The sequence below is a fragment of the Equus quagga genome, chromosome 14 (assembly GCF_021613505.1).
Source record: "Equus quagga isolate Etosha38 chromosome 14, UCLA_HA_Equagga_1.0, whole genome shotgun sequence".
Taxonomy (NCBI): Eukaryota; Metazoa; Chordata; class Mammalia; order Perissodactyla; family Equidae; genus Equus; species Equus quagga.
The window spans coordinates 24,751,649-24,895,827 of NC_060280.1; the positions used below are offsets into that span (position 1 = coordinate 24,751,649).

Sequence of the window (144,179 nt, forward strand, 5' to 3'; positions counted from 1 at the left end):
TCACCACTTTGGCAAGGAATTCATCCCTGAGTTGCAGGCTTCCTATCAGAAGGCACTGTCTGGTGGGGCCCATGCCCTGGCTCACAAGTACCATTGAGATCCTGATCTGCTTCCTGGTGACCACAGGAAGACCCTATTTCCCTAGCCTAATTTCTGGATTTAGGGAAATAATGCCCTCCCTCAAGGGTATGGCTTCTGCCTAATAAAGAACTTTCATCTCAAATTCCTGATTCATTTAATTAATTAATTAATTATTCTTTTTTTCTCTGGGGGTATGGGAAAGTCCCTGAGGATCTACAGATAGGAAGTTTTTGTGTCTTATACCAAGATGTCAAGGGAAATGAGAAAAGGAAGGGGATGACACACAGTCACAATACTTCTACCACCAAAACATAGGAATTGTTAAGAAGGTTGGAAATATAGAGAGGATACCAGTATTACAGGGGCTCTATGGGAGACCACAAAACTAGGACGTAGTTTTTGAGTGAATTCTCTGATCCATTTCCAACAACTACTCAAAAAATGATGTTCTTAATTAGAGATATTATGATTGCTCAAGACACTGTTGTGTTTCCTTTTTCTTGCTTCCTGGCCTGCATATTGTAGCCAGGAATACTATACTCCATCAAGTGTTCCTGCTTTAAGAAATAACCTCCCTTTCTCACTTGCCCCAAAACATCTCCCAAATTAATTGCTGACCCTCTCCCATTTCAGGCACAGTTCAGTGCTCCCATATCACTTGTGACCTCTTTTGACTTTGGCCTCAAAGAACTTTCCAATATTGCCAATATTGCCCAATGAAATCTTTCCAAACTCTCCTCCTCTACCCATTTTTCACATTTCTTTATCTGTCACACTCATGCTGTATAAACATTTTTGCCTATTTTATACTATCCTACATGACTACTGAGCATTGTAAAGTTTTCCCATAGGCAGAAAATAAATATTTATTAAATGAAATAGTCAGTGAATGAATGAGTGATTCTTCCTTGTCTTAGAAGTCCTGGGACTAGAGAACAATCTGAACAATAGTCGATTGCATAAAGTTCCTTTGGTGTTAATGCTACAATATACAACAAAGAATCATGTAGGAAAGTAAAGCACTGATCAATCATTTGCTTTCGGATGGTAGGTAGTAAAACATCTTTGAGAATTATTTTTGTCATAAGAAAAATTAGAAGGCTTTCTAAAACCTTCTAATTTGTATGCATTTCTTTAAATCTGTATCATGTTCCTGTTGATTAATTTTAGACTTACTTGACTACCTGAAGCAGAACCTGCTACTTTGTTCTGTATATATGCACTTCCATAATAACTCTGCCTGTTCTACCAGGGTGTAGACAACACATTAGAGTTTACTGTTTCACCACTAGGTTTTGAATTGCCTTAGGGCAGATGCTTTTTTATACTCATTTTTTTTTCTCCGTAGGTCATTGTACCAAGTAAGAACTGAGAAGTCTTTATATGTGAACAAGATCTTTAAGAACCATAGTCTCACAACTTAGAAGCAAAGTCACCTTAGAGAAATTTTAGGAAGATTACATTTACACTCCTGACTACAGAAAAGTCCTCCTAAGAATCAGATAATAGGAGAAGAGGAGACTTTCAGAAAATTTGAAAGAGGGTAAGAGAGATTGTGGGTTTCATAAACTGGAAAGGGGGAAATAAACTAAGCTTCTTCCTTCTAAATAGTTACGAGAAGAATAAAAATATATAAAGACTCAATGTACTCTCTTTTGTTCCTTCACCTCTAGAGCTGGCCAGTGATTCTAGAGAAGAAATTGGCCCTAAAAATCCCAATACTGGAGAACTCAAGAGAACGTCACCTGGATGGGACGTGCATCAAGCCCAAACAATTACTGCATACCAGGCACTGCTGTCGCCACATTGGGAGTGAGGAGGTCATGGGGTGGAAAGAGACTTGGCAGCTTGTTGTTATATTCTCATTCTTTGTTAGAGTAGAGCTTCTGTAAAAGTCTAGGAATGGAATTAATGCTTTAAGACTTGATTTTAATTTTACTTGATAATTTATCCAATGGTTATTTCAACTTCTTCCCTATCATGTTGCTTTATAGACTATGTTCAGTACATTTGAATGAAGATGGTGTATGTGTGTGAAAGAGAGAAAGATGGGAAGGGAAAGGAGGCAGGGAGAGAGAGAGGGGAGGAGAGGAAAGGGGAAGGGAAGAGCGAAGAAGAGAGAAATAAAATGAACAAAAGAATTGTGGGTAAGCTTCCATAATCATTTTAAAATAATTTAATTTAATTTAATATCAAGGGAATTTAGCATGATATTCTAGATTATCCATCTCTGGAGCCTCAGAGCAGTGCCCTGGAGATTTGGCTTTATGAATTAATGCCTTACACATTTGTAAAGGGTGTCTAAACTGAAGCCAAGATTCTGCCTGTAAAGATGTACGGTTTCAAATTTAACTTGGAAAAGACTGCTGCTTTACTCTCCATAAATCAGCACCATGGCCCACTTAGTGAGGTACACAAAAGCTAATTATGAGTGAAAATCTGAGCTGAATGGAGGAAATATTAATGTGGGAGTTGTTCTGTAAGAGTTAGAATATACTTGTCAAAGTTATGGCTATACTAACTTCATTGCTTTTTAGAAAGAAATATGACTTTTTTAAAAGTGAGTAAGTATCCTATTGTTAAACTGTTTTGTGTGTATGTACTTTTCTCTATAAGTTTTACTCTTTCTGGAGCATTTTTATTTTATTTAATTTTATTAATTCAATTTAATGATATTTTAATTTTGAAAGGATGTTAAACTGAAGGAACCAAGAGATTGTGCATCTGGGAGAGAAAAGTAAAAAATAACTGAGCTCGGGGCTGGCTCCGTGGCCTAGTGGTTAAGTTCGCACGCTCTGCTGTGGTGGCCCAGGATTCGGATCCTGGGCGCGGACGTGGCACGGCTCGTCAGGTCACATTGAGATGGCGTCCCACATCCCACAACTAGAAGGACCTGAAACTAAGATATACAACTATGTATGGGGGCGGGGTTGGGGAGATAAAGCAGGAAAAAAAAAAAATTTCCTAAAAAAAAAAATAACTGAGCTCAACACAGGAAGATATAAATTAAATTGTTGAAATGATCTACTTAAGGAATTTAGCATTGAACACTACAGCATGTTCAAGGGTGTCCTATTTGAGTGTAATTTTTGAAACAAATGACAAAACCACACCCCTCTGGATGAATGTCATGACTCTCTTGAAGGAAATTAATGCTCACCCTCTTAATTATACTCAGACCAGGCCCATCCTGGTATAGAACATTAGAAATTAGGTAAAGTAAACAGACTGGAACAAAGGAAAAAAGAAAACTTCTGTCTCTCTCTTGCAGACTTGTAGGGTGTTGTGTGTTTGTATGTGTGTGTGTGTGTTGAATGTTCAGAGGGGCTCGAATCATAGCAGAACAGACATCCTGGTACCTTTCACAGGGTGGAAGTAACCTCACAATGATGAAGATCGCAGTGGGTCTAAGAAGCTTTCCAGAACCTTTGAATGCTGACCTGCGTTTGAGCCTGAGGCTCTGAACATCACCACATTTATCATTATTCATTCTTCCTTATTTTATCTGGTATGTCTGAGCTTTTCATGTCTTATTACAGTTTACAGCTTTGTCCTTGCGGGGTCATGGGAAATAGAAGGAAAAGTCTGTTTCATTCTTCAGTCATGCTAAGGAGCAACAGTAAGAGAGAACAGCAGCTCCTGTCCCGAAGCCGGGATGAGGGTAGTTGCAGCAGTTGCCAATACAAAATACTGGTGCCTGGGTCATTCATGGCAAAAGAGGTTTAACAAGACTCAACAGAGGACTTCAGGGGAACAACTTCTGATCACAAGAAATGGCAGAGCAAGTCTTTAAGTAGATGCTAATTTCTGTCAATCAAAATGGCATATGTAGCCCTGACAATTTGACTCTTTGCAGGAAATTATAAATGTATTCTATACCATTTAGTAAGGTCTGGGAATTTGCCATGACACAGAGTTCCTGCAAAAGACATGTCCAAACTTCCCCAGTAGACCTGCTTTTATATACATATGCCTGCCCTCTGATATCAGGGGTGTGAAATGGGGTCTTGAAAACAGTCGGAATGTAAAATAATGATAAGGCTAATAGAGGTTTAAACTTAATAAAATGAAACTCAGACTCTAAAGGTCAAGCTAAATCTTTTTTTTTTTTTTTTAACATTTAAAACATTTGAAAGGCCTCTTTTCCTAGAAGCCAACTTGAAAAATCTTTTCCCAGAGATAGACCAATAGTAAGACCCTCTTTGCTTCAGGATTTTAAAGAAGAATGAATATAAATGGAAAATATTTAAATTCTGTCTATTTTACCCCTGTAATCTTTTAGGGGCATATAATTCTGATATAATCTCCAGGCGGCAGAAAAGAACCAAGCCTTTCCTATATGTCTGAGAATAATCAGACTAAGTTTTTTCACAAGTACTTCATGTGGCTTGTTACAAGTAAACAGGGTGAGGAATTTTTATTTATCCAGCAATGATGGAGAAAGTGTTTTGGAGAATGAAGCAGTGGAAGTGGGAATTTTATGAATTTCTTTAGAAACAGAGAAGTCCTTTTCTTCTGGTTCACATAAAAAGGTTTTTGTGGTTAACGTTTCAGACTGTTACTGCTGACAGGATGAGAGACTTCTGTTAAGTATTTGTTGCCGGTGATGGCAAGAGAGAGAGGAAGATGGTTCTAGACATCAGGGGGCTTGAGTCAGGAGAAGACTCTAGGGTAGGAGAAACACGGTAAGTAGAAAATGCATGGTCATTTACCTAGTGAAACGTAGTGGGAACTCAGGAAGGGGGATGATGCAGGAGGTGGAGATGACAGAAAGTTGGGAAAATAACTATTAGCACCCTCAGGGAAATCTGAGGTCCTATGCTGAGCTCTGAAATGCTTGCTGCTTTTGCTCTTTTCATTGCATATTTCAGTGGCAAGGAGCAGAACTCTACACCTGAAGTTAACAGAATTGATTACACAGGGGGATAAAGAGGAATGTTGGAAAAACCGTAGAGATAGAAGCGTAAATTTTAATACAGGAGGGTTTAAACAAATAAACAAAAATACCAAAAATATAGAGAGAAAATGAGATTATGAGTGATGAATTTGAGTCAAAGAAATGATTATACAAACAGCATTCTTAGTAGCCTGGGAGGAAAAAGAAATAATCTGGGACAAGACTGGAATATTTTTCCACTTTCCTATCTCTCCTTTTTAGTCACAGAGAAGCTTCTCTGTTCTCCCAGACACTTTCCCAGATCAGTCCAGGAAGAAGTAAGTTTCACATCCCTGGTTACTCTTTGAAAACATTGCTTTCTTTAGGATTACTAACAATTTGGGTTGTAACTACTTTTAACCTATATGTATTTCTTACTTCATTGAGAGATCACTCTGTTTTCCCCAAAACCTGATACAGTAATTATTTCACAGACGAGTCTTGATAGATATTTATTCTATTTTTCAGTCATCACTTATTTGGTCATATGACTAAATTAAGGAAAAAAATGTATGAATATTTGTTTTCTTACCAGGAGGATTTAATCCAAACCAAGAGAAGGAAGATATACTTAGAAGAGGGGAGGAGGTCTCATTCATGATGTCTTTGTAACTATTTTGCATATTCTGAAGACTCAGGAGGAGATCCATCCACAGACTCCTAAATTACTTACCACAGCAGGTAAATCTTTTCCATTTGCTGGACCTCAGATTCTTCATCTGTGTAATACGAAAATTGAGGATGCAATCTCTCAAAGCTTACCAGGCTGTGATTCTAAAACTACGTGCAAGTAAATTTGCTGAGGAGGACAATTATAATAGCATTTCTACGGCTGGGATGGGATCTGGAGACACCTAGAGAGAGAGCTGAGGTTCCGAAGTCAGACTTATAAGACACTTCTAGAAATGCCTAGGACAGGTATGGCTGTCATCTCTCAGGCCTCACCCTGGAGAACCACACCCTGGCTTTGGCCAATCTGCTCACAGGAGAAGGGAGGGCATAAACCAGGGTTGGGCATAAAAAGAAGAGCAGGGCCAGCTACTGCTTACACTTGCTTCTGACACAACCGTGTTCTCTAGCAACCACACAACCAGACACCATGGTGCAACTGAGTGGTGAGGAGAAGGCAGCTGTCTTGGCCCTGTGGGACAAGGTGAACGAGGAAGAAGTTGGTGGTGAAGCCCTGGGCAGGTTAGTATCCAGGATACAAGCAGCTTAAGGAGAGTCGTAGAAGCTGGGTATGTGAATATACAACCGTCTCCTGGGTTTCTGACAGGTACTGACTGCCTCTGTCTCTTGTGCTGTTTAAAACCTCTTAGGCTGCTGGTTGTCTACCCATGGACTCAGAGGTTCTTTGACTCCTTTGGGGATCTGTCCAATCCTGCTGCTGTGATGGGCAACCCCAAGGTGAAGGCCCACGGCAAGAAAGTGCTACACTCCTTTGGTGACGGCGTGCATCATCTTGACAACCTCAAGGGCACCTTTGCTCAGCTGAGTGAGCTGCACTGTGACAAGCTGCACGTGGATCCTGAGAACTTCAGGGTGAGTCTCTGTGACCCTCAATTTCTCCTTTGCCTTCCTCTTTTTGGTCAAGCTCATGTAATGAGGAGAGGACATGAAAGTCAGGCTGCAGTTCAGAATGCGAAGAGATATTGTGGTTGCATCACTGTGGACTCCGGAGGAACATTTAAGTTCTTTTATTCTCTTTGCTCAAAACCCTTGTTTCTGCTGGTTCGTTCTTGTTTTCCTCTTTTTGGTCTCTGCAATATCTTCTCATTGTATTTTTAATTAAATTTTTTGAGTGTTTAATTAAAAACAACTTTCTTCTTTGAATCTACTTTTAAAAAAAAAAAAAATTCATCTAATACTTTCTTTCCCTTGTCTCTAATTCTTTCTTTCAAAGCAAAAAGGATAACATGTATTATTGCTTCCTTTCATGGTTCTAAAGAATAACATAACAAGTTCTGGGTTAAGGCAGAAAGGGAGAGACATTTTTAAGTATAAATTCAGGTTGTTATTAGTGGATTCACATAAATAGTAACATCCAAGATTCAGCTATTTTTCTGCTTATATTCTAGGGCACAGCTTTGGATAAGATTGGAATATTCTGAGCCCAAGCTGCTTCCCTCTGCTAACCATGCCCCCTCTTTTTTCTCTTCCCCACAGCTCCTGGGCAACGTGCTGGTTGTTGTGCTGGCTCGCCACTTTGGCAAGGAATTCACCCCAGAGTTGCAGGCTGCCTTTCAAAAGGTGGTGGCTGGTGTGGCCAATGCACTGGCCCACAAATACCACTGAGCTCCCTTTCATGCTTTCTGAGAAAGGCCTCTTTGTGCCCAAAGTCCAACAATTAAACATGGGGATGTTATGAAAGCCTTTGAGATCCTGGCTTCTGCCTAATAAACAACATGTATTTTCATTGCACTGGTATATTCAATTATTTCTGCGTCTCTCACTCAGATGGGCACATGGGAGGGTAAAGCATTTAAGTCATAAAGAAATGAGTAGCTACATCAGACCAACTATATATTTCGGACTCGATAAAAAAAGAGGTTGTAAATATTTAACATATGTAGGAAACAGACACTGGTGCCTATTTTTATTTTCCCTCCAAAAAGGATTCAAATTCAGGCTTGATTTGGGGGATAGATTTTTGCTATGCTTTTATTTATTTTAAATAGCTTGCCCTATAAATATCTTCTCTCTCTTCGGTTGTCCTCATAGCCCTAAGCCGACTAAGTTCTTCTGCCTAAAGGCATCCCTGCTTCTCCAAGATTTCCTTTACATGTTTTACTGTCCCCATTGCCATCCTGCCATCACTGGTACCCTAGTTCCCTGTTACCTTATAGAGATCTGCTTGAAAGAGGAAAAGCAAGGGGAGGTAGTCTTGCTGCCTCTTCCTTGAGCCTTTCACAGTCCGCACCGGAAGGAAGGGGCTGCTAATATTGTGATAAGTATAGGACTGAGGGGAATGTAGAAAAGGGTTTTCTGTGGCTTGATATTCACTGCTGTCTTATAATTGTTTCATGGGCTTATAACAAATGAGAGCCCATTCTCCTCAGGAGGCTTTAGCATTCACATTCAGAAAGTGATTGGAAATCTGCTCTCTTCCTTATCCTGCCTCTGCTGGATTCTCTGCCTTTGTAGTCACTAGCATAGTGTTACCATGAGCAACACATCCTAATTTCATTTTCTCATTCAACAGCCACTTGAGTGGATTCTAGATTCTGAAAATACGATATGAATTTCAAGCGGTCCTTGTCTCCTCCTGCACCCCAATTCTGAATCTAGTTAGGAAGATCTGAAAGTAATGTATCTAACAAGTCACTATAAGGCTCTATGAGTTCAGAGGGTGAAGCCTTCCATATGAAACGAATGATAAAGATAAGCATATACTTGTCAGAAAGAGAAGGAAAAAGAAAAATGCAAAACAGAAAGGGAAATAGCATCTGCCACACTGCTGATAAATAATGTGTTTGGTATTCTGAGAATTCCAAGTAGGTAGGAAAGGCAATTGAAGCAAAACTACCTGCAAGGGAATCAGATAGAATAGGATTGGAAAGGATAGAATAGAATAGAATAGAATAGAATAGAATAGAATAGAACAGAACAGAACAGAACAGAACAGAATAGAACAGAATAGAATAGAATAGAATAGAATAGAATAGAATAGAATAGAATATGAACATTTTTGAACACTGTGGAGGACATATTTAAAATTAAAAATCCATAAACAGGGAAATACAATCTAGCCATTACGCATGAGATGCTTGTTCTAAGGATTTACAAGTGAGATGGGATAATATAGCACGTTAGAACATACGCTTTGAAATCAGGCCCTGGATTGAAAACAAACTTACCACTTATTAGCTCCGACCCTGTGAAAATCACTTATGTTTCCTCCACCTTGTTTTTCTTGCCTGTAAAGTACCCAAAGATATACAGCTTTCTTGCGGTGTGACTGTAAAGACTAAAAGAGTTAAAGAGTACAAAAAAGTTTATTGCAACATATGGTACTTCACAATGCCTGACGCATGCTCAGCAAATGTAATCTAAATAGTGTTTTTGTTATAATTCTTATGAATAATAAAGGTAGAAGTGGTGTCATTAATATTGATAATGATGCCTGAAAGAGTTGTCTAATTAAAGAAAAAACTTTAGTCAGAAATACGATCTTTGGCCACTACCATCCATGTACCCTAACCTCTTATATACAGGAATCTGTGTTATTTGTGGATTATTGGAAAACCTCAGCTGAGTGTATCAGTTAGAATCCAGTTAAAAGACTAAAGTCACACAGAAATTTGTAAAGATAAACTTATCTTTATACACATAAATTAACTGTAACCAGAGATGGAAGAAATGGAAGATTAGTCCATAAGGAGTAAAGAGGACTGAAAATACATGAGTAGAAGATGTAGAGAGCAGTCACTTCTCTTAGTGCTGGAATAAAACAATCAATTAAGGAATAATCTGAGACAGAGGTCTTTTTCTTGGGACTGACGTCTAAACCACTTGAGAGGCAGCATGCCAAAGATTTGATGGAAGGCTGAACAATTTTTGAAGCTGCAAAACTCCCCAAAGGGAGTTGCATGAGAAGTCATCCACTGGGAGGTGCCATGTCAGCAGCATTTATTGAGAATCTGCTCCCTGGGATGTCAGGGGAAGCCACCCATGTGAGGGAACTTCACCTCAGATCTATGAAACTGCCTGAGGATGTGACAGGAGAAGTGAGTCATGGGGAAATTCCAAAGGAAGAGCTCTTTACTACACAGGCACCCGAGAGGATGTCAGAAGGAGCCATTCACAGAGGTGCCACACTGGCAGCACTCTGCTGCAAAGCCACATGTGCTGCTAGAACCTGGCACTGCAGAAGCTGAGCACATTGCCATGGTCTGGTGCCGGAGAGACAGAGATTATTGCAGGATCCTAGATCACACCAGAACTGGGAAGACAATCCTTTTCCTCCTCCAGTGCCTCTCTAGCACACCCTACTGACAAAGCTTAACATTGTGCCAACTGGAAAAGGAGAACTTTTAACAGGGTCTGCCTCTATCACAATAGAATAGGCAATTGAGTGCATTTGGATTTGAGAGGCAATCCAACGACAACTGACACACCTGGCATACAGTAGGTGGTTGTGCCAAAGACCATAAGGTAATAAGCAAGATAAACCCAATTAGAACTGGCAAATGAAAAATCAGTATTTAAAGGCTTATGGAATCAACGAAAGAAGTAGAGCAGGCTTGACCACTGTGTGGACTAACAATTTTTCCTCTGCATAAGTTTGATATATTTTTCAACTTGTTCAGATGCTGGACCAACAGGAGGGGTGTCTATTTTGTACTCTCATATCCAAACAGAAAGATTGTTTAGATTACTACTACATTTCTGTCTTGATGATGATGATGATGCTGATTTTGAAATTCAAGCACAGAGTTGAGTTCATTATACTCTTTACTTTGTAGCAGATTTTCAACACCACTCCGAAAATGTTTTATTTTATATTTTCCCCTCTATCCTTCATTTTTACATTATCCCTTTTTATGTACTTAAAAACTGTTCACGTACTCTTGTAAAGTACATGATGATTTTATGCATTTTAATTTACACAAATTGTATTTTCCTATAAAATCTCATTTTTGTTTCCTTTTCTCACTCAATATATTACATGGAAACCCCTGATTGTTTCTCACAGCTGCGAAAACAATATCCATTTATTACATTTCACTTAGCCATTCCTTTTGTGACGAACAGTGAAATTGCCTCCCATTTTCACCAATGTGAACATCAATAAAATGAACATCTTTCCACGCACTCTTTTATAGGAATATTTATAGGGAACCCAAATAGCCTGGGTTGTGTAAACATGGATGGCATTGCTTGGTCATAAAATTTACTAATACTTAATTCACAAATATTGGCATACAGCTTTCAAGAATTGTGTATATAGTTTATATTCCTATTAGCATTTCTTATTCAACACTTAATTTTATTCAACTTTCTAATGTTTTGTTATTATCAGTACAAAGTGACATCACATCTTTTTAAAGTTAGAATTTATCTAATTACTACTTTATTTAAATATTATTTAATTCACTTCTAGGCAATTCAGTCTTCTCTGTGTGTGAATTACCTACATATATATTTTTTGAAGTTTTAATTGTTGTTCTATCTTTTGATAAATTTCAAGATTACTTTTTAATTGATTTTAAATGTGAAAAGCTTTTGTAGATTGCCATCTCTAGATTAACTCTGTGGTATCTTTCAATTCAAGCATCTCACCTACTAAGCTGAGATGCTTAATTACTCTCTCATTCTTTGTACCTGGAGAACTGGTTTAAGATTTCTTTCTCTGATATTTAAACACAAAGGTTTTCCCCTCTACATTTTGTTGTCAATGTACTTTAACTTTTAGGTTTGTACTCTACTTGAAATTATGTTTTGCATATGAAGGGTGATAGGAATACAGCTTTGTTTTTCTTCAAATAGTGGATGGTTTTTCCAAATGTCATCTACTAATCAATCTAATCTTTTGCTTCCTGATGTCACCCTTGTCACTACTCAGGGTCCTACAGATAATGTGGCTCTATTCTGAACTTGTTCTATGTTCCATTGCTCTGTTTGTTGACTCTTCCACCAGTATCGTAATTTTTGCTAATATTTCATTATTTTTTAATAATAATTCTGCAGGATGTCTAAACAGCTAATGCGCTCTCTCTAAATTATTCTTTCATGGAAATTAAGAATGGATCTGTATTCTAAACAACAATTTCTTTGAACAATTTAGCTGGTGATCTGAGTGCAATATCCTTGAATTTAGAGACACGTTTGGGGAGAATAGAAACCTTTACTATATTGAGTAGTACTGTCAATGAAGACAGCATGTGTTTCCATTTATCTAGATTTTCCTTTATGTCATTTTGGAAGTTTTTGACCATTTTTGTAAAATATATCACACAAATAAAACACAAGAAAAAGGTGCCTCTCAATGGTTACAGTTGCATCGTTGATTTCTCAGACACAAACATTTGTTTATTATTTTACCCATTCCCAAGATAATACAATGGACTTAGAACATTTTATCTCCATTTCTCCACTTTCTTATTTATCTTTTTCAAATATTGTAAATATTTTGTACAGTTTTAGGCACTAAATTTCATATTATTATTACTTCAAGCAGTGAAGAAACACTGATAATTACATATTGCATTCATTCATTTTCATTTGACAAGAAAAATATTTTAAAAGTTCTCTATGTTAAAAATAAAATCCCGTGAGTAAAAGATAGAGGAAAATGGCAAAGAAAGTACATTTATAAAATGTGTGACAGAGAAATGGTTAAAATTCCAAAAAGCAAATTTCTCGTTCAATGTAAAAAGAAATAAAAATAAACAGAAAACCTTTTAAAAAGGCATGCAAGTATAGTAAATCAGAAATAGCAATTGCTAGTAAACTGTGGACGTTTTTAACTTGGTCAGTTATTTTGAAGTGTATTTTTAAAGAGGATATGTTCTGGTGTACATTATCATCTCAGATGCATAATGCTCCATGTTGTCAGAGATGATGGTGGGCGGTCAGCCATTCTCATACATTGCTGCTAGGATCCTAGCAACAGTTAACATTTTTTGAGCACATGTAACACATGATGCTAACCTTTTTACCAAGCAATTTCAGTTCTAGGAATTTATCATATGAAAAAAATATAGAAATATGTGTACGTCTGCATTATTTAAAATTAGTGAGCTACTTAAAATAATCTGAAACTCAATAAGGACTGTAAAACAAATATAACACAACTTTTACGGAAATTTGTAAAACTATTAAAAATAACATTCTTGAAGCATATGTTACTTGTGGACATCATGTTCACAATAAAGTAAAAAATAGGTTAGAAAAGCATATATATATATTAAATGAGTGTATATATGTGTGCACATGTTATCCATACATATACATACACTTATGCATGTATATAAGATACATACACATATGACACAGTCACTTTTAAAGCTAATATTCATTGCATTAAGATATTAGAAAAAAGACATAAGTACATAATTGATAGTCATGATATCTTGAAAAGCAGGTATTAGTAAGTTTTGCTACGCAAAGCAGAGGAAATTAAAAATCTTAAATCATAGTAGCTTGCAAAGTACAGGTTTATTTGTAGCTTACATTGATACCTGTAGCCACAAGTTGGTTAAGACTCTGTTCTATCTGTCTTGTCAGTTCTTGACCCAGACTGGAGGATTGATTCGTATTTGAGATATGCCTTTCTTATGGCAGAGGGAAAAGAAAAAGAGAGCTGGCAGAAACACACAGTGGCTCTTATAGCTTATGCCAGAATGTTGCATATGTCACATGGAATCATACTTCTCTGGCTAAAGAAAGTCACATAGCTAAACCAGGTCAATGAGGAGTGGATGTACAGTTTTCACATGGGAAACATTCTAATACAGGAGGCAATAAAAGCGGCAAAGAAAAATGAAAAGTTTCAAACAGCAGCAAAGTCTACCGTGATAGGATTGCAAGTGTTTTGTCTACTTATAATAATTTCCACATTTTCCTAATCGCATATAACCAACAAGTATTAACTTATGACAACAATGAATGATGCATCCAATTTTAATATTGTTTATTTTTTTCTCTTTTTAGCATAAAACAGGATTTTGAAATGATCTATACATGAGACAATACGTACCAGAATGTAGGCTTTGCAGTACGATGAAGAGGAGCAGCATAACCATAGAACACAGGGGACAGCTCATCGGGAGCTGGTCATGAAACAGTAACAAGGAGCAAGGACGTGAAAGAAATAGAGCACTGGCAGATTTTTTGCTTGAGGATGGCAGTCACTTATAGGACAAGGAAGTGAAAAGAAATGGAATGTGTGTGACGGGAAAAGTATGAGATCACTTTTGCATGTGATGAATCTGAGAAGCCTGCAGGATGCTTGTGCTCAGAAGAAAGAATGTGGGAGTCATCAGCATATATGTATGTGATAGCTGAAAGCATGGAGATAGGACTGTTCAGAAAGATAAAAATAAGACCATAGACTAAGTTTTCTCTAAGAATCACATTAAAGGAAAGATTGTCGGTAATAGATACCTGATAAAATGAGAAGATAAAATAGTAGGACATAACTTCGGAATAGAAAAAAAAAGGAGGTGAAAGTAAACTCTTTTCTGATTAAAAATAGCATTTAATGACTTTAAAAAACACTGCAATATAATTGGCATGCTATCCAAGTGTTATAGTCTGGTGCCTGCATGAGTTGGAGCAGGGAAGATTAGAAGTTCATGGGTTTCACAGCAGTCTTTTTTCACATGCCGGCTGCTTTATCTTTTCTTTCAACAATAATCATTCAAGATTTTCTTTATTCTCTGTTTTCACAAGATATCTACAAGACTACCTCACCACTTTTCCATGATATCCATCAGTAAAATGACTGGTAAAAGCCAAGCCTCTATTTTGCTCTACTGTTTAATTTTATTTCTTCCCATGGCCAAAGCTCCCTTACATCTGACTTAATGCTGAGACTACTGCTGGCGTGTTGCCTGCTTTGCCCACTTTGTTAAATTTATTATACACATGTGTATGTATATTTCTACTATCTTACAATCCTCCTGGTTATGTAAAAAAAACCATATTTTTAAATGTTGAAGTTCTCTGGGTTTCCTCCTAGTATTAAAGTTCAATGCGTAATCTACACTTTAAAAATGATATCTATAATTAATGCTATCATTCTGAGAATTTTGATGTGGTTCCATGGAATCAAAGGGAGGTGAACATTCGAGTAAGGCAATAGTAGTCTACAAGAGTCAGATGCAGCAGAGAGGACAAGTAAGATACAAGAATTAGTCCAGAATGTGTACATTAACTTCAACAGTTACAAATTTATTTGCGGCCATAATGAGAGCAGTTTCAGTAGTTAGGATGGAATCTGGAGTTACAATGCAATATGTCAGTCAATCAAGGGGCCTGGCTCCATGGCCGAGTGGTTAAGTTCGCGCGCACTGCTTTGCGGCCCAGGGTTTCGCTGGTTCGAATCCTGGGCGTGGACATGGCACCGCTCGTCAGGCCATGCTGAGGCGGTGTCCCACATGCCCCAGCTGGGGGAACCCACAACTAAAAATACACAGCTATGTACCAGGGGGCTTTGGGGAGAAAAAGGAAAAGTAAAATCTTTAAAATAAAAAAAAAAAGTAAATCAAAATTGCTGAAGTAGAGACAAATGAGAAATGAGAAATGGTATGTACTCTTGAGGAAGTTGGAGCAAATGTGTTCTATCTCCCAAGCTTTAAAATATAGCTTCAGACTTACATGGAGAACTAGGGGGAAGATCTAAATGTGGCAGTCTCACTAAGGGAGTTTTGTGGATGATAGCTTCCTTAGTTGAGGATCATGGTATGCGCAGCGACTCTAGCCAGGCATGGCCGGCCAATTCAACATTTCATCAGTTCTGCTGGAAAGGAGACAGCCAGCATACCCACAACCTATCGAAGCCTAATCAATTGCTCAAGAAATGACAATGGAAAAGTATTATAAGCTTGGATCAAATTGAAGTGGCTCTAGTGGGAACCCTGAGGGAAGAAATGACTCTAAATATGAAACCAATAATTAAACTCTATACGCTACTTAGCATGTGGCATACGACCTAGAAATATCCCTTGCTGTCTTGGCTTAGACAGCTGAATTGTCTAAGAGGATTGGGATAGGGAACAGTTGAAGGTACAAGAAAAACATGTCCTTGCTAACAGGTTAAAGTCACCTTTATAAAATGTGGGCTCAGACAATTCCTGCTTAGTCTATGCTATATACACACCTGTACCCATTTATTTTGAATGCTAAGATGAGCCCATGTTTTTTGCTTTCAGGTGGAACAGAAGATTTTCAGAGTCTGCCTATTAATTTACACAACTGAAGATTCTTACTAATCAGGGAGATTGGGTGAACAAACCCTAATGCTACAGGTGGGCTCATTACTATTACTCACCCTTCCTGGGTTGAATTGTCATTAATAATAGGCACCAACTTGTTAAGAGGTAGGAGACATCACCCAAAAGATGTACCCATAGATTTCAGTGTAGATAACCACTACAAAGTTGTTACTTTCCGTTCCCTCTGGAAATTGCTTCCTCTTGATCCTTGGGCTCATTTAGTTGGAAACATGTAACCCTCACCAAATTGAAACCTGAGGTTGCATTCAGCACATTGCGATTAAAAAGTCCACATAACTTGCAGACTGTAGAGAATGCAACCAAGTAAATATCATACCAAGAAGTAAACATTATATAAAGTAAATATACCATATCATACTGTTGAGAATACAACCAAGTAAATATATCTTATCAGAAATAAATGATGAGAATATTATAGAGATTGTTACTGCACTACAGATCATGATTCTGGGAGCAAGTTCCAGCGAAAAGACATGCAAATGCCTTAGGGCCAGAAATTTAAGTCTTCCTGAATAATATAGATTTTTTTTTAAAGTATTTAGTAATTCTACACCGAATGGCTGACTTTCTCTATCAGCAGTGCCAGACTTCAAGCTAATGATATGAGAATAATAACTATTGCTGCTCTATTCTGGTGAATAGTCAGAAGAATTTGCTTATTCACAAAGCTAGAGTACCAAGGAAAAAAAAATAAGTAAATTAATTAATATGCAAATAATCTTCATCTAAATACAGAATGGAGATGGATACAAGATGTCCTTCCGTATACATAAATGGGAATCCTTCAAACCTCCCTGATCAGAAGGAAGTTAAAAGTGTGCCTTGGTGAAACTTCATTCATCCTCTGAATGAGCTCTTGCCTTTGATATTGATCTGAGTGTTAAGGAGTTTTCACATAGAGCGCATGGAAGAGCAGAGGTCCTATAGGTCTAGATGAAATGAGGACTGGTATTAGCTGATAGATGAAGACATAGAGTAAAGTGGAAAGAAGAGTCATGCAAACAGTCTGAAAGAAAGTGGACTGCATGTGCCTGCATGAGCATCAATACAAAATTGTGGAGTGGGGCAGGCAGAATTTGGATAATCCAGGAGGTCCAAAGAAGGGCCTGAGAATGGAGGTGAAAGACTAACAGTATTAGGTGGTCCAGGTTCTATAACTTGATGATGATTCATTTAGCTGAGTATTCTTTGTGCAAAATTATTTAAACTAAAGATGGTTTTATTACGGGAACAAACTATGTGCATAGAAACTTTTCTCTTGTATCACTAGATTTTGCCTCCTACCATCCAAATTCTCAAAGATTCTCTTCTGGTTTTTGCTTCTTTTAATCATTAGCAGCATAACAAATGTAATGTCAAGATTGGGAAACATTCAGAAAACATTGTTAATGACTGAATCAATAAGCATCACTTACTACTTACTTGGCTGAAGGTATAGTGTCTCCAAGTGATAAATGCCCAGCTTTGGCAAAATGGCGTATTATTTGGCTGTTGTTCTACTCCTGCAGTAGCATTAGCTGGAGGTAGAGAAGGAGGAAACAGAGAGATAGAGTATAGCATGTGTCTATCATATGTAGCAATCATTATTCTTGTTGGAAAATCAAGTAGCGATTATGTTTCTCATGGAAAGGAGTCTTTTACTTTAATAGACACGAAAAAGTGCAGAACATTCGCAATTATTCACATTCATAAAGTGGATCAGAGCCAGAGTTGTTCCAAAATTACTTTTGCTTCTGAAACTTGTTTCATAAAGTTACTGATTTTTCTTCTAGGACTATTTTTAATTTTCTGATTGTTTGGTTCTGGTTGATATTAAAATGAATGCATTTACAATGTTCTTACAACTAAATGAAAAGGAGACTCTCTGACACTAGAACTGAACAAGATCTGAAATTTCATCACAAGTAATCCAGTTCAAAGGGAGTTGACTGACTGAGAAAACATTAGATTTCTGTCAATTTCAGAGAGAACATCTTGATAATGTCTCTGTGGATCTTGTGGGTCTTGATGTTATAAATGACTGGTTTCATCAGCTATGGAAAGAGGATATATACATTGCCCATGATGATATGAAAGAGCAGGGAGGAATGCCTTGCAAACCTGTGAACAATGGAAAGGCCTAGCATGGACATAAAATGCCACGACAGCCAGAATGTGAGACATACAAGTGTTGAGAGATTTGAGTTGCTCCCCGAACAAGGCAATGGTCATTACAGATCTGTGAATCAAAATATACGAAAGCAATATGAAAAGGAAGTCTGAGCCCATAGCGAGCAACATGACCAACAAGGCATAGAGGCTGTTGAGCCATGTATCACAGCAGGAGAGTAGAATCATATTCTGGTATAGAGAGTAGGAGCGAGAAAAGATATTATCATGACAGTAGGAGAAACCAAGGAGGTACAGGCCAGAAAGGATGGTGAAGGATACACTTGAACCCTCAAAACACTCCAGTCTTCACTATACAGGAGGTGGTGAACACTGAGGGATATCTCAGAGGGTTGATGATGGCCACAAAGCAATCAAAAAACATGGCTAAAAGCATGGCTGACTGCATGAAAGAAGAGGTATGGACAAAATGGAGCTGGAAGACACAGGCATATAAATGGATACTTACAAAATTAAGTAATAGCAGTCCAGTACTGTGGGCATGGTTGACACATAGAGATCCAAGTCAGCTCCTGCCAGCATGGCCAGAGAGTAGTACTTGGACTGTTGCAGGGGTGAGTCCATGCGGACAATGTGAATAATGGTGTCCAGCACAGATACACCAAGAAAATAGGGATGGAGATCCAGCAGCAACCCCATTCAAATCCAGGAAAACCTGGAACTTGGAAAAGCTGACATTGAAACATGAAAGACAACACAGGATGCCAGGGACCACTAGACATAACAGAATTTAAAAAAATGACTTTCTCATTTTGAGTTTTAACAAAACTTTATGCCAGATGAGAATTCAAAGAGTGAGTTGACTCATTTAGCATCTTTTCCTAAATCCCAAAGATCTCAGCCTGGGATGATAATATTAGGCAATAGGGAAGTTGCAGGCTTATTTTTAATGGACGTGAACAACATCAAGGCAGCATTGCTAGCAGGATTCAGGTCTAGAAGAAATTTGCATTTCTATATGCATCCGGAATCAACAAGGTAGGAAAAAGTCTCTCATTTTTAAGTCAAGGATTTCAGGAGGTCAAATCAGAGGTGAAATATGATTGGTGATAGAAAGGGGTTTGAAAACAGCTCAGTTGAAATAAAGCAAAGAGACAAAGTCATTGATAACCCATATAAAAATGTGAGTCAGTTGGCTGATGCAAAGATCACCCAGTGTTTTCTTTTATACTGTGTTGTTGCTGAGTACTTCCAAGGACAGAAAATAAAAGCATAGAGGCATTGCTGCTGGAGTACTCAGTCTAAAACTCCTGCAGTACCTAGAAGCAGATTCTCCAATGGATTCTTGAGCCCTTCATAACATCTGAAGTTGTGAAATGACACTCACCCAAAGATTGTGTCTGTCTTCTTCAGATCTCGGGCTTTGGATTGACTTTCCCTTTTGTTGGGGCTGCCACAGAATCATGGATCCAGACATGTGTCAGCATGGAAGGAAGCAAAGAAGACATCAACTAAAGGGATTTGGAAGCCAAGGAGAATTCTGAAAAAACAAAAAGAAATTGAGGTTGGGAGAAAGGCAGAGATTGACAGGATTCTACCCAAAGGGTTCTCAAATAAAGAATGACATTCTTTTCTATACCAAAGATAACTAGCAGAATTGCTAAAAGTTTCATCTGGCCTGCTGGTAAATTGGTACGACATTCTCTGCAGCCTCTCTGTCTTCTCTTTCTTCTATTTTTCTAATATCAGATCACCCATGACAAAATACACATTTGCACACCAAACTGTGAGTCTTTAACAGTTCTTGTGTGTTTATCATGAGAACAATTTGGTGACTTGCTATTCTTTACCTCTTTTTGGTTCAGTTTTATTCAGCAAGCATTTATACTATTCCTATCTATTAAATATAAATAGTAAGTGTCTTAGGTGTTGAAAGTAAAAGATAATTATATTATTTTGCCCTCAGAAAATGTATAAGCAATTTAGTTCAAGAAGCTTCCTGTTCTTTAAGGATTTTCACTTACTTCTATCATTCTCTTTCTCAGATTCATGTGGCAATAAAATATTTCCACGTAAATTTATGATGCACCCTTTTGTCTCCTCTGCTAACCTGAATCATTAATATTCACTTCTAGTCCTTATAGTAACTCAAGCTCTACCTCTGAAATGAAATCAGAGGGCACAAAGAAGATTAGGAAATATCACAAATAAATTCAAGAAGGAACTATTACAAGGGGAAAATGGAGATGAAGGTGATTTTGCTTTGTTGGCAAGGGAGTGAAATGGCTAAGAGGGCTGACCTTCTCCGTCTCTCATGAGCCCTGAGCTGGGGAGGTGCTGGCGCAACATGTGGGACACAGGGGCAAGTGGGAGAACTCAGGTCTTGGGTGGTGCTGCTCCTCTCTCCTCTGTTCCCCAGCTGCCTTCTCATTCTGGATGGTAGAATAAGGTTTAAACTTCACCAAAATATCAGACTTTGCACCTAAACCAAGGTTAGACAGTCTTGACTCCATGAAGAAAAGGGAGGCAATAAAAAGTAAAAAAAAGATACTTGAAAAGAAAAAAGAAGTTAGGAAAGGAGAGAGCAGAACAATTCTGAAGGTATTCTGGACATTGATTTATTATTTATCTACCGGACATAGACTAAAATAATAGAAGATTTAGAAGAGGCAATTTTACCCTTCCTCTCATCTTACATATGAGATCCAACCATGAAAAAAGAAAGATCTGATTTTCTGCAAGGAAGAGATTTCCTACCTTGCTGTGATGATCTGCAACCTCCTCCAAAGTTTAATCGTGTATTTCTGGAATGCAAGTCCCCTTAGATGCCCTGGTATTTCTCTCATTTTATTCCTACTGGGGCCAATTTACCTTTCACACTTATCCTCTTGATACAATTCCCAGTCCAATATGGTCACAAATGTGTGCACTTGTTGTTGGTGTTCCAGGATGTAGCCATGAACAGTTTAAATTTGCTGGAACTCAGTTTCTTAAATGGGAAGATAATTTCCAGAAATTCATATATGTGTGTATGTGTGTGTGTGTGTGTATGTATGCAAAAATGTACAAGAATCTTCTTAGCAGGATTATTCATTACAGTCAAAAGCTAAAAAGGATCTAAATGCTCATCAACAGTAGAATCAATAAATTTATTTTGGTATATACATAAAATGGAATACTATCCAGTAATTAAAAAGAATCAAGTACAGTTATATCAACAACCTGAATGCAATTCACAAAGATTATGTTTCATAAATAAGTCAGACATAAAAAGCATGGTAACATTCAATTCATACAAATTTTAAAAAGTGGAAAATGAATCAGTCATGATAGATAAAATGAGACAAATCAGAATAGTGGTTAACTTTGGGGAGGATGAGGCTAATGACTAAGAAGGAGCTCATGGGGGTCTTTGAGGATACTTTTAATTTTATATTTCCTGGTCTGAGTTGTTGCTACAGGGCTATGTTATTTTTGCAATTGTTAATTGAGCTGTACACTTATGCTTTGTGTACATTTCTATATGAATATTGTACTCAAAGTATTTAAAAACAAAGTCAAAAATAATAAACAACGGGAAAAGCCAAATTATTTCTTTGGATTTCAAAGAATTCTGACAAACTGAGGTATTAACACATTCTTAAATGGCTTTAATCAAATACATTTGAAATCTCACCACCATATCAGCTTTTGCACCTAAATCTAGGCAGACAGGCTTAACTCCATGAAAAAGAGGAAGGGAATAAAAAAGCAACAAAAATGCATTCAAAGGAAAAGGCAGAGCCTAGAAGTACAACATAAAGAGAACGTGGCTCCTTGATATATGCTGCGATTTCTAAGGAGTTGCTATGCCATAGTTTTCACACATGGTCTTGGGAAAGGTAAATAAGGTGGTTAGATCACACAGGTAAAAAGTGGCAGAATAGAGATTCTTCTAATTCCAAAAGCAGTGCTGTCCTCACTACACAATACTATGTCCCCTAAGAACAACTCCATTGATGGGGAATTCTTTGCTGTGTGTCAGGGATAAATTAGCAGGCATTCCATGACATGGAAGAAATGCTAAAATAGCATACTTGTCATCTCCGCTTACATGTCCAATGGACATCTCAAGCTAGATATTTTGAAAACCATCATTTCCCACATATTTGATTTTCTTCCTGTATATTCACAAAATTGATGAATGGTTCACTCGGTTATTCAAGCTCAAACTCCATTTGTCAAGGTGACAATACTTTCTCCTCTATCCTCCATATCTATTTACTCACTAATTTTGTCATTGTAATGATTATCATAAAAAATGATAGATATTGATTTGCAGACAGTGAGCTGCTTTTCATATATTATTTTCATCCAGCTTTACTAGGAAATAAGCTAATTGTTAAATAGGCTTAAGTGTTTTTTCTTGAAGTTATATGCCTAATAAATGTCAAAGCCTATATTTAAACCCAGTTTTCACTGACTCCAAAGATCATTCACTTAGCTATAATTACCACACTCCTTCATGGCCGTTCTTCCTCTTAAATATTCCCAAACTCATATCTTGTCTCTATCCTTCTCTACTCCAAATTTCTAACTGTGATCATTTCTTTCCCGGAATATTACAACAGGTTCTAACCAATTCTCTTCACTTTCCTACTGTTGACTTGCAATTTGGGTTGACAAGTCCTGTCATGAGCCAGCTTGAGTTCTAATCTCAAGTCCATAACTTAACAACTCTGCTTTTGGGGCAAATTACTTAATCTCTCTCTGTTTCAACTTCCCAACCAATAAATTAAGTATAAAAGCATATATTTTATTAATTTCGTCTGAGTTAATTAAGGTAAAGTGTTTAGAAAAATGACTGAAGTAAAATAAGTTCCCAATAAATGTTAGCTCTTGATGATGATCATCACAGTGATATTAACAATAAAAAATACTGTAACAATTAATTTTCTCTTCCTGAGGCCACAGTGGACTTCCTAAAAGACAAGTCTGATTGCATCCCTCTTTTGTGTGGTGTAATAGCTGCAAATTCCTCCAGGTTCATCCTTCCTCTCTCTTTTCTTCTCCCTGAAATGTATACATGCACCCCCCCCCCCCCCCCCCCCCGCACACACACACATATCAGACGTGTTCCTTTACTCTTAGACATTTACACACACTGTCATCTCTTCCTGGATCACCGCGGTCACTATTTTCACCCATATATCCTGCTTTTCTGGTGTTAGATGTTACTTCCTACAATACAGTTTTTCAGTCCCTTCTCTCCCTTTGAAACTCTTCAGCTGTGGCCTTCATTTGTGTTTCCATAGCACATAGATATGCATTAAAATTGGAACAACAAATATCACACCAGACTGTATTACTCACGAATCTCCAAGCTTTGTGATTCTGGGCACTGTCTATTTATTTATTTATTTTTTTACTATAACCCTTACCATAGAGCCTGGACATTCATGCCCATACACAGTGTATTTTTAAAAACAAAACAAAAGAATTAAAAAAAAGGAAGAAAAGCTGATAAAGTGACTATGTGGGATTGAATGAACAAACCATCTGTATGACACTGGTAGCTTTCCTGGATATTTTGTCCCATTCTCGAACAACGAATCCTTCCAAATAGTTACCACTTCCAGTCTGAGAGACATGCCTGGCTCCTACCTGACTTGTAAGGCCATGAAACCTGGGACTCTCATTTCCAAAAATGCCTGGCTCTAGTGTGTCAAGATAATAAGGCTTTCTCACCTCTGGGGATTCTAGAAATCTGAATATCTAGGAACTCTAGAAATCTAAAATGATAAAATTTGACATCTGCTACAATTTCACAATATGACTATGGTCAATAGACACTAAAATTTTGATTACATGAATAAGAAATGATCTATTCTCATACAATTCAAAAATCCATTGTCAAAGGCCACAATAAAGGCAGCCTCCCAGCCCTTACCTATCAGAATAGACCAATCTTGGACAGGAAAGGCAAAGGGGCCTTGTTAGTCACACATGGCCTCATGTAAGCTCTAGGGAAGTCTACCCATTTCTACTCCACCATCTTTTCTTCCCAGTAACAATACATCCTAGCAATAACATCATGAAGAAGTGCTTTGAGTAACTCCCTTCCCTAGGATGGTGTGGCTACATTCCCAGTCCTCCCTTATCTGGTTTAGATTAGAGTTTCACGGGGTGGGTTGATTTTTGCTCCTCAGCAAACTGACCATTCTAAGATCATGGTCAGCATTACTCTCTGCACAAGGAATTGTAGCCAAAATTCCCATCTCTGTGGCAGCAGTGGGCTAGCAGGCAAGTCACGTTCTCCAGAGATGCCCTGGAGGCCATTTCATCACTCCCTGTCCTTGGGGATTTCGGTTCCCACTGATTGTGGAGGAGACTTGGGCAGTCATTTGGGGATCTCCCACTGCTGATCATCCTGGATGCCAGCGTCCCCAATCTCTTTCACTCCTGTGCTCTGGGGATATAATTACCTCTGTAATTACCAGTCATTTGGGCTTAGACTCCACTCAGCAAAGCACTGCACTCTCACTTGAGAATGAAGCAGCCAAACTTGAGGGACTAATTTACTGCACCTCATCTCCTCCTGTTGTAGAGGAATATGGAACTGGAAATAAATGCCAGTATATGAATTCAATATTTCAGTATTAACATTTCTATCAACCATGTAAAGATGATCACAGTAATGTGAATTTCCATGAATAAATTTTGATTCTGGATTAAATATAATTCCACGTAATGTCTGTAAGTTTTCTAGGTCTCTTTCAGAAAACCTTACTGATTTGATGTGACAATACTTTTTATTGCCAGCGAAGCCATCCTTCTCTATTATGCAAGGACCAGAGAAAAGTGACAAAGATGGTGATTCTATATGGCTTGAGTGAAGCCATAAAAATGCCTTGGATAACAATTGGGTCTGAGTCTAGAGGTCTAGGGTTTGGCACTCAATTTTGTAGAAAGTCACTATAAATTTCTTTATCATGAAAATGAGGGAAATCAATTAGATCATCTTGGCCTATTCTGCAATTTTCAGGGAACGATTTTGAATATCTGTGACAATTTAAGGATTTATACTAAAAAAATTAACTGCTCATTTTAACATGATTAAAGATAGATTTAATTTTCACTCCCTTTTCACTTTTCTGCTGTTTTCATCTTTCATTCAATGTTTGCCATTTTATTATGTCTGGTTTTAATTTAGGTTGTGTCACATTTTCTTAAATATAGGGAAAATATTAAAACAAAACACATAAATTCCCTTGAAAGACATCGTTTATGTCATAGTCCAATGAAATCATATAAATCCTGATGGAAATTTCTCAAATATCCTGATGGCCACAGTTAAACAGATGCACTGTGTAAAATGATTTTTATTATGCTTCTAAAGTGTAGATAATATTTTTTCAGTATTTCAATCATGATGAGAGTATTATTTATAGACATCTTATACAATATATAAGTAAATTATATAATAAAAGCTAGATAAAAAATACTATATAATAAAAAGAGCATTCACAAAATTAATAATATTAGCAACTCCTGTAAACTGGGATTTTAAGCCTACCCTGGGTTTGTGGTGAATAAATTGTCTCCACTGCTAGCATATTGAGAATCCTGAGCATTCAGTTCTTTGAGCTAGCCTTGTAGAAGGGTCTTATCTCTTCAGCCATGCCGACACACTTAGGGGCTTGGTCTCACTTATATTTATCCAGTTTTGAAACAAACCTGCTTTATGCATCCTTGAAGACAGTGAAAATTCAATGGACTGCTTCTGCCCCCTGCTGGTGTCCAGATGGGACTGTGAGAGAAATTATCAAAGAGTGAGCACTTAATTTATTGTTCAAAGCAGGTTGTGCATGGGTGTCATTAAATAATTATGCTGAAGAACAAGCAAAAACCTGGACTGTCCTGGAAAACAGAGGTGTTTCTTATTCAAAATAATTATAAAGTGACTGACTTCCAGACTCAACACTCTTCCTCTATGCCTTTAGGGTAAGCAAGGACTATTGTCATTACCTAATCTGAAAAAGGCAGCAAGTAATTACATAGGGAATCATTTTCAAAGGACAGAAAAAAAGACAGAGATGCCTGGACATGTAGGACAGTTTGGATTGGAGGGGATAAGAAAGTCTCCCCTGAAAGACTGATCCATTTAATTTGATCAGAGATATGCTTTCCAAATCAACATTGCAGACAAAGTACACAGAGGGAATGCCATAATCCTATCACTGCCCCACACTCAAGTTCACTGCAGCTTGTCCTCTCTTTTATTTTATGCCAGGCTTTGTTCTGGCTTCTAGCAATTCAGAAAGAAATATTATGCACAGATTTTGAGGTGGCACAACACGGCATGATGTTTTGGGAAATGATGGATCTCTTTTTTTAAATATAGGTGGAGCGTATGCTGCATCTGACATATATGACCACCTTCCTCTTTAAATCTTCATTAATTGGTCTCATCAACGCTGTCCTCTCTTCGTTCCCATCCTACCTCTCAAATTAGAACTTTAAAAAATCTCCAGTACTTATTCCTCTTCTATTTTCAAAAAGCTGATATTCTCAGTGGTAGCACCACTAACCTTTGGGGCTAGTCTGAAGAAGCCTGGCTGAGAGTATGTGCTTTTCATGCATGCCTACATTCACAGAATGTTTGAACCTTTTGTAATCAATCCCAGGGCCTAGTCTCTACATCTGAGTTAGGATGGGAATGATAGGAATCATATTTGGATTCTGAGTGCTACGTCCAAGGTCAGCAAGAATTCCTAGGGCAGCATCAGTTTTATATATCACATAAATCTTATGTATGATGACACAATATTGGCAGCATGTGGCAAGCAAGAATCAGATGTATATTTTAAGATATGAGTGTTTGGGCTTACAGTATTTTTTAAATGTATGTTCATTTTTCCTGTTTTTCTACCTCTCTAGTTGTATAGCTGTTAATTCTTAGGTTGATCAATTAATTCAACAATTATTTGATAAATGCCCACTGTATGATAAACCTCATTTTACATATCAATGAGTAAAAAAACAGACACAGCTCCTGATCTTCTAGAGCTTCCAGTATATCTAATGGATGATAAGCATTTAATAAGCGGTATAAATACAAAGCAGGATATTGCAATGACAGTAACTTATTTGAGAGAAGGAGAGAAACGGTGGTAGGGCTACAAAAATCTCTCTGAGGAAGTAACATTGAACTGAAAACTGAATGATGAAAGGAGGTTTTGTGAAAATATTTGGAGTAGATAATTCTAAGCAGAGAGAAGATCAAGGACAAAGATCCTGAGATAGGATTTGTTTTGAGGAAGAAAAAGATGCCTAGAGACTAGAAAGTGAAAGCATCAGTGGTCTACAATGTAGAAGCAGAGGAAGATGGGCTTGGTCATATACAGAAGTAGATGGGCCATGGGGAGAAAGGACCATGATAAATAAATTATATTTTATTTTAAGAGCAGTGCTAATCCATCAGACTGTTTTCAGCAAGAGTTTATGGGATCTAGCAGATGTCTGTAGAAAAGCCGTCTAGTTTCTCTGGGGATAATATATTTTAGGGGGTAATTGCAAAAACAATGAAACTAGCTAGTAAATTATTACAATAGCCAAGGAATACAGAATGATGTTACTTATCAAGATAGTGGCAGTATATAGGAGTATATGTGAAATTAGGCAGATTCCAGGTATGTTTTAGGGTAGAAATTATAGAAATTGATGAAGGATTTGATGGGTAGGAGAGGGAAGGAAAGACAGGAATCAAGAATGACTCTTCAGAATTTTCTTAAGCAATTGTGTGATTGGTGGAGTCATTTTATAATATTAGGAGGAAATGGGGAGATCGTAGATTTCTGGGGAAAATGAAATATTATATTGTCATAGTTCTAATTTTTAGATTAAATACCCAGGTGGAGATATCAAGTAGGCAGTTTTATCCAAGAAGCTGAGCTCACAGGAGAGATGAGAACTTAGAGGTGCAAGTTTCAGTTTACGATAGTGAATAAAAATTGGCACTGTCTCTACTGTCAAGGAAATTGCAATTCAGTGTGTGACAGAGACATTAGTCCAATAAGAAGGCTAATGCTTATCAAATTATAAATTGAATAAGTTATATAAAGGTAAATGCATTCTACCAAAATAATAGATTTATGGGAAAAATTTTTCTTAGTTAAGGGGCTTCCTGAAAAGTGATGGTTGAGATGCAGAGGAAAAATACAAGATTGTTTCACAAAGGTTAGGAAGAAGTTGGGGAGAAGATAGGAAAGACCATCTTAGGCAGAGAGAACACAACAAAATAACAATGGATAGGCTCCTGGAAAAGGCCTGACAGGGAGAAAAGGGACATTCAGGAGGTCAGCCTGAGGAGCTGCCTAGTGAGGCTAGTATGACCACGATGAGGAATAGGTCACAAAAGGAAGCCAGAACCTGAACCTACTTTAACAGTTGGAGTAATTAAATCAAACCTGGAAGTCTGTATGGACTTTTAAATACCTGCCTACATTATAAGAGCCTTTAAATCATTTGTGATGGCTCCAAGGCCAAAACTCAAAGCAGGAAAACAATGTGAAGAAGCCAATCAATTCTGCTGCAATGAGGCTTTTTAAAATTCTAGACTTAGCTGTTCCATATTGGCCTTCCAATATTTAGTACAGCAGGTTCTAAGTAAGAGAAAACAGTTTCTCATCCTTTCAATAAATGAATACTTCACCAATTGATTAAGTAAATAAGTGGGAGGAAAACACTAAGCTGATACCAGAGGCTGAGTGTCTTCAATCTAAGTTTCTATGTCACAAGGACACAAAAGAGTTGAACATCTCAAGGGGTAAATGCTCCTGCGGGAAATCATTCACCGAGGTCGCATGCATAAATAGTCCCCTTTGCCTATCCCAAGGAAGAAGAAGTACTCGTTGGCTATGTCATTTGGAATAGGAGAAAACAGGAATATCTCCACTAGATACTACTTGGAGCAAAAATAGACTTGAAGACAGCACAAAATGGAAAATTATGGGTATAAAGTGACTAGTTAAATGGATTTTGGATACTTAAAAGCCAAATGTTACTCTTCACTTTAAATGCTTAATGAATTGGAAGGAGGAAACCAATAATTAATTTGAGAACCTCATCTCTCAATTTTATAGGTACACTATCTCACCAGCATCCCCGGGAAAATGACCCAGGCAACATATCCTTTTTGAAAATTAGCTTCCTACTTTAGTCTCATATGTTTACATGTGACTTCTAAGGATATCTCTGCACCTGCCAGTGGATGAATAATGGCTCTTAAATGACATCAGGAGAACACCATTCTCTTCCAGGCAGCAGATAATATACCTCTAAAGAACAGAGTTGCTTGGCTACATTTTGTAAGGTTAGTTAACTTTTAGCATAATTTTGTTTACTTAGAAATTTCATTGACTCATCTGAAATTGGAACATTTTCTTTGAAAAATACTTTCTTGTCGTCTAGAAGAAATATCTTATTTCCAGAATGATTGTTTCAGTAAGTCCTCGCACGAATTCCTCCTCTTTCCTTCTCACTGGATTTTCTGGTCTGGAGCAACAATATCCCTGGATCTCCATTCCCTTCTCCAGCATCTATGCCATGGTGCTGTTGGGTAATTGCATGGTGCTCCATGTGATCTGGACTGAGCCTAGCCTTCACCAGCCCATGTTCTACTTCCTGGCCATGCTGGCCCTCACCGACTTGTGCATGGGACTGTCCACAGTGCACACAGTGCTTGGGATTCTGTGGGGGTTCATTCGAGAGATCAGCTTGGATTCCTGCATCGTCCAGTCCTATTTCATCCACGGTCTTTCCTTTACGGAGTCCTCCGTCCTCCTTACTATGGCCTTTGACCGATATATTGCAATTTGCAATCCACTGCGTTATTCCTCCTTCCTGACTAATTCCAGGATTATCAAAATTGGGCTCACCATATTAGGTAGGAGTTTCTTCCTTATTACACCCCCCATCATCCGTCTGAGATTTTTCCATTATTGCCGTTCCCACAGCCTCTCTCACTCATTTTGCCTGCACCAGGACCTTCTCCGTCTAGCCTGCTCAGATATCCAATTCAATAGCTACTATGCCCTAATGCTGGTCATTTGCACACTATTGTTGGATGCTGTTCTTATCCTCTTCTCCTATGTCCTGATTCTTAAGTCAGTCCTGGCAATTGCTTCCCAAGAGGAGCGGCATAAGTCATTTCAGACCTGCATCTCCCACATTTGTGCTGTCCTTGTCTTCTACATTCCTATCATTAGCCTAACAATGGTCCACCGTTTTGGCAAGCATCTCTCCCCCATCGTCCATGTCCTTATGGGCAACATCTACATCCTTTTCCCACCTTTGATGAACCCCATTATCTACAGTGTGAAGACCCAACAGATTCGTAGCAGAATGCTCAAACTCTTTTCTCTGAAAATATATTGAGATATGCAGGTCTTTTAAAAAGCAAAACAGCAACAACAATAATAAACAGAGAAAAACTAATACAAAAATAAATTCCGTTATAATTAGAGCTTTAGCCATGAGTCCACGATCCTTGATTTTAAAACATACTTTAAATGTAGTCAGAGAATCACTTACAAACAAGTCCCATCTTAACCTATGTCCTGGAAGTGAGTTTTTCTGGGGCTGGAGGTGGAAGATTCTATCAGAAACATCCCCTAAATTCTCCACCAGCTGTTGACTTGTGTAAAACAAAGCATATGTAGGTCATGCCAAACCTTCAGAAAGTTTTAAAATCCATGACCTAATGGAGGGAGGTCAGCCAAAGGAAGGAAGCTGAGTAAAGGAGATGATGAGAATAAATTTCTTATGATTCCTGGTTTTACACAGAAAGGAACAGGTTTGGAAGCTCTGTACTTTTGATTGATGTTCTAGAAAGCTTCTATATTGTAACACTAACTTATAAAATAACCAAACCTATTCCTGAGAAGGAAAGGCAATTTCAGAGTCATCAACTCAGGTCCTGATATTTAGAATAGATAAACTTATCATTGGTGTTAAAAGCACCATCTGGCATTTCTCAGCCTTTTGAGAAACTAGCAGAAACTTTCCTCCATAGACTCCAGAAAGCAAACTCCTAAGGAATCAGAAAGCTGTATCCGTGAATTAGGCAGTCTCTGGGGCTGTTGTCAATGTGGCGGCCTGAAGAGCCGGTGAGAAATAGTAACCTGTAGAAGTTGACCTGACTTCGTTATAAGGTCTGCAAGGCTACTATCCAGCCTGGGTAGGAAACATTACAAAAACAGCCACAGTGAGTTTAGGGAAACACACAATCTCTTCTTTTTGCTTTTGTTATAGGTAAACTGTCATGTCATTGTACACTGCTGCCTTAAATGACCTCACAACTAATAAGGAGAAAGCTAACGGGTGAGGTGACAGAACTAGAATGCAGAAAATCAGAAAGTCCAGGCTCAGTTGGTGTTCATTTTGGTCTCACGTCAAAAAGCTAAGGTCCAGAATGGGAGACATCAGGGATTCTTAGAAAGGAGGAAACATGTTTTAGTAAAAACAATCTGCTGATAATAAATTCACATGCAGATGCTCACTGTATAGTGTACCTCTTAATCTTCCTTGGTCTAACAAATTTTATTGTTAAATAGACTTAGAAGATTTTCTACCTCAGGTTGTGTCTCTGTACTCTAAGATATTTGGGACCACTACTTGAAAAAGGGAGACTTTGCTAGAATAATAAATGGACATCTCTAGAAAATGCATCCATTTTCTAGAATGACTCTCATAGAAATTTGTAAAATAATACTAACCTAACCAAGAATTCCATTACAGTGGAAATTGTTGTCCTAAAAACTTTTCTACTAAAAGTGTGGTTTCTGATCCTGTAGCCTCAGCATCATCTGGGAGCTTGTAGGATGTGCGGAACCTTGAGCTCCAGTCAAGCCCTAGTGAATCAGAATCTATGTTAGCTTTTGGGATGCTGGTAGTGTTCTCATTCTTGGTCAGAGTGTTGGTTATAAGCTTTCATTAATTTTGTGGCAATTAATCAAGTTTTATCTTTATTTATGTATCTTTTTATACTTAATTTAATAATAAAATATAAATTTAAGGAATATCTAAGTGTCAATTTACAGGTAATCCTGGTATGTTAAATATATGTTTTTATTTCTGCTGCTTTCTATAATCCACTAAAGCTACAGATGTACACAGAGAGACATCATAAGAGGAAAGATTTCAGCGTATATGGAAACAAATTTTATAAATAGAGAAACTTTAGATATTATTCTTAAAAGACAAAACAAGATAGATAAATATGAAATCTAGGTGCCTGCAGACAGGCATACCAATGAGAAGAAAAATGATCTGAACAGAACAATCCTGGAAAAACACAGGAATTTCTTATAAGGTACTGGAGAGAGGTGGGACTGAGAATGGCAGAAAAGGTGAACATCCTTGTAAGGTTTCCTTACTAAAGTACCCAGAAACCCACTCTTTTTTAATTCTGGCAAAATGATTGGTCTCTGTAGTAATTAAATCAAGTATGATCCAGACATAGGGGCATTAGATACAAAGGATACTAGGAATATGATAATAGATATCATATATAAAAGAGAGAGGTTATATAAAATAATACATATTGAATGCTGAAGTCCAAGGAGAACTTTTCCCCATTCATCTCTTAACAGGCTAACCAGACTGATGTTCCACAGTTAAGTGATTGTAGTGCTATTCACTATAAAAACTGTCCCAAAAGAAAAGACTAACAGATACTGGCTTCTGAGTATTCACTCGCTGAATTGGGTAGGCTCCTTCCTCATCAGCCTACAAAGCAACTGACCAGGTATCAAATCCCGCCATGCTCATCGAAATCCCTACTAGATCCTTGTCCCTCATCATGAAATATGGAAAGACAGCCAAGGATTACCAGGGATGTTATTAAATCCGCCAATACAAAAATCATACATCCAAAATAAATATTAAAAAAGAAAATTAACTGGGTGGAACAAAGTTTCTTCAGAGCAGAGATTAAGACTTAAAAGGAAAATGAGTCCATAATTGATACTCTTAATGAAATAGTCATATTACAGTCTTGATAAAAGAACAAATTACTCTTAATAGGAAACAGAGAACATAGAAGATTATTTGTAGATTAAACAACAATATGAGAGATGACAGGAAAACCAATAGAAGTTTTGGGAGACAAATTTAAGAAAGCAGAACTAAAGGATAAAGTGATAAATATGGAGACTGAGAGGAAAAAAATATACAGTCAATCCAAGAACACCAGAAAGACAAAAAAGAAAAATATAAGAGGAATTTATTAGAATTAGGAATTTATCAGGAAATTATACAAGACTTTCTCCCAGAGCAAAATGTCACAAGTCCAAATTGAGAGTATCCACCAAGTACTCAGCAAAAAAACAAATATACACACATATCTGCATATATATATATAATTTCTTAGTAAGTTAAGAGAACAAAAAGACAAGCCACAGACTAGCATGAAATATTTGCAAAATCCATATCTGATAAATGATTCTAATACAAAATATACAAAGAGCTTTTAAAATTCAACAAGAAGAAAATAAACAACTCGGCTAAAAAGTGGACAAAAGATCAACAGACACGTGACCAAAGAAGCTATATAAATAACAATAAACATAGGAAAAGATGTTGAATATCATTTGTCATTAAGGAATTATAAACTAAAACAACAATGAGATATCACTATAGAAAATGCAAACCATTGACAACACCGAATGCTGGTGAGGATGTGAAGAAATAGGAACTGTCATTCTTTGCTGGTGTGAATGCAAAGTATTACATCATTCTGAAAGACAGTTTAATCTTACCATGTGATCCAGCAACCACACACCTACACATCTTACCCAAATGAGTTGAAAACTTCTGTTCACACAAAGGCATGCACAAGAATGTTTATAGAGCTTTATTTATAATTGCCAAAAATTGGAAGCAAGTAAGATACACAGGTAAACAAACTGTAGTACATTCATGCAATGGAATCTTATTATTTGATTAAAAAAACCAAAGAACTATCAAACTGTGAAAATACATGGAAAAACCTTAAATGTATATTGCTAAGTGAAAGAAATCTTCCAGAGAAGGCTACATGTTTATAGGGCGTCAACTGTATGACGTTCTGGAAGAGGTTTAACTATATAAATAGTATAAATATCAGTAGTTGCCATGGGTTTGGGGAGAGGGAGGGAGGGAGGAATAGGTGGAGCACAGGAGATTTTTAGGGAAGTGAAAGTATTCCGTATGATACTGTAATGGTGGCTATATGACATTACATATTTGCCGAAACCATAGACCTGTAAACAGAATGAGTGAACTGTAAGGTAAACTGCAGACTTTGGCTGACAATAATGTATCAACATTGGTTCAGCAATCATTTTAAAAATGAAAAATTCACACTTAGACACATAATAATTAAATCTTAAATACAACATGGGAGTTAGGACATACTAATAACTTCAAAAGGAAAATGAATATATAAGTAAACCAATAGCTTATATCTGGAGGATCAGAGAGCAGAATGGTACTTGTAATTTCAACAGCAACACAGAGATCTAGAAGATAGCATGAAATCCCTTCCAAATTTTGAAGGAAGCTACTGGGCTCCTGAAAGATATTGGTAGTTACTAATATCTGAATATGTCTACACATTCACCCCAACTTCTTTGACCCATAATGATCAAAAGAAGGGCAAACATAACCACTCCTATTTTTACATATAGGGAAATAAACAATCCCAAACCTTCAGAGCCTGTGTGTACCGGAATCCACACTAGAACACAGACTGTGCAGGGAAAGAAGAAGATTGGGGAGCAGCAGATGACTGTTAGCGAAACACTGATAATACCACCCCCTCGCCTACAAACACACTAAAAAGAGAGAGTTATTACCCCAATGGTGTAAAACAGTGAGAAAAGATCTGAGACATTTTGTATCAGACATCTCCAACTGGGGAATTAAAAGAAATGATTAAAGGTGCATGAAAAAGGCTTAAAAGCAGTCTTGAGAAAGTGTTGATTTTGTGTCGGGGGAACAATACTGGGAAAGTGAAGGAGTCATTTGGAGGCTTGGTTGTGGAGAAGAAGGAAGCAAGAAGCTGAAATTAAAGAACCAGCAGGAACACAACTAAGTGACAAGAAGAAAAGACACAGCAGCCGTGTCCAAACCAAAATTAGCAGCATAGAATGAAGGCGCTGCCATTCACTCCACCGACAGAAATGGGTGTCAGTTAAAACGAAGAACTAGGAAGACACCTTACTCTTCTACATACAACTGATATTGCTATTCCAGGAAAACACAAGACGTTTCAAATGGAGAGTTTGTATGAAAAGTAGAAAATTGAAATTAAAATGTTTCTATTGATGAATGTTTTATTTTCCCCACCTGAAACTACACACACACACACGCACTCACACACACACACTCACACATCATAGAAAAAACTACAATATATTCCTTCACCATAAAGTAATTATCTTCATGAATAATTTGTAGATATGGGAATAAAATAAGAAAATAAAAAACTTAGAAATGGACAAAAATTGGATGATATGATTTAAGAATTGCTCGAAATTGGGATAGAAATTGAAGGGAAAAAATCATATTAGAAATAATTGCTACATTACAGTTGTCATCTGTTGTGTAACACATCACCCTAAAACTTAGTATCTCCAAACAACAATGATTTCTTGTTTCTGAAAATTCTGTAGGTCACTAATTCAGGTAGCGCTTGACAATATGGTTCTGCTTCACAAGGAACTGGCTGTGGTCATTTGGTAGGCAGCATTCAGCTAGGAACTGGGCTCAGATGGAAGGCCCACAAAGACTTTTTTCATGTGTCTGACGCCTGGGTGCTGCTCTGCTAGCCACACTCTCTCCATATGGATAACTTAACGTCATCTGATGGTGATCTCAGTGGAGTCATGTTTCTAACATTGGCGCCTGGCTTTGGATTAGAAACTAAGCAGAAGTCACCAATCTTCTTATTACTCTGGCTCAATAACTCAAGAACAACCCTCATTCCTCCCACATTATTTGGTTAAAATAACTATCTTGAATTCCAGATTCAAGGGGAGACTTCATCACCGATGACAGCAATGGCACACACACACAGATGAGGGAAAAAGTGATTACACTCCTTTTCTCAGATTACCTTCCATGGTGTCCACAAGAGAATAGTGAAAATATAGTACTAGAAATTGAAAAAAGATAATAATCAAGAGGAAAAAAAATAGTGTAAGGGTTAGTAATAGATACAGAAAAGGCAAAAAGGTTTTATACACATATAAACAGATTCTCTGGAAAATAAAAAAAATCAACACGAAACCATAAAACAAAACTAAAATTAAAATTATAACTTAAGAAGTATTTCTGGAAACAAAATTAAAACTTTAATCTTTACATTGAAAGGCCTTATTTTATAACTTGAGCAAACAACCTAGAAAATTTTAATGCATTTAGAGAAAAGTTACTAGACCTGAGGAAGCATTAAAAAAAAAAGCTCAGATTGAGAAAATAAACATCCACCTTTCCATTCATCAGGCTAGAATAAAAATGACAGATGCAGTCATCTGCAAAGTTAACAGCAAACTGTATTTCTTCCAAGGGCATGCTGCAGCTGTAATGCGTAACAATTCCCTTCTTTGGGTAACTACTGATTTCTTACTCACTGAGAAACTTTGTTCTCTAAAATCATAAACTATCAGAACTGTTGCTGTTTAAAATTATATCAGTAAGAATGAAACTTCCCACCTTGCCTAGAAGATATATGTCAATTCAAAACAGAGAAGCAGCCTTAGTACACATTTCAGGTGCAGAGCGTCTAAAACAGGATACCTGGACACAACCTTCCACACTGCACTTTATAGTTCAGACCTGACGTTGACCTCTTTATACATTCCTGCTTTGCTTTGAGTCTATTAAAAAAAGGGCTTTATTTGATGAGTTTGGACATGCTCATACCCCCATGATACCAACACCACAATCAAGGTGATAAACATGTCCATCACCTCTAAAAGTCTTCTTTTCTTCCTTTGTGCTTGTTTTTTTGTTGTGGTAAGAACACATAACATAAGATCTACCCTCTTAAGCACAAAACACCATATTGTAAAATTCTATACATTAAATATGTGCAGCTTTTTGTATATCAAATATACTTCAATAAAGCTGTAAAAAAAACTGTCGATTTATTTGAAATTTAGTTCAATCTAATCCTTCCCCAGAATCCAATAGTAGCTCTATCATTTTCTTTGATTAGGGAAACGCCCTCTGGTTCTTTGGTGTGCTGTCTTTCTCATTATAGTGAGTCCATAAACCTCACTTTGTGAGGCTGCACTTTGTTCTTAGTATCTTTATACATCTTCATATGTCTATCAAGTCATATTTTCTTCAATCTTCAAGTTTGGGGTGCTTATTTCTACTAAGTAACATACCAAATATTCCTACAACATACAAGAACACTACTATAAATGTTAAAAACAACTAATCAAATTCCTTCCGCACACTATATTACCTAATGCATTTCCTTTAATTGTACTCATCATTCTCCACCAATTACTCTGTTCAACATACCTTAATTATTTTTGAAAAAATCCACCCATATGTTCTATTGTATCCTTCTCCCTTGATAAGTATTCCTCAATCAAATCTGAATGGTCAGGAAAAGACAAATAATGAATAAATCATGGTACATCCATCTACTTATTATTGCCCAACTGTTACAAACAATGAAATAGATTAATATTTATTGAATTGGGGATTGTCTATTATTTATTAAGCAAAAAATAATTAAGTTGCTAAATAAAACAGGTATTATCTTCCTATTGTGATAACACACACTTACATAAGGTTTTCATGTCTCTGATCATAAAGAAAGAAGTGAAATAATTCATCCTACCCTGATCACTTTGAATGTCATAGAAAAGAAGGAAAGATTATTAAAGTTTGCCTTATGTGTGCCATGTTGTTTGATTCATTGTAATGGGCATGCATTACTCTTGTAATTAAACAAAATCTAATAAAATACAGTAAATTGAAAAAAATAAGACAAAAGAAAGGATTAAATCTGTTGGCCTGTATGCAAATCTGTCTATGTACAGGACAGATATTTTGATATATTAGAAAAAGCACAAAGCTCCTTAAGGAAGGTCCTGGTATATTCCTCCTCAAAAAGATTGTTATTAGCTAATCTAAGAGATGCTACATTTGTAATTATTTCTAGACAAATGTCTTTACCTAAGTGTTTTAATAACTCCAAATGGACAGAATAGGGGCTGTTGCTGAAGCTACTCCTCAATGTGGCAGAACAGATTATTTTGAGAAAAGTTCAATGCTTCAGAAATGCTGCTCCCAACCACTGAGAAACTCTACATCCTACCAATGAAAAAGAAATAAGTAAATAGTTTTGCCTTCTTTCCTAATACCAGCTTCCAGCTGCATTAGCTCATAAATGAGAAAAAAGCAGGGATCCAGTTATGTTTAAATTAGCTGTCCAAAAGAAGGAGTATCTGAGATTCCTTTACAATCTTTCCATATTCAGGCCCTATGGCTTTCATTAGAATCTCTCCCTCTCGTGTTTTGGCTGAGGTACCCACATTCAGAACTCTATCTTGTCCATAAAACAGCCATGTAGGCTTAGTGTGGATAATCTCAAATGTTAAAGCAGATTTAGAGCTAAAATTTCAACCAGTTCAACATCCTTAATTTACAGAAAAGAAAGCCATGGCCCATGGAATTTCTAGCACTATTTCGTTTCAGGGCCACAATCCCTTATCCATTCTCTTGAAATCCATAGAACTTTGAAACCTGAAGCTTTTGGCTGCACAACCTGACCTAAAGTGATTGCAAAACCTGACGCGAACTGATGTGGTGATGTTTATCATCTTTATTTATCCTACATAATTAAATATTCCTATGTTCTTTGAAATAATATCAATCTATTTGATTATGAGGTACTCATTTAGACCCCTATGATTTTGTTAACTAATATCAATTTTTCTAAAACATGGAAAATTATTTTCCTAAAAGATGTGGCCTAAGGATTTCAGATAATGGATTATAGACAGAAACTAAATGTATTGAAAGGCATGGATAGTAATTAATCCATCTTTGTAGGATATTACTGGAAGTGGGTTTTAAACTAGTAACAGTTTATGCCTTCTTGCTTATTATGTGTATGTGAGATCATTATCTGCCAAAACACTTTGATCAAAAAGTAATGCATAACTCTTCAAGTGGATGGGACAGCTAGATCGTAGATTCCCCAGACTTAGAAATATCAGAATAAGTCTTCAGTAGAGCCTACTGCCTCCACCTGTAGATCCTATTCTTTGTTCTTCTGGTCACCACTAGACAATCAAGGGCAGAGGCCAATTTATATTGTTACCTGATTCCTCACTGTTCTTCCTCAATCTCTTTTCATCTAATATAATTTGATTCCTTTAATTTTTTTCCCAAGGATAGGCAGGATAAGTACTTCTCCTTTTTTATATCCAAAACTGCAAGGAGAAACTATCAGGTTAACTATCATTTATGGTTTTAAGACCTTGGGATGAAAAACGTTTGAAATGCAGGGAACATTTAGTGTCTCTCCGTATAGCACTCACAGTGTGTAACAAGATACAGCTTCTCTCAGCCAGGGAGCTCAGGTGTCTAGATAAGTTATTGAGGGATTTGGGCACTTACCTGTCATTGATTGTCTAATCAAGGTCAGCTGATAGTCAGTCATCATATTTATAGGAAAGTTATATTAATATAAGTGAAAAAGGTTCTCAAGAAGTTCCTGGTAATTACCAGTAAATCATGGATATTAGGAAGCTTCTATGTAAAAGAAATTGATGCTAAAACATCTTTCTCCACCAATCCCAAAATCCACATGGAGTCAGTTTTGAATCCCATGAATATAATGGAATTTGTCTTTATTTCTCCTTTCCTCCTTCTGGATCCCTCAATAAAGTGTCCTTTAAAAAAATGAAAGGGATCTCTATAGTGGCTGATGGTATTTCTGGACTCCTCTGATGATGACTAACCCTACTGTGTGACCAATGGAAGAGAGGAAACTAAGGAGCCTTAAAATTTCAGGATAAATAAGATGACAGAATGCAGTTTAAGGTATCTTCTAAGAAGTGTACAAATCTTCCACACGTGGCATTGACAACTTATGTTTGCAGATGCCTCCATGGGAACAGGATGTCACTGCCATAGCATCAGTCTCTGACATGAAAAATAAACTTGAATATTTAGCTGTAGGTATGTGTTAACTTGGGTTAACACTCCGGATAAGCTCCAAGAGCACTTATCAGAGGAAAAAATGGACAAATTGTAGAGGGATAGAAAGCCGGGGTAGATCTCCCTGAGGAGAGACCAGAGCCAGCTCTAGGCCATCTCTTTGCACGAGGGGAGTAAAATTTAATCCTCTGGGGGCTGAAGATCTTGGGCCTGAGAGATGCCTAGAAGGAGATATAAATAGACCATTCCAGGTTTCCTATTTGTGTTTTGGGCATCTCCTTGCTCTTATTTTTTCTCCACTCAACAAGTTATATATCTTCAGGACCCTAGAAAATATGGGTAGGTAAACTGATTTATGCTCAGTGAAGACACGTAGAAAAAGACACCAGAAAAAAAAGTCAGGAAACTGCAGAAGCTGCTCATTCTTCCTAGAACGCAATCATCTTGCATTTTCCTGAACCCTGATCTATGATGTATTGGACATGGCTTTAATCTGACTTGGTCTGCTATTGTAGTATCTCTTTGTGCTCTTTTTTATGTATTTTTCCCCTTTTAGCATGTGTTTATGCAATGGTCATTTTTCTTGATATGCAGATCTGAATGTTGTACTTAGATGCATTCTTGTAGTTAAAAACAAGGCTCAGTGGTTAAACAAGTTCAGTAGTTAAAGATAATATATATATGTACACATACATGAATATGTCCATCAATTTTTCCATAGAATTTACTGAATATTCCTTATATATCAGGTGGTAGGCTAGGCATAGATTAAGAAGCTGAAACTCAGGGATTTTAACTCTTTTCCCTATATAACAAAGATGTTACATTGGTGATGGGGCAAGAATAAATCTCCATTTCTAAGCCCAAGTGCTCATCACTATGCTGAACTGCTTGCATTTTATAAAGGTAAGCAACAGATTTTGGGAGAAAATTACAAATTGATACTATATGCTCAATGTAAGAAAATATCTTTGCCTTTATGAATACCCTAAACTAGTTCAATCTCTGTTTAGTGGATCATAAGCCTGAAGTTCAGAAAATTAAACTTGTTCAAGTAACAATTATTTTGATCTTAATACTGGTAATTTTTCAACTGTTGTTTGGATAGAAATTTATCTGATTTATATAGCAACCATCTAAAATATTACCTTCGGAATTGATGCACATTTTTAATTGGTGCTTAATTTTAGATATTTTATAAAGGAAAATTAACCTCCAAATTAAGTAACTTTTTAATGTTCATACAATCACAATATGAGGTAACCAGTATTTAAATCCAATTCTATGTGGCCCCAGAAACACATATTTTTATTAAGAACGTGATGCCTCTGTCCGTATACCCACGATTCGGTCAGAATACTCTATCAGTAATATTATAAAATAATGCTTCCAGGAGCCCCAGGCCTATGAATTAGGTAACTGAAGGTGATAATGCTACACTCAAAACAATGGCAAATAGAACGAAACAGATCACTGGTGTCGCAGACGATCACCGCTGTCACCAAAAGATCACTTAGAAGAAAAATCTGATTTTTGTTTTCCTTCTCTCCCACCTCCATTTCTGTGTTTCTTTCTATCACTCAGACTCTTCTCACCCCCACCTCTAATGTCCTTAGGAAGCTCCACTCACATAAGCCCCTTCCCCATAACTACACTTGACTCACACACTTGGCTCTGGCATGGATCTATGTCAGGCATGCTCCCAAATTAATCTTTTCCGTCACTCTCTGAACACACAATCCCACTTAAAAGAAACTTCAAACTAACTTAAGCTATATGTTAAATGGCTGAACAATTGGTTTATGTAATTAAAATAGATCCATAGACTTAAGCATCTCAATATTTTATTATAGTATTTTTAAAGACTTGTATATGAACTTAAGAAAAGGCCTAATGGGCTGACCATTTGAGTATTATATGTTCTAAACTGTAACTCAAAAAATGAGGTCCAAATATTTCAATCATATAAAATGAGGGTCAGAATACTGAATACCTAATAAAAAATAAAAGTAGTAGAACTATACCGTCAAATGATTAGCATACTGAACTACAGCAGAATCAAGGGATGAAGAAGCAGTCATTCCTTAAGCCCATGTATCACCTCAGAAAATAAAGAGTTTAGCTAGATTTTATTTGGGAATCGGGGCTGGGGTCCTATGTTTATATGAAAACCACACACACACACATATCCAGCCTACCCTGCAGTTGCATCTCCTAGCTTGCGTTTTCACCCAACATCTCCCTTGCTTCTATCCACATTCTTTTGGAACTCCAGATGAATAGTAATCAGTAAATTACCCTCTGTCCATTTTATTGAAGGACTATGGACCCCTGCTTTATAATATGAAAACATTGTCATCTGCTGGTGGTATTTTGAAATATATACTATATGGTCTAATTATCAATCAGTGACCCAAGTGGGATAGAATATTATTCATTCACCACGTGCTAGGCATATCCATTCAAGAACTCAATTCAATTTGGCCTTTAAAATAGTTTAGGTTTTTAATGTTCATCCTACAATTTTAAGGAATATATTGATTAACAGACAGGGATCAATTTAATTCACCTGTGTGTCATTAATGTTTAACATAGAACTTAGCATCAAGTCAGTGGTTAACTAATGTTGAAGATGGCATATATGCCATATTGTTTGCAATCTATTTTGTGAAAATCTAATTCCCTTCCTCTTCCATAAGCAGTACAATTCAATTTCACATGTGTCTATTTTACTCAGGGTTATGATCAGTGAATAATTTGATGACATGTTTTTATATCTAGTTTTATTTTTATAGGTAGTATTGGATGTTGGTTAAGATCAGAGATTTTACCCTGCCTGACTTTGAATCCAATGGGACCTAGGAAAAGAGACTGAAATTCTCTGGGGCTTTTTTTTTCATCTCTGGGAATAATAACATTATCTATGTCATGGATTATTGTAAAGGTCTTTTCAACAGGCTATTGTGAAGATTTAATAAGTTAACATATGTAAAGTAATATGACATATTAAGCATTTATTAAATGCTAACTATTATTTTTTTCAAGATACAAGATGTAATTCTTCCATGGAGGGAGTCAGAGTAATTTTTGGCCAGTTAATCTATCTCACTGTCCTTTCACAAAGAACATATTGGTGAAAAAAAGCAATCCGACGTCATTCAGTCTAAGGTAGTGCTCCTGAATCCTCAGTCAGCCTGGAGGTCTCTCATTAAAGGTACTAGGCCTGGAATATGCAGCCATAGATGGCTCCTTTCTTTTACAATCACACACATCCTCAGAATGTGTGGTATATCTTGACTGGAATCCCAGGAATGGAAGATTTTCACACCTGGATCTCCATCCCTATCTGTTCTATGTATATCGTGGCTGTCATAGGCAATATCTTCTTGATCTTCCTTGTCATGACTGAGCGCAGTCTCCAGGAGCCCATGTATCTCTTCCTTTCCATGCTGGCCTTAGCAGATGTCCTGCTCTCTACAGCCACAGTCCCCAAGATGCTGGCCATCTTCTGGTTCCATTCCACGTATATATCCTTTTGGAGCTGTGTATCCCAGATGTTCTTCATACATTTCATCTTTGTGTCAGAATCTGCTATTCTCCTGGCAATGGCATTCGACCGCTATGTGGCCATTTGTTACCCTCTGAGGTACACCACAATCTTAACCTCCTCAGTCATTGGGAAGATTGGCATAGCAGCTGTGCTCAGGAGCTTTATCATCTGCTTTCCATTCATCTTCTTGGTACACCGACTTATATATTGTGGGAGAAACATCATTCCCCATTCCTACTGTGAGCACATGGGCGTTGCCAGATTGGCATGTGATGATATCAATGTCAACATCATTTACGGCTTTACTGTCCACAGGATTGGATATAGTGTTCATTATCATGTTGTACACGATGACCCTTTGCACAGTTTTTCAGATAGCCTCCTGGACTTCCAGATTCAAGGCTCTTAACACCTGTGGTTCCCACATCTGTGTCATACTTATGTTCTATGCCCCAGCATTCTTTTCATTTTTTGCCCATCGCTTTGGCAGTAAAACCATCCCTCACCACATCCATATCCTAGTAGCCAACCTCTATGTGGTAGTGCCCCCTATGCTCAACCCCATCATTTATGGGGTAAAGACCAAACAGATTCAAGATCGAGTGATTTTGCTTTTCACTCCCATCAGCACATGTTGGTAAAATTAAGAATAATGCTAAATATTGAGTATTTCTGAATAAAGGACATACACACACACTGTTTAAATGTTTGTTTCAATGAGGGATAGGAATAAATGAAATCCATAAAAAGCCTTCAAACACACTTAAAAGGATAAGATCCTCCAAAGTTTCCAATGCATTTTCCTAAAGCTAAAAATTTTGAAAAAAAACCTTTAAATTAATGATATTCTCAATTCTCCTAGAATTCTATTATCATGCATTTTAATTTATTCTTAAAGATACATCAAGGTAGGGGCTGGCCCCGTGGCCGAGTGGTTAAGTTCGCGCTCTCTGCTGCAGGCAGCCAGTGTTCCGTTGGTTAGAATCCTGGGTACAAACATGGCACTGCTCATCAAGCCACGCTGAGGCGGCATCCCACATCCCACAACTAGAAGGAACCACAACGAAGAATATACAGCTATGTACCAGGGGCCTTTGGGGGGGAAAAAAAAATAAAATCTTTAAAAAAAAAAAAAGTTACATCAAGGTAACTCTGAGAAAAAGGAAATATATTTTAGAGTTTAACATAGATGCACTTTTCCTGTGTAGAGATGGGAAGTGAGGGGTGAGTAATTGAGCTTCTCTTATAGACAGTTGAAATTCAGCTGAAGTATAAAACACTTCTACTGTAATCAGCAAATATGTGGACCAATAACATGAAGCCATCATATTGTAGTTAATTATGTTGCACCTGTTCTTAACTTAAAATGTGAATTCTAAAATCAGATACTTTTATTAAATATTTATTATGCTCCATACATAATGATAAACAATTGACATATATTACCTTATATCACTATTGTTGTGTTTACTTCAAATACATGGATCTTAGATAATGTAAGTGGCTTCCCCAAGATCACAAATCTCTTGAGTGTTAAAATCTTGAGTTCTCCTGATGACTGTTAGATTGCTTTTATTACACACTTCACTCCCGTACAAATGACAGAAAGTTGTCGAATCCTTCAGTCCTCAATTTCCAAGTGAAGCTGTCATCTCTTTGCATGTTATCACTGCTTTTCACTGCCATAAATGACCCAGCAGAGATTTCTATTAGTGACTTCTGTGTTTGCCATGTAGCCCATCTAGGAATACACTTCTACACATGTAATCAGATTTCTCTTCCACACACTGTGGTTTATGTGTGTCCCTGTTTAAGAAATAAGTTTTCTGTTTCTTTTGTAAGGAAATGTGTTAAATATTACTGTCAGGAGCTCAGTACAGTAAGTGACTAGAGATCTATATTTTCCACTACCTATATGCATCTCAATATCTTTGGATGAATTCTCATCATGACATTTTCAATGTTTCCATTAAGTTCACACCAATGTTTCCATTAAGTTCACACTGATAATGTTCACTCTTGTTGGCAGCCCAGGGCGAGAGGCAGACCATATCTGGACATCTATCTCCTTCTGCCTGTTGTACACCAAAATCCTCCTAGGAAATGGCATCATTCTTCATATCATCCAGATTGACTCTGCTTTGTACCAACTCACATACATCTTTCTGGCCATTCTGGCCTTTGTTGAACTTGATGTCTCTGCTTCCACCGTGAACCCTGTGATAACCATTTTCCTCTTTGGCATGAATGATATCAGTTTTGGTAGTTGTCTGCTCCAGATGTTTTCATGAACTCTTTTATTTCATGGGGTCATGTGTCCTTCTGACTACATGTGTAGGCCACTTTACGACCATCTACAGCCCACGGCACTGCACAACCATCTTGACAATTCCCTGTACCACCATTGCTTTGTGAAGTGTGAAGCTCATGTTCCCACTGTTCTTTCTCTCGAAGTGTCTGCCTTTCTGTGCCACAACACCCTTACACACTCTTACTCTCTCTACTCAGATCTATCAAATTACTCTGTGGAGACACCATCCCAATGGCATCCTGGGTCTGATTGTCATTAACTTCACATTTGTGCTGGAATCATTGTTCATTGTGGTTTCTTATGTGCTGATTCTTCACACAGTACTAGGAATAGCATTTAAGGCAGGACCCTGGAGGGCACCCAAAGCATGTATATCACACTGCTATGCTATGCTTTCATACTGTATCCCCATGATCAGCTTCTCCTTGTTGCATTGCTTTGGATGGCATTTACCTCAACTTTGCAGACTGTCATGGCCAATGCCTACTTCTTCTTCCTAAGTGTGGTCAATTCCATTGTTTATAGCATCAAAACCATGGAACTTCTCAATAGTATTGTTCATCCACTCTCTAGATAGAAGGATGAGGTCTAATCAAGACAGATACTATCCCAAGAACACAGGGACTTGGATCACACCTTATAGCCTGGATATTAGCCTTGCAAATGGGAAAAATTCCATAGTTTTTTATTGCTTATAAATGAGCTACAAACTTTAGTAGAAGGAGAAAAGAAAAATAGCCCCACACTTTCCCTAGCAGAATAGAGAATGTCATTACTCTGAAGTAAGCTTATACAAGGAGTCATGGAACCTGGGCTTTTTCCTGGTGAGGACATCATTTGTCTATTGAATCCCTGAACATTCAACGCAATTGTTTTTTCCCCCTGGGAATAGGTAGAATGTGTCCTGGGGCAGTTTGTGTTCCCAGGGACATGCAATACAGTGATACATATTTGTGAATGTAAAGAATCAGGACACAAAAGAATGTGTATTGTATTATTCACTTTATATAAAGTTTTAGAACAAGTATAACTAATTTAATGTGAAAAACATCTGGACACTGGTTACTTCTTATGGGTGTAGAGGTGAGAGAATGACTGGGGAAACACATGAGGAAATTTCTAGGAAGACGGAAAGGGTCTATACTGTGTTAGGGATGTAAGTTGCATGATTGTATCCACTTGCCAAAATGATACAACTAATATTAGCATACCTCAATGTATGCCAAATTTACCTCAAAACCTATAAATAATAATAAAATAATAATAATAACAGCAATAATTATTAGGTTGCATAATGCATTATGGGGTGGCAGTATAGAGGATACAAGAATGGCATAATATTGACAATTGTGGAAGCAGAATGATGGCTAGATGGAGGTTCATTATAATAGTCTGTTTACTTTCTACATAATTAAATTTTTTAATAAAAAATAAAAAAATAACGGCATTGATATTAAATCTTCATTAAATGTGTGTCATGAAGCAGAGATAACTTTCAATTGATCAGAATGATTTGGTCAGTAAAAAATATTTGACTTCAGGGAACTATTTTATTTTTAATGAGTTAGAAAAACACAGCAATCAGAAAATACTGGTTCTAGGAGGAAACATCTTAAAAAAACATAAGCCCCAACTTCTGTAACAGCCGTAGCTGTCATGAATCACTCAGTAGTAGACGTGCATCTGATCAACAGGAGGGCAGAGAGAGAAGAAACAATTTGAGATGACTCTCCCAGAGAGGGCCTAGAGGGCTCATTTTTTTCTTTTCCAGGTGATTTTGGCTTTCCACAAACTGCAACGAGTATCCTCATAAACCACACAGTCTTGGATGATCACCAGTCAACCAAGTAATTAAGAGAGATTCTGGGGCCGGCCCGGTGGCACAGCAGTTAAGTTCGCACGTTCCGCTTCTCGGCGGTCCGGGGTTCACCTGTTCGGATCCTGGGTGCGGACATGACACAGCTTGACAAAAGCCATGCTGTGGTAGGCATCCCATGTATAAAGTGGAGGAAGATGGGCATGGATGTTAGCTCAGGGCCAGTCTTCCTCAGCAAAAAGTAGAGGATTGGCAGTAGTTAGCTCACGGCTAATCTTCCTAAAAAAAAAAAGATTCCTATCTAGAACAAATGTAAGTGTATAGTTGATGGGTGGCATCATTTATATTACTTTCTTTTCTGCTTTTATCTAATCTACTCAATTTACTGTTTTAATCAATTTTTTATATATCTATCTTTGAAAGTGCTCAATTCAGTCAAATCTCATAAAAATGGACTACGATGACTTTAATAGCCTAGTCCTTAACTTTTCAAGGTAGTTCAGAAGCCATTCTATAACAATAATTACTGATAATCTCCGTGACAATCCTTTAAATTAGATAGCAATACTAATCTAATTATGCAAATGAAAAAACTAAGTTAATTTATGTAAGTTTATCAAAATTACACAAAGAAAAAGTGGCCCCTGCATGAATTAAGTCTGCAATTTGCTGGTGGACAGTTGAATCAGACATACTTGTGTCCAAACTCTAGCTATCTCACTATTAATATCAATGGGACTTTGCTATTGATTTGACCTGTGTGAATTTAATTTCCTCATTTACAAATAGGGGATAAAATAGAGTTTAGCTTTGATGGTTTAAAGATTAAACAAAGTGATGCATATAAAGCAGTTAGTGTGGTTCCTAGTAGAATTTGCTCAATCTGTACTTAGATTTTATTATATGATAGTCATTGCTTTCCCCCCAAAGAGAATGAAATTATGTGAATCATGCAGCCAAATTGCACATTGCCTGATAGTAGCTCTATATCCTAATTTTAAATTCAAAAACATCATAAAGTCATAAATTTATTTGATGAGAGCTCTATAGAGTTTACCAGACTAAGTGATTTACGTCGATCAAGAACATTTAATCCACAGAACAAATATATGAAGCCATTATCAGTATTTTCTACATGGTGCAGATACGGAAATGGAAACAGAAAAGTCGAAGATCACACCCCAAATCACAGAGTCAGTCAGTGGCAGAATCTGGATTCAAATCTAGGCAATCCAACTGAAAAATGCATTCTTTAACCAACTGTATTATGAATGTTCCCATAACTTAAAAATTCAAATCTAATTTTGAAATTGGAATCTCAAGAATATCAGGCAACTAAATAGACCATTTTCCTCTTTGAGATTCATCAGGACATAATTTTCTCAACTCTGTTTCTTCTAATTCTTGTCGTGTAATAATGATATTTAAAAGTTTCTTCAAGAGAATCTTTATAAAATGGGTATCTACTTGACGCCACTCTAGGTACTAAGAGATTGTCTTACACTTAATCCCCACACCATCAGACATAGCCTCTAAGATTCTATGGGGCAAATTGGTTCTTATGATTATTATAAGGTAATATTAAAAAGAGCAACTAAACTTTATTTATTACATTTTATTGCATATTATTCATTCTCAGTTTAGTTCCTAGATATAATTGGCTTAATCTACTCTTAGGATCTCACCAAGAATCTGCCTCATCTCATCATTATTGCACACCAGTTTAGACTAGTTTATGCTGCAGTAATCATAGTCTTCAAATCTCAGTGGGTTAAAACATAAATTTCTCTCTATCTCATGCTACGTTTACATTGTGGATGGAGGCTGGAGGGTGGAGTTCTGCTTCATATAATTATCAAAGAGAGAAGTTGACGAAGCCTCTGACTATTTCAATATGAAGCTCGTAGATTAGGCTCTGCAGGGAAAAAAAAAATATGGAAAATAAATACCAGAATTTTAATGCCTCCACCTATAAATGACACATCAATTCTGCTCACATTCATTTATGAAAAGGAAGATAAAAAGCCCCAAATTTATACATGTAAAGAAGAGAATAGTCAATAAGGAAACAAGGAAATACTGGTAAAAAGCAGTGATGTGTCACATAGATTTAGATTTATGGTCGGCCTGCTGTCCTGTCATCAGAGTACAGCCTGGTGAGATAGAAATCTCTGAATGTGATGTGACATTTCAAGCTATAGTTCTTGTTATCCCTGCTTTAGCTCCGATTCAATCAGTACAAATCTCCCTACGAAACTGCAAGTCTAACAATTAATTAGTTCCAGTCTCTTATTTATTGATTAGTGTTGCATGAGTGCAAGTATTCCATCAATTTCTAGCAGGAAAAGAGAAAATAACTGTGTCAAAAATTCACTGAATTTGATTGCAGTATGAGATGCTATCAGTAGCACAGAGAGAACATGATGCTAAAGTTACGTTTATCATTCAAACCTGAAAAGCCAAAAAAAAAAAAGAACTAAAATATTTATAGGGCGAGAAATACTACAAAAATAAAACAGAATAGATGTAAAACAATAAAGACCAGTGAAGTCTGAAGCAAAATGAAGATACTTTTCCCTATAGGAAGAAGGCAGGAACTATGCAGCTCCAGTAAATTTTCAGCTACTAGGATTAAAATTCCAATGTTACAGTATTTTCAAAAGAAACCACATGTCCAAAATTTTAGGCTATTTTGAACAATACTATTATGATTATTTGGGTAAAAATCTTGCACAGGCTACTATTTTATTTCTTTTTGATAAATACGACGAGTGTGGTTACATGGTCATATGTTGCATGTAAGGTTAACTTTTAAAGCAAACATTAACCTCCTTTCTAAGGTAGCCATACAATTTTACATTCCTCCCAGTAGTGCATGAGAGTTCTAGATTTTCATCATTATCATCAAAAATCATCAATCTTAGTCTTTAATTTTAATCTTTTGTAGTTGGTTTGTAGTTACATCTCATTGTGAATTTAATTTGCATTCTCCAATGACTAAAGATGCTGAGTCTCTTTTCATGTGCTTATGCCCCATCTGTATCTTTTTCTGTGTGTATGTGAAGCAACTTCAAATCTTTCTAAACATATGAAATATTTCACGCTCTATAGATATTTTAGTTAATTTTTCCTCCTTGAGTTTTTCTGGTTTGGGAAGATAAGTGTAAATTTAGCATTATGCTCTCTTCCGTGCTTCTGATATAATCCCATGATGGGGAAAAGATTTGGAGTGCTACTAAACAAATATTTTAGGGAAAAGCTAATTTGTCTTATTTATTGTAAACGTGTTTTTATATATCTTGGATACAAATAACTGGCTACATATGTGATATGTTCTCCAAGTCTGTGGCTTTATTTTAATCTCTTGAGTAGCATCATTGAAAGAAGAATTTTTTTTGATGAAGTCTAATTTATGGATTTATTTTTCCTGGTTTATGCTTTTGGGTCCTTTCTAAGAAATCTTTGCTTAATACACGTTCACAAAAAATGTTATGTTTTCTTCTAGCAATTTTATAATTTTAAATCTTACGTTTAGGTTTATAATCCATTTCAAGTTACTTTTTGTTTTGTAGCAAGGTTGATTTTTTTATAGCTGTCAAGTTGATTCAGGATTATTTGTAAAAAATACTATTCTTTCTCCATGGAATTACTTTGACGTTGTTTTGGAAAATCAATTGATCTTATGTGTGGACATATATTTCCGACTCTGTATTCAGATGTTTTTCAGTGATTTTGGCAATACAAATCTCTTAACGGCAGCAGCTTTATTAAAAAAAGAGATGGACAGAAAATAAATCTAATTGATTTTATTCTGCTGAAGACCTGGACTGCCATATTGCTCTATGATTCTTAATGAATAATACCTATATTTTTGGAAAACAAATTAGAATTGATAACTTTATAGAATATTTAATAGTCAAACCAAAAGGCAAAAAGAAATAAAATAGGTATGTATTGATCTAGGTGTGAAGGTGTTTCCAAAGGTTTCAAGAAAGTGGGAGAAAATTGTTTACCTATCCTGCAATTAAATGAAGTCATCAGGGGTAATTTTTCAAAGGATGTGCAGCATGAATGAATAAGATACGCTGGCTGTACGTTTCTGGAGCAGAGTGAGAAAATATGAGCTAGAAATATTGTTAGGAGTTAGCACAATAAAGTTAAATACTAACTTATTTTGAGAGGATAGAATTATTAACAAATTTGTATAGTTGAAGGTCAAAAGAATAGAATTTGGGGGAGCATCAAAATTTCAATACAATCAGTAGAATAGAGGAGGAGGGAACTAAAATGATAAACTAATCTAAATAGTTTGTTTCTGACTCAAGAATAGGCTGAAGATTAGCTCAGATGCCAAGATGACCTCTGAATCAATTCCATTCAATATGAAGCAGTGCCTTTGTTTCACTCTCCTTCACAGAGGAAATTCTGCAAAGAGTATTTAGGGTAACTTGTTTTTTCATCTTTATCTCTTATTCTCACTGTAATCCATTATGAATGCCCTCCTCCATTCCACTGAAAATAATCTTCCTAAACTTACCAATGTCTCAACATTATCTCAAGTTCCTCTTAAGGTTAGCTACATATAATAAAGTCTGGAAACCAGGTGAACTATGTCAAGGAGAAAGTTACCATGTACGTAAGTCTTTCTTAGAACTTATCATTTATTCTCATGATAAAAGACATACTAATTCATCTCACCATATCTCTGAAATTTGAAGGCATATATATATCGTATCCCTTTTTTCTTTCCATTATGAGCACATGGTATGATGCCTTTATATATGTGAGGCATGTAACAACTGCTTTTAGAAGGAAGAGAGGATGAAAAGAAAAGAGGGAGTAAGGTATGAAGAAAAGGATGGAGAAAACTTTAGACAAATGTGCAAAAACTTGCTCAGAGCTCAATATAGTAGGATTTAAAATGTCCATCATAATTAGTCATTCTGATAATATTACTAAATTTGCAAAAATAGCTTCGATGTACTAAAAATCTGAGGAATGAGGCTGCTAGAGAATGAAATTTAAATGTGTGATAAAAGAGAATTATGGATAGAGATTTTTCTTTCCAGAAATGCCTTAGTTAAAAGAAAGGACACAAAGATATTTCTTTAAATAAAATTTATTGGCAGAGGAATGTCTCTACATGTAAGAGGACTTAACATTTTTTTGCAAATATGGACATCAGAAAAGGAACTCAGCTTATAAAGAGAAAACTTGAATATACTAACTTCCCTACATTTATCCCGTGGGGAAAGAGAAAAGAGGAAAAAGAGTAGATTTCTGCAAGTTGTAGACAGGCTTTTAGGGATATTAGATGTGGATGGACCCAAGAGGGCTTAATTAAAATCTATTGAGTTCCTTGTGTTTTTCTAAAGCTAGGAAATCCCTCATTCCATGTTTATAATGCCTCCTCCACACATTCACCAGGGAACATTACAATCTGTGCTAGCAGATTTCTTCTCCAATTCAAGCTCAATAAATTGATCTGCACCCCACAATAATACAGATCTTGCTGTGAGTTTTGTTGGAAGATGAGCATACAATCAAGATCATAGACAGACTAATCAAAGAGGGAGAGTGTCTGTATTGCAGAGACAAAAGAAAAGTATGAAAGGCTATGCTGGAGATGTCCATATATTGGCAGATGGCCCCAGCACAAAGCAGATTGGGGTTCATGCATTGACTGGGTACTGATATAGAGGGTGCAGATAGAAGAAAAGGCACTGCAGAACATAAAACGCAAAGGAAGGAGACTGGAACCTCAAGAGGAGAAAAGAGTTGATGAGTGAAAAGTGATGATTGATAGTGATAATAAGAACCAAAAACATCCTTCAGGTATCCTGGAAAAGAAGAACCAGCTCCCAAAAGCAATTGGCGAGGAAGTCTCATTATTCCCAAGTTTGTCTCCATGACTTTTATTACCAGCTTTTCCAATAATAATCACTTCATCCCACCAGCTGTGTACTCACTTATGTACTTCCACCTACCAGCCCAAGATCTACACCTGTCGGATAATGCTCACATGTCAGCTCCTTACTCTTGAGTAAGTCATACACTGTCATTGTTCTTAAAGAATGCCTATTCTAATTTTTATTATCTTTGAAGAAGAAAATCTTTACCCCTATTAGAAAGAGTCAGTAATCTATGGATTGTGGAGTAGCAGAATTAAGCATTGGCGAGCAAACCTGTGGAAATCAGAGTACTTAGCTGACTGAATAATTTATCCTAAATATATCTCAGCTGATACGGCCTTCCTATCATGAAATGACCCCTGCAGACTTGATTCTTTCACCTGAGGCTCAGCAGCATCATCTAGAGCTGCTTCCTGCATCACTGGCATATTTGGTGACATTCAGTATATGTTTGCCTAAGTGTGAGCTTGCTGACCTAAGGCAACTTTCTTGAAGAGTCTATGAAAGAATGAAATAACCTGACTCTATTTTTCACAGAATCACAAACATTTCTCTAATGTACTGCTTAATAAGTTATTGCTTCAGAATATGTAAGATAAAAAGTAATGATTTTGATCACAGGTAAACTTTACGATAAGGCATAAGAACACAAGTTTTCAGAAAATTCCGTCCTCGGTGAATTGAGAGATGCTTACATTTTCTTCAGTTGCCATATAGCCCTCTCCTGAATCATTTCCGGTCCCAAGAACTACCTTCTGTCTTCTGTTTCTAGTTCTATATTTGATTCCTTTTAAGGAACCTGTCCTTTCACCCTTTATTTTCTATTAATTTCTTATGCCTCAGCTCACAAAATGATTCAAGCATTCCAGATGATCTATAGTGCAATAAGGATGTATGAGCCTAAATGGGCCAAATCCCATGCTAATGGTAGCTTTGAAAGCTTAAACCCAAGAAACTAGCTTCTATTCTGGTGAAGTTACTCATTTACCCATTTTGCTGTATCCTGTAGGGATCACAAATGGATCCGCTTACCCCTGGGCATTGCTGCTGCAGGTTTCCCTGCTTCCCAGAGATCCCTCTCCTCTAGGTATTCTGTAATATATATTATGGAATTTCCACTATTTTAATCACACAACTAATTTTAAGGATTTCAGCTGTTGGAAATATAGGCAAAATAAAATAAAATTTTACTAGAAATGTAAAAAGTATCAAGGAATTCTGACCCAGACTCGCCTAAAGTACATGGATTTGAAAAATCTTTTCTGAAGCTCTTCCTTCACATGCTTTTGAAAGGACATCCAGTCTTACTAGATATATAGGAACCTATAGTTATTATGTATAGACATAATGTTGCATAGATCATATAGATATATATAGATATATAAATATATTAAGCTCTTGGGTGTCAACTGTTTCTATCGTTTATCTTTTTCACAGGGAACATTATATACTAATACTCATAAGAGTCTAAGAATTGGCTTGCCCATCTGATTCTTCCTGTGTTAGAGACAATTGAGGATAATAGCATTCTAGGGGAGTATCTGGAATGTGGAGTATGGAGAGATACATCAGACTCTAATTAAAATGCAATTTCCAGGCCAAATAAACAAGTCTAATTTATTTGCCCAAAGGTCCAGAATGGAGATAACAGACAGATCAGCAGCGAATTCCCTTACCTAGGTGATTGTGCTGCTTCTAATGCAGTTTTCCCGCCATGCACATAACACCTTATTGTGATACAGCGCTTGTGGAGGCTCTTCCTGAAAACAGTGATGTGTTTGTATGGGTCTCTTTTCCTTTCAGTAGTATGAATGATATAGATGATATGATCTTAGAGTTTCACCTATTTCTGACAGATTCAATACGATGACCTTGGATAAAAATAGGAGGTAGAAAGGGAACAGAAGCGCTGACTAACTTCTGTCCTTCGCATCAGGAGGTGCAAAGACACTATGTCCACGTCCAACAACACAGTCTTCATGCCTTCTGTGTTGACACTAATAGGAATCCCAGGCCTGGAGTCTGTGCAGTGCTGGATTGGGATCCCATTCTGTGCCATGTATCTCATTGCTGTGATTGGAAATTCCTTGCTTCTGATCATCATCATATCAGAGCGCAGCCTCCATGAGCCCATGTACATTTTCCTAGGTGTGCTAGGAGTGACAGACATTGTGCTTGGTACCAGCGTTGTGCCCAAAATGCTCGGAATCTTTTGGCTTCATATTCCAGAGATTTATTTTGATTCCTGCTTGCTTCAAATGTGGCTCATCCACACATTTCAGGGCATGGAGTCAGGCATCCTGCTGGCCATGGCATTGGACCGCTATGTGGCCATCTGTTACCCATTAAGACATGCTTCCATCTTCACTCACCAGCTAATCACCCAAATAGTGTCTGTCGTGGCACTCAGGGCTGCCATTCTTGTAGCCCCATGCCTAGTATTGATAAAGTGCCGTTTTCAATTTTATCATACAACAGTCATCTCCCACTCCTACTGTGAGCACATGGCCATTGTGAAACTGGCTGCAGAAAATGTCCGTGTCAACAAAATCTATGGTTTGTTTGTGGCCTTCACCGTTGCAGGTTTCGACCTCACATTCATCACTTTGTCCTATATTCAGATATTTATCACAGTTTTTCGTTTGCCCCAGAAGGAAGCTGGGTTGAAAGCTTTCAATACTTGCATTGCTCACATCTGTGTCTTCCTCCAGTTCTACCTCCTTGCCTTCTTCTCCTTCTTCACACACAGGTTTGGTTCTCATATCCCCCCGTATATCCATATTCTTTTTTCTAGCTTATACTTGCTGGTCCCTCCATTTCTCAATCCACTCGTCTATGGTGCAAAGACCAAGCAGATCCGTGTCCGTGTGGTAAAAATGTTCCGTTCACAATATCCACCTTGATTAACATCTTCATGCCTCTTTATGCAATAACACTCTCAAAACTAAACAAAATAACAAAACTACACATTATTTGAGAAGCTTGAGTTTTCTATTTAATTTTTTTGTGAAATTTGCCAGCATGTTAGATCGTTTTCAAATATCATCGCCCATGACAACTATCAGTCAATGGGGTCGTGGATCCTACCATCGTCATAAGAATGAGAAATGTAGAAAGAGCAAAATAGTGAACATATGTTATTTCTTTCTCTCTTTTATTTTTTAGTCCCTGGTTCAGCTTCCTCCTGTAAAAATTTTTCTCCAGATGGATTCTCACATTACTATGATTCTCTCACTGATTTTAAATGTACCCAAGTCTAATTGTTCTAGGGTGCCCACGTACTCAATGAAGCCATGTTGTTGACCATTTTTCTTATTTTCCCAGTCATCTTAAAAAAAATCAGAGTAAGTGCATCTTAATCGTGTTCTACTAAAACAACTCCTCCACCCCTGCAAAACAAAATCCCTTCAAGTATCTAATGAGAAAACATCTCAAAAGTTCAGTACTTATTGAGGGTCGTTCAGGAAGTCACAGGCACAAAAATCGTGAGAACTCATCTTCCACTTTACACATCAATACTTTTCCTGCTACCTCCATCATTTACTTCCTTATTCATTCATCAAGTACTATCACAAACCTATAATGTTATAGATATTATGCTAGAGAATAGCGGTATACTGCTAAATTTGACACAATGCTTATGTTTCATGGGTTTGCAGCCTTATGTTTCTGGGAGAGAGAGAGAGTCAGGGAAATGAGAGAGAAGCAGTGGTGCCCACAAAGATTATGAGGCTAGCGAAGAGGATGAAACATCGAATCTAACTGAAAGCCCTGGTCACTAGAGTTATGTTTGTTTCATTTTCTATTTTAATTAGGAAGTCTGATTTTTGAGTTATGATGAATAAGTGTCCAAGCAAGTAAGGACACAGCATGCCAGGTAGATGATAGAGGAGATTTAAACTAGAGAATGTATTTAAGGCAACTGCACAGTTTCGTTTTGTTTCTTTCTCTCAATGTAAGGTACAATTTTGAAAGACAAAGAAAATATGAAGACCAAGAATGGCCGTGGACACTGTGTAAAGTTTATCATGTGTCATTGGAGGGGTTTTCTCTATGAGTAAGGCATGTATTGTTGGTGTGAATGCATGTGTGTGTGTCTGTGTGTGCACCTGTGTGAATCGACTTGAGCGCGTGGCCGTATATCTTCTCAGTGGATATAAAACAGCATGTGTCAACTTGACTGGGCCCCAGGATGCCTAGATATTCGGTCAATCATTATTCTGGATATTTCAGTAAGGGTGCTTTGGGATGAGATTAACATTTAAATTGGTAGACTAAGTAAAGCAGATCACCCTGCGTAATGTGGTGGTCCTTGTCCAATCAGTTGAAGACCTGAATAGAAGGAAAAAGCTAACCCTTCCCAAGTAAGTGAGAAATGTCACTTCCTGAGGCCTTTGAATTGGAATATTGACTTTTTTGCTATCTTTGGGTTTGAACTGTAGCATTGGCTCTACCTGTGTCTTAGTTTGCTGGCCTTCAGACTAGAACTACACTATCAACTCTTCTGGTTCTTAGGCTTCAAACTCAAATGAACTAAAGCATTTGGATCCCCTGGGTCTCTAGCTTGCCAACTCACCCTGCAGAACTTGAGAGAGTTGCCAATATCCATAATTTCCAATTCCTTTTAATAAATCTCTTTTTCTCGCTCTCTAAATATATCTTATCGATTCTGACACTCTGGAGAATCCTGATTAATACAATGATTTTTAAGAAAAAGTCATTAACTTGAGAAGTTAAAACTGAAATTAAAAGTTATGATGGGGTTTTTATATAGTAATACCTGTGCCCGTATTTTATGATTTCATACCTTTTAGGTGATAACTCTGAGAACAAGAAGGTACTAGAGCAAAGAATAGTGATATTGTCTCCTATGGGCAAGGCCTCAGGCTGCACACCGCCAATGCCAATTTTCAAATTTTATTTGTAGTGGACACAGTTTTTAACAGGAAAGATCTCAAGCATTATATCAAAAAGTGAATACCATTAATTAATAAGTGATTTTAGCAAGGTTGTAAGATATAAGGTCCACATAATTTTTTTAATATAATCTACATGCTGGAAAAAATAACTGGGAAGTAAAAATTGATAATTTGCTATACAAAATATGAATTTGCTATCCGTATAAAACCATGAGACATTTAGGATACGCTTATGTGGACAATAAAATGAAAAAAATTGCGGTGCTGGCCCAGTGGCGCAGAGGTTAAGTGTGCACGTTTCGCTTCGGCGGCCCGGGGTTCACCGGTTCGGATCCCAGGTGTGGACGTGGCACCGCTTGTCAAGCCATGCTGTGGTAGGCATCCACATATAAAGTAGAGGAAGATGGGCACGGATGTTGGCTCAGGGCCAGTCTTCCTCAGCAAAAAGAGGAAGACTGGCAGCAGATGTTAGCTCAGGGCTAATCTTCCTGAAAAAGAAAACAAAAAAAAGAATTGCAAGGATTCTATACTGTAAATTATAAACATTGTTGAGAGAAAGTAGACAAGACTTAAAAAAGTAGAGAGCTATACCGTGTACAAGGATTGGAAATCTCGATGTTGTTAAGAGGTCAATTCTTCTTGAATTTATCTAAAGATCCAAAGTAGTCCTGAATGGAATCCTAACAAACTTTTGTGATAAGAATTGAGAGCCTAAATCTATATTTAAATGGAAATTCAAAGGAAGTAAATCCAAAGTAATCTGAAAATAAAAAATTACTTTTGAGTATTTACAATACCTGAAATTAATACTTAATATAAAACTATAACAATCAGGACAGTGTGGTATCAGCATTTAGATAAAGAAATAGATTAAGGAAACCAAATATAAAATCCACAAGTAAACCCACATTTTTATAGTTGATTGATTTTCTACAGTTTATAAAGCAATTCAGTGGAAAATGGAGAGCCTTTTCTAAAAATGGAACGGCAACCACTGGTAAAAATTAGTATACATATATAGAGAGAAACAACTTCTATTACATACCACACAAAATAGTATAAAACTGAAATGTTTAGTTAGAAACTAAATTCAGATCCTCTAAGAAGAAAAATATTGAATAAATACAGACTATCTACATAACTTGAAGATACGAAATCTTTCATTAGGACACACAAAGCTATAAGCTATCATCTTTTTAAGAACCTTAACTTCAACAAAAGTGTAATTTTGAGAAAATTAATAACTAATAAACAGACTATGATATTGTGCCATATATATGTATATACACACATATATTCTGACAAAAGACTTAGATGTAAATTACGTAAATAACTCTTACGACTCCATCATTAAAAGGCAAAAATGGGCAAATTTTTTGCACTACATAAAAGAAAAAAACTACTAAGATACCCATTGACATCAATAAATATCAAAAACATTTTAGTGAGTAAAATAAGCTGAACAGTTCGTATTTTTATAGTTCTATTTATATGTTGTTCTAGAACAGATGAAATTAATCTAAGGAGAAAAAAATAAAAGCAATATCTTCAGCAGGAGTGGGAGGCAGAAGACATTGATTGGGAGTGGGCATGATAAGGGAACTTTCTGGAGTGATTGAAATATTCTATATCTTGATAAATTTTGGGGAAATACAATAGTCGTGAGATAAGCCTAAGATTTACACTTTTTACTATATGTAAATATTTCCACAAGACAAAATGTAATGTCAATAAAATTTGAAGATGTATTATGTTTGTTTTCACAATAATATTGACTATCAATCTGGAGACTACTCAATGTGTGTTTTAGGCTTGACAAAATGACAAAAATATTGAGGATAGTGGAAGATAATTTTCACAGTGTTGAGAAGAGAGTTGCCGTTATGGAAAGACATGAGACTAGAATGAACACTGAGGATTTGGATTCTGATTAGAATTTTAAGTATGGATTCATTATTTTTAATAGAGAGAGATACATACATATGCAATATAAAACCAATTACATAATTGGGCGTTTCTGTAAGTAAAGCTGTATACACGTTTATTTCTGTACATCTGTTTCCTAGCTACGTTCACTGAGAGGAGCTAAAAGCAATGAGCAAACAGTAGCAACGAATGACCCTTGTGCCTAGATCTTGGTTTCTCAATAACTTTGTTCCTTAAAAGAGACCAGGGCTCCTTGGAAAAATGGTTGTTTCGAGGGCTGGAGCTGGGAAAATGTAAAGTAAGTCAGGACCATAATGCTGGGCCAGAAAGTAAGGAAGTGCTCAAAATATGGCTGGGAGGTGTAAAAAGGGCACAATATCTAGTTTGAAGGGGCTCTTTCTACACAAATTCAGGGAATTTTGAGCATCAAAATAAATAATTATTGTAGTGATATAATCCATTGAATAAAATCAGATTCTATTCTTTCACACACGTATGAATAAAGCAATACAAGGATAAACGAACAAAAATACACTACCTGAATATAATCATGAGGAAACATCAAAGAAACACAAATTAAGGATATTCTAGATAATAAATAGTCTAGCTTCTTCAAAGCTTTCACTATAAAGAAAGAAGAACAGTCAAAAATACAGAAACATAGGGCCTGCCCAGTGGTGCGGCGGTTAAGCTTGCATGTTCTGCTTCGGCAGCCCAGGATTAGCAGGTGCGGACCTATGCACCACTTGTCAAGCCATCCTGTGGCAGGTGTTCCACATATAAAATAGAGGAAGATGGGCACGGATGTTAGCTCAGGGCCAGTCTTCCTCAGCAAAAAGAGGAAGATTGGCAGCGGATGTTAGCTCAGGGCTAATCTTCCTCAAAAAAAAAATAAAAATAAAAAAAAACTCACCGTGGCAGCGAGTTTCATGGCAGAATTTGTCCTGCAGGCAGCCAGCTGGGGCATCTGCTGACAATAACTGATTTGCAGCCGCAGTGCTCCTTGTGGAGACAACGCAGGAAGATTTCACAATAAAATGCCAAGTTGTTGGGTAAAGATATTGAACATATTCACTATTTGAATACTGAAATTCATCAGCCAAAAAACATATTTTAGCTCTCTTAATGGTTAGGCAATCATGATGAACAGCTCCTTCTAATTCAGAACATCATCAGTATAAGGAATTCTGTTTGTCTTTCTTTTGCCTTAACAAATCTATACACATCCACTTCATCTAAAAATTAATAATAATTTTATTACTGGTTTGTGTTGATAAGAAGGGAATGTAGAACATAGCTCTCTTATATCAGAAATGTATAAGAACACCATCCTGTCCATCGTGATCCTGGCAGGCATATTATTAAGAACCCATATGCACTAAAAAGGTACCTGGCTCATTTTGGCTATTTAAACTCCTTAATTTAGCCATTCTTCAGCATGATCCCTCTACCTAAAAGACAGCAGTATTGGGAAACAGAATAAATTTAAGGAAGAAATGATTGCTTTTAATGTAACTTAAAGGTCAAAGCAAATATTTCTGGAAAAATACACACGCAGAAATGATCTTTCAGGGTGGTTTTCTACAGCTAAATTTTTCTGGAGCAAAATCCAAGCATTTAGTTCTTTCCACAATATTAAGTTGACAAATGGATATTCAAACATGTCGCACTTCAAAAACCAAGATTTTCTTTTAAGTGGATTAATATAAGTCCTGGCAAAGTTAATACGCATTGATGCTTCTATAGTACCCTTTAATAAAGGAATAAATTAATTTACAGGAAAAGAAAAACAACTGTTAGCATAGAACTTTCCTTACCTTTCCTATGGCCTCTAACCAATTTTCTTTTTTAAAGAATGTAGACCAAGGTTGTTCAACTCTGCAGCTACTAGGAAAATAGCATTATTTAAATTTAAATAAAAACTAATCAAATTAAAATAAATTAGAGTTCAGTTCCTCAGTCTCAATGACCTCATGTGTCTAGTAGATACTATATTGGACAGAACACATATGGAACATTTTTATCATGACAGAAAATTCTACTGGTGAGCTGTGGTCTACTTAACAAAAAGTAAGTGTAAGCTTATCCAGAAGGAAAATTACACAGAAACTTGCCGGGAGCAACAATTCACTTATAAATCAACCTACTGATTGAGAAGCCTCAATTTCTTGGAGTTTAATTATGAAATGACTGTTTTCTTCCAACTATGCCCAACAGCATTGCTGGTCAAATTTGCTTCTCCAGCTAGGTGATTGCTACCTTAACAATGCCTTTGGATGATTCCATGGTCATTTCCAGTTACCAGAAATTTTCCAGTAAATAAGACTGAATGCGGTTCTTTTTTAAAACTTGAATTTCACACTTGACTCAAAACTCTTCTGCTCTCTTATCTCCTTCCCCCACAACATGCAATCTTTAGTGTTTGAAGTGGATGGGGGGGGGGTAGTTTGTCTCTGAGACAACTTCTTTTCTTCCTTCTAATATTTATTTGTTACTCTGGATGTAGAGACAGGAAGGGAACGCAGATAGGGTAACAAAACTCTCCTTATTTGATGGTCTCCACATGTTGGTTAGGGCGGGTCCCTGCTCTACCTCCAGTTTAGGCTGATTTCAATCTGGTTCTGGTGGCTTCTTCTCATGTGGCAGCCTTTACATAAGCGGTGTGTATGTGAAGTTTCATGCATGATTTATCTGTGTCAGAAATCCGTCCAGCATCCCAAGGCCCCTCCAAGGGGCAACTTATCTCCTTCATCCTCACCAGGAACATCTCTTCCAACAACAGACACGAACACTTCCCTTAGCTGTGAGGGAGTCCCATAGTGAGGGAAGAGACACAAAAGCAAAGCACGTCCTACTTTTAGCAACAGAATAAGTCTCCAGATTCTGCAGCTAAGTAAATATTTAGAGGGACAGAGTGTCAGTCTCCCCTTTTCTGAGACACCTCCAATTTTCATGAGGATCTTAATAAAGCTGACTCACTTTGCTCCATTGATGGAGAAACACCAGTCTCCACCTCCAAGGGCAGTGGAAGGAAGAAACTTCAAGGGTAAATTGTGAATATTCTCTGTCGCTCAAGTTCTAACACAACAGGAGAAAACTGGGTGGATAGGGAAGAGGAGAGATGATAACTAGTGGTGGCAGTAGGGACAAATGCTATTTAGCAACCTTGGCAGCTAGTAGTGACTAAGGAAAACTCAGTGCCTTGTGTCCACAGCTTTGGGTTTAGCCACAATTCAAAGACAACAGGAAAAATCTAACTCTACATTCTCTTGCATATGCGGTGGATACTAAAATCCACCCTTAAACATATTTCTTAAATTTTCCATCCTACCATAATAGAGAAGATTTTAGTGGTTTGGAGGTCTGTTCCAGAACAGATTCCACATCGAAATAGGTAAAACATTTACCTTTTGATACTTGACACTTTACAATTTCAAATTTGCTGTTTGCAGCCAACACCAGAGGTGAACAACCCTAATTCATCTGGATAGAGAAACAGTCTAGTTACAAAGTTTCTCAGAGTGAGAACACATGGGCTTCTTTGACCAGGTTATTTGTGATGGAACCAGCCAATGGCTAAGAATGAGAGTAATCTATTCACATGAGCGGGAGGGCCCAGTGCAGGTCAACTTCTACCTGAATATCTGAGGATTACTCCTGAATAATGAATATTTATATTTGAATAAATTAACTCCAATATAGTGATAACAAGCATGAGATTCAGATTTCAATGCCTGACCTGAAGTCCATCTCCAACCCATATTAACTCTGTGAATTTCAGCAAGTCACAGAACTTTCTGAGCCTCTGTGTAATCCTCCCTAATATAGTGCTGCATGAGTAGCTACGAGGGTCATACAGGATCATGCAAATGCAGGGCTTGCATTGCTCTTAAACATTTATCATTAATTTTTACATTACATCCTGATAGCATTAGAGCCCATGAATTGTTTTAAATCCTTTAGATGGAGGAAGATGAGGAAGAGAAACACAGGAGGAGGAGGAGGTGACTTTCAAGGAAATGCTTGACAGACTAACTCGTGATCAGTAATTTTACGTTTTACTACACGCACTGCCCATTTACTGGATGGCTCTGTTCTCCATTGCCAGACTGTGCTCCCAATGTGATTTTTTTTCAAGCAACATATCATTTTGGGTGTAATTTTCCTTTTTTATTAAAATCACATTGCCATGTGACATTTACCTAATTTGTTTTATCCATAGAAACCACTGAGGCTGGGGCCGGGCCTGGTGGCACAGCAGTTAAGTCCGCACCTTCCGCTTCTGGTGGCCCAGGTCTTGCGGGTTTGGATACGGGGTGCGGACATGGCACCGCTTGGCACGCCATGCTGTGGTAGGCGTCCCACATATAAAGTGGAGGAAGATGGGCATGGATGTTAGCTCAGGGCCAGGCTTCTTCAGCAAAAAAAGAGGAGGATTGGCAGTAGTTAGCTCAGGGCTAATCTTCCTCAAAAAAAAAACAAAGAGAAACCACTGAGGTTGATCGTTTTTTGAAATGCGTATCTTTTTATGATGCTTCTGTAAATTAGAAAGTCATAAAGACTCAGCTCACAAAATTTCACATAAAAAGGAATTTAGGGGGATGGCACGTTGGCTGAATGGTTAAGTTTGCACGCTGCAATACGGCAGCCCAGGGTTTCACTGGTTCAGACCCTGGACACAAACATGGTGCCACTTGTCAGGCCATGCTGAGGCGGTGTCCCATGTGCCACAACTGGAAGAACCCACAACTAAAATATACAACTATGTACTGGGGGGATTTGGGGAGAAAAGAAAGAAGAAAGAAGACAAAAAAAAATTGGCAACAATTGTTAGCTCAGGTGCCAATCTTTAAGGAAAAAGAATGAGTTTAATACTAAGAAAGGCCTGTTGTGTCTAAATGTTCATACCTCTCACCACCTTTTTGTAACAACATTAGAATAAAAGAAAATATTTGCACTGAAATAAACATTAGAAAGCAAAATCATCTTTTAAAGCATTTAAGTAAAAATACAGTTTTTAAGAATTTTTGTTAATAGCAAAACCTTTTCATTTTAATTTAGTTATTTTATATGAAGGCAACTCTGAGCCAGTAATATAAGCACTTGCTATGGACTGAAATGTGACTCCCCAAAATTCATGTGTTAAGCTCTATCTCCCAAGGTGATATAATGGCACATGGAGCCTTTGAGGGATAATTAGGTTTAGATGAGGTCATGAAAGTGGGACCCATGAGATAAGATTACTGACCTCATAAGAAGAGACAGCAGAGACCTTACTCTTTCCTTACCTGCCGTGTAAGGACACAGCAAGAATACAGACATTTATAAGCCAGAAAGAGAACTCTCATGAGAAACTGACCATTTTGGCACCTTCATCTTGGAACTCTAGACTTCAGAATTATGACAAAATATTTTCTGTTGTTTAAGCTATCTAGTCACTGGTATTTTGTTATGGCAGCCTAAGCCAATAAAGACCGAAGTATACGTATTTTCTTATCAACAGAAAGAATTGAGTTTGTTGAAAGAAATGTATGAGTTCTTGCAAAAATAAAGACATGTTAAATTGAAAGGAAAAAAAAAGAAAGAACAAGAGGAGGGACAATATCAATAAGAAGCAGAATAGGAAGCCCCAGACCCTTCTTATTCCCGCCAAGATACCCACTCAACAACGTCCCTGAATCTAAGTGCTAACAGGAAAGGTGCCAGGGTGGGAGCCACTGAGAAGAAAAGCCATGGTTTGGACTAGCATGTAGTCACTCTCCGTATTATCCCCCCAACCACCAATTCAGTATAGAAGGAGCTGGAGAAATCTCCAACTGCTTGCTTCTCCAAGTGAGTCCAAGTGACTCCCCAAGGATCTGGGTTTTTGAGGGACCGATCGAAGCGCTGATTTCTGTGTTACCTCTCTTGGAGCACTGATGGAACCTGGCAAACTAAAATGCCTGGGGACTACAGAGAACAAAAGAGCTAAATGGCTTTCTGCTGCTGCCTCTCAGCTGGTAAGTTCATAAAGATATAATGGATGATGCTAAAATCTTTGAAAATACATAAAATCATTTCAGCCTAATTTGGAATGTGATTGTGACAATTTGGTGAGACTTGGTTTGGATACAGGAAAGATTAGGGTCATCAAAGTTCATCGCAAGAAGCTCAGAAAGTGAAGGTGATTGCAGTGAACTTTCCAGTCAGCCCCTTCATGGACATAAACAAGAAATCAGTGCTTCTCTGACTGGAACTAGATTACAGAAATATTTCTTTTATTTTTCTGTCAGTGTATCTATATTGATTAGTCTGAATATCTCAAGAATTTTTAGGGGCTGTCCCCATGGCATAGTGGTTAAGTTTGGCGCGCTTCGCTTGGCGGGTTTGGATCCTGGCACGGACCCACACTACTTGTTAGTCAGGTTCTACAGTGACCCACATACAAACAATGCAGGAACATTGGCACAGATGTTAGCTCAGGGCTAATCTTCCTCAGTAACAACAACAAAAAAATAAATTTTATTACTTTTGTTGGCTCATTATTTTTGTAAATACTGTCATTGACTTCTTTTGTGTTGTGTTGGAACACTTTCTTCTCTTAGGAATTTTTAAAAGGAAACCATTTTGGTTCTCAGGCCCAAAGAGAAACCAGAGTTTGGGAATTTCTTTTAGTTGCAGAACTGTTATTAGACAATGACTCTTCTAAGTTCTGAACCATATTGTGCCTCCATTTTCACCCTCGTCCCAAGTGAATCTAAACACTCACCAGGGATTGGAGAAAACCAATCCTCCAGGTGTGTCCTATAGTACAAAACACTTGTCCTTCACTAACTGAAACACCCAAAAGATCCACTCTATGGCTCCTATGTGTGTTACCCCAGAGGATCTCTGGTAAGTCTTTGGGCTTGAGTTTCCACACTGAGCGTGGAGAAATGGAGGACTGGTTTCAAAGAGAACACATAATCCACGTGATCCTATATGAAGCCAGGTTGACAGGAAATAAATAGAATCTTACAGTAGTTGAGTGTTCAAATAGTATAAAAATTTTGTCTCACGCTTTTCGGAACATTTCTGAATCAGTTAATGACACAATGGATGACAAATTTTAAAGTGAGTTGACAAATAGGATGATCTCTAGAGAATGATCTGAGCTGATAAATGAACGGAAACCCTATTTGCTAAAAGCTCAGGAAATTATACCTGTTTAAACTGGGAAACATTCAGAGGAAGTGATGCCCTTCAAGTCATTCAGGAAAAATGCTCATTTAGATGAAATGCTCACAAAATATCTGAGTTGTGTTCTAGGTGACCTTAGAGGTCTCAGATGCACTTCGTTTTTCAGGTGAAAACATTTGAAGGATGATGGAGAGAACGCAACTGTGAGATTTTTCTATGTCCCCAATCTGTTGTTTTGGATCCTTCTCACTGTCTTTATCTGTTTTATACTTTGCTGAAATAATTTCAGAAATTGAGCTTTGGAATTACTAACAGATAATAAATATAACTTGTCAATTAATATTTTGAATATTGTGAGGAGGAAATATTTTCCTGAAGAAGAGAAAAATAAAGACTAAGCAATCAGCAGGCAAGGAAACCTCAAAGGCTTTGAAAATGATAAGATAAAGCCATTCATAGGAGGCTTTGAAAATTATAGTGTTGTATGTTGGAGTGACCAGTGAAGGGCAAGAGAAAGAGGATGGATCTAGTTCCATGAAAAACAATGTATAGAAAAAGTTATCACATCCATAGAAATCATAGTATTTAGAATGAATATAAGATGCGTTAGGGTATAAGAAATGAAAACATTACGATTCATAGACAGTCTATGCTATTATAAATTCTTAATAAGAAGGCTTAAGGATGGAATAATGGTTATTGATGGGGAGAGAAAAGAGCAAAAGGCATAGATTGGAGCTTGGCATTGAATACAAAAGATGTGCAAATAGCAGGGCGTAGTAAGGGACAGCAAAGGAACATAGATGTGAATTTAAAATAATTGATGTTTTTTCTCAGATAATAAGTAGGAAGAGTTGCGCAATGTGTGACTGGGTTTTGGAAAACACTGAAACTTTGAAAAATTAGGTTAAAAGCATTCTGCATCTATTGGAGAGGGATCAGACTATGACGAGATTAACCTGAGAAGACAAGCTAGTGAACTTCAAAACAGAAAATATTCTCATCAAACTTGTTTTCTGATTATGATCAGCAGAGAGGTCTACCACAACAGTGAAACCTTTATTGGCAACGAAGTTGGAGTCCTTGAAATAGCTTTACTCTGCGTTCAATGATTCTTTTCCTAATTCCAATTGGTAGGTCATGAAAAACGACAGACGTGCAACAAATGCAAGATAAAGGAAATCTGTTTTGTACAGTAGTCAAGGACCAGAAAGAAAAATACATTTAATTTTGCTCTTTGAAAAGAATTAAGTGAAGTAGAAACATAGAACCTGATGGTTGGCTTTGCAGTGACTTCGTGAAAAGAGATAGAATATAAGAGAGGAGTAACTGCAAAGGAAAAACTAAGATGGAAAATATTGCATTGTATATATACACAGCATCTTCTTCATACATTCATCTGTTGGTGGGCACTAAGGTTGTTTCCATATTTAGGCTATTGTGAATCACACCACAGTAAACATGGTGGTGCAGATACATCTTCAATATTCTTTTTTCATATCCTTTGGATATCTACCCAGAAGTGTAATGACTAGATACTAGGATAGATCTGTTTTTGATTGTTTTATGAATCCCTATATTGTTTTCCATAGTGGCTGAATAAATTTACATTCCAACCATTAGTGTACAGGGTTCCCTTTTCTCCATATCCTCACCAACACCTATTATCTCTTGTCTTCTTGATGATAGCCATTCTAACAGGTCTGAGATAATATCTCATTGTGATTTTGAATTGCATTGCTCTGATGATTACTTTAATCAACTAGGAGAATGAAGGAAATCCTGACATTTGTGATTCTGAGGACGTTATGCTAAGTGAGGTAAGTCAGGTAGAGAAAGATAAATGCTTTATTATATCACTGTATAATATGTAGAATCTTAAAAAAGAAAAACTCATAAAAACAGAGAGTAAAATGATGGTTACCAGGGAATTACAGTTAGCAAAATTAGAACGATGTTATTTAAGGGTAGAAACTTGCAACTAGTGGATAAATAACTTCTGGAGATCTAATACACAGTAGAGTGATAATAAACAACACTGTCTTATAAATATTAAACTTGCTAAGAGACTAGATTTTAATTACACTCCCTACAAAAAAAGAAAGACAATTAGTTGACATGACAGAGTTGCTAGCTAAAGCTATAATGGCAATCATATTGCAACATATGCATCAATTTGTTGTGCACCTTGAACTTACAAAATGTAATATGTCAAATATATTTCAATAATAAAGATAGGAATGTATACTCCTAATGTAACTAAAGTATATTATGCTAAAATAAATTAATTTGTTCTTATTTATTATTCATGAAGTCTTGCCATGGAATAGAAGATGAAACAGGATTATCACTCCTTGGTTCTGCTGACCACACCACCATGCTCATATTCAATGGCTCCATCTTCATGCCCTCTGTACTGACACTCATCGGGATTCCTGGCCTGGAGTCAGTGCAGTGTTGGATTGGGATTCCATTCTCTGTCATGTACCTCATTGCTGTGATTGGGAACTCCCTAATTCTAGTTATAATCAAATATGAAAACAGCCTCCATCAGCCCATGTACATTTTTTTGGCCATTTTGGGGGCCACAGATATGGCGCTTAGCACCTGTATTCTTCCCAAAATGTTAGGTATCTTCTGGTTTCATTTGCCAGAGATTTCTTTTGATGCTTGCCTTCTACAAATGTGGTTTATTCATTTATTCCAGGGAATTGAATCAGGGGTCTTACTGGCAATGGCCCTAGATCGCTATGTGGCCATCTGTGACCCCTTGAGACATGCCACCATCTTCTCTCAACAACTCTTGACTTACATGGGAGTTGGGGTGACACTCAGGGCTGCTATACTTACAGCACCATGCCTGGTACTTATTAAATGTCGTCTTAAACTCTACCGAACTACAACCATCTCCCACTCTTATTGTGAGCACATGGCCATTGTGAAGCTGGCTACTGAAGATATCCGGATCAACAAGATATACGGTCTCTTTGTTGCCTTCACCATCTTAGGGTTTGACATAATCTTTATCACCTTGTCCTATGTTCAGATCTTTATCACTGTCTTTCGATTGCCCCAGAAGGAGGCACGATTCAAGGCCTTTAACACATGCATTGCCCACATTTGTGTCTTCCTGCAGTTCTACCTCCTTGCTTTCTTCTCTTTCTTCACACATAGATTTGGTTCACAAATACCACCATATGTTCACATCCTCCTTTCAAACCTTTATCTGTTAGTCCCAACTTTTCTCAACCCTATTGTCTATGGAGTGAAAACCAAACAAATCCGTGCCCATGTCCTGAAAATGTTTTTCTCCAAAAAAACACCTTGATCATTAGTGACTCCATCTATAGAGATTTCAGGTTGGTTAAAAGGAGTGACTTGAATATGGGAAAGTTATATCTTCTACAAATATCAAATACAGAAAACAAATCTTTAAGTATCAGATGCTTATAATGAAGGAGATATTTAACAAATCATCAAAATACTTAAGAATTTCTATCTGCTATTCATAAAAAGAACAAACTCTCTTATGCGGAGATTTCAAATTTTTTCTGTTCTTCTATATGGGGCCTAACAATTTAAACCTAGAGGTTACTCTCTGGCAACACGTAGGCCAACATAGAAACAAAATTACAGACAACAATACTTGATTGCAGGTAACTTTCATGGACCATGTCACACATCAATATTCTCAACAGCTAACCCAAACCCACAGCTAGGATTCTGGTTATTTTTAAAATATTTGCTTGTGAATCTTTATTTTGAGAAATTTGAAATCACTTATCTATTTTTGTCTGCTTTCTCTGAAATAAAGATGAATATAAAAGTAATGTAAAATTAGTAATACCAATATCAGCAATACAAAAAGTATATGATGCAAGCCAAAGTCTATAAACATTGACTAAATTGCATAAGAAAGAACGCACAAAAAAGATTGATAGAGAAAAATTGGCATGTTCAAAAATGTATTTTTTAGGGAAACAAAAGTGTGATCTGTACTTAAATAGAAGACATCCTTTCAGAGCCGCAAGGTTTAATGATTTTAACTAATTTGAGTTTTACCTAAATTTGGAGGTTTATGTTCTAGAATTGAATACATAGACAAATAAGTCCCACTGCATTTAGAGACTGCCTACAGCAAATATTTAGTGTAGAGGACCTGTGTCATATTTACACTTATATTAATGACACACAGGATAATGCCTGAGACTTTTTAGGACCTAAGTAAAATTGACATTGAACAATAAACAATTTAAACATCTCCTTGCTCTGTTTCAATGGTCTTCAATAGCAAAACTTCTGAAGACTTCAAGGTATTATGCAACATCATAGAGAATTTATGCCAACATGGTAAACAAAGAAGACTGCTTGAACGAGACATTCTGTAAAGTATGAGCCAAACATAAACCTAGAGTATGAGAAACTGACTCCTAAAACAGACTTCAGGTCTTTCTTCAGTGTTTGCTATTCCTCTCTCCACACAGCTTCATCCTCTTTCAGACGCCGGCATCGATAGACATCAGGTATAAATTTTCTTTAATTAACCTTCAAGATCAATAAGATGATTTTTAAAAAGAACCAAGGGTATGGGGAGAGACATCTGGATCTCTAATCCTGGACTTATGCATCATAAGAGTAAGAAATAACCTGAGAAACGTGATTAGAAAAAAAGAAGGAGACCATATCATTCAAGATGTGGAGGTAGAAGATAATTTCGCACAAAAAACTCATTGAATGAAGCAGAAACAAGTTTGAGTCATAATGACCTTGGCTTTTGATAAAATTTATATAAACACAACTATATGAAACGGGAGTGAACAACACAGTGACAAATGGAATAAAACAACATGTTAATGGATAGTCAGACATATTTATCCCATGCCAACAGTGATCAAGAGAGAGCAGGAGTGGACTTACATCAGACAAAACAAACTTTTACTCAAAACTGTCATAAAAAGCAAAGAAAGACATTACATAATATTAAAGGGGTGAATTCACAGGGGAAATATAATACTTACAAAAATATATCCAATATATAATCACCAAATATATGAAGCAAATATTGGTGCATACAAAGGGAGAAATAGACCACAACACAAAAATAGCAAGAGTTCAACACCTCACTTTCAATAATGGATAGAACATCCAGACAAAAATCAATGGGAAACTGAGGACTTGAACACTATAGTCCAAATGGACCTTATATACATATACGGAACATCCCACCCAAAAGCATCAATGGAAACATTTTCCAGGGTAGATAACATGTTTTGTCAGAGAACACATCTTAAAAGTGTAAGAAGATTGAAATAATACCAAGTATCTTTTGTGATTACACTATAGTGAAAGTAGAAAGCAATAACAGAATAAAAACTAGAATATTCACCAAAATGTAGAAATGAACACACTCTTGAACAAGTGATGGGTCATAGTTCAAAGAGGATATCAAAAGGGTTATTAGAAAATCACTTGAGACCAATGAAACAAAACACAGCATACTAAACCATAAGGAAAGTAACAAAAGCAGTACTATGACAGATGTTTATAGCAATAAATGACTATATTAAACAAGAAAGAAAAACATCAAAAAATAATCTAAATCTGCATCAGGGAATTAGAAAAAGGAAAATAAACTAAATCCAAATTAACAGCAGAAGAAGTAACAGTAGAGCAGAAAGAAACAAAATAGAGAATAGAAAACAACAGAAAACATCAAGAACTAAGATTTGATTTTTAAAATATTAACAAAGTTGACAAACCTTTAACTAAAGTAAGAAAAGAGCAGAAGATTCAAGTAAGTAAAATCACAAGTGAAAGAGGAAACATTACAATTGATACCACAGCAAGGCCAAGAATCATAAGAGACTATGATGAACAATTATAAGCCAACAAATTGGATAACCCACAAAAACTGAATAAATTTCTAGATATATACAACCTACCAAGACTGGATCATGAAGTAATAGAACATCTGAACATGTCCCTAACTTATAAGACGATTGAATTAGAATCAAAACCACCTAGTAAATAAACACACAGTACCAGATGGATTCAACGGTGAATTCTACCAAGCATTTAAAGAACTGACTTCATGGGCCGGCCCAGTGGTGCAGCAGTTAAGTGCGCATGTTCTGCTTCTGGCGGCCCAGGGTTCGCCAGTTCGGATCCCAGGTGCGGACATGGCACCGCTTGGAACGCCATGCTGTGGTAGATGTCTCACATATAAAGCAGAGGAAGATGGGCATGGATGTTAGCTCAGGGCCAGCCTTCCTCAGCAAAAGAGAGGAGGATTGGCAGCAATTAGCTCAGGGCTAATCTTCGCCCCCCCCCCCCCAAAAAAAAAGGAAAAGAAAAAAGTAAGGAATTGACTTCAGGGGCCAGCCCCATGGCCTAGAGGTTAAGTTTGGCACACTCGTTTTGGTGGCCTGGGTTTGGTTCCCAGGCACAGACCAACACCACTCACTGGCAGCCATGCTGTGGCAGCAACCCACGTAGAAAACAGAGGAAGATTGGCACAGATGTTAGCTCAAGGTAAATCTTCCTCAACAAAAAGATGAAGATTAGCAACAGATATTAACTCATGGCTAATCTTCCTTGGCAAAAAAAGAAAGAAAGAAAGAAAGAATTGACTTCATATCTTCTCAAACTCTTCCAAAAAGTTGAAGAGGGGACTCTTCCAAACTCATTTATGAGACCAACATTACCCTGAAACCAAGGTATGACAAGAGAAGAAAATTGCAGACCAATATCCACAATGAACATAGATACAAAAATTCTCAACAATATATACGCAAACTGAATTCAAGAGCACATTACAAAGATCACACACCATGACTAAGTGTGATTCATACCTGGGCTGCAGGGATAGTTCAACATACGCAAGTCAATAAATATGATGCACTATATCAACATAACGAAGGGAACAAGTAATATGATCATTTCAATAAAAGCAGAAAAATCATTTCACAAAGTTCAACATTTCATGATAAAAACTCTCAACAAATTAGGTATAGAAGAAATGTACTTCAATATAATAAAACCATAGACGAGGAGCCCTCACCTAACATCATCCTCATTGTTAAAAAATAAATCAAAATTTTTTTCCACTAAGATCAGGGTCAAGACAAAGATCACTCTTGCCACTTACATGCAACATAATTCTGCTAGTCCTTGGTAGAGCAATTTGGCAAGAAAAGTAAATAAAAGTCATCCTAATCAAAAAGAAAGAAGTGAAATTATTTCTGTGCAAAGATGACATGACCTTACATGTAGGAAGTCCTGAAGATTCTACAAAACAAATTCTTAGAAGTAATAAATAAATTCTGCAAAATTGCAAGATACAAAATTAACCTGCAAAAACCAGTTGTGTTTCTATATACTAACAACAAACAATCTGAAAAGGAAATTAAAAAACAAAAATCACTTTCACAATAGCAACAAAAAGAATAAGTCTTTGGAATAAACTTAACCATGGAGTTAAAAGACTTACAATAATACTAAAACTACAAAACATTTCTGAAAGAAATTAAATTATACACAAATAAAGAAGAAAAACTCTCATGTTCATGGATTGGAAGAATTAATATTTTTAAAATGTCATTAATATACAAAGCAGTCCATAGATTCAATGAAATTCCTGTCAAAATCCATAGTGAATTTTTTGCAAAATTGAATAAACAATTGTAAAATTCTTATAGAACTGGAAATGACTTTGAATAGCCAAAACAATCTTGAGAATGAAGAACAAGCTGGGACATCATGCTGTTGATTTCAAAACATATTACAAAGCGACAGTAATCAAAACTGTATGACATTGGCATAAAGACACACATATATATTCCTCAACGAGGTGGTTACATATGGATGTCTACGTTGTGAAAATCATTTAAGCTGTGCGACATGTGATTTTGTATGAAAGTTAGACTTTAAGAAAAGTTTTTAAAATATTAGGTAAATAATTGCTCAGAAACAAAACAAAAATAGAAAGAGAGAGGAAAAAGAAATACTAAGGAGCTGTTGCAGATTAAAGGATTTTGGAGAGACATGAATATTAAATGCAATGTGTGACCCTGGATTGGATACTGGGCAAGAAAAAATGTAGCTGTATAATTCCTTTGTACTTCTGTCTAACTTTGAATGTTGACTGTAGGTTAGCTTATAGTACTGTTTCAATAATAAGTGTTCTGATGATGATTATAATATGATAATTATGCAATAGAATATCCTTTTCCATGGTAAATACATATAGAAATATTTAGGAATAAAGGGACACTGTGTCTTCATCTTACTCATAAACAGTTCAGGAAAAAATTATCTATCTATGTACGAAATGGTAAAGTAAGTGCTCAAAATCCAGTATAAACAATTTGTGAACCTGGGTCAATCTTATAAATGTGTGTTTTGAAATATTCTTGCAAAGTTCTCTACATTTAAAATTATATCCACATAAAAAATGTTTTTAAAAGCACTGTTCTTGAAAATATTCTCAATTCAGAACAGTGTACAATTATTCACTCACTTGACCAATCCAAACATATAGTTATTTGCTTCCGATTGGCCAATACTGTACACCAGCTCAAACACCAAGTCCTAGTGATTGCCTCCCATAATTCTCAAATATGATCCCACTCCTCTATTAGATTTTACTTATGCCGATTGTCAATCTTTCATGAGAATTTATGACAAATATAATATATATTTTCCATATTTATTCTATTTCCTATGTGTGTCCTACTTCATAAAGTTTCAAAGTTTGCATTCTAAATTTAAAACATAGTCTCTCACCTGCAAATTTTATGTATTAATTGTTTTTAGAATGCTTTAAATTCCTTGCATTTTCCTGCAGAAAATAAGCTGCTTGATGCATCTATAAACTGTTCTTTCTATTGTGTATGCAAACACTTGTACTTCTTTGCTTGCCTAAATACTATTCAGCTTTTAGAATTTAGTTAGGTGTGTCCTTTAATTAAGGAACTTTGGACATTTCCTTTGTGTTTTCTATACTCTTCCTAAAGCTTTCATAGCAACTATCTCATTACCCTCATTTTTTATGTAACTGTTTCCTCCACTTGGATCACATGTCTAATTTATTTGTATGATCATGATCTACACAGTACATGACATATTTAATGATAAATATATATGGAAGGAAGAAATGAGGGAATGAATACTAATGAAAAATTTTGCCAAAATTATTATATAATAAGCATTCATTCACACAAAAGGATTATTTACATATTTTCTAAATCAGAGAAACATATGGAAGAAGAGGTGTTCCATGCTCAAATAACATAAACACATAATATTTTAGTATTCCCAGAAATAGTTTCAGAATACCTGATGTTAATAGCTTGATAGCCTAATTTTAAGTTGAGATATCAACAATGGAAGTCATAAATTTATTTGACGAGAGCTCTATACAGTGAACCATACTAAGTGATTTATGTAGATTAAAATTATTTAATCCACAGAACAAATATATGGAACTGTAATGAGTACTTTCTACATGGTGTAGATATGTGAATGGAAACATAGAGAATTGAGGGATCATGCCCCAAATCACAGAGCTAGTCAGTGGCAGAATCTGGATTCAAATCTAGACAATCTGATTCAAAAATGCACTCTTTAACCAATCATATCATGAATGGTCCCATATATTAAAAATTCAATTTCAAAATTGGAATCTAAAGAATATCAAGGAATGATGTAAACCATTTTCTTCTTTGAGACTCATAAGAGCACAATTTTCTCACCTCTGTTGCCTCTTATTCTGGTGGTGTAAATGATATCCAAATGTTTCTGCAGGAGAATCTTTATAAAATGGGTCTCCAGTTGACATCACTCTAGCTAAGAGATGGTCTTCTACTTAATCCCCCATCATCAAAAATATCAACTAAGATCCTGTGGGTCAAAATTTCTTTTTCATGCTTATGGTAAAGAAATGTTAAAAAACAGCAGCTAAGTATTATTTATTGTGTTTTATTGCTTATTATTCATTCTAAGTTTAGTTCCTAGAAGTGAGGGGATTAATCCACTCTTATGATCTCACCAAAAATCAGTCTCCTCTCATCACTGTTATTGACACAGCAGTTTAGGCTAGTTTATACTACAGTAACAAGTAGCCCTCAAATCTCAGTGGGTTAAAATGTAAAATTTCACTCTCTCTCATGCTACAGATTCATTGTGGATGGAAGGTGGACGGTGGAGTTATGCTCCAAATAATTATCATAGAAGTTGATAGACAATCCTATTATTGTATTATGAAGCTCTTAGATTAGACGCTGTAGGTAAAGAAAAATATATGAAAAATAAATATCAGAATTTTAATGCTTCCACCTGTAAGTGGCACATCGAGTCTGCTCACATTCACTTACACAAAAGAAGTTAAAATGCCACAAATTTGTTGATGTAAGGAAGAGAATGGAAGAGAGGGAAACCAAGAAATGCTAATAAACAGCATCAATGTATAATAGGTTTACAGTCAATCAACTGTCTTGTCAAAGAGTATAGCCTGATGAGATAGAAATCTCTGAATATGATGTAACATCTCAAGACATTGCTCCTGTTATCACTATTTTATCTCTGATTTGCTCAGTACTATTCCTCCTGTGAAACTGGAAACATGACAATTAAATAGGTCCAGTCTCTTATTTATTGATTAGTCTATACATAACTGCAAGTACTCCATCAATTTCTAGCAGGAAAATAGGAAATATTATGTGAAAATTTCATTGGGTGATCAGCCATGTGACATAGTGGTTAAGATTGCATGCTATTCTTTGGGGGCCTGGAGTTTGTGGGTTTGGATCCTGGGCATGGACCTATACACCACTCGCCAAGCCGTGTTGTGGCAGCGTCCCACATACAAAATAGAGGAAGATCAGCACAGAAGTTAGCTCAGCAGCAATCTTTCTCAAGCAAAACAAAAGAGGAGGATTAACAACAGATATTAGTTCAGACCAATCTTCCTCACACACACACAAAAAATCTCATTAGACTTGACTATACCATGAGACGCTATCAGTGGCACACAGAGGACACGATACCAAATTATGTTTATCATCCAAATCTAAAAAAATAAAAATAAAAAAAATCTAAAGTGCTTATACAACCAGGAATATTACCAAACAAAACTGACTAGTTGTTAACCAGTAAAAACTAGTGAAGACTGAGGCAAAAAAAGAGACTTTTCCCTATATGAAGAATGTAGAATTATGCAGTTTCAGCTAATTTTTCTCTTTTAGGAATAAAGTCCAATGTTACTAAATTTTCAAAAGAAACCACATATCCAAAAATTGTAGGCTATTATGAGCAATACTGTTATGATTATTTGGGTCAAAGTCTCACATGAGCTAACATTTTTATTTCTCTTGGATCAATACTAAGAGTGAGATTGCAGGGTCATGTGCTACATGTAAGGTTAATTTTTAAAACAAATTTCAAACTCCTTTTTTAGGGTGGCCATAAAAGTTTACATTCCTATCAGGGGGACATGAGAGTCCTAGATGTTTCTCACTATCACCAATAACTGGCAAGCTCAGTCTTTGAATTTCATCTCTTTGAGTTGGTGTGTATTTACATCTTGTGATTTTAATTTGTGTTCTCTAAAGACTAAAGATGCTGAGACTCTTTTCACGTGCTTGGCTGCTATTTGTATCTTTTTTTGTATGTATGTGAAGTAACTTCAAATCTTTTGCACATAGTTCTAGAAATATTCTTAAATATACTAAATATTTTCGGCTCCATGTGTTCTTTAATTTGTTTTTCTCTGTCCAGGTTTTTTGGTTTGGGATGATAAGCAAAACTTTAGCATTACGTTCTCTTCTGTGCTTCTGCTATCATCTCAGGATGGGCAAAAAGATTTGAAGGGTTACTAAGCAAAAATATTAGAAATAAGTTGTTTATCTTTTCTATTGTTGTAAATGTATTTATAAATTGTGGATACAAATAATTGACTAGATATATGTTTTACAAATGTTTTCTCCCAGTGTGTGCTTTTCTTCTAATCTTAATAACATCTTTGCAGAACAATTTTTTTTATTTCAAAGAATTCTATTTTATCAATTTACTTTTCTTGATTTATGCTTTTTGGTCCTTTCTAAGAAATCTTTGTCTAATACAAATTCATATAAAAATGTCATGTTTTCTCCTAGTAGCTTTATAATTTTAGAACTTAGATTTAGGTTTATAACCCATTTCAAGTTAATTTTTGTTCAGGAACAATGTCAGTATTTTAAAAGGATATTCAGGGGGCTGGCCCCGCAGCCGAGTGGTTAAGTTCGCGCGCTCCACTGCTCAAACCACACTGAGGCAGCATCCCACATACCACAACTAGAAGAACTTACAACGAAGAATATACAACTATGTACTGGGGGGCTTTGGGGAGAAAAAGGGAAAAAAAATAAAATCTTTAAAAAATTTTAAAAAATAAAATAAAAGGATATTCATTTGTTTTGGCTTTATTTTAAAAAAGATTATTCTTTCTCCATCGGATTGCCTTGAAATTGTTTCTGAGAATCAATTGATTTTATATGTGGGCATTAATTTCTTGACTCTTGACTCCTGATGATTCATCAATGAATGTGGCAATCACTGACATGTGATTCTCTTAATGTGAGTCTCTTAATTATTGTACCTTGTTAAAGTAAGAGATGGGCAGAAAATAGACTTAATTGATTTTAGTTGGCTAAAGGCTTAGATTGCCAGATTGATGTATGCTTCATAATGAATGCATATCTGTATTTTTGATAAACAGATTAGAATTGATGGCCCTTTACTCTGAGAAACATTCAGTGGCATAATGATAAAAAAAAAAAAGTGAAAAAAAAGAAAGAATGAAAGAAGCAAAGAAAAAAAGAATGAAAGGAAGGAGGGAAAGAAGGGAGGAAGGGAGAAAGGAAAGAGAGAAGGAAGGAAGGAAGAATGGAAGAGGAAGGAAAGAAAGAAAAGAAAAAAAGAAAGAAAATACATAGGTATTGATCTAGGTCTGAAGATATTTACAAAGGTTACAATACAGTGGAAAAAAACATTGTTTACCCAACCTGGAGCTAAATGCAGTGATCAGGGACAGTTCAGTACATAGAATTACAAGCAAATGTATAGAACTTTAGGATGAACAGTCTCCAGGATAGAACTTTAGGGAGCACTGACATTTAAACACAATCAGTAGAAGAGAAGAAGAGAAGGGAACCAAAGTGGTAAACTAGTCTAAATTGTTGGTGACTGAAGAATAATCTGAAGATTAGCTCATATGCCAACCTGACCACTGAATCAGTTTCATTCAACAATGAGTCAGTAGCATTGCTCCATATGCCTTCACAGAGGAAATTCTGGAAAGAGTATTAGGGGTCTCTTGTCTTTTCACCCTTATCTAGTATTCTCCTGAAATCCACCGTGAATGCCCTCTTCCATCTCACTGAAAGTATTCTTTCTGAAATTGCCAATGTCCCAGCATGACCTCAAGTACCACTTAAGGTTAGCTACATACAAGAATGTCTGGAAATAAGGTGAAACATGTCAACGAGGAAGCTAACATATGCATAAGTTTCTTTTAGAATTTATCATTTGTTGTCATGATAAAAGATATTCTAACTCATCTCTAAAAATTTCTAAAAAATTGAAGGCATACATATATCAGTTTTTTCTTTCCATCAAGAGCACATGGCAAAATTTATTCACATATATAAGGCATATAACAACTGGTTTTGGAAGGAAGAGAAGAAGAAAAGAGAACAGGGAGAAAAGTATAGAGGGAGGGATGGAGAAAAATTAGTTGAATTTGCAACAGTAGGCTTAGAGTTCAATATGGTAGGAATTAGACATGTCCATCCTAATTCTGAGAATATTACTGTTTTCAAAAATAGCTTCAATGAAATGAAAATCTGAAGAATGAGACTACAGTAAAATGAGAGGTAAAGGTGTGATAAAACAGTCTTTATGAATACAGATTTTCCTTCCAGAACAGTCTGAGTGAAAGGAAAGAAGAAATACAAGGATATTTACTTAATTAAAATTCACTGGCAGGGAAATATATATATATATATTTAAGAGGACTTTTATTATTTTTGCAAAGGAAGACAGAAGAAAGTGAACTCAACTTATAAAAAGAACACTTGTGCATAATACTTTCTCTGCATTTAGCCTGTGGGGAAAGAAAAAAGAGGAGAGAAAGGAGATTTCTAGAAGTTTTAGAAAGGATTTCAGAGATATTAGGTGTGGATGAAACCTAGAGGGCTTAATTAAAATCTTCTGGGTCCCCCGTGTTTTTGCGAATTGCCTAGGAAATCCCTCATTCCATGTTTACAACTCCTCCTTATCTATACATTCACTAGGGAGCATTACAATCGGTGTCTAGTAGCTTTCTTCTCCAATTCCAGCTCAATAAATTGGTCTGTGCGCCGGAATAATACAGACCATGCTGTGAGTTTTGTTGGAGGATGAATGCACAAACAGGATCTCAGGCTGACTTGCAGAAGAGGGAGAGGGTTTATTGCAGAGACAAAAGATAGCACAGAAGGCTATCCAAGAGACAACCAAATATTGGCAGATGGCTCCAGCACCAAATGGATTAAGGTTCACGCATTGACTGGGAACTGTTACACAGGGTGCAGGCAGAACACAAAATGCACAGGAATGAGACTGAAATCTCAGGAGGAGAAAAGAGTTGATGAATGATAAGTGATGAGTGATAGAGATATGAAGAATTCAGAATCCTCTTCAGGTATCCTATAAGAGCACAATCAGCTCCCGAGAACAACTGGCAACTAAGTCTCATTATTTCCAAGTTTATCCTGTAATGTTTCATTGCCAGCTTTTCTAACAATAACCACTCCATCCTACCAGCCCTGAACTCAGTGATGTACTTCCACCTGCCCTCCCAGGATCAGTACCTGTTGGATAATGCCCACATGACAGTGCCTTACTCTTCAGTAAGTTAGATACTGTGATTGTTCTTGAAGGATTTCTATTCTAATTCTGATTATCTTTGAAGAAGAAAAACTTGACCCCTATTTAAAGCATCAGTGATCTATGAATTGGGGAGTTACAGAATTAATCATTGGTAGCAAAACTGTGGAAACCAAAGAACCTGGTTGACTGACTAGCCTGTTTGAGAAATGTCAGCTGATACAGCTTTCCTGTCGCAAAACGACCCCCGCTGACTTGGGTCTTTCCCTTGAGGTTTAGCAGCATGCACCACAGCTGCTTTCTGCATCACTGGCATATTTGGTGACATTCAGTATATCCTTAGCTGACATAAAGCATATTTCTTGGAGAGTCTACGAAGAAATGGAATAACTTAACCCAGTTTTTCACCAAATATCAACCATTTCTAATGGATTGATAACTTCTTGCTTCCATATTTTAATTATTAAAAAGGAATGATTTTCATCTGAGATGAACTTTCACATAAAGCATAAGAGCCCAAGTTTTCAGAAAATTAAGTCCTCAGTGAATTGAGGGGTGATTATATTTTCTTCACTTGCCCTATAGCCCTCTCCTGAATATCCCAAAGTCTGTCAGCTGTCTTCTGTTTCTAGTTATCTATTTGACTCCTTTTGTGTAACCTGCCCTTTTGCCCTTTTGCCCTTTATTTTCTATGAGTTTCTTCAGCCTGAGCCCACAAAAGAATTCAAGCATTCCAGATGATCTATAGTTTAATAAGGATTAATGAGGCTAAATGGGCCAAATCTCATGATAATGATAACTGAACACCTAAAACACAGGAAAATAGCCTCTATTCTGGCTGAGTTACCCATTTACCCATTTTCCTGTATCCTGTAGGCATCACAAATGAGTCCTATTTCCCTAGGCATGGCTGCTGCAGGTTTCCTTGCCTCCCAGAGATCCCTCCCCTGTAGGTGTTCTGTAACGTGTATTAGAGAATTTCAGCTATTTTAAGCACATAGCTCATATTTAAGAAACTCAGGTGTTAGAAACATAGGCAAAATAAAATAGTTTTACCAGAAATGTAAAAATTAGCAAGAAACTTTGAGGGTGATCACCAAAATACATGGAATTGAATAAGCTTTTCTGAACTTCTTGCTTCAAATTCTTTCGAAAGGACATCCAGTCTTCCAGAAATATGTTGAAAAATATAGTTATGTATAGATATCATGCTACATATATCATACAGATAAGTAAATATATTATGCTCTTGGGTGTCAACTGTTTCTATTTCGATTCTCTTTCACTGGAAGGCTTTTACACTAATATACTGGTCAGAATCTAAGAATTTCCTTGTCCAAACTGACACTTCCTGACTTAGATACCGTTGGGACTCATAATATAGGACAGGTAAATGGAATGTAGGATATGGAGAGATTCATCAAATCTGATTAAAATGCAATCTCCAAGCAAAATAAATAAGTCTAATTATTTTTCCCACAGGTCTGGAAAATAGATAACAGACAGGTCAGCAGTTTTTTTCCTTAACCAGGTGAATTTGATTGTTCTAATGCAGTTGGCCTACCACAAACCTAACATTTTATTTTGGAAAAGTAGCTTGTTGATGCCCTTCCTGACAATAGTGATGTGTCTCTGTGGATCTATTTTCCCTTCAAAAATATGAATGGCATGCATGATAGGATCTTAGAGTTCTACCAAAAAATACAAACTCAATACAATTACTCTGGATAAATGTAGGAGGGGGGAAAGGAACAGTAGCTCTGACTGAGTAACTTCTTTGTTTTTGCATCAGGAGGCACAAAGACACTATGTCCACGTCCAACAACACAGTCTTCATGCCATCCATGTTGACACTAATAGGAATCCCAGGCCTGGAGTCTGTGCAGTGCTGGATTGGGATCCCATTCTGTGCCATGTATCTCATTGCTGTGATTGGAAATTCCTTGCTTCTGATCATCATCATATCAGAGCGCAGCCTCCATGAGCCCATGTATATTTTCCTAGGTGTGCTGGCAGTCACAGATATGGCACTTAGTACCAGCATTGTGCCCAAGATGCTTGGAATCTTCTGGTTTCATATTCCAGAGATTTATTTTGATTCCTGCTTGTTTCAAATGTGGCTCATCCATACTTTTCAAGCCATGGAGTCAGGCATACTGCTGGCCATGGCGCTGGACCGTTATGTCGCCATCTGTTATCCATTAAGACATGCTGTCATCTTCACTCACCAGCTAATCACCCAAATAGGGTCTGTGTTGGCACTCAGGGCTGTCATTCTAGTAACCCCATTCCTATTACTGATAAAGTGCCGTTTTCAATTTTATCATACAACAGTCATCTCCCACTCCTACTGTGAGCACATGGCCATTGTGAAACTGGCTGCAGAAAATATCCGTGTCAATAAAATCTATGGTTTGTTTGTGGCCTTCACTGTTGCAGGTTTTGACCTTATATTCATCACCGTGTCCTATATTCAGATATTTATCACAGTTTTTCGTTTGCCTGAGAAGGAAGCTAGGTTGAAAGCTTTCAATACTTGCATTGCTCACATCTGTGTCTTCCTCCAGTTCTACTTTTTTGCTTTCTTCTCCTTTTTCACACACAGGTTTGGTTCTCATATCCCCCCATATATCCATATCCTCTTTTCCAGCTTATACTTGCTGGTCCCTCCATTTCTCAATCCACTTGTCTATGGTGCAAAGACCAAGCAGATCCGTGTTCATGTGGTAAAAATATTCTGTTCATAAAATTCACCTTGATTAATACCTTCATGCCTTCCTCTTTGCGCAATAGCATCAGTCTCTCAAAATTAAATAAAATAACAAAAAGTCTACATTATTTGAGACGCTTGAGTTTTCTGTGTAATAGTTTTGTGAAATTTGCCAACACGTTACGTGGTTTTCAGATAATCAAATCATATCTCATGAAAACTATTAGTCAATGGTGTTGTGGATCCTAGCCTGGGAAATGAGAGTGAGAAAAGTTGAAAGAGTAAAATAGTGAACATATGTCCTTACTCTTTTTTTTAAGTCCCTGATTGAGCTTCCTCCTCAAAGAATTTTTCTCCAGAGGCATTCATGAATTTCTATGATTGTCTCACTGAATTTCAATGCACTCAAGGCTTATTGTTCTGGGTTCCCCATTTACTGAATGAAAACAACTGTTGATTTGTTTCTTGATCTTCCTAGTCATCTAAAAGGAAAAAACTCCGAAGAAGTGCATCTTAACCATGTTCTATCCAAAACAAAACAAAACAAACCCTTTAAGGATTTAATGAGACAATAAAGTCTAAAAATTTCAGTACATTTCCAGGGTCATTTAGGGACTTCAGGCACAAAAATCATGAGAACTCAAGTGTTCCATTTTACACATCAATACTTTTTCTACAACCTCCACTATTTGTTTCTTTATTAATTCATTAAATTTTATCAGAAACCTACAATATTATAACAATTATGCTTGACAATAATGGCATAGTGGTAAATTACACACATTGCTTAAGTTTCCTGAGGTTTTAGCCTTATATTTCTGAGAGTCAGAGAGAGAGGCAAGAGAAGGAGAATGGTAGTGGTGTGCATGGATTGTTGGGTTAGCCAAGAGAATGAAGATTTTATCTAACTGAAACAGCAATCAGAAGAGTTATATTTGTTTTGTCTTCTATTTTAACTAGAAAGTCTGATTCTTAAGGAATGATGAATGAGTGTCCAGCAAGTAAGGACCCCACAAGCCAGGTAGATGATAGAGGAGATCTAATCTAAAGAATGTAGTTTAAAGTAACTGTGCAGATGTATTTTTTTTTCAGTGTAACATACAGTTTGGAAAGACATGGAAAACATGAATATCAAGAATCGCCATGGACGCCATACAAAGTTGTTGAACTTTATTCTAAAAGCTGTCATATATCATCAGAGAGTCTTTATCTCTTAGTAAGGCATGTGTTGTTTGTGTGCATGTGTGTGTGTATGTGTTTGTGTACCTATTTGAAGATGTGGCAGTATATCTTCTAAGTGGATATAAAACATTGTGTGTCCATTTGACAGGGCTCCAGGGTGCTCAGATATTTGGTCACATATTATTATGGGTGTTTCTGTAAGGTACTCTTGGATGAGATTAACAATTAATTTGGTAGATTTCGGTAAAGCACATATCCATCCATAATGTAGTGTCTTTATCCAATCAGTTGAAGGCCTGAATAGAATGAAAAAGCTGAGCCTCCCCCAAGTAAGAAATCTTCCTGCCTTATGGTCTCTGAATTGGAATATTGACTTTTTACTATCTTTGGGCTTAAACTGAAATATTGAGTCTTCCTATGTCTTGACTTTATGGCCTTCAAACTAGAACTACACCATCAGTTCTTCTAGTTCTTAGCCCTTCAAACTCAGACTGAAAGTAAACCATTGGTCTCCTGGGTCTACAGCCTGCTGACTCATTCTGCAGAAATTGGGAGTTCCCAACCTTCATAATCATGTGAGCCAACTCCTTATAATAAATCTCTTATTCTCTCTCTGTATCTATATATCCTATTGTTCTGTTACTCTGGAGATCCCTGAATAATACAATTAAAAAAATTTAATTCAAGAAGTCAAAAGTGAAATTAAACGTTATGATGGGGTTATGATAAATGACTGTTCCAATATGTTATGATTTCATGCATTTTATGAATAACTCTGAAATAATTGTGTATTAGAGCAGAAAATAGTGATATTGTCTCCTGTGGAGAAGGCCTTAACCTACCACACAATGACAATTTTCAAACTTTATTTGTAGTAGACACAATTTTTTAATGAAAAATCTTAACGAATATATCACAAGTTAATACCATTAATTAATAAGTGATATTAGCAAGATCTACATATTGAAAAAATAACCAGGAAGTAAACATTCATAATTTGACATAGCTATAAAACCATGAGACATTTAGAATACATTTATGGGTACAATAAAGTAACACTTATGAGAATTCCATACTGAATTACAAAACATCTTGGAGAGATAGTAGACAAAGCCTAAGAAAATAGACACCTATACCATGTTCATAGATTGGAAATCTGCCCATTGTTAATATGTCAGTTCTTCTTAAATTTATCAAAGATTCAAAGCAGTGCTGAATGGAATCCTAACAAATATTTGTGACAGGAATTGAGAAGAAAATTCTGTTTTAAATGGAAATTAAAAGGACATAGCTCCAAAACAATCCTAAAATAAAAATTAATTTTGAGTATTTAAAATATCTGAAATTAGTACTTAATATAAAATTATAATAATTAAGACAGTATGATGTCAGCATTAAGATAAAGAAAGAGATTAATGAAACACAATAGACAGCATGCATGTAAACTCACATTTGTATAATCGATTGATTTTTTCTGCAATTCAATGGAAAATGGAAAGTGTTTTCAAAAAACAGAACTGCAACAATTGGTAAAAATTGGTATATATGTAAAGAATCTTAACTTTTATTATATACCATACAAAATAGTAATAAACTGAAATGTAAAAACTAAACATAAACCATCTAGTAAGTAAAATATTGAATAAATATAGAATATCTACATGACATGAGGATAGGAAAATATTTCCATATTAGGACACAGGAAGCTATAAGACAGCACTTTTTAACAAGTGTAACTTCAACAAAAGTATAATTTTGAGAAAATTAATAAGCAATAAATTCACTGCAAGACAGTGCCATATATTAGGATATATATATTTATATATATAGAGAGAGAGACAGAACATATATATATATTCTGACAAAATACTTGAATCTAAATTACATAAATAACTCTTACAATTCCATAATAAAAATGCAAAAATTGGCAAATTTGTTGATTAGATACTTCATAAAGAAAAAAATACTAAGATATCCAATGACATGCATAAATATCAAAAGCGTATTGGCCAGTAAAACAAGTTGAGCAGTTCATATTTTTGTGATTCTATTTATATGATGTTCTAGAACAGACAAAATTAATCTAAGGAGAAAAAATTAAAAAGTGGTTTCCTCTGTAGGGGTGGGAGGTAGCAAATTTTGATTGGAAAGGGTCATGATGAGGGAACTTTCTGGAGTGATGGAAATGCTCTATATCTTGATAGAATTTCAGGGTAACTCAACAGTCAAAAAATAAGCTTAAGATTTACACATTTCACTGTATGTTAATCTTTCCTCAAAAACAAAAGTGTAGTATAAATAAAAACTGAACAGCTATTATGTGTGCTTTTCAAAGTAATATTGTCTAGAAAACTGGAGGCAACTTTCTGTATATTTTATGCTGGAAAAAAATGATAAAAATATTGAGCATGATGAAAGATAATTTTCATATTGTTGAAGAAGACAGTGGTTGATATGGAAAGAAATGAACATTGAGGATTTGGACTCTGATCAGACTTTTAAGTATGGATTCATTATTTTTGATAGAGAGATACATACATATGTAAAATAAATTATATAATTGTGTGTTTCTGTGTGTAAACCTGTATATACATTTATTTCTGTACATAAATTTCCTAGCTATGTTCACTGATAGAACTAAAAGCAAAGACTAAACAGAAGCAACAAATAACCCCTATGCCTAGATCTTGGTTTTTCAATAACTTTCTTCATTAAAAGAAACTAGGGTTCCATGGAAAAATGGCTGTTTCCAGGGCTTGAGCTGGGAAAGTATAAAGTAAAAGCAAAGAAGCAAAGAAAGCAAAGAAATGCTCAAACATGATTGGAATATGTGAAAATGAGCCAAGATCCAGTTGAAGGCACTCTTTATGGACAAAGGTAGGAAATTTTGTTCATAAAAATAAATAACAATGGTAATGGATTATAATTCATTGAGTATAATCAGATTCTGTGAGTTTACACAGATATGAATAAAGCAATACATGAATAAGCTAACATAAAGCCACACTACCTCAATATAATAATGAGGAAATAAAGAACTTTAAACGATGGATATTCTTTTTCTTTTTTTTTCTACTTTATCTCCTCAAATCCCCCCTGGTACATAATTGTATCTTAGTTGCAGGGAAATGATGGATATTCTAAATAACAAACAGTCTTCAGTCTTCCAAGCTTTCACTATGAAGAAAGAACAGGAGTCAAAAATATTGTGGCAACCAGTCTTGTGGCAGAATTTATCTACTTGTGGCAGAAAGTATTTTCACTGACATAAACATTAGAAAGCAAAATTATCTTTTAAAATATTTAATGCATTTTTTTAAAAAAAAAATTAATAGCAAAAGCCTTTTAATTCAGTCGTTTTATATGAAAAGGCAACTCTGAGAAAGTAGAATAGGCACTTACTATGGACTGAAATGTGTCCCCATGACATTCATATGTTAATCCCTAACTTATAATGTGACATCATGGAACATGGAGCTTTTAAGGGATATTTCGGTTTAGATGAGGTCATGAGAGTGGGGCTCACAAAGAAGGATTAGTGACCTGATAAGAAGAGACATTAGAGAGCTTTCTCTTTCTTTCTCTGCCATGTGATGACACAGCAAGCAGGTGGCCATTTACAAGCCAGAGAACTCTCACCAGAAATGGACCATGTTGGCACCTTCATCTTGAACTTTTAGCCATCAGAACTGTGACAAAATAAATTTCTGTTGTTTAAGGCACCTACTCTATGGTATTTTGTTAAGGCAGCCTGAGCTAAGACAGAACTCAACAGAATTTTATTATCAACAAAATAGTTTGAGTACATTGAAAAAAATGCATGAATTGTTACAAAAATAAAGATATATTTAATTGAATGGCAACAAGAAAACAAAGAACAAGAGACAGATGATATCAACAAGAAGCAGAATAGGAAGCCCCAGAACCTTCTTACTGCCACACAGGCACCTACTCAACAATATGCCAGAATCTAAGTGCTGACAAGAAAGGTGCCAGGTTGGGGGTCACTGAGGACAAAAGCAATGGTTTGGACTAGCATGTACTCACTCTCCCTAGTACCCTCCATCCCAGTTTAGTGTGGGGGGTTTTGTTTCACCCTGGGGAGGGAAAGAGTTGGAGCAAATGCCCAAGGTTCTGAGGTTCAAGGGTCTACTAAAGACCCTGGTGTGTCTCTCACCTTCATGGAGCACTGATGGAACCTTGCATACTATAGATACCAGGGGACTGCAGGGAACAAAAATGCTGGGTAGCTTTATGGTGCTACACAGACCTGCAGTACCACACGGAAGTCAAACAGAGAAGAAGATTATGAACTTCTCACAAAAAGCCATCAAATCCTTCTAACTGGGAAATGAGTTGCTCAAATCCAGATAAAACACATCCTCAGAAACCCTCAAAATCTCTAGCCAGGCTGATTGATGAAGGTTGTTCCCAGTGCACAGCCAGTTCATAAATACTAGAAGAGGCGGCTATTTTTTCAAATGCATACATCCCAGCACAAACTCAAAGGCACATGGAGAAACAGAAGGACCTGGCTCAATCAGAGGAACAAAGTAAATCTCCAGAAATCAATCCTAAGAATCAGAGATATATTAATTAGTTGACAAAGAATTGAAAATCATAATTAAAATGCTCAATGAGCTAAGGAAAACAATACATGAAAAAAATGAGAACATTAACAGACAGAAAATATTTTTAAAAAAATTCAAACAGAAACTTGGGAGCTGAAAAATACAATAACGGAATTGAAAAAATTCATTCCAGGAGTTCAACATCTGACTTGATCAAGCACCAGAGAAAATCACTGAGTTATTTCTTTTTAATCGATATAGAGTTTACATACCATAAAATTTACCTTTTAAAGTGTAAAGCCTCTGGTTTTTAGTATATTCAAAATTTATGTAACCCTCACTACTATCTACTTCCAAACATTTTCGTCACCCCAGAAAAGATATCTCATTCTCAGTAACAGTCACTCCCCATTCTGTCCCTATTCTGTCCTGTCACATGACCATGGCAACCATTAATCAACTTTCTGTCTCTATGGATTTGACTATTCTGGGCATTTCATTTAAGTGAATCATACAGTACATAGCCTTTAATGTCTGGCTTCTATCACGTATCATAAAGTTTTCAAGGTTTGTTCATGCTATAGCAAAAATCAGAACTTCATTTCTTTTTATGTCTGAATGATATTCTGTTGCATGGATGTACCTGAGTTTACTCTTACACCTGGCAGTCAGGACTCTGGCTACATAAGCTTTTCCATGATCCCTCTCCTCTATGCATGGTAAGGGCTCCCATCTTAATTCAGACAATTCCACAAATAATGTAGGCATGGCCAGGCTCTTCTATTTCATATTTTCCGTATTTCATTTAAACATATTTCTTCTCCCTTGAGGATTTTATCAATCATCCATAGAAAAAGTATTTAACTTCCATTTCTAATTCTGTTATATTTAAAAATTAATTCTTTTTAATCAGGTTTTGTCTGGAGAACATGAGGAAATAGGAGCCTCTTCTGAAAACTTGCTCTCTATATTACATATACATCTCCTATTACATTTCCAAGAGAAATACATTTCCACTAAAAAGCTTATGCAACCAATTATTTCTATTTAATATTAGGATTATTAAGGAAATATATCTGTCACCAAATGAGTTATATATGTTTTAAACATTTGATTCTCCCACAGCTCTGTTTAAACTGAGTCTCTAAAAATATTTTGATCTGTACCATTCTGTAGAATTACAATTCTTTGAGGTTCAAACATCTTTGCATGTTTCCAGAAATATCTTGGGAGTCATTCAATAAGCCTATATTATTAGTTATATTCATATAAAGAATAGCGTACAGATTTCAGAACCTGCTGACCTCACTTCTGCCTGCTTCATATTGTATCTGAAAAGCATTCACCTGTTTTTCCTGAAAATATTTCATTTTATTTGGGTCTATCTGTTGTTACTTTGGTGGGTGAATGATACTCTGTTAAGCATTGTTTGTTTGTTTTCCTGGTATAGGAAATGCAGCCATGGCTGATTTCATTCTACCACATGTAGTCACTGAGTGTAGAGCTGGGAAGAGAAATACACAGCCAGCTCTCCTAAGCCAGCATGAGCTGGCTCCAGTACATAACTGCCTTCAATCTTATGCCATTGTTTTTTCTCAGATGAACATAAACCTATGACAGTTTAGTGACAAGGTGGGGTCAGAGAGTCTTTCAATGCAAAAAGATGGGTCTACTAAATAGGGCCTGACCCCATGACATGCGACAAAACTGTGACTTCAAGTAAGGTCACCATGCCTCTCAGGCTGATGCATGTAATCCAGTCTGGATAGCCTTTCTCTTGTACTAGGCAGACAGTGGGAATCTTTTCCTCTCTTCATGACATTAAAGCTTTGCATCACTTTGGTAAGGCAAAAACCTTCGTTAAACTAGGTGAATACCAACTCTGAATAGTAGTTCCCAGCTGAGATATTCATATAGATATTGTGGCTGGTACTACAGATTTTGAAATGCATCTATTCATTTCATCAGAATTCAGAACATGATTGGGACAATTTGGTGAGAGCAGGTTTGGATAAAGGAAAGAATAGTGTCACCAAAGCTTGTGGGAAAGAAGTTCAGAAAGTGAAGGTGATTGAGGCTCTGAGGTGACCTTTCCACAGTAAGCCCCTTTATGGACTTAAGTAAGAAATCAGAGCTTCCCCTACTGGCATAAGATTACGAAAATATTCCTTTTATTTTTCTGTCAGCGTGTGTACACTGATTTGTGTGAATATCCCAAGATATTTTTATTTCCCTTAATTGGCACATTATTTTTATAAATAAGTGTCATTGGCTAATTTGTGTTGTCTTGGGGCACTGTTCTCTCTTAGGAATATTTAAAAGAAGGGTCATTTTGGTTTACAGCCCCAAAGAGAAACTAGAGTTTGTGACTTTTTTTTAGGTGCAGAACCTCTATTAGACAATGACTCTTTTAAAGTTCTGAACCATATGGTGACTCCTGTCTTGCCCTTGTCCCAGGTGAACCTAAACGCTCACCAGGGATTGGTGAAAAATAGTTCCCTAGGTGTGTCCTATAGTACAAAACATCATCCTTCACTAACTGAAACATCCAAAAGATCCACTCTATGGCTTCTATGTGTCTTACCACAGATGATCCCTGGTAAGTCTTTGAGCTTGAAATCCTGCACCGGGTGTGGAGAAATGGAGGACTGGTTTCGAAGAGAATAAATATCCCACGTGAACCAATATGAGGCCAGGATGGCAAAAAAGCAACAGATCTTACAATAGTTTATTGTTCAGCGCTGGCAAGTTTTTGTCTCATGCTTTTCAGAATATTTCTGAATCAGTTAATGACACAATGGCTGAAAAGTTTCAAAGTGAAGGTGACAAATAGAGGATCTCTAGAGACGAGGCTAATACATGAATAGAAAGCTTATTTGCTAAAAGATCAGGAAGTTATCTATATTTAGACTGGGAAAGATTCATGGGAAATGATGCCCTTCAAGTCATTTAGAGGAAAGGCTAATTCAGGTGAAAGACTCATAAAACATCTGAAGATATTCATGAGAAGGAGAGAATATATGTCTGTGGATTCGTAACTGGCATTTATTAACATTTCAATTCATTTTAAATTTCTTTCTAAATATTCAGATGGATTATGTCATTTAGTCCTCTCTGTCACCCAGTATTGTGTTTCTATCCATTAACTTTATTTTAACAATAAAGAAATTGAGACACACAGAAGTTTCATAACTGCCTGAAAGCTAAACAGTAGCATCTAGTATTTAAACTCTCTCAGTTGACTTAACAACCTGTGCTTTAACCACCATGATCTATGGTTGATGTTTATCGTTGGAACTTGGAATGAAGATTTAGAACCTTGCTGAAAAATAAAGACAGAGACAATTTGAGGTTTAATAGAAAGAAGACCTATCTGACATTTGGCGCTGTGCTGCAATGTGGCAAGACGTCTCAGAAAACAGAGTTCTCTATTACTGGAGGTCTTGAGGCAAAGATCAAACAGCGAATGTCAGAGACTTTATAGAGAAAAAAGCTTCCTGAAATTGTAAGGAAGCTGGATTTAGACCTTAAATCCCTTAAATCTTTTGTTTCTGAGAATCATCCTGAGTCAGAATTAGAGTTTTACGTAATATTAATGGTTCAGGGATGATGATATACATAAGATTCATAATTGTTTCCCTGGGGTATGAATTTCCAGGCTTTGAGAAATCTTTCTTCCCTCTTCTAAACATCTACCTATCTGTATGCACAAAATTGCTTCCACCTTGTCTTCTGTTATCTGGCGCTGCAACTCTCAACCCAAGAACATCTTTAGCGTCATCTCTCTCAATTTCCTACATCAAGTCAGTGAGTCTCACAGAAAGTGCTTCCTTGGTACTCCTCTGATACTGCCACTTCACTCCATGATATCTCCTCTGAACTACCCCAAATATCTTTCTAACTTGATCTCTTTATGCCTAGTTTTCCTGTCCTTCATGCTATCCATCAAGCTTCTAGCAGATTGAATGTTTAAAAGGCAAAATGCTACTGGCTTCTAATGTGTAGGATTCAGGAATACTGCCAAATCTCCTACAATATAGAGACTAACTCCCACAGTAAAAATTTATCTGACTTAAAATGGCAATTGTCCTGCCCTAGAATAATATCAATCAGGTCTCATGAAGTTGGAAATATAAGACTGTCAAGAAGGAAGGTAACTATTTTCTTCACATGATGTATGGTCTTTGAGACTGAAGACAGTTTTTGTTTTCTCGAGGAAGATTAGCCTTGAGATAACATCCACCACCAATCCTCCTAATTTTGCTGAGGAATATTGGCCTTAAGCTAACACCTGTGCCATCTTCCTCTATTTTATACATGGTACCCCTGCCACAGCATGACTTGGTATGCGGTGCATAGGCCCGCGCCTGGGATCTGAACCAGCAAACTCCAGGCAGCAGAAGCAGAACACGTAAACCTAAGCTATGCCACTGGGCTGGCATCTGAAGACAGTCTTTTTGATTGTATTTGCCCGCTAGTTTGTTTACTTGCTTCTTATCTTTTTGCTCCCTTTCCCACTTAGTCACATTATATATTTCTGTAGAGCTTCAGCTTCCTTGTTATTCTCCAAGAATACTCTAGATCAAATATTATTCACGTGGCCCTGTGTTATTTCCTACATTAGTATTCCTAATAAAGGCAGTATCATATATTTTGAGTCAAATCACAGAGATTTTTGGCAGCTATATGAATTGTAGGAATGTTATGATGTTGCAAATTTCTTATATCAGACATGCAGCAACTAATAAACATATATTATATTGTATACGTTATAGCTATTTGGTGAATTAGGAAGGTAATATAGAGGTTATTTCCTTCAGAATCTAAAAGGCACAGAATGATTAAAGTCTTTAGAATACTTTTGTACAACCCAGTCTGATTTAGTTACACACTGATATATATCTCACCAACTTACTGAATATAATTAGAAAATCTCAAGAACACAGTTGTTTTTGTTGCTCTTTCAGGGCCAATATGCCATGGAATTTGTATTCAAGTAGATTTATTTATAACAAAAATAAGCTTTAGTTTTACTTAATAAAATAGTGTAATGACACCAATATCATAAACTAAGGGAAATAAAATAATCTAAATGTTTAAAAATCTTAAGTTGAATAACATAATACATAGTTAATAAGTAGTGGAGGTTACTTTTTGAATTCTAAGCACTCAGCACTATGTCCATGCTTCATGGAGGAAAAATAAATTTGTGTTCGTTCCCCTGTTGCTTTCTGGAATATTATGCAACTAAATTAATGCGTATTGAATAAAATCATTTGGAAATAATCTTCTAATTTGCGTACAGTCTGACATGAGGAAGATCTACATTGGCACACTGTGTATTTACTAGAAGGAGGAGTTCCTGAACAAAAAGTCTCAGAAAGGAAGGCCTTGCTCAGAGTTGACTAAGGTTTAAGAAAAGAAGAAATACATGCTTCTACAGTTGACCTGGGGGAGGTTATAGGTATCGTTTCACATGCCAAACACAGACCCAACCAAAATTTATCAAAGGGAAAAAAAAACTTGAAAGAATATGGACAGCACATGATTCTGAAATTTTTCTCGTTCCCAGTCTGTTGTTTCAGGTCCTCCTCTACCTCTGTCTGTTTTATACTTTGTCTAAATAGTATCTGAAAATGAGCTTTGCAAATAATTAAAGAAAAAAATTAAAATTTGTAGCTTAACATTTTGCATATACTGTGGCGGAAATATTTTTTTGAAGAAAAGTTAAGTACAAGTTGCAGGGAATCAGTGAGGAAAACTCCCAAGGACTTTGGAAAATGATAAGGCAAAGCCACTTACAGAATGCCCTGGAAGCATACAGCATTATGTTTTGAAGTAACCAGTGGAGGACTGGGACATGAACAGGATGGATCCAGTCCTATGAAAAACATGCATAGAAGAAAAATGTCACCTCAGAGAAATTGTATTTTGAGTGGATAGAAGACGCAAAGGCTATAAGCAAAGAAAACATAATATTTCATAGAGACTTCTGTGGCATTATGAATAGAATGGGCCTTGAGAGTATTATGCTAAGTGAAATAAGTCAGGGGGAGAAAGATAAATATCATACGATCTCACTCATAAGTAGAAGATAAAAATGATGACAAACAAACACGTAGCAACAGAGATTGGATTGGTGGTTACCAGAGGGGGAGAAGGGAGGGAGAGGGCTAGAGGGGCAACCCAATTCATTTATTTTTACTCATGGAAAATGATTGAGACATGTAGAAACATTGAACCTGATGGTTGACCTCTCAATGACTTTGGGAAAAGAGAGAGAAAATTAGATAGGAGTAGTTAGGCTAGAAAAGTTAAAATGGTATACTGCTAATCTAACTAAAGTATAACTTGCTAAAATAAATTAAATAAATTAATTTCTTCTTATTTTTTATTCACGTAGTGTTGACAAGGTAAAGAAACAAGATTGTCACTCCTTGGTTCTGCTGACCACACCACCATGCTCATATTCAATGGCTCCATCTTCATGCCTTCTGTGCTAACACTCATTGGGATTCCTGGCCTGGAGTCAGTGCAGTGTTGGATTGGGATTCCATTCTCTGTCATGTACCTCAGTGCTGTGATCGGGAACTCCCTAATTTTAGTTATAATCAAATATGAAAAAAGCCTCCACAAACCCATGTACATTTTTTTGGCCATGTTGGGGGCCACAGATATTGTGCTTAGCACCTGTATTCTTCCCAAAATGTTAGGCATTTTCTGGTTTAATTTGCCAGAGATTTCTTTTGAAGTTTGCCTTCTACAAATGTGGTTTATTCACTCATTCCAGGCAGTTGAATCAGGGGTCCTCCTGGTGATGGCCCTAGATCGCTATGTGGCCATCTGTGACCCCTTGAGACATGCCACCATCTTTTCCCAACGACTCTTGACTAGGATTGGAGTTGGAGTGACACTCAGGGCTGCTGTTCTTGTAGCACCATCCATCTTACTGATCAAATGTCGTCTGAAACTCTATCGGACTACAACCATCTCCCACTCTTATTGTGAGCACATGGCCATTGTGAAGCTAGCTATTGAAGATATTCGGATCAACAAGATATATGGTCTATTTGTTGCCTTCACCATCTTAGGATTTGACATAATCTTTGTCACCTTGTCCTATGTCCAAATCTTTATCACTGTCTTTCGACTGCCCCAGAAGGAGGCACGATTCAAAGCATTTAATACATGCATTGCCCACATCTGTGTCTTCCTACAATTCTACCTCCTCGCCTTCTTCTCTTTCTTCACACATAGGTTTGGTTCACACATACCACCATATGTTCATATCCTACTATCAAACATTTACCTCTTAGCCCCACCTTTTCTCAACCCTATTGTCTATGGAGTGAAGACCAAACAAATCCGCGACCACGTCCTGAAAATGTTTTTCTCCAAAAAAACACCTTGATGATTAGTGGTTCTTTCTATAAAGAGTTTAGGTTTGTTCAAAGTAGCAAATTGAAATTGGCAAAGTTATATCTTCTACAAATATCTACATCTGGAAAAAATATCATTAAATATCATATGCTCATAATTGAAGGAGGTATATGAGAAATCATGAAATTGTTAAGAGCCTTGGTTTGCTACTCATATAAGAACGGAACCCTCTTATGCTGAGATTTCAAACTATTTCCATTATTCTTCTGTTTTTGACCTGTCTGCTTAAACCTGGAGGCCCCTCTCAGGCAACACTTAGATCTACATAGAAACAAAATTGCAGAAAACAACATGATTCTAGGTAAATTCCATGGACCACATCACAACTCAATAGTCTCAAACTGATAACCCAACCCATAGCTCTAATTCTGGCTATGTCTCATTTTCTAATATCTGCTTGTGAATCTATGTTTCAACAAATTATAACCGTTTACCTATTTTTGTCTACTTTCTCTGAAAAACTGTTGAATATAAAAATAATATAATATCAGTAATACCAATATCAGAAAAGCAGAAAATATATGATGCATCTCATATACCATAAACAGTGATGGATTGGCAAAGGAAAGAATGCACAAAAGAATATTGACAGAAAAAAATTGGATGTATTCACAAATATACTTTTTGGAAACAAAAATGTCATAGACGTTTTAATAGGAAAGATCCTTCCAGACACACTCATTTTAATGATTTTATCCAATTCGAGTTTTACCTGAATTTGCAGGTTAAAGTTCCAGAATGGAACACATAGAAAAACAATTCCACTGCATTTAGTAATTGCCTACAGTAAGTATCTTGAGTACTGGACCTGTGTCTCATATACACTTGCATCAATAGTACATAGGAGAATGTCTGAGACTTCCTAGAACCTCGGTAAAAATAACATTGAACAACAAAAATTTAATCATTTTCTTGCTGTTCATCAATGGTATCAAAAGCAACCCATCTGGAGGTTTTAAGGTAACATGCAACACCACCATACAGAAAATCTGCACACTAGAGAGTTTAAACAACAATGATGGCTTGAATGAATCATTACATAATCCTGAAATAAAGTATGGCCCAAACACAAAATTGGCTCTTGAGAAAGTAACTCCTAAAACAGATACTTGGACTCTTTCCTCACTCTTTGCTATTGCTCTGTCCACACCTTGGACCTCTTTCAGGATGCTACATCAATAGAGATGGGGTTTAATTTCTTCAAGCAACCTTCAAGACTAAGAACCAATAAGATGATTTTTAAGAAGAACCAAGTTTACAAGGAGAGACATCTGGATCTCTAATTTTGGGTAGATTCATATTCAAAGAACAAATAACCCAAGAAAACATCTCACTACAAAGAAAGGAAGGGACCATATCCTTCAAGAGGCAGAGGTAGAGGATAATTTGGGAAAGAAAATCTTGTTGAATAAACAGACATAAATTTGGTTCATTGTGTTCTTGGTTTTTAATAAAATTAATGTAGATATGAAATATTTGAGCTAAGAAATGAAAATCAGTGAAAAAAGGAATAATACAACATGTTAGTGGCTATCAGACATATTAAAAATAAGTTTAATAAGATAAAAACTTAATTCATTTTGATTCTCTATTACAGCATTAAATGTTCAGAAATTTGTGACATCCATAATGAATGACTGATAAGAAAAATGGCTAATATATGAATTCTGTATGAGAGATTATTGTACATAAAGGATAAAGAATGGAGATGATGTGTGTGATATTCCTGAATGAGAAAACCAAAACAAACAGAATATGAGAATAGATTAATCATGAGTGAGTTGAAAAACCATATTTTAAAGTATAAAGTAAAAAAATAAACAAAAGTACATAAATGAAATGAGAAAAACACCTATATTTGGAAAGCCCAAGTCAAAAAGCAAAAAAATTCCCTATGTGTATCAAGAAAAAAAGAAACACATCCTCTATGCTTCGAAATACATGGTTTCATTTCTCCTATAGAGTAAGAGAGAAGGTAAACCATAAAGACCTTACAAATATATATTATGAAATGTCAAAATAATTTTTAAATGAAGAATGTAGGGTATAATATGACTGTGGGTTGGCAGTCAAGCTACCTAAGCCTATAATTAATTAAAGAGAACAATAACAAAGTATAATAATTGACAACTACTTTTAAACATAGGTCAGTTTGTAAGAGTAGACAGTTCAGTTCAAATACAAACAAGGTAATATCGTCACCTTGCATAAAATAGGTAGTTAGAATTTAATCTTTGATGTACGTGCTTGGAAACAAATAAGTAATAGAGCCACAAGTGCAGTCATATTCTCTTTGTTTTTGGAAAACTAACTCGCATACAGAAAAGTGAAAACAATTATTATAAAGGAAGCAGCCATGAAACTGCCAACTAGCTGAAGAAATGAATCACTATTCATTACCTGCACACCTTCTATGTGCCCCTTTGTCAGCGCAATCTCTCATTCTCTCCAAAGGGAATCTTTGTACTAACATCTGATAATAGAATTACTTCCTTGTTTTTCTATATATGTTTACAACCTAAGCATGCATTCTTAAACCTTATACTTTGGTTGTACTTCTTTTTAAATTTTATGTAAATAGAATAACAAAGTACATATTTTTCTGTCTTGTTTTCATGATTTTCATCCAGGATATTGTTTGTACCTCATTATGCTCATTTTCTTCCTACATAATGCACCATGGTATTCATATGCTATGATTTCTTTACTCATCCTATGTTTACGGACATTGAAAAGGCTCAATTATGAAGAATATATTCGTAGGTATCCCTGTATATGTATCTTGGTGCACTTAGAATGACGGTTTCTGAACCGAAAATTCTAATTGCTAATTTATAGGGTACTGATATCTTCCAGCTTTAGAAGAAAACGTAACACATTTCTGAAATGCTTGGATCAATTAAACTCACTAGCAGAATATAAGAATTTGCATTGCTTAACATCTTTCCTAATACCTGATACAGCCCTTAATAAGTTTAGCTGTGTAGTGCGTATATAATAGTAGCTCTTTGTGATTTAGTTGACATTTTCCTGATAACTAATTAGATTGAATCAAATTTTTATACACTCATGGCACATTTGGATATTGTTTTTCACAAATTAGAGACCTTTTTCCATTTTATACTGGATTGCCTATATTACTTTTTAGTTAATATTTGTGAGAGTTTTATATATTTTAGAAGTAATCCTTATCTATGTTATACACATTGAAAACATTTTCTGCTTCTTTGTAGGATACTCTTGTTGTACTTTTGAAGAACAGATGTCCTTATTTCAATGTAATACAAATTACCAAACATGTAAATAAGAGCTAGTACTTTCCATGCCTATTGAAGAAATCTTTGTCTGTTCTATGTTTATGAATATAGTCACCTCAGACGTTGTATTTCTTTCATATTTGGATGCAGAATTCATTGAGAATTACTTTTTAGTAAATTAGAGCATATTGCATAATTTTTAAACTTTAGTATAAAGGAAGGCACACAATTAATTCTACATATTTTAAATGTACTATCTGACGAATCTTGACATATGCGTATATCCATAAAACCATTACCACCATCAATTCATCACTCTGCAAAGTTTCCCCATGTTAATTTGTAGTACATCCCTCCATCTACTGCAGTCTCCAGGCCACCCTGTATCTACCTGTTGTCACCAAAGATCAGTCTGCATTTTCTAGAATTTATGTAAATGTAATGATACAAAACGTAATACTTTTTTCTGCCTTCTTTCGCTTACAATAATTATTTTGAGATTCCTTCATCAATTGTTCTCTCTTGTTTGTTGCTAAATAGTATTCCATTGTGTAGATATAGTACAATTTATTTACCATTCATTTGTTCACAGATTTGGGTTCTTTCCAATTCGTGGCTGTGACAATTAAAGCTGCTATGAACACACATTTACAAACCTTTGGTTGTACCTGCTCTTTCATTTTTCTTGGGCGAATACCTGGATATAAAACGGCTGGGTCATAGGATAAGTACCTTTTCCTAGTAGAAACTGCAAAACTGTTTTCCAAAAATTGTAACACTTTACATCCTCACCAACATTTTATGAGAATTTCAGAACATGTCAATATTGGACTTTTTAAAAAATGTTCGCTGTTTTGAGGGTTGTGTAGTGTTATGTTTTTGTGGTTTTAATTTGCATCTCCCCCATGACTAATAGTGTTCAGTAATTTTTCTTTTCATTACTGGTACCTTTATATCTTGGTTTGTGAAACATCTGTTCAAATCTTTTGCCCATTTCTTCATTGGATTGCTTATCTTCTTGCTATGTAGTTTTAAATGTGTCCTTATTTCAATAGAAGCTCAATTACCAAACATTTAGATAATGGCTAGTGTTTTCCATGCTGATTGAAGAACTCTTTGACTGTTATGTATTTATGGATAGAATCACTTTATTTTTCTCTCATATTTAGATGTAAAATCTACTTAGAAGTGCTTTTTAGTGACAGGTGCATTAGGGTATACTGCATAATTTTTTAACTTTATTCTAGAAAATGGCAACCAATTAACTGTACAGATTTAAAATGTATTATTTGATGAGTCTTTATATATGCATATATCCATAAAACCATTACCACAGTCAATCCATTACTCTTCAAAGTTTCCTCATGTGCCTTGTAATATGTCCCTCCTACTACCCCAGTCTCCAAGCAAGCATGTATCTAATTGCTATCACTAAAGATCAGTTTGTACTTTCTAGAATTTTATATAAATGCAGTGATACAAGATGTAATTATATTTTTGCTTTTATTTTTTTCGCTTACCATAATGATTTTGAGATTCATTCATCAATAGTTCTTTTCTGCTTGTTGCTAAATAGTATTCCATTGTATGGATTTACTAGAATTTGTTTACCCATTCATTTGTTCAGGATTGGGTTCTTTCCCATTTCTGACTGACAAGTAAAGCTGCTACAAACATAAATTTATGAATCTTTGTGTGGACCCATGCTTTCATTTTTCTTGGGCAAATACATAGGCATAACATGGCTATGTTGTAGATAGGTGTATGCTTGTATTAGAAACTGCCAAAATGTTTTCCAAAAACATTCTACATCCCCACCAACATTTTATGAGAATTTCAAAATTTGCCAGTATTTGATGATTTTTTTTTTTTTAGTTTCTAACTGTTTCAATGTTTGTGAAGCAGTATATTCCTGTGGTTTTAATTTGCATTTACCCCATGACCAAGTCTGTTGAGCAGTTTTTCTTGTGATTATTGATATCTTTATATCTTGGTTTGTGAAACATCTGTTCAAATCTTTTGCCCACTTCTTCATTAGGTTGTTTATCTTCTTACTATTAAATTTTCTTGTATATATATTCTAGATTCGAGTCCTTTTGTTGATATATATGTTGTGAATATTTTCTCCCAGTCTATGGCTTGCCTTTTTGTTTTCTTGATGGTATCTTTCAAAGAACAAAAGTTACTTTTTTACGAAGTGCAATTTTATCAGTTCTTCTTTTCAATTTATGGGATTTTTTTACATCTACCCCCAAGGTCACAAAGATTTTCTCCTACGTTTTTCACCTAGAAGTTTTACAGTACTGTGTTTTCAATTTAGGTCAATGAAACATTTTGGGTATATTTTTTGTGTAATGTAAGTTTGATAGTCATTTTCATTTTTTATGTAAACATACAATTGATGCATCATTATTTGTTGAAGAAATATTACTATACCTATTGTATTGCCTTGGCACATTTGCTGAAAATTCTATGTCTACATATAGGAGGATCAGTACTTAATTACCCAGCTCCGATGGGCCTGTGGTTATGATTCAGTGCTCTCATCACTGTGCTTGGGTTCATTTCCTGGTCAGGGAGCCACACCAACCATTTGTCAGTTATCATACTACAGAGGCTGCAAGTCTCTGTAATGCTGAAATTTATGGTACTGGCATTTCACATACCAGCATGGTAGAGGAAAGATCTGGCCATCCACTTCTGAATAGCAGTGGAGCATTGTCTGATATAGCACCACGAAGGTGAGAGGATGGTACAAAAAAGATTGAGCAGAGTTCTGCTCTGCTGTACACGATGCTGAGAATCAACTCCAGAGCACTACCAACAACAATGCCTAATTACCGTAATGACTGTAGCTCTATGGTAAATCTCCAAATTGGGTTAGGTCAGGCCTCCCACTTTGTCTATTTATTTAAAAAGTATTTTTGTTGGGTCTTTTGAATTTCCACATAAATTTCAAAAGCAGCTGTTCAGTGTCTCCAAAAAGCCTGCTACCATTTTGATTGAGACTGCATTTAGGTTATAGAGCAATTAAGGGAGAACTGTCATGGTAACAACGTTGAGTCTTTTAATCATGGACATAGTGTATCTCTCAATTGAGTCTTCTTTAGTTTTCTCGTCAAAGTTTGTAATTTTCATTTTAGAAAAATTACTCCTAATTATTTTATGTTTTGTTGCTACTATAGATACAAACAGGATAGTTTTACTTCTCTTCTCATCTTTATGTCTTTTATTTATTTTTCTTTCCATATTGCTATGATTTGGACTTCTGTACAGGGGTGAACAGGAGTACTGACAGTGGGCATCCTTGTATTACTCCCAATCTAATGGAGAAATGTTAGTTTTACATTATTAAGTATGATGTTAACCATGGTTTTCTTATGGATACATTTCATCAGTTTAAATAATTTCTCTATTATTCCTAGTTTTCTGATGATTTTTATTTTACTTGGATATTAAATATTTTCCTGTACTTTCTCCAAAATTATTGAAATGTTCACATGATTCTGTAACTTATTTTGCTTACATAGTTAGTTTCATTGATTTACTTTCTTTTTGTCGTCCACCTAATATTTAGTTGACATATATATATGTAGCTATGTAGATCATTCTAGAAGTCAGTTAAGAGCTCCGTTGCCTTATTCTTATTTTATGGATGATGGAAATGAGGCTCAGAAGAGTTAAAGTAAGTACCCAGGAGCACAAAGCCCAAGTTTGAGTCCTGGCTAGGAAGGGTAAGAGTTGTTTCATTACAAAAGCTGGCTCTTCACCACCACATGCTGCTGTCATGACTTCACAGCCTTATGTATCATATATTTTACCTCTTGCCTCTGTTTTCTCTCAGATAACCAGTGGAATGTCTACACCATCTAGTATATGATTCAAAGGGTGAACAGTTCTTGGTATTTATTTGATCCTCTCAGGACCTGAGAGTCTTATGTTCGTAGTTATATCTAAATCTACCTTCCCTCTCCCTAGAGATGGTTTTTCAGAGTCAACGTCCTCCCTACTCTCCTCTCTGTTGAACAAACCCCAACCTGTCTGCTGAAATAGCCTTCATGTGGAGTACAACAACCTAGTCCACCTGGTTTCAGGTAGGCTTTCAGTCAGCACACAGATCTATTTGGCATTTTGGGTGGCTTTTGCTCTCCTTTCCAGGTCAAATTTGTTCCATGCTGCAGACCAGGTACATATAAACTTTTTAAGGCATAAAAAACCCTGGCCCAAAAGTCATGTTCCAGACACACTCACTGAGAGTCTGCTCCACTCACAGGTTTGAGTTCCCCTTCAACTGAGGGCTCCAGCTAATTAGACGCAGAATCCAGGGTAAGAGGTAGTAGCTAGAGGTAACCTGTAGTAGCTAGAGGGTTGAGACACATCAGATGGATATGTGCCTTATCTATGATGCAATGAGCTTTTCTAAGTGAAGGATTTACCTCAAGAGGCTTGAAATGAGAGCTTGAAGGGACTGCCTTGGTTAAAATGGACAAAAATGTCCTGATCTAGGAATCAGACAGATCCGAGTTTCAGCACTGCCTTTCCCTCAACTACCTGCATCCTCCTGTGCGTGTCATTTCCTCTTCTCTAAAATGGGGCTCAAAATATCTACCTCCAAGACCTGTTGTGAGGAACAAGTGAGAAAATGTTCACCAGGTATGTAGCACAAGTCCTAGCCCGAAATGCATCTTAAATATTCAGGGCCAAGTGTGAACTCTCCTGAAATTAAGATCCAGAGAAAAATGATTACAGGATCAAATGCTGAGAGTAGTAGAAATGAATGGAACATCACCTCTGTAGAATTTTTTTTAACTAAAATTAAAATAACAGTATGTCCAACATTCATATGTTACGTTAATTAGATATTGCCTCTTGACAAAAATTATGTCATTGATAACGATATTTTGGGCATTTTTTTCATAAACTGTTAAAAGTGGTAACATAATATTAAGCAAAAGCAAGATATCTAATGTAACTATTAAAAAAAAATGAAAACTATGAAAGAGTAGTGTGCCAAAATATTAACGATACCTGACTTTGGGTAAGATTACGGGTATATTTTCCTCTCTTTCCTGCATTAATTAGTTTTGATAGAATAAAAAGGTAAAAGCAAAAATGGATATGTATTTGAAATTAAGCTATATAGTAGAGATATTTAAGCTTAAATACATTCCTGTGATCAAGAGATTGTTGAAAAATCCTATGATCTCCTTCTCTAGGAAGAACCATCTTTCTTCATCCCCTGTCTTTGTAGATAGGAAATAGAACACTCGTATGTTGCTGATTATCTTCCCTGTTTCTTATCAAGCCTTCCTACTTAAAGAGCTCACTATACAATAAGCCTTACCACTTCCAAACACACTCTTCCCTAAGACCACTGAACTTCACCTGAAAATCCTTTGAATTTCCATAGGATGGCCAAAAGTAAATAAATAAAATAAGAAGAGGTTATTATTTGTTTTGTTCCCAATTTCCTCTCCTGAAAAGGCATGAGATAAAGCTGTCCAGTTTGCTCAGGTTAGAAATGGAATCCTATGGTAGGCACTCCCCACTTACAGTTGCATTTCTCTGTCACCCATGTGAGAACAAGAGGAATCCTAATCTGCCGATACTGTGAGAGACACAATTGCACTGCTAAGAGAAGATGCTTCACCACTGCCATCTTCTGGCTGGATTAGATATACCAGGTTCCCTGGGTATTAAGAGGCTAGTCCTAAGAAATGATTGCTGCTCCTCTGGCCTTAGACCTCTTTCATCACCATAGGGAGTAAAAAATATCTCTCAGGATTTGGAAGAAGCTGATTAAGTTTAATCAGCAGGGAAAATTATGTTAGAGGACACAAATCTTTCACAGCAGGTACCAGCAAAGAGCAACCTTTTCCTGTGCCAGTCACTTCCCACTGCTGTTTCTGGATACTGAGTAAGTTGGTAGTTAGAAATGTGTACTAGGTCAAGTGGACATGAAATCATATACCTTGAATTAGAAACACAAGTACAGTCAATGAATGTAGACTCCAGGAACAAAATTCCATATTATAAAGCAAAGAATATAAATATATTTTTGAGAGTGTCTGACTTTGAAGATCTAGGACTACAATTCAAGAAGAGTCATGATAAATTGGGGATCTGCTTTGGAAGACTGAGAGGTTGACGGCAGTCAGCAGCATGCTGTTGGAGAAGTTGGGGGACCTGCAGATGTTTTACTTGAAGGAGAGGGGATCACGAGAGACTTGAATCTTTGTGCTATTCCATCTGAAGATAAGTAATTCAAAAGGAGGGACAAGAGTTATAGGGAATGTGTTGCCTCAATATAAGGAGGTCTTTCTAAAAGTGAGAGTTGAGCAGCCTTTGGGCATTTAGGAGTGGAAAGGCATCAGCACACATATAGTCAGCTGCCAGGAAGCTATATTAAAGAATCGTGTTTTGGAGGGTGATTTGTAGAATAATATCCAACCATTTCAAATTTAAAAACTTTTAGTAGAAACGGGAGTTGTTCGGGACCAAGGAAGAACTCAGAATAATATTTGGAGGTGGTGACTTGATTAATGGAGAAATGTTTTGGAATGCTTACGACAATAGCACAAAAAACTTATAAGCTTGATTTAGACAATCATCTAGGCAAACTCTCTGCTGTCACTTTAAAAAACAACTATTCATTGATGCACACTCTTGTCAGCCCTAAAACTGGACTATAGTTTGCTGCTGCTATTCGATTACTGGAAAGTGTGAAGTGTTCCCAGCAACAGTCTTTGTGTTGTAATGAAAATTTTGTTTTGGAGCCTTCTCTTTCTGTCTCTGCAGCCTCCCAAGGCACCTCCACCTGAATGTATCTGTGTGTTTGTCCATTATTCTCCATGGAATCTCTTGGATAATTGTTGAAGAGGTCCCCTCCTTCATATTTTTCTTGTGTCAGCTTTTGTGAAAGATAAAAAATTAGAACTTTTTGCTTCCCTTCAGCAGTAAGTAGCCCCAATTTTTATATAAGGATCATGTCCCTGCCAACACTGCCTCCATATGGAGACCTAGGCATCCAAACTCATTCACTTAATCTTACCTCTAACCACTTGAGCATCTTCCTCAGTGCTCTCCTGGTGAAACACCCAAGGTCTCTCTTCTTCTACATTGGGTCATCTTTATCCTCTTAGTTTCATTTACTGTATTTTCAAACTGTCCTTATTATCAACTGAGTGGAAAAGAGACTTCCTGAGGAATGGGTGCTTATCTAACTGAGGAATTTGTATATAAGACATTTTTCCTGAATCAGAATGATAATATACAAAATTATGCAGCTGTACTTGTGTATCTGCATGAAGTCTGGGTCCTGAAGCAACCTCATATTTGAAAATTCCTTGGCGACAAGGAAGTTCAAAGTGAACAGAGGTCATTTTAGTAGTGGAGTCAAAACCATAGAAAGGGGACTTCAACTGATATTTTAACAAAGAAGTATTGGTGCGTTCTCTAGAAATACCCAGCCCTGCTAGTCTAAAGTGAATGGTGGGTAAAGAGGAGAGAGAAAGTGGGGAGGGGAGAAAAGTGGGTACAGTGGATGTTGGTGTTTCTGTGTCTAAAGTATCATTCCAGTGTTTTTGCTTTGTTTTGTTATCTGATTTCCATGAACAGATTAAAAGAAGCAAGAGAAGACGGAGTATGTGAGGAAGGAGAACATGGCTAAGCAGCCTGATGATGCTGACCTCTTCATGGGCACGCTGTCCAATTCCTCAGTTTTCACACTTTGAACATCTGTGAATGCGGGTGGTTGATTTTTCTAAAGTAAATACTGGTGAACTTTTCCATGGATCTCCATATTGGCATTTTCTCATTTATGTAAAATATGATAAGTAAGCTGATGAATTTTATTCTCCTATTTATGTCATTTCATAATTGTGTGACTGAATGAGAATAAGGTATATAAGAGCCTAGAGAATCACAGTCTGGCAAACTTTGCCCTCTTGCTAAAAAGGACCCTGAACTGCCATGTCTATTACAAATGGCACCGTGTTTATGCCCTCCGTGCTGACCTTTATTGGGATCCCCGGCCTGGAAACCGTACAGTGTTGGATTGGGATTCCATTCTGTGCTATGTACGTCATTGCTTTGATAGGAAATTCTCTACTTTTGATCATCATCAAATCTGAACCCAGTCTCCATGAGCCTATGTATATCTTCCTGGCCATGTTGGGAGCCACAGACATCGCCCTTAGCACCAGCATTGTCCCCAAGATGCTTGGAATTTTCTGGTTGCACTTGCCAGAGATCTATTTTGATGCTTGCCTCTTTCAGATGTGGCTCATCCACACGTTTCAGGGTATTGAATCAGGAGTCCTGCTGGCCATGGCTCTGGACCGCTATGTAGCAATCTGTTATCCACTGAGGCATGCTACCATATTCACTCGACAACTAGTCATTCATATTGGAGTTGGGGTGGCATTGCGGCCTGCCGTTCTGGTAATCCCATGTCTATCGCTCATTAAGTGTCGTCTGAAACTTTACCGAACAAGGTTAATATCCCACACTTACTGTGAACACATGGCCCTTGTGAAGCTGGCTACCGAAGATGTTTACATCAATAAATTCTATGGTCTCCTTGGAGCTTTTATTGTTGGTGGCCTTGACTTCATTTTAACCACCCTCTGCTATATACAAATATTTATCACTGTCTTCCACCTGCCCCAGAAAGAGGCACATCTTAAGGCATTTAATACATGTGTTCCCCACATATGTGTCTTCTTCCAATTCTATCTCCTGGCTTTTTTCTCCTTCTTTACTCACAGATCAGGATCTTATATCCCAGCATACATACATATCACCTTGTCCAACCTTTACCTTCTGGTTCCACCTTTCCTCAACCCCTTTGTCTATGGAATGAAGACCAAGCATATCTGAGACAAGCTAGTAAAAGTGTTCTTTCCCAAAGACCAGGCTTGACCTTTGATGAAAATAGTTCCCCCTATGGATTTAACAGCTCATCTATTGCGCATATGTGATCTGAAAATCCAGCCAATGGTTTGGTGTATCATCATACTTGATGAATAAATTAACAAACATATAACTGATTGTGTTAAAAAATTCCACAGCTTAAGTTAGAATTCAGGTCGAAGAAACTGAGGGAAATTGAAGAGCAGATAAGATGCTGAAAGACTAAGCACTTTGCTGTTAGAAGAGTCAGAATACGTGACTCTCCTCATCACCTGAGGCCAGGTCTGGGTGGAATTGACAAATGTAGAGATCTTTCTTCAGATCATAGTGGAGCATAATAGTCACATTGATTCTTTTTTAGTCAGAGTACCAAGATAAACCTCCTTTATGTAATATGCAAGTTCCTCTACATTCACTTTCTAACTATTCTAAAATCTTCTTTTATGTTTACTTTGTTCATCAAAATCTATCCCTTGAATATGTCATTCCTTCAAATATATTCTGGACTTTGTGTGAAATAAATATCTATAAATCTCCCCTTATTCTTGAAGCCTATCCCTAGTAAGAAATTCCTGGTATATCAAATTGGCAATTTCCATGACAAAATATGTTTCCTCCAAAAATCTAGGCCAGAGCATACAATACTATGCTCATTTTTTAAATTCTCAGCTGTTCATTTAATTTCTTCTTTTGTATAGGGAGCAATTTGAGAAAAGCTCTAGTATTTCGTGTTTTCTTATGAATGTGAAAGCAAGTTTTAGACCTGTTTAGACAATATTATTCCAAGGCTTTGTTCAATCATTTTCCTGATTCAACAAACAATAACCCTTTGACCTAAGAAGGATGGAAGTCTAGGAAGCCTGGACAGAAATTCTGTAGGCTAGAAGCCTCAATGTATTGGTTTCCCCATGTTTTATTTTTTTCATATAAAGCAAAGTTCATTTTTTCCTGCATTAAGATACTTGCATACTAATGATAATATTTTGTAGAGAAACTTCATTTTGTAATCCGGACATAATTGAGGGCAGGTTGTCAAATATTTGTCAAAAATAGTTGATAAAAACAGCAGATTCCAATTTGGTAGGGAAAAAAATCATTGAGGAAATTGTTTACATGCATGAGTTCTGGAATCAAAATGAGCTTGGTTCAAAATTTATTTCTCCACTTCCTAATATATGCTTTGAGAAATAATTTATTTTCACACTTCAGCTGCCTAATCTGTAAATATGGAAAAATAACATACATCTCCTTGGGAACTAGAGACAGTGGTTCTCGTGGTGTACATTATATAATGGATATATTTATGTAACGCCCTTCACATGGGGCTTGGTAACTGGTAAGTATTTAATAGTGATCATCGTGATCGTCATCATCATTTTCACCATGGTAATCCTCATCACTGCTGTTGTACTTGAGTAGAAATATTGTGCCACTACTTTTCAAATTGTTTATAAATATCAGCCTACAGTACTATTGAAAAATGCAAATTTAAGGTCTTTTCATGACCCAGTCTATGGTCACTTTTTATTGACCTATACTTGTTGAGTGAAAAGTTTTATTCATATCGGTATCTGTATATTTGTGTATGTATAGTCGTTTGTTCATTGAATTTCATTTTTCCATTTGTAATCTTACTTTTTGTTGCTTATGTTTTAGCTTTTGATAGAAGTGTGTTAAAATGTCCCACTTTGAATGTAGATTCTCTATTTCTCCTGTTAGAGCTGATGACTTTTTGATTTGTGTATTTTTTAGTTATGGGTTGTTAGATACCTCCATTTGTTGAATACATAAAGATTTAGAGTGAATGTATCTTCCTGGCTGGTTAACCTTTCTATCATCAAGAAATATTTCTCTTTCTCAAGAAACACACCCTACCTGAAAGTCTCTGTTTGGTTATTTTTAGTAACTTTCTTCTGGTTCCCTAATCCTGTCTTCTAATCTATAATTCTGTTTTCATGAATTATTAGGTTTAGTTATTGTAGTTTTCCAATATCCATCTGATTCATTCTATCTCTGTAACTCTTTAATTTTAATTTGTACTATATTATATTTCTTTGGTGAAATTTCTCATCTCTTCATTTTTATGTGTTTATTTATTTCTCATCTTTCCCTTATTTTCTTGAATATGTTAAACACCATTACTTCAAAATCCTGTTAATTACAGTAAACACAGCAACTGTGAGTGGGTCTGTTTCTGTTCATTATTTTTCTCCTCATTTTGGAACTCATGTTCCTGCTTCTTGCAGTGGCTAGTAATTTCTGATTGAGTGACAGACATTATACATAAAAAATTATGAAAGTCAGGTGAAGTTATATTTTCCTGCAGTCATAGTTCGCCTCTTGCTCTGTGATAGGCCCCAGCAGGAATTATCAACTTCATCTAATCAAGAGTTTGGCTGAATTGGAGCTTATTCTGCCACTTTATTAGCCAGTTGTAGTCTTTCATCTAAGGCTTTGCCTGCTGGGACTTTCAACTGTGACTTAGGTGTACAATCCACACCACTGTGGGCTGTGATCTTTGTGTGTCAAACAATTCAAGATGGGCTGTGATCTTTGTGTGTCAAATAATTCAAGAGTTCCAAAAACTCCCTCTTTATTTTTCAAATGTTCTCTGCTTACTTGTTTGGCATCTTTTTTTGTTTGTTTGTTTTAAAGATTGGCACCTGGGCTAACAACTGTTGCAATCTTTTTTTTTTTTTCTGCTTTATCTCCCCAAACCCCGCCCTGTACACAGTTGTATATCTTAGTTGCAGGTCCTTCTAGTTGTGGGATGTGGGACGCCGCCTCAATGTGGCCTGACGAGTGGTGTCATGTCCACGCCCAGGATCCGAACCCTGGGCCACTGCAGCCGAGCGCTCGAACTTAACCACTCAGCCACGGAGCCGGCCCCTGGCTTCTTTTAGCTTACTTCTTTTTGGCTTCTTTGGCAGTTTTGGCATTTAGCAAATATCTTGTGTAAAAACTAGCCCATTGTCAGTCTCAGGTCTCTCCTCCTCCTTTCTCAGAAAGATTAAGATCCTTATGTTGCTTACTTTTTTCTGTCGTGCCCTCCCAGAATTCCAATTCTCTGCTTTTCTGAGTCTCAGAATGGGCTTTCTGCCAGGAAAATTGTGCTTCTTGGCCTTTTGCCTTATCCCCAGGAACAGCAGATGGCTCTCGGCAAGTGTGACTTTACAAGGTCGACTTCTTCTGTCCTCTGAAATCCTCTCTCTGTAGTCTTATTCCTTCAGAATGTCTCTAATGGTTTTTAACTTCTTTTTATGTGCCTTATTTACTTGTTCATTGGTGAACCTTTGCCTCTGGCTTCTCCTTTCTGTTCCTCTTGACTAAATTATAATTTAGATTTTATACACAAAATATTTTTTATTTAACTAACTTTTCCCTGTTTTAATACATTTCTTGTTAACGTTTAAAAAACTTTGACAATCACAAAATTTATATATGGTATTTAATATGTATGTAATTGTTTGTGATGTTATGTATATGAAAACTCAACTAACAAGTTAAAATTATGCCACATGCCATGAGAAGTTCATAAAGTGCTTTCCTTTGAATAGGCATAAGTGTGTTTAAATTCAAACAAAGTTGTTTATTGTATAAAACTCAAACAATGTAAAATGCTTCTGCTTATGTCATCTCCTCCAACTCCCTCATTAAAGTTTAAATGATGAGTGTGATAGTTAAGCTTTTTTATATGTGAATATAGACAGAATTATTTTAAATAAAACTTAGATCATATCATGAATATTGTTCTGTAGCAGTTTTTCAGGTACTGACATAATAATATAGACAACTCTAAACAACAACATTTGGACTTTTTTCATTTTTAAAATGCCCATGACATTATTAGTAAATTTCTCCTCTGGAGAAATACAATATTAGCTTCCTTTGAGCTTCTGGTCATATTTTCATCAATCAATTACTACATAATATTTTGTGTGTTTCTGTTTCTGTTTAAAGACACATTTTAATATATATTAAATACATTTTATGTATATTTCTTACAAATAATGGATTGCATACAGTGTTTCATTATAATAAAACACTGGCTGAGAAGGGCTTAACATTTTCCTGAGCCTAGGTGGTTTGTCTCTAAATTTCTTCAGATCTCACCCTCAAAACAGTGCTGTCCATATAATTATAATCAATCGTCATCTCAGGAATCCACAAATTTAGCCACTTTTCCATTGCTTCATCACACAATATAGATGTTATTTCAGCACTTGTTGAGCGGCCTTGCACCCAGAATGGTAAACTTCTTCTTTCTCTTTCTGGATGCACAGTTGTTGCGATTCATTAACATTGAACTCGCTGACAGCAATACTATAACTCATGTAAAGGAAGCTAATTTAACACATGTATTTTCTCCATAAGGCACACAACAGCCTTCTGTTTAGGGAAACAGGACAGCGCCATGCTTGGGGACCAGTTTAAACAGTGAGATCACCAACCAAATGCACAAAAATGAGAAAGACATAGCATTAAATAGATCACAAAAAAAGATACTCATTTATAGTATAAGAGCTGAAACAAGAAGGCAGGAGGTCACCTTGTTCAACCTTAGCTGGGAACATGTGTGCTGGGAAACTCAAATTTTTTATACTCTGTGTGCATCCACTAATGATACTGAAAGCACTGTGCATATTGATTTGGGGTTTCAAAAATATTTTAACAATTAGGTGAATTCATAAATAGTGAATCTGTGGCTAAGAAAGATGGACTATACATACGTATAAGTGTATACATAAATACAAATACACATATATAGATATGCATCCAAACACACACATATAATGCATTAACAGCTAATTTCGAGTTATGTTTTCAACTGAGTTATAACAATTAAAATAAAGTATGAATGTATAAACAAAGCATTTTGTCTCTGATGTTTCATGAATCCATTTTATTGACTTTTTTTCCTTTTTGCCCTCATTCACTCAGGCCCATTTCAATCGAATGTGTTTTCCAGTCAGCGTAAAGAAACTGAGAGGACCCCTTACAACATGAGATTTTATAAAGGCTTGACTTTTAGAAAACTTCTTCTTTCTTAGAAATATTTATGGAGGAAAAAATAACTCAACTTACACAAAATTTGAAGCTCCCAAAACCCATTTTACCGTCGTATAAAATGAAGACTATTGCCCTTGGATAACTCAGATAGTTATTCTTCCTTCAAAATATGACTTAATAATATTCATAAAAACATCTTGTTTAATGTGAATCTTAATGTATACAGCATAGGGATCTTTTATGTTATCATCATTAATCAATATCATAGTTGAATGTGAAGGTTCCTTCCTGCCCCTATTTCTCAAATTCTACTAATGCAAAAGAGGAATACATTGTATAATTTTTCATTGTAACTGTACCAGGATAATTACCAGTGAATTGCAAATGGGATCTTTAGAAAATGGGCTACAAGGAGAAGGATAGGACTAATGAGAGACACAGGCGTTCTGAAATAAAGAAGCACCATTACAGGGAGCTCAAAAGTAAGGAACCAAACAAGGAAAAGTAATCTGACAGGGCAGAGCTGTTTAGGCAGACTGAGCCGTAGGGATGTGCATAGGGGAAGAATGGTGACAGTTCTGAAAGGCAAGAGCCACAAACATAAACTCAGAGTCTTTTCTTTGAACAGAAAAACCAATATTAGCTTTCCAATAACAAAACACTAAAAGACAAATTAAAAGGTAATGAACCAAACATTAACTTCCAAAATTGATTATTTTCATATTCTCTGTAATATTGTTGATGGAGCTTTATATACTTGAAAATAAATTTGTGACAATTTGCTTCCTCTAATGTACTTAGCTTATCTGTAGTAAGGCTGTGCTGATAAGTCTGCTGCACCTGTCGGGGCTAATACATAGCCATAATTAAGTGATAGTATTCAAGAAAAAAAATCTTGAGACTGGTACCGTAGACTTTTAAAATTTATTTATTTATTTTTAAGTTTAGCGGGAGGCCAATATTTCTTTTCAAAAACAGCAGTGAAAAAAATTTACACATGCATTTGATGATTGAGTCGAATTCCTTAACTTTACATATGAAGAAAATGAGACTTAGAAATGGTAGATATGTTCAAAGTTTCTCAAAAGGACAATTCTAACCCTATTCTAGGTACTAATGTTTTACTTAATATTTTTGTGCCTGGGTATCCTCTCCTAAAAATGGAAGGGCTGATCAAATTGTCTTTAAAATTTCATGTATGTTGACTCCAAGATGAGCATCAGTTGTTAAGTCTCATAAGCATCCAAAACTATTCTGTATCACCACAATGTACAAATGTGTTTGGGAGTATGGGGTAGGATATGTAGAAATGTGATAGCTTATTCAGTGTCATCGTCCATCAAATCTTTTGCATTAAACTATGTGATCTAACCTACAAATATCATTCATTCTATCAGATGAGATGATGGGCTTTCCATACACTATTGCTCAATTATAGGTAGAAGAGGTATGAATGATCTCAAGAGAGTCAACTGGTGACACATGGTAATAAGATGTAAAAGTTGCCTGTTTCATAGATAGCAAATGCACGTATATAACAGTTATACACAAAAATAAAATCACACTCTGAACTAGAACACAAAAAGTATGGATGACATTACAAATTTAGTAATTATCCAGGCAAATGCTCATTGGCACACTATAGAACATAATTCACTTTAGTTAACATTATACTTAGTTTTATTATTTTTTTTCTCCCCCCTGGCCAAATCTAACTAATTTTTTTATTATTATTTTTGGATGTACATCATGTTTCAAATTCTGTGTACATTACATCATGTTCACCAGCCAAAAACTTATTATAGTCCATCCCCTCGCATGTGAGCCTAATCACCCCTTTTGCCCTCCCCCTTCTTCCCCTATGGTAACCACTGTGGGGACCTGAGGTTGGCCACCCCAAGATATGTCTCTTTGGCATCAGGATTATTTGAGGCTGATTGCTTTTGATAATCTGGGACAGGGAAGGAGGCTCTGAGGAATGGAACTTGCCCTTTGTTAGGACACGTTTACATTTGTAAGGTAAATCTCTATCTGTAAAAGTTGCCTCCCTCTCTGAAGCAGGAAGAAGAAAGGAGATGACCTTCTCTCTAAAAACTCTTAATCAATACCAAAGGCAAGGACTAAAATCTGCATTTTATTGTGCTAGTCTGGTAACCTCTTGTAACTAACTTCCCTCCCCCTCCCAACGCTGGCGTTTCTCAAGGATTAAGCATCTTTCCTTAGGCTAGGAACTGATTTCTGAGCTCACTTGTGACCACCCAGCTCCAGACAATAGACTTGCCTCCGGCTACGCCCTCTGAGACAGCAGACCACTACCTGCTGTGCCCATCAAGCGCTGTGCTGATGGGGCAATCTTGTGACTATTGTGGGAGGGACATTTCAATCACATGTGAAACACCCCGTTTGGGGGTATATAACCACTGTCTGCACCCCACTTCTTTGGTGCCCCGGGCCATGGTTCCTCATAAAGCTTTGTTTAATTTTTTCTTGCTATTCTGTCTCATGTGAATTTATTTCGTTCTCCAGCCAGATGAACCCCCATTTGGGGAGAGGAAATGTCCTCCTCCCCTACACCACCAATCCAATCTCCAATGCTATGTGGGTTTTTTTGGTTGTTTTTATCTTCTACTTATGATTGAGATCATATGGTATCTGACTTTCTCCCTCTGACATTTCACTCAGCACGATACTCTCAAGGTCCATCCATGTTGTCACAAATGACTGGATTTCGTCATTTCTTAATGGCTGAGTAGTAGTCCATCGTGTATAAATACCACATCTTCTTTATCCATTCGTCCCTTGATGGGCTCCTAGGTTGCTTCCATGTCTTGGTTATTGTGTATAATGCTGAAGTGAACATAGGGGTGCAAGTATCTTTATGCCTTTGTGTTTTCAAGTTCTTTGGATAAATACCCAGCAGTGGAATAGCTGGATCTTATGGTAGATCTATCCTTAATTTTCTGAGGATACTCCATACTGCTTTCCATAGTGGCTGCACAGTTTGCACTCCCACCAGCAGTGAACAAGCGTTCCCTTCTCTCCACATTCTCTCCAACATTTATTGTTTCCTGTCTTGTTAATTATAGCTATTCTGAGCAGAGTGAGATGATACCTCATTGTAGTTTTGATTTGAATTTCCCTGGTAGCTATGCTGTTGAGCATCTTTTCATATGCCTGTTGGCCATCTGTATATCTTCTTTGGAGAAATCTCTGTTCAGATCTTTTGCCTATTTTCTAATTAGATTGTTGGTTTTTTTGTTGTTGAGCTGTATTAGTTCTTTGTATATTTTGGATATTTACCCCTTATCTGATATATGGTTTACAAATGTCTTCTCCCAGTTGTTAGGTTGTCTTTTCATTTTGTTGATGGTTTCCTTTGCTGTGCAGAAGCTTCCTAGTTTGATGTAGTCCCATTTGTTCATTTTTTCTCTTGTTTCCCTTCCCCGGTCAGAAACGGTACTTGAAAATATGCTACTAAGACCAATGTCAAAGAGCTACTGCCTATGTTTTCTTCTAGATGTTTCAAGGTCTTGGATCTTACATTCAAGTCTTTAATCCATTTTGAGATGATTTTTGTGCATGGTGTAAGGGAATGGTCTACTTTCATTCTTTTGCATGTGGCTGTCCAGTTTTCCCAACACCAGTTATTGAAGGGACTCTCCTTTCTCCATCGTATGTTCTTGGCTCCCTTGTTAAATATTAGATGTCCATAAATATGTGGGTTTACTTCTGGGCTCTTGATTCTGATCCATTGATCTGTGTGTCTGCTTTTGTGCCAGTACCATGATGTTTTGGTTACTATGGCTTTGTAGTATATTTTGAAATCAGGGAATGTGATACCTCCAGCTTTGTTCTTTTTTCTCAGGAATCCTTTGGCTATTCGGGTTCTTTTGTTGTTCCATATAAATTTTAGGGTTCTTTGTTCTATTTCTGTGAAAAATGTTGTTGGAACTTTGATAGGGATTGTGTTGAATCCATAGATTGCTTTAGGAAGTATGGACATTTTAATGATGCTAATTCTTCCAATCCAAGAGCAGGGAATATCTTTCCATTTCTTTGTGTCTTCTTCGATTTCTTTCAACAATGTTTTATAGTTTTCGGTGTACAGATCTTTCATCTCTTTGGCTAAGTTTATTCCTAGGTATTTTATTCTGTTTGTTGCAATTGCATTCTTAATTTCTCTTTCTGCTACTTCTTTGTTAGTGTATAGAAAAGCAACCGAGTTTTGTACGTTGATTTTGTATCCCGCGACTTGACTGTATTCCTTTATTGTTTCTAAAAGTTTTTTAGTGGATTCCTTAGATTTTTCTAGATATAAACTCATGTCCTCTGCAAAGGGTGACAGTTTCACTTCTTCTCTTCCAATATGAATCTCTTTTTCTTGCCTGATTGCTCTGGCTAGAACTTCCATACTACGTTAAATAAGAGTGGTGACAGTGGGCATCCTTGTCTGGTCCCAGTTGTTAGAGGGATAGCTTTCAGTTTTTCTCCATTGGGAATTACATTTGCTGTGGGTTTGTCATATACGGCCTTTATTATGTTGAGGTATTTTCCCTCTAACCTGGTTTCAGTTTCAGGATAGTGTTGGCTTCGTAGAGTGAATTAGGAAGCTTCCCCTCCTCTTAAATTTTTTGGAAGAGTTTGAGAAGGATAGGTATTAAGCCTTCTTTGAAAGGTTTGTTGAATTCACCAGGGAAGCCATCCGGTCCTGGACTTTTATTTTGGGGGAGGTTTTTGATTGACATTTTGATCTCCTTAATGATGATTGGTCTATTCAAATTCTCTACTTCTTCTTGGTCCAGTTTTGGAAGGTTGTATGCTTCTAAGAATTTATCCATTTCTTCCAGATTATCCAATTTGTTGGCATATAGCTTTTCATAGTATTCTCTTATTATCTTTTGTATTTCTGAGGTGTCTGTTGTAATCTCTCCTCTTTCATTTCTGATTTTAGTTATTTGAGCCTTCTTTCTTTTTGTCTTGGTGAGTCTAGCTAAGGGTTTGTCAATTTTGTTTATCTTTTCAAAGAACCAGCTCTTGGTTTCATTAATTTTTTCTATTGCTTCTTTAGTCTCTATTTGATTTATTTCTGCTCTGATTTTTATTATTTCCTTCCTTCTGCTGATTTTGGGCTTTGTTTGTTCTTTTTTTCCCAGTACTTTTAGACGTGCTTTTAGATTGTCTATTTGGGGCTTTTCTTCTTTGTTGAGATAGGCCTGAATTGCTATAAACTTCCCTCTTAGAACCGCTTTTGCTGTATCCCACAGATTTTGGCATGCCATATTTCATTTTCATTTGTCTCCAGGAATTTTTTGATGTCTCCTTTGATTTCTTCATTGACCCAATTGTTGTTCAGCAGCATTTTGTTTAATCTCCACATTTTTGTGGCTTTTCTGGTTTCCTTCCTATAGTTGATTTCTAGTTTCATAACTTTGTGGTCAGAAAAGATGCATGGCATCATTTCGATCTTCTTAAATTTATTGAGACTTGTTTTGTGGCCTAATATGTGATCAATCGTGTAGAACATTCCTTGTGCATTTGAAAAGAATGTGTATTCTGTGGTTTCTGGTTGGAATGTTCTCTATATGTCTACTAAGTCCACCTGGTCTAATGTGTCCTTTAAGGCCAGTATTTCCTTATTGATCTTCTCTTTGGATGATCTATCCATTGGTGTAAGTGGAGTGTTAAGGTCCCCTACTATTATTGTGTTACTGTCTATTTCTCTTTTTATGTCTGTTAATAATTGCTTTATATATTTAGGTGCTCCTATGCTGGGTGCATAGATATTTACAAATGTTATATTTTCTTGTTGGATTGTTTCCTTTATCATGATGTAGTGCCCCGCTTTGTCTCTTGTTACAGTTTTTGTTTTACAGTCTATTTTGTGTGATATAAGTATTGCTACCCCTGCTTTCTTTTCTTTGCCATTTGCATGGAATATCTTTTCCATCCTTTCACTTTCAGTTTGTGAGTGTATGTAGGTCTGAAGTGTGTCTCTTGTATGCAGCATATACATGGATCTTGTTTTTTTATTCAATGAGCCACCCTATGGCATTTGATTGGAGCATTTTTTCCATTGATGTTTAAAGCTGCTATTGATAAGTATGTATTTATTGCCATTTGTTACTTTTTTTCTGGGTGTTTTCTTATAGTTCTTCTCTATTCCTTTCTTTTTCTCTTGCTCTCTTCCCTTGTGGTTTGATGGCTATCTTTAGTAATACGTTTGATTTCTTTTGTCTTACTTTTTTTCTTTCTTGTTATATGTTTCTGGTATGTGGTCATCATGAGGATCCTATTTAATATCCTATGTATATAACAGTCTATATCGACTTGATAGATTCTCTAGCTTGACCTCTTTCTAAAAGCTCTACTTTTTCACTCCCCTCCTCCCACACTTTATATTTTTCAAATCCTATATAGTCTCTTATTTAGTGTGTGTCTATCCATTACCCTCCTATCATTGAAATAGGTGGTTTTAGTACATTTGTCTTTTAACCTTCACATCATCTTCACAGGTAGTTAATCTGCTACCTTTACTATACTTTTACCTTTACAAGTGACTTTATTGCCTGGTTTTTGTGGTTGTTGTTTTGTTTTGTTGATAATTTTTTTATCTCTATTTGTGGTCATTGCTTTCCCACTTAAATAAGTCCCTTCAGCATTTGTTGCAGAACTGGTTTCTTGGTGATAAACTCCTTTAATTTTTGCTTGTCTGGGAAGCTCTTTATCTCTCTTTCCATTCTGAATGACAACCTTGATGGATAGAGTATGCTTGGCTGTAGGTTTTTTCCTTTTAGCACTTTAAATACATCGGGTCATTCTCTTCTCACCTGTAGGGTCTCAGCTGAGAAGTCCACTGATAGCCTGATAGGCTTCCCTTTGTATTTCACTTGTAGCCTTTCTCTTGCTGCTTTTAGGATTCTCTCTTTATCTTTAATTTTGGGCATTTTAATTATAATGTGTCTTGGTGTGGGCCTCTTTGGGCTTATCTTGTTTGGAGCTCTCTGTGCTTGGATGTCTGTTTCCTTCCTCAGGGTAGGAAAATTTTCATCCATTATTTCTTCAAATAAGTTTTCTGCCCCTTTGTCTCTCCTCCTTCTGGGACACCTATAATCTGAATGTTAGCACTCTTGATATTGTCCCAGATTTCCCTTACACTGTTCTCATTCTGTCTAATTCTTTTTTCTATTCTGCTTGGGTGATTTCCGCTAGCCTTTTGTCTAGCTCGCCGATCCATTCTTCTGCATCCTCTACTATGCTATTGAGTCCCTCTAGTGAATTTTTCATTTCCAGTATTGTATTCTTCATTTTTGATTGGGTTTTTTTTATACCTTCCAGTTCTTTGCTGATGAGCTCACTGTGTTTATCTAGTCTTCTCCCCATATCTGTAAGCATCCTCATGATACTTTGTTTGAACTCTTTGTCAAGTAGGTCACTTGTTTCTGTTTCATTTAGTCTTTTTTCTGGGGTTTTGTCCTGTTCCCTTGCTTGGAAAGTATTCCTTTGTCTCCTCATTATGCCTCTTTCTCTGTGCTTATTTCTATTTATTAGGTGAGTTGGTTATGTCTCCTGCTCTTGGAGGAGTGGCCCTATGCAAGAGATGCCTTATAAGGCCCAGTAGTGTGCTTCCCTCTCGTCACCAGTCCAGAAGATCCAGCAGTGACCCTTTTCTGGGCTACTTGTGTCCTGCTCTGGCAGGTTTGCTCTTAATGCTGGAACCCAGGGAGTCTATTCTTTCCTTCCCTGCCCAGCTGTTTGTAAATCCGATTTGGGTAGCTGCAGCACCATTGGCTACAAAGTCTATCAATCAGCACACTCCTCTTGCAGTTTTCCTCTTAATTGGGTTGGTACCCAGTGTAGCTGGTTGCTAGGCTCAGGGGCTTACAGTTGCAATAGGCCTAAGACCTTCAAGGCTGTTGTCAGTTCTCTTAGGAGTGCAACTGAGTGGGGCTGGCCCTAAGCACTCAATTATTTCAGGCTTTGGAAGGTTGGGCTGATCCTTTTTATGGCTATTTGTTTTTGTTTTGTTTTGTTTAGTTTTCTTTAGGAAGATTAGCCCTGAGCTAACTTCTGCCAGTCCTCCTCTTTTTGCTGAGGAAGACTGGCCCTGAGCTAACATCATGCCCATCTTCCTCTACTTTATATGTGGGATGCCTACCACAGCATGGCGTGCCAAGCAGTGCCATGTCAGCATCCAGGATCTGAACCAGTGAACCCCGGGGCCACAAAGAAGCAGAAGGTGCGAACTTAACTGCTGCGCCACCAGGCCAGATTTGTGAAGCACAGATCTTCTGCCACGGATAAGCCTCGCCTCCCACAGGACCACACACACTGTCAACACAGTCCTGCTGTATGCAAGCTTCTCAACCCCCTGGAGCGTACCCCAATGCTGCACTGCAGAAGCTCCCACCTCTCCACCAATGCCCCCCACAGTTCACCAGGTCCTCACACAGTTCCTGCCCCACAGAGGCAGACACCCTTGCCTGCCTGTAGAGGATCAAGGCACCCAGTCAATGCAGGCTGAAAAGTAGCCTGAGGGCTTGCTGTTAGGTGGGGCCAGTCCCTAGGGAATTTTTCCTGCCCTGGCTGAACTGGATTTAATCTGTGGTCTAGGGGGCATTGATGTGGGGTTGGTGAGCGGAGGAGTCAAAAAAAAGATTTCTTGGACTCTCAAGGTCTGGCAGTAGCGTGCTTTCATTCAGAGAATAGCGTGGAATAGCATGGGGACAGGACCCATGGGCAGCAAGAGCTGCTGCCATGGGGACAGGACCCATGGGCAGGAAGAGCTGTTGCAAACGTGGGTTGAGAGTAGGGCTAAATTTAAGGCATAGGTATGTGAGTTATCTCTTAACAAGACAAAGGAAAGAATATGCAAAAAAAGTTGTTAAAATGGTATCATTGCAGGTGGGGTCTGGTTATTGAGTGGTCCTATAATTTTTAGATAAGAATCAAACCTCTCACAACTAGAAGGACCTGCAACTAAGATATACAATTGTGTACAGGGGGAGTTTGGGGAGATAAAGCAGAAAAAAAACGAATCAAACCGGATTAAGTAAATGGCTGAAGCCACCACCTTAAATGTTATTTTTACCTAAAGACAAAGGAGGATGTTGGGGGTGGAGGGGGAGTCAATCATGGGAGATTACCACACAAGTACAGTAAACAAGATGCAGATTTAAGTCTTTGCCTTTGGCATTGATTAAGAGTTTCTAGAGATAAGGTCATCTCCCCTTCTTCCTGTTACAGAGGGGGAGACACATTTACAGATGCATATTTCCTTTACAATGTAAATGTCTCTTAACAAAGGCTGAGTAAATTCTACTCCTCAGGGCCTCCTTCCCTTCTGCAGTTTTCACAAGTAACCAGTCTAAAATAATCCTCATCAGGCATGGCAGACCCCTGGGCTAACAGGCCAAGGGATGAACCTCAATGGTGCCCACCGGGGTCTGTGTCAGCATTCCTGGACCAGGTCAGAACAATGGCCCCCACCAACATCTCAGTCTCTGGAGAGGTCCCTCCACTTACCAAGATGCCCCCAGAGTGCACCAGGTGATTCTCGTTTCACCAAAGGACTGTCAGCCTTCTCTCTGGTGATTTTAGGTTGCTGCAATGAGTGAGTTTGTGCGTGGGCCCTTTAAGACCTGGGCCTTTTTGGCTTTTGGCCAATAGCTTTTTTAGGGGTATCCTCGCTGCAGTCAATAGCCAGCAAAGCCAGACACTAAGACCCTTGTGTCATTTGGGCTGAATCTGAAGTATGCTTATAGCAGTATCATCCCCCGCTCTGGACCTCACTCCTCCAGGGAGGGCTTCGTACCTTAGGGCGTCTCACACCTGGCCAGCTGAGAAGCTCCACTGTTCCCAAAGGTGGCTTTTTTCCTCTCCAGCAGAAATTTCTGCCTCTTGTGCCTTAGTCAGGACTGTCCTTTGTGGTGGTTCTTTCTATCCAGTTTTCAGTTTTCAATCTGGGGTAATTTTTCCAAAAATAGTTGTAACCTGGTTGTGTTTGTGGGAGGAGATGAGTTCAAAGTCTGCTTACATCACATCTTGATGAGACCCCCTCTTCAGACTGTTTTAAATATCAATATTTATTAAATATGATTAGATTTATTATCAAGAGTGGTTGTTCTTATGTAACATAATTCTCTTTAGGAATGAAACTAAAATACCATCAAAGTTAATTACTTAAAGTTCTTGCCAGGGTCCAGCTACCTTTTATGTAAAGGGCCAAACAAATAGCTTATAATATGGGGGCAAAGAGGCAACTCAAGAATATTATATGGGTATTTATATGAAAAAATAGAGAAAATATTTCCACAAGGTTTTTGATGAAGTTAAATATATGATAATAATATTAGTAACAATAATCATAATTGTGAAGTTGTTCTATGATACAGGTCGACTAATTAGAAAATTGGAATTCGTTTTTTCCTTGGGGATAACATTCTGCTTAAGTGGAGATGAAAGTCAGTTTTTCTCTATCATCAAATTGGTTGCAAAAGTTCACGTGTAAAAACCATTCTTAGCTAGGGGGATGTAGAAAAATGAACAGCAAGTCAGCTTAGGGTGATCCACTATAATTTTCAGCTTATTTGGAGAAGTTTGAAATATGTCTAACAATTACTTTTTCTGGCAGTCATCCTGAAAATATGTGGAAATATAAAATCACTTGGAGAAAATGTGAAACTAAAATGTATTCGCACCATCTTCAATTGTCAAAATTCCATAAAAAATCTCGTCTAGAGTCCAGATTGTTTAATCATTGTGGTCTTCAAATTACCAGGACCGGTTTCAAACTGAGACTTACAGATGGAAATGAGGTCACTGTAAGCAGAAGAGGATAACCAGGAGTTTCTATGATCCGTCACACTTGGACCGGGTCAATGATAGGATAAATTCTGCAACATAACATTTCTTAAGAAAGAACTTTATTTTGTAAAGGGTAATTTTAATGATTTCTAGAAATTTCAAAATTAACCTTCAAAGAGATTGTATCAATTTCAACAACTAATAGCACTTGTTTTTCTGAATTCTCAGAAACAGTGCTTATTATTGGCATTTTTACCTTTGATAGTCCAGTAGGCAAAAGATGATTCTCCTTATAATTAGTATTTAACAGAGTGAAATAACTTTACTGAATTTTTTTTTCCATTTGTATATCCCTTCTGTGAAGTACTTTATTGTTTCCTTTGATCATTTTTCTATTTTGTCCTTCTTGAGTTTAAAATCTGAGGAATTCCTTTTGTCCTTTCATTTTTTCCTTCTTGAGTTTAAGATCTGATGAATAAATATTGAATCAATACTTTCAAGGGCTTTATTCCACAGGAATTCACAAGAGATCTTGAATAGGTCATGGGTATTTCCTGGTAGTAGTGATTTCACCCAAAGGAAGAGGTATTAATGATGGTGAGTTTTGACCATCAGGGACAGGAGATGACTTTTCTCACTCTTGGTGTTGGCTTTCAGATGAAGGAACAATAACGCATTGTTCCTTCTGATTTTTGGCAGACTCTTATCTAAAGCTTCCATTTAGGAAGAATATTTGCAACAGTTGGCACATCTCTACCCTTCTGCTTGGTAGAAAACTGCCCATAAGCTGCAGGCCTTTTGTGCCGACTGTCTGGGAGAAGTCTCTACTCCAGCGTGGGAATGCTGTCCCAACATCTGTGTTACCCTCTTTTAATGTGAAAAAAAGCTTGATTTGGGAGTTAATTACCACATCTGTTTTACTTTCAACTAAGCTGTATATTCACATTTAAAAAGTATTAAAAATATAGATATTTTGTCTCCCATTTATCATTTCAATGTACAAGTTTTAATTGTTCAGAACCTGCATTAAGATTCTCCAGAGACAGAACCAACAGGTTGTATGTATACAATTCTTTCTCTCTCTCTATTTTTTTCTAAATTTCTAAAACACACTACAGAAAAATCCAGAGTAATAGTTGACATAATAACTAGGCACCAATGCCCAGCCAAGTTGACATGAAATTAAGCATCACAAAAGCCAAGGATGAAAGCAGGTAAATATTTTTCAGGCCCCCACAGAGATGATGTGATGGTTAGTTTCCTGTGTCAATTTGATTGGGCCCGAGGGTGCCCTGATATTTGTTCAAACATTATTCTTGGTGTTTCTGTAAGGGTATTTTTAGATGAGATTAACATTTAAATTGGTAGACTAAGTAAAAAAGAGAGCCTCCATATGTAGTGGGCATTATCTAATCAGTTGAAGACTTTAAGGGAAGTAAACAGCTGACCCTCCTCCAGTAAGTGAGAAATCTTCCTGCTGCCTGAGGCCTTTGAATTGGAATATTGACTTTTTTCTATCTTTGTACTTGGATTGAAACATTGGTTCTACCTGTGTCTTGAGTTTGCTGGCCTTCAGAATGGAACTACACCATCAGCCATTCCTTGTTCTTAGGCTTCAAACTCAGACTGGACCTAAACCATTAGCTCTCCTGGCTCTCCTGCTTCCTGACTCATACTGCAGACCTTGGGAGTTGCCAACCTTCATAATTCTGTGAGCCAATTCCATTTAACTGATCTCTTTTTCTCTCTCTGTATATACGTCCTATTTGTTCTGTCACTCTGAAGAATCTTGACTAATACAATGATTTTCATAAAAGATCTTAATTCAAGAAGTCAGCACTGAAATTAAAAGTTATGATGTGGTTCTGACAAATACCTTTGCCCATATTCCATGATTTCATACCCTTTAGGTGATAACTCTCAATTGAATAGAGTAGTAGAGTAGGGAATAGTGATATTGTCTCCTGTGGGCAAAGCCTAAGGCTACACCCACACAATGCCAATTTTCAAACTTTATTTGTAGTGGATACAACTTTTTAACCTGAAAGATTTAAGAAGGATATCAAAAAAGTTAATGTCATTGATTAATAAGTGATATTAGCAAGGTTTTGAGACATCAGGTCCATATAAATATTGTTTTGTAAATCCATATACTGGAAAAAAATAACTTGGGAAAAAAATAATTTGCCATAGACATAAAACCATGATACATTTAGGATACTTTCATGTACATAATAAAATAAGGGATTTGAAAACATTCTCTACTGAGAATTACAAAACATTGTTGAGAGAAGTAGACAAGACATAAAGAAAAGGTGAACTATACCGTGTTCATTGATTGAAAATCTGAAAATTGTTAAGATGCCAATTCCTCTTGAATTTATCTAAAGATTCAAACAAGTCCTGAGTGGAATCCTATCAAAATTTGTGACAAGAACTGAGAACCTCACCCTACATTTTATGTGGAAATTCAAAGGACTAGATCCAAAGGGGTCTTAAAGAATTAATTTTGAGGGCCAGCCTGGTGGCACAGCAGTTAAGTTCATGCGCTCAGCTTCCACGGCCCAGGGTTTACCCTTTTGGATCCCAGGTGCACACATATGCACCACTTGGCAAGCCATGCTGTGGCAGGCGTCCCATATATAAAGTAGAGGAAGATGGGCACGGATGTTAGCTCAGGGCCAGTCTTCCTCAGCAAAAAGAGGAGGATTGGTAGCTGATGTTAGCTCAGGGCAAATCTTCCTCAAAAGAAAAAATAAAGAGTTGGACTCTTTCTGTTTTTGATTTTAACAACTGTAAAGGAATATGGCAGAGGAGGTTTCTGTTAGGGAGCAAGTAACGTTATATTCCTCAGTGAGGTGGTCACATATTTATGTCTACCTTATGAAAATTAGTTAAACTGTATGACGTGATTTTGTATGTATGTTAGACATCAACAAAAAGTTTTAAATTTTACGTAAATAACGGCTTAGAAAAAAACAAAAAAAGAAAGAAGGAAAAGAAATACTGAAGAGCTGTTGCGGATTAAAGGATTCTGAAGAGACATGATTCTTAAATGAACTACATGATCCTGGATTGGATGCTGGGCAATAAAATATGTAGCTAAAGAATTCATTCTTTGGACTATTGTCTAACTTTGAATATGGAGTGTAGATTAGATTGTAGCATTATTTCAATGCTAAGTGTTCTGATTCTATTTATAATATGACAGATATGCAATAGAATATATTTTTATTGGTAAATACACATGGAAATATTTAAGACTAACAGTTCCATGTCTTCAGCTTACTCATGAACAGTTTAGAGAAAAATTATCCACCTACCTGTCTATCGAATGATAAAGCAAAATGGGGAAAATAGAATATTTACCATTTGGAAAACTGAGCCAATGTTATAAATGGGTTTCTTGAACTACTCACAAAATTCTGTGCATTTAAATTTATATCCATATAGAAAGTGTTTTTAAAGCACTTTTATTGAGAATAATACTTTTGAAATATTTCTTGAAAATATCCTAAACTAAGAAAAGGATACAATTATTCACTCACTTGATCAATTCAAATGTGGAACCATTTGTTTCTGATTGGCCAAGCCCATACACTATCTCAGTCACCAAGTCCTAGTGATTTTCTCCAATAATTCTCAAATATGATCTCTCTTCTCTATTAGTTAATACTTATTCCCACTATCAATTGTTCTTCAGAATTTATGAGAAATAAAATATATTTTCCATCTTGCATTTATTAGTATTTCTTATATATGGCCTACCTCAGGGTGTTACAAAAGTTAGCATTCTAAATTCAAACATAGTATCTCAGTATATTTATGTGCTATTTGTTTTCAGAATGCTTTAAGTTTCTTGCTTTTCTACAAAAAATAAGCTGCTTGATGCATTTATATACTGTTCATTCTATTATGTATGCAAACACGTGAACTTTTTGCTTGTCTAACTGCTGTTCAGATTTTAGAATTTGTTAGGCATGTCCTGTAATTAAGGAACTTTGGGTATTTCCCTTGTTATTTCTACATCCCTCTTAAAAGCTTTCATAGCAGGTGTCACATTACCTCCCATTTTCCTTTATGTAACTATTTCCTCCACATAGATTACATGTTTAATTTAGCTGTATGCTCATGACCTACACAGTACACAACGTATTGTAAGGATAAATATATATGGAATGAAGGAATGAGGACCTAAATACATATGAAAATTTTTGCTAAAATTTGTATAATAAGCATTAATTCTGACAAACTGATTATTTAAATACTTTCTAAATTAGAAGGACATAGGGAAAAAGAGATGTTCCAAGCTTGAATAACTTAATTACATAATATTTTCACATTCCCAGAAATTATTTCACATGCCCTGGTAGCAATAGCTTGATATCCTAATTTTAGTCCAAATCAACAATAATTAAAATCATAAATGTATTTGACAAAGCTCTATACAGTGTACCATACTAAATGATATACATATATTAACATTATTTAATCCACAAAACAAATATATGAAGCCATTATCAGCATTTTCTACATGGGTGCAAATACGGAAATGAAAACAGAAGTCAACTATCATGCCCAAATCACAGAGTAAATCAGTGGCAGAATCTGGATTCAAAACAAGAGAATACAGTTGAAAAGCGAATTCTTTAATCAACCATATTATGAGTGGTCCCATAACCTAAAAATTCAAATACAACTCAAAACTGGAATCTGAAGACTATCAGGTAATTATATAAACCAATTCTTCTTTGAGATTTATAAGAATAGAATTTTCTCACCTCTGTCTCCTCCAATTCTAGTCACATAATGGTCACATCTAAATGTTTCTTCAAGAAGATCTTTATAACATTGGTCTCCACTTGACACCACACCAGCTCCTAAGAGATTGTCTTCTACTTAACCCCCTCACCATCAGAAATATCCCGTCAGTCAAAACATATTGATTATGGTTATGATAAAAAATTATTTAAAACATCAACTAAATTTTATTGATTATGTTTTATGACATATCACTCATTTTAAGCTTAGTTCCTTGATGGGATGGGCTGAATCCACTCTTAGGATCTCACTCAAACTCTGCCTCATCTCATCATTGTGGTTGTACTCGGTACTTTAAGCTTGTTTATGCTGCGGTAGCAAACAGCCCTCAAGGGACCAGCCCCGTGCTTGAGTGGTTAAGTTCTCGTGCTCTGCTGCAGGCGGCCCAGGGTTTTGTCAGTTCGAATCCTGGGCACGGACATGGCACCACTCATGGAGCCATGCTGAGGTGGTGTCCCACATACCACAACTAGAAGGACCCACAACTAAGAATACACAACTATGTACCTGGGGACTTTGGGGAGAAAAAGGAAAAAAAATAAAATCTTTAAAGAAATAGCCCTCAAATCTCAGTGGATTAAAACATAAAAGTTCTCTCTGTCATGTTACATTTACAATGTGGGTTGAGGGTGGACAGTGGAGTTATGCTCCATACAAGTATCACAGAGAGAAGTTGACAGAGCTTCTCACCATTTCCATATGAAGCTCTTCGATTAGACACTGCATGTGAATACGAAGAATAAATATCAGAATTTTAGTATTTCCACCTAAGTGACACATGACTTCTGCGCACATTCACTTATGCAAAAGAAGATAAAAAGCCAAAAATTTATAAACGTAATGAACAGATTGGAAGAAAAGCACCCCAAGAAATACTGATACGCAGGAGCAATGTGTCACACGGGTTTTCAGTCAGTCAGCTGTCTTGTCACCAGAATACAGTCTGACTAGGTCGAATTCTGAATAGGATGTGCCATTTCAAACTATCAGTCTTGTTATCTCTGTTTTATCTCAGACTTGGTCAGTATTATTCTTCCTATGAAACTGCAAGCATGACAATTAAATACTCCCAGTATCTTATTTATTGATTCGTCTATGCATGAGTGCAAGTACTCCATCAGTTTCTAACAGGAAAATATGAAATACTGTGGGGCCATTAGGTGGCGCAGTGGTTAAGTTCATGTGCTCCACTGTCTTGGTGGCCCGGGGTTTGCTGGTTCAGATCCCAGGTGCAGACCTATGCACTGCCTATCAAACCATGCTGTGGAAGGCATCCCACATATAAGGCAGAGGAAGATGGGCATAGGTGTTAGCCCAGGGCCAGTCTTCCTCAACAAAAAGAGGAGGATTTTTGGCAGATGTTAGCTCAGGGATAATCTTCCTCAAAAAAAAAAAAAATAGAAAGAAATACTATGTCCAAAATCATTGGACTTGACTGCAACAGGAGATGCTATCAGTGGCACAGAGAGAAAATGATGCCAAAATTATATTTATCATCCATCCAAAACTGAAAAGCCAAGAGGAAAAAAAAATACTTATCTGGCTAGAAATATTACAAAAATGAAACAGACTAGATATTAAACCATAGAGAATACTGAAGACTGAAGCAAAGTGAAGAGACTTTTCTCTATGTGAAAAAGGTAGGAACTATGCAGTTCTAGCCAATTTTTATCTTTTAGGAATCAAATCCAATATTACTGTATTTTCAAAAGAAGCCTATTTCCAAAATATTCAGTTATTGTGAACAAGACTGTTTTGATTGTTTGGGTAAAAATCTTGTGTAGGCTAACATTATTTCTCTTGGGTAAATATTAGGAGTGGAACTGCTGAGTTACATGCTATGAGTAAGGTTAACTTTTAAAGTTAATTTTAAAAGCGTTTTTTTTCCTGAGGAAGATTCACCTTATGCTATCTGTTGACATTCTTCCTCTTTTTGCTTGAGGAAGATTCTCTCTTAGCCAACATCTGTGCTAAACTTCTCTATTTTGTATGTGAGTCACCGCCACAGCATGCCCACAGACAAGTGGAATAGGTCCACACCCAGGAACTGAACCCGGGCCCCCAAAGCAGAGTGCACTGAACTCAACCACTAGCCCATGGGGCCTGCCCACAGTTTTAAAGTTTGAAGTTTTGATTTTCAAATTTCAAGCTTCTGGAGCCAGCCCTGTGGCCGAGTTGTTATGTTCGCATGCCCCACTTTGACGACCCAGGGTTTCACAGGTTGAGATCTCAGGTGTGGACATGGCATCACTCATCAGGCTATGTTGAGGCGGCATCCCACATAACACAACCAGAGGCACTCAGAACTAGAATATACAAATATGTACTAGGGGAGAAGAAGAAGAAGAAAAAAAAAAGAAGATGAGCAACAGATGTTAGCTCAGGTACCAATCTTAAAAAAAAAGAACTGTAAAAAAGAAAATTCAAACTGCTTTCTAAAATGTCTGTTCAATTTTTCATTCCTATCAGCCTATATGAGAGTACTACATGTTCCTCATTATCACTAATAAATGGCAATCTCAGTTATTTAAATTTCGTCTGTTGTACTTGCTGTGTAGTTACGTCTCATTGTGATTTTAATTTGCACTCTTTCATGACTAAAGATGGTGAGACTGTTTTCATGTCCTTATGCCCCCGTTGTATCTCTTTTTGTGTATAGGTGAAGTGACTTCAAATCTTTTGCATATTGTTTTAGAATTTTCCTCAGTTTTCTAAATATACTAAGTATTTCTGACTCTATATATGTGTTTTAGTTAATTTTTCTAGTGCGTGGTTTTTCAGTTTGACATGATATGCAAAATTTTAGCGTCGTGTTCTCTTCCATGCTGCTGATATTTTCTCATGCTATGGAAAAGATTTGATGGTTGACAAAATAAAAATTTTAGAAATAAATTAAATTTGCCTTTTTCATTTCTGTAAATGTTTTTATATATTGTGGGTATGAATAAAAGACTAAATATATATTTTGCAAATATTTTCTCTCAGTATGTTGCTTTAATTTAATCGCCTTATTAGCATCTTTGAAGAACAATTTTTTTTTAGTTTAACTGAGTCTAATTTATGAATTTACTTTTCTTGGTTTATGCTTTTTGGTCCTTTCTGAGAAATCTTTGCCTAAGACAAGTTTACAAAAATATGTTACGTCTTCTAGTAACTTTATAATTTTGCATCTTACATTTAGGTTTATAATCCAATTCAAGTTAATTCTTCTTTAGGAACAACACTTGCTTTCTTTTAAATGTGTATCTAGTGGTTTTAGCCTTATTTGTGGAAAAGACTATCTTTCTCCATTGAATTACCTTGATATTGCTCTTGAGAATCAATTGGTTTTATGTATGGTTTTATATGGTTTCTTGACTTTATGCTCCCTGTGATTTGTCAGTGAATGCAGCAATCATTGACATGTGATTCTCTTAATGTGAGTTACTTCATGACTGTAACCTTGTTAAAATAGGAGATGGAGAGAAAATAGTTCTAATTGATTTTACTTTGTAAAGACTTACTTTGCAAGATTGACCTATGCTTCACAAGGAATACATATCTATGTTTTCAGTAAACAAATTAAAATTGATGGCCCATTACTTTGAAAAATATTCAGTAACCTAATGAAAAAAAGAACAGAAACAAAGAAAATACATAGGTATTGATCTACTGAGGAGGTATTTCCAAATATTATAGGAAAATGGAAAAAAAAAAAAACATTGTTTACCCATCTAGGAGCTAAATAAGTGATCAGATAGTTTACTAGACAGAATTACAAGCAAATCAATATAGTTTGAGGGTGAAAAAGATTCAGGATAGAAATTTTAGGAGCACTAAAATTTAAATACAATCAGAAGAGAAGAAGAGAATGGCACCAAACTGGTAAACTAGTCTAAATTGTTGGTGACGCAAGAATAGGCTGAAGATTATCTCAGAGGACAGTCTGACCTCTGAATCAATTCCTTTTAATATGAATCAGTACTATTGTTTCACTAACCTTCAAGAGGAAATTCTGGAAAGACTATTTAGGGTCTCTCATTTTTTCATCCTTATCTCTTATTCTCCTGACTCCATTGTGAATGCACTTTTCCATCTCAATGAATGCATTTTTCCTAAAATTACCAAGGTCTCAACATTATATCCAGCACTTCTTAAGGTTAGCTACAAGAAAGTCTAGAAATCAGGTGGAACATGTCAAGGAGAATGTTACCAAGGACATAACTCTTTCTTAGAATTTATCATTTGTTCTCATGATAAAAGATATACTAACTCATCTCCCCAAATTTCTAAATATTTGCCTGCACATATATACATCTTATCATTTTTTGTCTTTCCATCAAGAGGGCATGGTAAAATTTATTCACATATATTAGGTATATAACAACTGTTTCTGAAAGAAGAGAAGAAGAAGAGAAAGAAAATTATAAATAGAGGGATGGAGAAAAATTATTCAAGTGAGCAATAACCTACTCAGAATTCCCTATGCTAGGATTCAGAAACATCCATCCTAATAGATCATTCAGAGAATATTACTGAATTTACAAATATAGTTACAATTGTTACTGTTCAAGAGAGGAGTCATCTGCCTGCCACAAGACATGCCAATAGTCAAGAAATAAGGTGGTAGGAGAAAAGGACATTTTAATACAGCTTGTTAGCAAAGGAGAAGATGGCTGACTAATGTCCAAAATAACCATCTTAAGTGGGGGCACAGAGTCTTGAAGCAGTTATATAGGCCAGTGGTTATAGGGGAAGGGAGTTAGGAATGTTGACCCTCTGGTGTTACAGACTGGGAGTTGCCACATCAGATCTTTCAGTTCTCATGGATATCAGAATAGAATCTCTGTCCAGAGGCCATCACATTCTTAGATAACTCAAAAGAACAAAGTTATCATCTTATCGCAGCTGAGACAGGCCATAAAATCTACAGAGCCTGAAAATCCCCCAGAGACAGACCCTTACTTATCTATGCAAACTAAAGCAAAAATTCAAAGGGGCTGGTGAGTTAGGGTTGGTTAGTCAGAAGTCATTCAAAGTTACAATATGGTTTCTTTTCTACAACATGGCTTCTCTTATGTCAACCTTGTGTTGAGTTGGTATCATAATGAAATTAAAAAACTGAAGAATGAGTCCACAAGAAAATAAGATGTAAATGTGTGCTAAAAGAGCAATTCTGAATACAGACTTTACTTTTCAGAAGTGTCTTAGTGAAAGGAAAGGACAAAAGTGTTACCACATCAGGTTCGTCTTTACCTGCCACCTGGAAAGCCAAGCACTAAGACAATGAGATGGCAGCAGGGAGAGGGTTTTAATCACAAGGAAGCCATGTGAGGGAGCAAGAGATTGAGTCTCAAGTCTGCTTCCCCAAAAATGGGGACTCAGGGATATTTATGGAGTAGGGGGTAAGGTGGTCTGAAATGTGGAGATAGATGACTGGAGGTGAAGAGAGGTGAGGAAATCAATGAACTCACAAGCATGGTCAGACTCCACACCTCTTCATAGGACATATGTTCACAAAATGGTGGTGTTAGCATGATCTGATGGTGGAGTTTTTAGCTTCTTGAGGTGAAAAGGTCATTTATTGGACATCTGCTCCAGCCCAGTTATAAGTTGTTGGCCTCAATCAGCCTGAAGTGGAAAAGGGATTCTAATTCCTGAAAAACAGCTCACATACCCATTTCCATGGTGATCCAGCCTCCAGGGAGATATTATCTATAGGAATCTAATGGGAGTCAAATAGCATATTGCCTAAACAGTTAACAATGGGTGAGTCAAGCAACTAAAAGGTATAATAAGTAATTGCAAAAAGGAGAAAAAACTTTAGTTCCTAGCTACTTAATCATCAATGGCCAACTGTTTGCCGGTTTCAGTAACTGCTTATCAGTTTCAAAAGGATGTTTATTTAAATAGAATTCATTGGCAAAGGAACATGTCTACATTTAAGAGGACTTTAGATTTTTTGCAAATGAGAACAGCAGAAAAGGAACTCAGCTCATAAAAGGAAAACTTGTGTATATTAACTTCTCTGCATTTAACCTGTGGAGAAAGAGAAAAAAGAGAAAGGAGGTTTCTGTAAGCTGTAGAAAAAATTTCAGAGATATAATGTGTGGATGAACCCACAAGGGCTTAATTAAAATCTTCTGAGTCCTCCCTGTTTTTAGCTACTGCCTACAAAATCTTTCTTTCCATGTTTATAACTCCTCCTTCTCCACACATTCTCCAGGGAACATTAAATTGGTGGCTATTAGATTTCTTCTCCAATCCAGGCTCAATAAACTGATCTGTGCCCCAGAATAATACAGATCTTGCTGTGAGATTTGTTGGAGGATGAATGCAAAAACATGATCTGAGACAACCTTACAGAAGAGGGAGAGTGTCTGTATTGTGGAGACAAAAGAAAAGCATGAAAGGCTGTGCCAGAGATGTCCATATATTGCAGATGGCTCCAGGACCAAGCGGATTAGGTTTCATGAATTGACTGGGTGCTGTCACAGAGGGTGCAGATAGAAGAAGAAGCATTGCAGAACAGAAAATGCAAAGGAATGAGACTGGAATCTCAGGAGGTGAGAAGAGGTTATGAGTGATAAGTAATGAGTGACAGTGTTATGAAGAAATGACAGTCCTCTTCAGATATCCTGTAAGAGCAGAACCAGTTCCCAAAACAAATTGGCAAGTAACTCTCATTACTACAAAGTTTACCCCCATAATGTTTCATTGCCACCTTTTCCAAAAATAATCAATCCTTCCCACCAGCCCTGTACTCATTATGTACTTCCACCTGCCATCCTACCTCTGTACCTGTGGGATAATGCTCACATGTCAGCTCCTTGCTCTTGAATAAGTCAGACACTGTGCTTATTATTAAAATAATGCCTATTCTAATTCTCTTTATCTCTCAAGAAGAAAATCTTTATCCCTATTAGCATAGGGATCTATGGATTGGGAATTCACAGAATTAAACATTTGGGAGCAAGCCTGTGGAGATCATGTGTTTGACTCACTGACTAGTCTATCCTACATATGTCAATTGATATAGCCTTCCTCTCATGAAACGACTCCTGCTGACCTGATTCTTTCACTCTAGGTTTAGTAGCATGCACCACAGCTGCTTCCTGGACTAATGGCATTTTGGGAGACATTCAATATGTTTACCTAATCATGAGCTAGCTTACACAAAGCAAATTTCTCGGAGAGTCCATGATATAGTGAAATAACCTAACTTTATTTTTCGCAAAATCACAAACGTTTCCTCTAATGTACAGCTCGAGAATTTCTTGCTTCTATATTTTAATTATTACAAAGTAATGATTTTGATCAGAGATCAGGTAAGACATAGAAGCCCAAGTTTTCAGAAAATTCAGTCATCAGTGAAGTGAGAGGTGATTAAATTTTCTTCAGTTACACTATAGCCCATTCCTGAATCATTTCTGGTATTCCAAGGTCTGTCCTTTGTCTTCTGTTTCTAGCTCTATTTTTGACTCCTTTTAAGGAATCTCTCCTTTCACCCTTATTTTCTATTAACTTCTTATGCCTCAGCTCACAAAGTGATTCAAGCGTCGCAGAGGACCTATATTTCATTAAGGGCTAATGAGCCTATGTGGGTCCAATCTCATTCTCACGGTAGCTCTAATTAGCTTAACCCCAAGAAACTAGCCTCTATTCTGGCTAAGTGACCGATGTGCCCATTTTCCTATATCCTGTAGTCATCACAAATGAATCCTGTTGCCCATAGGCATTGTTGCTGCAGATGTCCTCGGCTCCCAGAGATCCCTCCCTTCCTGATACTATAATGTGTATTAGAGAATTTCAGCTATTTTGTGCACAGAATAATTTTTAGGACTTCAGCTGTTAGAAATATAGGCAAAATAAAATACAGTTTTACTAGAACAGTAAAAAGTAGCAAGGAACTTTGACCCAGATCATCAAAAATACATGGATTTGAATGATCTTTTTTGAATATCTTCCTTCACATCCTTTTGAAAGGATATCCAGTCTAACACAGATATATAGATACATATAGATATTATGTATAGGTATTATGTTACACAGATCATATAGATATATAAATATTCTTGTGGGTATCGACTCTATCTCAATTCTCTCTCACAAGGAGTCTTTTAAAGTATATACTAGTCACATACTAAGAATTTGGCAGTCCAAAGAAGTGGTCTTGACTTGGAAACAATTAGCAATAATAGCATACAAGAGGAGTAGGTGGAATAGAGGATATGGCGTGATGCATCAAACCCTGATTAAAATGCAATTTCCAAGCAAAATAAATGTCTAATTATTTTGCCCACAGGCCCAGAATTGGGAGAACAGAGAGATCAGCAGTTAACTCCTTTACCCAGGTGATTTTGTTGGTTCTAACGTAGTTGACCTGCCATGCACATAACATCATATTGTGGCACAGTGCTTGTGGATGCTCTTCCTGAAAACAGTTATGCGTCTCTATGAATCTCTTTTCTCTTCAAGAATATGAATGAAATGTATGATACTCTTAGAGTTCTATCAAAATTAGACAGACTCGATATGATGACATTGGATAAAAACAGAAAGTAGAAGAGCAACAGTAGCACTGACTGTGTAACTTATTTTGTTTGCATCACGAGGCCCAAAGACACCATGTCCATGTCCAACACCACAGTTTCCATGCCTTCTGTGTTGAGATTAATAGGGATCCCAGGCCTAGAGGCTGTGCAACGCTGGATTGGGATCCCATTCTGTGCCATGTATCTCATTGCTATGATTGGAAATACCTTGCTTCTGATCACCATTATATCAGAGCGCAGGCTCCATGAGCCCATGTACATTTTCCTAGGCATGCTGGCAGTCATAGATATTGCACTTGGTACCAGCATTGTCCCCAAGATGCTCGGAATCTTCTGGTTTCATATTCAAGAGATTTATTTTGATTCCTGCTTGCTTCAAATGTGGCTCATCCACACATTTCAGGGCACGGAGTCAGGCATCCTGCTGGCCATGGCGCTGGACCGCTATGTGGCCATCTGTTATCCATTAAGACATGCTTCCATCTTCACTCACCAGCTAATCACCCAAATAGGGGCTGTAGTAACACTCAGGGCTGCCATTCTTGTAGCCCCATGCCTAGTACTTATAAAGTGTCGGTTCCAATTTTATCATACAACAGTCATCTCCCACTCCTACTGTGAGCACATGGCCATTGTGAAACTAGCTGCAGAAAATGTCCGTGTCAACAAAATCTATGGTTTGTTTGTGGCCTTCACCGTTGCAGGTTTCGACCTCACATTCATCACTTTGTCCTATATTCAGATATTTATCGCAGTTTTTCGTTTGCCCCAAAAGGAAGCTAGGTTGAAAGCTTTCAATACTTGCATTGCTCACATCTGTGTCTTCCTCCGGTTCTACCTCCTTGCCTTCTTCTCCTTCTTCACACACAGGTTTGGTTCTCATTTCCCCCCGTATATCCATATCCTCTTTTCTAACTTATACTTGCTGGTCCCTCCATTTCTCAATCCACTTGTCTATGGTGCAAAGACCAAGCAGATCCGTGTCCGTGTGGTAAAAATGTTCTGTTCACAAAATCCACCTTGATTAACATCTTCATGCCTTCCTCTTTGTGCAATAACAGTCTCAAAACTAAATAAAATAACAAAAATTACACATTATTTGAGATGCTTGAGTTTTCTACTTGTTTTGTGAAATTTGCCAGCATGTTAGATGGTTTTCAAATATCATAGCCCATGACAACTATCAGTCAATGGGGTCGTGGATCCTACCGTCGTCATAAGAATGAGAAACATAGAAAGAACAAAATCATGAACATATGTTGTTTGTTTACTCTTTTAAATTGTAGTCCCTGGTTGAGTTTCCTCCTCTAAGAATCCTTCTCTAGAAGGATTCATGAATTGCTATGTTTCTCCCACTATATTTAAATGCACCCAGGGAATATTGTTCTATGGTGCCCAGGTAGTCAATGAAATCGTCTTATTCATTGTGTTTCTTGATCATCCCAGTCACCTAAAAAAAATAAAATAAAATAAAAGCAGTGTATCTTAACCATGGTCTATCCAACAAAAAAACCACCAAAAAACAAAACACTAAAAATTCCTTAACAATCTAATGGTCCATTAAAGTTTAAAATTTTCAGCAAATTTCCAGGGTCATTTAGAGAGTGACAGGCACAAGAATCATGAGAATTCAAGTGTTCCATGTTATAGATCAATATTTTTTGGCTATGTCCAGTATTTACTTCTATATTCATTCATTAGGTTTTATCACAAACCTACAATATGAAAAAATATTATACGAGAGAAAAATGGCATAGAGATAAATTTGGAATACTGATTAAATTTCGTGAATTTTTAGCCTTATATTTTTTTTAAAGTTATGCTTTTTGGTGAGGAAGATTGGCCCTGAGCTACCATCTGTTGCCAACCTTCCTCCCTTCTTTTTTTTTTCTCCTCAACATCCCAGCACATAGTTGTATATCCTACTTGCAAGTCCTTCTTGATCTTCTGTGTGGGATGACACCACAGCGTGGCTTGATGAGCACGGTATAGATCCGCACCCAGGATGTGAACCAGCAAACCCCAGGTCACCAAAGCAAAGCACGTGAACCTGACCACTATGCCGCTTGGCTGGCCCCTTGGCCTTAAATTTCTGAGAAAGAGAGTCAAGAAAATAAGAGAGAAAGATAGTGGTATGCATAGATTCTGGGGTTAGCAAAGTGAATGGAGCATCTACTCTAACTGAAAGCAGCAGTCAGGAGAGTTATAACTGTTTAGTTTTCTATTTTAATTAGGAAGTCTGATTCTTGAGCTATGATGAATGAGTGTCCAAGCACATAAGGACCCACCCTGCCAGGTAGACGATGAAGGAGATTTAAACTAGACAATGTGGGTTAAGGTTCTACATAATAGGGTTTTTTTTTTTTCTTTCAATGTAAGGTACAATACGAAGACACAAGGAAAATATGAATGTCAAGAATGGCCATGGACACTGTGCAGAGTTGTTGAATATTACTCTGAAAGCTATAATGTGTCATTGGAGAGTCTTTCCCTTTCAGATGGGCATGTGTTGTTTGTGTGCATGTATGTCTATGTGTGTGTCTGTGTGTGTAGGTATCTATTTGGGCATGAGGCAAGATATATTCTCAGTGGATACAAAACAGGATATATTTAAACAAATCAAGGCTGTTATACTAATGAAGAGATGTGGGGTTTTCTCTAAGATTAATTACTTGAGAACTTGATAGTAGATTGCTCCTAAAATCCTCAACTCATAGATCATTTAAAAAAAATATGGAAAGTAAACATATGTGTGCAGATGTCCATACTTTGATTTATGACATTAAAATCGCTGGTCTAAGAAACATTGGATTGCATGTCACAGAGATGGTGGATATTCTGGCTGGTTTTATGTACTGGGCCTTATCTCATATCTAGAACTGCCAAGGACGATTATTGGTAACTCTGGATGATATTCTGGGGATCTTTTGAGACTCTTTTGAATATCAATATTTATTAGATATTATTAGATTGGATTACCAATAAGGGGTGTTGTTCTTGGATAACATAATTTTTTAGGAATAAAACTAAATAACATGAGAGGTAATTTCATAATGTCCTAGCTAGGGTTCAGCAAACTTTTATGTGAAGGACCAAGTAAATAGTTTATACTTTTTGTGCAAAGAAGCAATTCAAGAATATTATGGAGATATTTCTATAACACAAGAGAAAACATATTTCCACAAAAAATTGATGACATTCAATAATAATATTAATAATCATAACCACAATTGTGTAGTTTTTCTGTGATATGAGTCTACAAATTAGAAAAATGGCATTGGTTTTTTTCTTGGGGATAACATTATTCTTAGGTGGTCATAAAAGTCAAATTTTCCCTATCATCAGACCGATTCCTGTAAAAACCATTCTTAGCTAGCGGATTATATAAAAATAGGCAGCAGGTCAGCTTAGGGTGGTCACCTATAATTCTCAGCTTATTTGGAGAAGTTTGAAATAGGTCTAACAATTGCTCATTCTGGCAGTCATCCAGAAAATATGTGGGTGTATAAAACCAACATGGAGACAGAATATGAAATTAGGAAATATTTGCACCATCTTCAACTGCCAATAGCCCATAGAATATCTAGTCTAGAGTCTAGATATTTCAAGCATCATGGTCTTTAAATTATCAGAATCAGTTCTAAACCAACACTTACAGACAGAAAAGATAAAAAAGAGATCACTGTAAGTACAAGAGGAGAACCAGGAGTCTCCATTATCCCGGACACACCCCTATGTGAACAACTCTAATTCATCTGGATAGAAAAGCAGTATACCTCATTTCTCACAGTGAGAGAAAATACGGGCTTCTTTGACCAGGCTATTTGAGTTGAAGTCAGCCAATGGCCAAGAATGAGAGTAGTCAATACACATGAGAGGAGGGGGCCAATGCAGGTCAATTCTACCTGAATATCTGAGGATTGACCCTGAATAATAAATATCTATATTTGAATAAATTAACTCTAGTGTAGTGATAAAAATCATGGGACTAGGAGTCAAATGCCTGAGCTGTTAGTCCATCTCAAACCTGTATTAACTCTGTGAACTTATCAAAGGTGCAGAACTTTTTGAGCCTCTGCATAACCATACCTAAAATAGTGTCTCACGAGTAGCTATGAGAGTAATACATGATAACGCAAATGC

At 36.6% G+C, this 144,179-nt stretch overlaps 10 protein-coding genes across 10 annotated transcripts in view; all 10 read left to right on the plus strand.

The window, feature by feature from the left end:
• LOC124252532 (hemoglobin subunit beta-like) overlaps positions 1–97 on the plus strand; it is a 1,358-nt gene extending 1,261 nt beyond the window's left edge. Inside the window, exon 3 of the mRNA XM_046686170.1 lies at positions 1–97. This exon is cut by the window's left edge and continues 32 nt beyond it. Coding sequence (XP_046542126.1) covers positions 1–97 — 97 coding nt within the window.
• Positions 98–6,084: 5,987 nt separating this feature from the next.
• On the plus strand, positions 6,085–7,438 carry LOC124252509 (hemoglobin subunit beta). Its single transcript, XM_046686107.1, has 3 exons — positions 6,085–6,208; positions 6,337–6,559; positions 7,184–7,438. The coding sequence occupies exons 1-3, from the start codon at positions 6,117–6,119 to the stop codon at positions 7,310–7,312; spliced, it is 444 nt and encodes a 147-aa protein (XP_046542063.1). The 5' UTR covers positions 6,085–6,116; the 3' UTR covers positions 7,313–7,438.
• A 22,112-nt stretch (positions 7,439–29,550) lies between these two features.
• LOC124251843 (olfactory receptor 51V1) lies at positions 29,551–30,504 on the plus strand. Its single transcript, XM_046684738.1, has one exon. It carries the CDS (start codon positions 29,560–29,562, stop codon positions 30,502–30,504), a length of 945 nt encoding a protein of 314 aa, XP_046540694.1. The 5' UTR covers positions 29,551–29,559.
• A 13,052-nt stretch (positions 30,505–43,556) lies between these two features.
• Positions 43,557–44,490, plus strand: LOC124225507 (olfactory receptor 52Z1-like). Its single transcript, XM_046638198.1, is given in 2 exon segments — positions 43,557–44,149; positions 44,151–44,490. Coding segments are annotated over 2 exon segments (879 nt in total). The 5' UTR covers positions 43,557–43,610.
• An 11,350-nt stretch (positions 44,491–55,840) lies between these two features.
• On the plus strand, positions 55,841–56,791 carry LOC124225716 (olfactory receptor 52A1). The gene has a single exon (XM_046638349.1). It carries the CDS (start codon positions 55,841–55,843, stop codon positions 56,789–56,791), a length of 951 nt encoding a protein of 316 aa, XP_046494305.1.
• Positions 56,792–70,268: 13,477 nt separating this feature from the next.
• LOC124225468 (olfactory receptor 52A5-like) lies at positions 70,269–71,219 on the plus strand. Its single transcript, XM_046638145.1, has one exon. It carries the CDS (start codon positions 70,269–70,271, stop codon positions 71,217–71,219), a length of 951 nt encoding a protein of 316 aa, XP_046494101.1.
• A 13,384-nt stretch (positions 71,220–84,603) lies between these two features.
• LOC124225473 (olfactory receptor 52A1-like) lies at positions 84,604–85,542 on the plus strand. Its single transcript, XM_046638152.1, has one exon. The coding sequence runs from the start codon at positions 84,604–84,606 to the stop codon at positions 85,540–85,542; it is 939 nt and encodes a 312-aa protein (XP_046494108.1).
• A 12,176-nt stretch (positions 85,543–97,718) lies between these two features.
• Positions 97,719–98,669, plus strand: LOC124225454 (olfactory receptor 52A5). The gene has a single exon (XM_046638133.1). It carries the CDS (start codon positions 97,719–97,721, stop codon positions 98,667–98,669), a length of 951 nt encoding a protein of 316 aa, XP_046494089.1.
• An 11,257-nt stretch (positions 98,670–109,926) lies between these two features.
• LOC124225726 (olfactory receptor 52A5-like) lies at positions 109,927–110,835 on the plus strand. The gene has a single exon (XM_046638359.1). The coding sequence runs from the start codon at positions 109,927–109,929 to the stop codon at positions 110,833–110,835; it is 909 nt and encodes a 302-aa protein (XP_046494315.1).
• Positions 110,836–140,109: 29,274 nt separating this feature from the next.
• On the plus strand, positions 140,110–141,060 carry LOC124225476 (olfactory receptor 52A1-like). Its single transcript, XM_046638157.1, has one exon. The coding sequence runs from the start codon at positions 140,110–140,112 to the stop codon at positions 141,058–141,060; it is 951 nt and encodes a 316-aa protein (XP_046494113.1).
• The last annotated feature ends 3,119 nt before the right edge of the window (positions 141,061–144,179 follow it).

Coding starts and splice junctions, on each gene's coding strand:
- LOC124252509 (XM_046686107.1), top strand. CDS start 6,117: ATGGTGCAACTGAGTGGTGAGGAGAAGGCAGCTGTCTTGGCCCTGTGG. Junction 6,209..6,336: donor GGTGGTGAAGCCCTGGGCAG/GTTAGTATCCAG, acceptor AAAACCTCTTAG/GCTGCTGGTTGTCTACCCAT. Junction 6,560..7,183: donor TGGATCCTGAGAACTTCAGG/GTGAGTCTCTGT, acceptor TCTTCCCCACAG/CTCCTGGGCAACGTGCTGGT.
- LOC124251843 (XM_046684738.1), top strand. CDS start 29,560: ATGATTGTTTCAGTAAGTCCTCGCACGAATTCCTCCTCTTTCCTTCTC.
- LOC124225716 (XM_046638349.1), top strand. CDS start 55,841: ATGTCCACGTCCAACAACACAGTCTTCATGCCTTCTGTGTTGACACTA.
- LOC124225468 (XM_046638145.1), top strand. CDS start 70,269: ATGCTCATATTCAATGGCTCCATCTTCATGCCCTCTGTACTGACACTC.
- LOC124225473 (XM_046638152.1), top strand. CDS start 84,604: ATGTCCACGTCCAACAACACAGTCTTCATGCCATCCATGTTGACACTA.
- LOC124225454 (XM_046638133.1), top strand. CDS start 97,719: ATGCTCATATTCAATGGCTCCATCTTCATGCCTTCTGTGCTAACACTC.
- LOC124225726 (XM_046638359.1), top strand. CDS start 109,927: ATGTCTATTACAAATGGCACCGTGTTTATGCCCTCCGTGCTGACCTTT.
- LOC124225476 (XM_046638157.1), top strand. CDS start 140,110: ATGTCCATGTCCAACACCACAGTTTCCATGCCTTCTGTGTTGAGATTA.